Genomic DNA, 117069 nt, shown 5'->3' with positions numbered 1-117069 from the left:
CATTCATGTGGGTCAGACCATGGTCTCCCTGTAAACCTCCAATAAAACAAAGGTTATTCTGTATTTTGCAACTTGCCATCTCCACATAAGTGCAGAAGTGCTAACATCCTTAAAAGTCAGAGCCCCGAGAATAGGCTCTCCTGTGTATTTCAGGCTAAAGGCAACAAAAGGTTTCACAAAAGGTGCCGAGCCAGCAATACTAAGCCTAGAAAGCAGGGCGCAGTGGTTAAAACTAAAGGAACAGATCCAACGTGGAGTCAGATTCGCCTGCCTCTATTACAGGAGTTGCTGTATTTCTGGCATTTGTGGCCTCTCCAATAAGGCCCAGAGTAGGAATTTACTGCCCGCAAACCCCAGCCTTCCCCAGCCAGCATTATGCCCTCTGTACCACCTTGGCCCTCACTTCCCTTGAGTGAGCTTGTGAAGGACTCAGACCTGTAGAAGCTGCTGCCCTGCCCCGCAGTGGACACTGGGAGGGAGCATGATTAACCTCTTGGGTCCCCAGACACTTCAGCATCTTTTGTCTGTTAGACAAGAGGCAACTAATTGACAAACTTCACCAACTTCTCCAGCTCGGCAGGGCCTCGGGAGGCACACTCATCCAGCAACCTTTCTAACAAAGTTTCCCACTGAGACAGCCAGGGCCAGGATGGGAATGAGGTCCTTGCAAGTTCCACAAACAGAATCCTCTAATTAGCTCCCCAGTGAGAGTTCACGACCATGTGGCCTAGGGGCTGAGGGGAGACGGGGGACTTGCTGATTGCCTTCTGCATCTCTGCTAATAAGGCCAGAGGGAAGGGACTCCCAGAAAAGATTTGCTTTCTTTTTGGCCCTTTAGTGAGAAAGAAACCAGACCTCAGAGAAGAGGCTGGAGGAGGCCAATTAGTGATGGATGGATTCAATGGTGTTGTTAACAAGACTCATTAGGAAAGTTGTGGGTAGGGGGAAGGTGTGTTCAAAACGAGACTGTCTGGGCATGAGCCTCAGCCTCCTTGCAAACACTGGCCTCCATTTCTTCACTTTTTGTCTGACTTTTGGCATTGTGTTATTCCTCTCTTCTTCATACCCCAAAGCTCTCCCGTTCTTCCCTCCTCCTCCCATCACAGCCTGGTTTTTCTCAATCCTATATTAAATAAATGTGCCTGCTTCGTTGTTTATAATGGTTATATCATTTTATAACTGCATCAGGAATTCCTTAATCAACCCTATCTTGACCCTTTATATTGTTTCCTGTTTTCCCCTATTAAATGCAAAGCTTTTATATCTCTTTGTATAGTTATTTCCTTGAATGGACCATAAGCATGTACATATTTTCAACACTTTCATGAATCTTGCTAAATTATCAACAAGACGGATTTTACCATTAGACTTTCTGCCAACTCAGTGTGAAAGGGCCACTTTCCTAACCTTAACCAACTCTAGGTATTGTGTTCCCACAACTGTTCCCAATAACTTGAAGAATCCTTTTGTCAAATAGTTAATGTGTTTGTACCCTTGTACACTTATTTCTGCTTCTGAACTTTATATTCTGGTACACTATTCTGTATTTTTGCCACATTTCAATAGCTGTAGCTTTAGAATCTGTATCCACGTCTTATGTGAATGGAAACCACATTCTCACATCACATGCTAATTACTCTCTTTCCTCCCAAATGTACTTGATTAGTTTCACGTGTTTCCTCTTCCAGTTTAACTGTGCAATCACTTTTCTTATTGGAATTGTCCACCACTGGGATTTTAATTAGAATGTGTTGAGTTTATAGATAATTTGGGGATGATTGGCAGCTCTACAATATTAGATCTTTCCAGGTAGGGACATGGTATGGCCTGTCCACTTATTCAACTGTTATTTCTAAAGGAGAATTTTGAAGGTTTTAAAAAATGAGAGTTTCCACATTTCTGTTGATTTTTCTAAATATATAATAGTTTTTATACTATTACGAAGTGGATTTTTTTTATGAAGTGGTTATTTTGATACGAGATATGAGTATTTTAGGACTCAATAAATATTGTTAAACTATTTACCAACAGAAAGGTGACAGCTTAGTCTCCATTTAAAAATGATCCAGTCTATTTGACCATATCATCACAAATATTAATTATTTTTAATCATTTCTAATTTGAGAAGCAAAAAATGAAATAAAAGAGCATTTTATTTTATTAACTAGTATACTCAGTACAAGAAATAAATTTATTGATGGTATCCAAGGGAAAGAGAAATGCAGTTTGTATTCACTGAAAAGCCATTCTGCACTCCACAGTAAGTAAAATGTAAATAAATGCATAAAGACTTATCAATTTGAATATATATCCAAAGTATTAGACTTTCTGGGAGACCAGACTCAGTTTAGCTGTGTTCATACTTGAAATGTCCTCTTAACTCTTCCTCCTCCTAGACTAGACGGAGTTCTCCCCAAGATCAAGAATTTATGTATTATTTCTTAAAACTTCCCCAGAACCCAGCACACGGCAGCCAACAATAAATATTTACAAATGAACACATGCTATATTCCTCCTCACTCGTACCCTAACCCCCCAACTCACCTCCTCCTCGGAAAAGCCAGTTTGAACTCCACCCCTTTGATTGTGTTCTACATCCTATGTGAAGATAATGTAAAAAATTATTGAAAGAAACCTCAATTAGAGTTAGGAAACCAGACAGGGGAGCTCTCATGCACTGAGCTGATAGCAGAGCCCAATAGAAAGAGGAAAGACTCCTCTTTTTTCCTGGCAAGGACTCAGCCAATGAAAAGCACAGACTCTTTGTTTATTACAGCCCTCCCAAGCTCCCTTCTCCCCTCTATGAAAGCCTTCTCCTTCCCTTGTCCTGAGGGGCTTTTAGCACATGGCGTACCATAGTTGCAGATCCCGAATTGCAATTCTCTGTTGATTCCAAATAAACCTGTCTTAGCTGGAGAAATATCTGGGAATCTATTTGTTTGAAGTCAACCATAATTATACAAACAACTAGAGACTGACCCTGGGTTAAACTACAGACATGTTTTCTGACATCTGTGTCTACTTGCATTGCTCTTTTCATCTCCAAACCCCAACTGATCATTTAGGTCCCAGAAAGCAAAGCTCATGCTTCCTTATATGAAAATTTAATGCTAAGCCAGTAAGAATGTGACTTATTGGCCAAAATAGGCTCACTTTACCCTACCCAATGATTTACTTTGGAGAATGCTAAGGTATTAATATGCTTCTTCTTGCTTTCATTACTGCCATGCATGACAGATAAAAATTAATAGAAAACATGGGTCTTTTCTGCCTTCCAATCCCGTGTTATGAGGGAAACTAAGACACAAACTCAACAATTTGACTTCTAGGGAGACAAAGGGGATAAAGAGTTTGGAAAGAGTACATGCAGGGCTGTCAGCACTGTGTTGGACACCATAGTGTTCATTTGGTCAAAGTTTGCTCAGCCTGTATCGCCCATCTCCCCTTCTTAACAGTAGTCTAATTTTCATCATGACTCACCCACCCTGATGCAGGGCATACGCTTTGGCAGAAAATAAGTCCCTACTCACCCACCCCCTTGCCTTTTGATTGGTTCAGGGAACCAAGCCCCAACCAGCACTTGAAACTCTCTCCTGTCACCAATGGCAGCCTATCTAATCAAAAGGGAGGTTTGTGATCCGACTTTGTCCAGGGACCTTTTCTCATCCTAATGCATGACTGAAAATATATCTTAGTGTTCTTCCCCTTGTTGTATTGTTTTGTTTTTCCATTCAACAATATGTAGGCAATCTTGGCATATCAATACATACACAACTTGATTTTTGGCTGCTTGGTGTTGCCCCTGATTTTAGTAACTTGTTGTATAACTGAGCCAGATATGGCCTCTGTGTATTGGCCCCTGGGTGGTTTATGTCTTCACTTTAGGCTGAGACCTGTCAGCTCAAAAGCCTCACACATCAAACTCAAATTTTTACACACTCAAATATTTTTTAAAATAGCCCCAAGAGGAGATTTTCTGCCATTTTGAGCCTGCTAGCTTTGCAAACCAGGCAAAACCTCATCTCACCCAACAGCTGCCAAGCGTACCTAAGATAGCCTTGTGGTTATAGGACCCAAGCCACCGCTGCTCCTCAGAGCTCTCTGACCTAGAAACTCCTTACTGTGCTGCTAAGAAACATTACCTAGACAAAAGTCTCTTCTTGAATTCCTCTCTCCTTTGGGAGTTCTCCCTTCTCCTTCTGGGTAGCAATCCCAGGGCTGGTGCAGTAGCCTCTGACCAGTTTCTGGCTGTAAGAGATGACCCTGCATGCAAACCTGTCAAAGCTTCACACAATCAAGCTCATACCTGCGACTGCCACCTTGTGGTTATATCTTTTTTTTTCTTGATGAATCCCCAAATCCCTCAAATACTGTACATAACCACATTCTGATTCCCCTTGGGTATCTCACGGATTTCCAGTTCTTGGGTCTTGGATGAGGCTGCACCCCAGGCCAACCAGTGTCTTTTTCATCCAAGGTTATAGTTTTAGGGAAGTTCATGTAACCCAGGTTGGTCCAACCAGGGTGAATCCCAGACCTCATGCTGAGCCACATGGAGTGAAAATTCCTTGTCTCCCAAGAGAGTATATGGGATGAGCTGCTCCAGCATCCATCTTGCCACCATGAGGAGAAAGCTTGTCAGTGGTCCAGGGGATCAAAGTCTCCATGACTCAATTTCTCTCTGCCTCTTAGAACTGCCTTTCTCTTTTTTGGCCTCATCCTCAAATGGGCTGAAGAAAAATGGTATACCCATTCTTCACAAGAAGAGTGAAAAGTCCATAAAAGTGAGGCAAGGGAGGATGGAATTGAGGAGACAGGTAGAAGGGAGATTTTGGAAGGATGGAAAGAAGGAAGGAAGCCACGGTGCTGCTGTGGATAGGATGATAAATTCAGTGGAATGAAAAGGCAAGTCATTAGAGGATTCTCCTCAGGAAGGTAATTAATAAGAGCCAGTGTAAGATTTAAAAAAAAAAATCATTCACCAATAGCTAGAGATCAACCAGTTAAGTAGCCTATTCACATCTATTGGCCCACAAGCCTCACCCTGTCACAGAACTTTCAATTATCTTTTTTAGAGCCTCTTCCTTAAATAATGAGGACAGCCAAAATCATGTGAGAAAGGGCAATCACAAGATCAAAAGTGAGAGCAAAAAGGCGGAGCAGCATGCAGAATAAACAAAAAGAAGTAACATAGGGAGCAGAAGAAAAAGGAAATCATAATAAATATCCTTTGAAAATGAAGATTTTGAACTCATGAAATAAAACGAGACCATAAAAAGGAACAGTCAGATTCCAGAAAAGAGCTCCTGAAAATGAAAAATAGGATCACAGAAATTCATTTTGTTAGAGCAGGCAGATAGCTAGATATGAGCAGAGAAAGAGGGACACAGACCAAATGGCAGAAATTGGGCAGAAAGGAGGTGCACAGGCCAAATGCAGGAAACCACACATCATGTGAGCAGCAGGGATCCCTGGGAAGAGAAAGAAAAGCTGGAATCTTTGGGCTGATAAGGGACCACACCTTTTGGCCTGGAAACCAACAAAGAGAGGTCAGAAAAGGCAGGAATTTCCAGTGTCCAAATGTAACCTTTTACTCATTATGCCCTCATTTCAATAAAATTAGCCTTGCAGATCAGAATTACCCATCATGCACCGACTCCATGACTCTTCTGATCCAGACTAAATAAGGACAAAAATCCCTCCTCCCTTCGGGAAGGTGGAGTTGGGATGAAAACCAGGGAATACGATCCCAAACCCTTCCCTCCCCAGTGAATATTCCGCCCATTCATTTTTACACCCTATGTAACTAACTTGCCAAAGAAACTCAGGGCAGCTGCTTACCTAAGCCTGCCCGCTCTCCCCTGAGAGTGTACCATCCATCCTTTAATAAATCCTCACTTTAACTTTTTAACCTCTAAGTCTTGTCTCTGAATTCTTTCTGGGACGGGACAAGAACCTGGAACACCAGTTGCACCTATTGGCGACAATTTAATCAAAAGAAGGACTGGAAAATAAAGTTGAGGAAATTTCCCAGACAGTAGGAAGAAAAGGGAAAAAATGATGGAAAGGAGAAGAGAAAGATACTTTGAAGGAGGACCAGAAGTTTCAACATGTGACTAATAAAAATTTCCTAGAGACTGGGGAGCAGAAAAATTATCATGGTAACAGTTTTTAAATTTTTCCATAACTGAGTAAAATAGCAGATTCAAAGCACAATGGATTAAAGTAGGTCCACCCCAAGGCAATCATTGTGAAATTTCAAGTCCCTGGGGATGGGGGAAGGGACCTGTCAGTTCTCATGCAAAACATAAGGAGTCAAACCGACTTCCACTTCTCACAGTGCCAAGCTAGCCTTCCTCTGAGGACAATTATAAAAGCTGGGCAAAATATTTAAAATATATTCTTAAACATATTACAGAGCTATTGAAAAAAAAGGGGTGGGGGAGAACTGACAAGACAGGACCCAGAGGAAGATGAAGGCACACAGGGATGAGCCCACCGAGGCTTTTTTCCTGGAGCCCTTTGGCAGCAGACAGATTGAAAGGCTGCAAATCCATGATCTCTCCAATTCAACTTTAGGGACTGAGATAATTTGGAGCTGTGCTAGACAGTCCCTGCAAGGACCTCTGTACTGTTAGTTCACCCTTTACTGTTAGAATGTAGACATACAGTCCTGTCATCTGTTGGTTAAACCTGCCTCCCTTAAAATGAGAGGTGTCCTAGAGTAAACCAGTGTTGCTTGTGCATACAGTGTGCATATTCTTATTTAAATCTTAGAGCAGATTCTGAGTTGGCAGGTCTGGGGTGGGGCCTGAGATTCTGCATTTCTAAAAAGCTCCAAGTGATGCCAATACTGCTGGTCTGTGGACCACACTTTGGGTAGTGCAGCTAAGCGTTTTCCCTTTCTTCTGTAACTTGGCATTTCCCTGCCTTGAGAACCTTCCAGCTCTCTTTAACAACCAAAGTTCTGATGCAGGAAAAACGGATGTGGGGCGTGAGAAGGGCCGTGTCCCAGGATTTGGTTGAGCCCCTGGGACGTGCCCCGCCAAGTGTGGGTCCTTGGCTTCGCAAAGGAAAGAATTCAAGAGTGAGCCACAGTTGAGTAAAGGTAGATTTATTCAGAGAGATACATTGAAAGGCAAAAGAAAGGCCATGAGGTGTGGGGTTGGGTGCTCAGATTAAAAGTAGGTACACACTCCATAGACAGAGTGTGCGCAGTCTCGGAAGAGGGAGAGAGAGAGGGGTTGCAAGTTTTTATGGGCTTGGTGGCTTCATATGCTAATAAGTGGAAGGACCAGTCTAACCTGGGGAAGGGGCTGGGATTCCCAGAAAGTTGGCCATTTCGCACTCTTTGACCTTTTGTAGCTAGCCTTGGGACTGTCATCTTGCCTGTGGGCGTGTTATTTACCATGTTAATATATTACAGTGGGCGTATAATGAAGCTCAAGGTCTGCCAGAAGTCAAATCTCCCACCATCTTGAGCCTCAGGGCCTACTGGGGGTTGAATCTTCCACCATTTTGATGTTAATTGCTGTATCTTTCCTTGAATGGCTGTGCCCGGCCCCCTTCTTGTCTCAGTTCTACTCTGAGTTTCTCTCTCCAGACATTCACAAATTTTTTCTGTTCCAATTAATATTTCCAACTACCAATAAAATTAAGGAAATTAGAGGAAGATTACTACACATCCACCAGAATGGCTAAAGTTAAAAACTGACGATACTGAATGTTGACAAAGACACAGCAGCTAGAATCTCTTATGCTGGTGGGAAGAGATGGTGCGAATGCACATTGTTACAACATCTTTGAAGAGCAGTCTGTCAGTATCAGTAAAGATGAAAATAAGCATTATTCATGATAGCCCGTTGAAAATCCAAATGCCCATCATCATTAGAATAGAAGAATATACTGTTGTATATTAATACAATAGAGTGTAATATAGCCATGAACATGAACTTGTTAAAAATTTGTAAACAGAAACTTCATTTAGATAGAGTTGGTTGACCAGAAGGGGGAGCTCCCCTGCTCTGAGATGACAGCAGAACCCAACAGGAAGAAGAGACTCCTCTTCCTCCCTGGCAAGGACTCAGCCAATGAAATCCATAGACTCTTTGTTTGCTACAGCTCTCCAAACTTCCTTTTCCTCCTTATAGAAGCACTCTCCTTCCCTTGCTGTGGGGGGACTTGAACATGGCTCTCTATGGTTGCAGACCTTAAATTCTCCGCTGATCTCAAATAAACCCATCTTTGCTGGAGTTAATTTGTTTTAGGTCAACAAACCAAACCAACACCTGAATATCTGGAAGACTCTTGGAAGCATGGTGTTAAGGATAAGAGAATATATATTACGAAAATTCCATACAAATGTGGACCCCAGGAGAGAGTGTTCAACTGGTTTGTCCTGGATCCTGAGTCCACTCCTTAGCCAGGGGAAAACCTGGCAGTGGGATTCAGATCATTATAGTTGTCTACAAAGGAGAGGAAAATGACACGAAAAGAAACCAGGGTAGAAAATTAAAAGAGAATGAATGCTAAGTAGGAAAAAAAATGTCCATTATACTCTTCTCCTTCTCTTTTAATTCATCATTTCTAATTCTTATTTTTTTCTTGTCATTTTTCTGTAATCCTTTCTGCAGATCTTCTAGATCTTGCTACTCAAAGTGTGGTCTGCAACCCAGCAGCATCTGCCTTATGTGAAAGCTTGTTGGAAATTCAGAGTCACAGTCCCTCCCCAAACCTACTAAATCAAAATCTGCATTTAAACAAGATCCCCCATATGATGTATATGCATGGTGTGAAAGGAAAATACAGTTGGTATTGCTAAGAGAACTCTCTAAAATAGAGGCAGGAGGCCATTGAGGAAGTGTTACTTATGCACATCTCAGGCCAGATGGAATCTGAACTTTGACCATTTATTGTCCTAATGCAGACATCCAGAACATTTACTCAATGTTCCAGAAATTCAGAATACTTATCGGACCCTTATCCTAAATAACTCATAACAAACTATCCCATAAATACAAATATTTCCTTTCTTACATCAGAATCAATCATAATTCTTGCCAGACAACTTCAGCAAACTTGTGGCTTTTGCCTTTATTAGCCCCTGACTTTTTCTCTTCCCTGGAACATTCTTCCATTTTACCCGAATCTGTGTCTCCCGAATTGCAAATCCTAAGACCTTAAACTCTTATTTGTGACCTTCTGTATTTCTTGGTCGACAACGGTAAAGACGGCCAAGTTTCAAATGGTAAAATTCTAGAAGTTGGTTCTAGAGTCTTAATTCAGTTTTCTACAGTGATAAACCTAGTTCTTTTCTTCAAAAATTGAGGAGGGTTTTTTTCCCAAGAACCATTTGTTGTTGAGACCCTATCTTTGCAAACTTCTCTTGATTTAACAAAACAAGGTCTTCCGGATCTCATCGAGAACATGCCTTAGAAATTTTGAGCACTCTCTTGTGTCCTCCATTAAATCGGTTCCTATGAGAACCATGTATTCAGATGATTCAGTTTGGATCTCCCTCCTAGCTGTCTACTAACCTTCATTTGTTGATTCCTGCCTGTAAGAGTCCCCACTTAAAGCACTGGAAGCAAGTTCCCTAAGCTTCTATGTAGGTCTAGCTTCAGGGGGTCATGGGTGGGGTGGGGTGGTAGTGAGATGCAAGCTGATAGGCTGATAACGCCTCCAAAGAGCAGTATGGGGAAGTCCTCTGTGTTTTCAGTATTATCCTCTGGTCAAAATCTCAGCTCCTGGCTTTGGGCTTTGCATGACCCCAGGGCGGGGAGCATGGCCCTTGGGTAGGTCTGAGAATGGTAGGACCTTGCTCTGTAATAGCTTCTCTTTCCATACATTTACACTTACATTACCACTCTTTTGTACCCCCCTTTTGTAAACCCTGTGAGATGGAGTCATTCTTTTAGAGCCTCCTCATTTTCCCTGTCCCAGACTTCTAAAACTTTGAAATTTAGCACTCCCAGGACATCATAAAGGCAGGAACTTCTGGGTCTAGTACAAATCTCTCACGGGCAAATGGTGAGTCTGTATTCCAGGTGGATATCACTGAGCCCTGTCAGCTGGGTTTAAGTTCCCATTAAGAATTTTGTCAAACTGTATGTAAATCTTCTATTGGCTCCACCAGTATCAATCACTCAATAATAGGAACATAGCAACATGTACAGTATTACAGAGTTTCTGTCCTAGTCTCACTGGCTGTCCATAGATTATTTTGATGACTATTTTCTAATTATTTAGGTAAAGAAAGGCGATTGTGGGAAATAGGAACTATTATTTTTAGAGGAAATTGTTCCACCGTAGCTGTAGGTTCAGTATGTTTGTGGGAGGAACGAGTTCTGGATCTTCCTGCTTCACTTTTTTGAACCAGAACCCTAAGGGCTATTATTTTTAAAATAAAAAGAACAAAATAGCTATAATCCTACTATTATTATTCCAGTATACTATCGTCCAGTCTTTTTTCCCCCAATGTTACTGAGATATAATTGACATATACATTCTTTTTTTCTTAAAAAAAAAAAACAACTGATTAACTCAGATGTCAGCCAGACCCTTTTGATTTAGAGATCCAGATAAAATTGCCTTGAACTTTCAAACTTTCAAAGACCACAGCCAGGGCAAGTTTCAAGTCCTCCACAAAACTTCTGAGGCTTCCTGGAAAACTTTACAAAATCCTGACTTCCCCTGAGGTTCTGCTTAAGATTAACACAAACTAATGTGATATCCTCTTTACAAAATAGTAACAATACTAATAATTGTGCTTAGAGTGTAATTTTTCACTTTGGTACTTTGGAAGGAAATATTAAAATTTTTTATTTATTTATTTTTATAACATAGAAATATAAAATAGGTACATACAGGTATATTTGTATTATTGTTATAATAATAGAAATATTATATAAAATCTTAAAAATATTTGTATTACTAATAAATACATTATTAAATTATAAAAATTTAAAATATTATATATATTTCTTTTTGTGTTCATGCAATGGACATGCAACGTTATTTAATCATTCTAATTTTAACATAGTACATATTTAGAAATTACTCCACAAATCAACTCAAATCAATGCAAAACTTGATGATAATCATTTTATGTTTATTCATTTTTCTGAGAATTATAACTATGCTAATATACATACAGAACTTATATTAAATGGTTTACACAAAAGAGAAAGTGCAAACATTAAATGTCCTGTTTTATGGCTTATTGCTTTTCAGGTGCAAAACCCAACATAGGCCTGAGACCCTGATTTAGAGTTGGCTGCTCTGTGCTGGAAACAGGCAGGTAAATCCATGAGCACAGCTACACTGCTTGTGATTGTAGAGAAATGTACTTAACAGTCAAAGGAAATAAAAATAATTTTCTATTTTCCACAGAAGCAAAAAAACAAGAAAAGAAAAATTAATACTAAAAGTCATAATAGCACTTCACAGTGGGGAGAAGGCACATCCAGCCATTGCTGATGGCTGTGTAATTAGTAAAAAGCTTGCTTGATGAATTTCTTCTCCACATTTGCTGTCACAGAAATGTTCACCTCTTCGACCCTGGATGTTTTCTCTGGGGTCTTAGAAGCAGGAAGGGGAGAGATAGCATCCTCTGAGCACACAGGGCCAGTGCAAGTGCCACCACGCAGAGGAGTGTCTACCTCAATTCTAGACTCCCAGACTCCTCCATTCCCTTTCTCCCAGTCTTTCTAGCAGGGTAATGGAGTGGTCCTCACAGGGCCAGTGGGTGCAGAGGTCACTGTAGCTCTCTGTGCAGTTTCCTGGATAATTAATTAGTGGGTGATCCCTCTGCTCCCAGCCCTCATTCCATTCCTCATGCCTTTGGCTATTGAGGTAAACCTTCCTCTCAGGGGCATACCTGCTTTAACTCCCTTGCTAGAAGCATATCAGCCTCTGGTATGTCGTGCAGAGGGCAGAGCCTGTTTATGCTCACAGGTAAGTGGTCAGGCAGGAGACTTGCTGGGAGGGAATGGCATAATCAAGAGTGGGAAAGCAAAGTGAGAAAATCAAGTATCTGAGTGAGAGAAATGAGAAGTAACAGCCAATGTGTCCCTGGTGCTTGAGTACCTGCCTGACATAGGAAAGGTACAGCAGGTAAGATCATTATTTAAGAAAAATGAAAGAGAAGTTAGCAAAGGAAAGCAGAGGAGGGGAGGAAGCCCTCCAAATAAAAGGGCTCATCCTGTGACTTGATGAATAAGTTGTGGTATCTTTATACAATGGAATACTACTCGGCCATAAAAAAAATAATGAAATAATACCATTTACAGCAACATGGATGGAAATGGAGATTGTCATTCTAAGTGAAGTAAGCCAGAAAGAGAAAGGAAAATACCATGTGATATCACTTATATGTGGAATCTTAAAAAAAGACAAACGAACTTATTTACAAGACAGAAACAGACCCACAGACATAGAAAAACAAACTTATGGTTACTGGAGGTGGGAAGAGGGTGGGAAGGGATAAACTGGGAGTTCAAGATTTGCAGATACTAACTACTATACATAAAACAGATAAACAACAAATTCATACTGTATAGCGCAGAGAACTATATTCAATATCTTGTAGTAACTTATGGTGAAAAAGAGTATGAAAATGAATATATGTGTGTTCCTATATGACTGAAGCATTATGCTGTACACCAGAAATTGACAAAACATTGTAAACTGACTATACTTCAATAAAAAAAATTTATATATATATATATATGTGTGTATATATATATATATATATATATATATATATATATATATATATCCACACACACACAAAAAAGAAGAAAGGGCTCATCTTGGGTTAAAACTGCAGTTGCAGAGGAAGTTATTTGGGGCACCATGGAGAGAAGAATCTGGGCTGACCAGCAAGAGATTGGGGTCAAGGAATTGGATAGAAACTCCCAGAACTCAGAGTGCTGGGGGCCACCACCCACTCCCCACTCTGTTACGGCAGGTGGAGACCTAAGGCAACAGACAGGAAGGAGGGAGTTGTTGGTTTTATGTACAGGCTCCTTCGTGGTCTCAAGTGCCTGGGACGTTCCGTGGAGGTCTCTTTGTGCCTCTGGCATTTTTGTGTGTAGGGGTGGGTCTGTGTCTGGGTCTTCATGTGTATGTGGCGTGTATGTATATGGGTGGATCTGTGAGTGAATCTGTGTATGTGTCTATCCTGGGTGTAAATGACCGTAAGCAGGTGTCTACATGTGCCTACATGTGCCTAAATATGCATATTCCCGTCCTAGTGGGTGTGAGTGTATCTCTGGCATGTGTGTGTGTCTGGATTTATCAGGCTGTGTCTATGTCGGTGGGTAGGCTTGTATCCCCGTGTGCCTCTGCGTCTTGGTGCATCTAAGTGTTTCCTACAAAGGTGACCTTCTTCATATAAGATTTAGGGCTGCAAGCTGCCTAAGAAATGGGGTTTCTGATCCTAGATCCTAAGTATCTCTGCCTCATTTGATGACCTTAAGTGAATTTTTCCTATCCATTTCAAAGTAGACACTGCCATGCCCGGACTTCAGGAAAGGGCTCTAGGTTGACAACATCCACTTAGCATCCAGAGAAATAAGCCCTGTGCCAGGTATCTCATGGGGAGCCAACTGAAGCTCGTCAATATATCTCCCATTACCAAAAGTGTTTAGGGGCTGGGTAGGGGAGGAAATTGACATTTATTAAGCACCTACTATTTTCTAAGTGAAGAGATTACATAACTTCTCTGCTGTTTCCTTTGTAATTTCCTTTATACATGTTATTCCCTCTCTCCAGAATTTTCTTCCACTCTTGTCCATCCAGTGAATGCCTTGTCCTTCAATCTGGCCCTGCTCAAATGCCACCTCCTCTTTGGAGCCTTCCTTGACTGCCAGGAGATTTAAAATAAAGCCCTGTGCCAGGCCTAAAGCCAGATGGGAACAGACAACTAAATATTTGCCCTCAGAAGGCTTGTCATCTAGTGGGGAAAATGAACATCACAGCAGCAAAAGTCACTTTAATACCAGCAGATGAGGGCTAAGTTCCAAATGAGGGCTATGAGAGATAGAGAGAGGCATTCATGTGTGCTGGAAAAGTCAAGAAAGGAGGTGGGGCTTCCTGGGGGAGGTGGAGCCAGAGTTGGGTACTCGGATGGGGTAGGAAGACCAGTGTGCAGGAAAGGCATGGGAGAAAGGTTTAAGCAAGGGATAGTGACAAGGCCAACCTGGCTGGGGTCTGGGAAGGAAGCATGTGGAAGCAGCAAGCCGAGGCTGGAGAAGAATGCTGGGAACCAAGCTGGAAAGCTCTGGATGTCATGCTGAGCAGTTCACACTGTATCCAGTGGGCAATGGGGAGACTGGCAAGGCAGCAGGGCTGAGTGGAAACAGCATGATCAGGAATTCCAGGGCCCTTACAGTGCTGGCTTTCTCTCTCTCAAAGGCTGCTGTCCAAGCCCACAGGAAATGCGCTGAAGTTTCGGGGCAGAGAGGGTTCATGCTGCATCTGTCCTAAAGACCGGGGACCTCTGACCAGGAGGGAGACCAGCCCACAGACCCAGCAGACAGTGTTGAGGCCTGGCATGCTGCCCTTCAGGTGAGACGCCTTTTGTTCTATTTTCCTTCCCACCCCACTCTACTCTGTCTTATAGCAGTAAGGAAGAAGCAGCCCCATTTTGGCTCTCCTGCACTGCCTGAAATTCCCTTCTCACTCCCAAGTCTCTGTCTGGTGATCTCCTACCCATTCTTCTAACCCCAGTTCAAACCCCTCTTCTTTGGAATCTTCCCTGAATCAGCCAAGCAGAAAAAAATCACTCCTACTTTGTTCACATTTAGTGAACTGCTTATTACATTGGCACGGCTGGAGGTTAAGGACAATGGCTGACCTACCTTTATAGTCCTAGAGAGAAACACAACGCCTGATCCAAAGCAGACACTCGATAAATAGGTATGAAGTGTACCGTTGAGCTGTTTACTGCCCCCTGGGAACGTCCACGCAGCCCAACCGCAGCTAGAGCACTGTGTCCTCTTCCCATTAAGAAAAACAAAGCACAGGTGACCAGAGTGGGAAAGGACCTGGAAAATGGGTCCTATAAGAAAGAATCTAAAGCACCAGGGGGTGTTTGGGTTGGAGAAAAGAAGACTAGTAGACCTAGAATAGATTTCTTCAAACACTATGTGAAAAACTGCAGAGAAAGCAGATTTGATGTGTAGCCTCCAGAGGTCCAAAACTGGGGCCACTTGTGGAAGTTAGGAAGAAGCAGGTTTCAGCGGAGATTAAGAAAAGCATACTTAAAAAACTATAGCCCTCTGAGCTACCGCATAATACGTGCTGAATAAATGAATGGCAAATGCGGTTAAGGTGTCTAGTGAAAAACCTTCGACTGGTATTCAGATTGCCTGGGTCCCAATTCTGCCCCAACTGCTGGCTGACTAAGCAAATGATGATGATGTTGAAGATGAAGATAGTTAGCTAAATGACAGTTTGAGTGCGGCACTGTGCCAAGAGCTTTAGATTTATTATCTGCTCCATCCTCACAACTGTAGGGGTAGCAACTAGTATGTTCCTCACTTAAAAAAGAAGAAGAAACTGAGGGTCAGAGAGGTCACATCACTTGAGTGATAGAGCCAGGACTCAAAATCAGGTTTGATCTACTCCAAAGCTTGAGGCTCACTACCCTAGAACACCCTTCTGAAATTCAGTTTTTTCATAAAACCGGTTTTTAAGCCATTTTAGCAAGCAGCAGTTTTAAAATATTACACGGAACCTCAACATGCAGAAGTCTACCTAGAGGTGCCAGAATTTAGGCCCACTGCCTCCTCTTTCCCCTCAGCACCCCCACTTGTGCGGGCACCCCATGGCCCTGGCCAACCTGCACCTCTGCCCCAGAGTTCCTCCTCCTGGGCCTGATGGACGGGACAGACATCCACCTGCTGTTGTTCCTGATCTTCCTTGGTGTCTACCTTGGTCAATGCCCTGGGCAACCTGAGCATGGTGGTGGTGGTAAGGTCTGACGGGGCTCTCCGCTCCCCCATGTATTACTTCTTGGGCCACCTGAGCCTCGTGGACCTCTGCTTTACCACCGTCACTGTCCCCAGACTGCTGGCCGGCCTGCTCCACCCGGGCCAGGCCGTGTCCTTCCAGGGATGCTTTGCCCAGATGTACTTCTTCGGGGCTTTGGGCATCACCGAGAGCTACCTGCTGGCCGCCATGTCCTACGACCGCGCAGTGGCCGTCTGACGCCCCCTGCACTACGGCGCGGTCATGACTCCCTGGCGGTCTGCAGCGCTGGTGGGGGCGTCCTGGGCGGTGGCCCACCTGCACTCGCTGCTGCACACGCTACTCATGTCCCAGCTCTCCTACCCGCGATCCGCCCCCGTGCGCCACTTCTTCTGTGACATGACGGTGATGCTGAGCCTGGCGACCTCGGACACGTCTGCCGTGGAGACAGCCGTCTTCTCCGAGGGCCTGGCCGTGGTGCTGACCCCGCTGCTCCTGGTGTCCCTGTCCTACGTGCGCATCCTCGTCGCGGTGCTGGGAGTGCGGTCTGCGGAGGGGCGGCGCCGCGCCTTCTCCACCTGCGGGGCCCACCTGGTGGTGGTGTCGCTTTTCTTCAGCTCGGTCCTCTCGGTCTATTTCCGGCCGTCGTCTGCCTACTCTGCCCACTACGACCGCCTGGCTAGCGTGGTCTATGCAGTAGTCACACCGACCCTGAACCCTTTCATCTACAGCCTTCGCAACAAAGAGGTCAAGGACGCCCTAAAAAGGGGGTTCCGATGGAGAGCTGCACCCCAAGAGGTGTGAGGGCAGGTCTGGATTCACTGGCGTTTCAACAATAATGACTACAAGAGAACTACGCTCTACCCTTGCCCCCGTTTTGTTTTAGCTTTCCAAAGCACTAGCAATTTTTATTCCTACAGTGTCTTAATTTCTTGTTAAATTAAAAATTAGACCTGAAGCAAACGTGACAAGGTGTTTATTCACAGGGATGGATACAGAGCAATAAGTGAAATTCGTTTCTGTATTGTCTGGATGTTTGAAATAGAGTCTAATTTTAAATTTTGGAGTTTATAAAACAACTTTATAAATAGCCAACTCTCCCTCATAAATCAATGTAATAATTCAACATAACTTCAGTTTATTTCCCAACAACGTTTTTATTGGGATATAACAAGATAGATCTGAAGGTGGATCAAAGATAGAGATGTAGAAACTACAAGTTTATAGGAACTAGGGATAAAAATGGGATAACATAATTTCAGGATAGAAGAGCCCTCTCCAAGCATGTCAAAGAAAAAAAGTATATCCGAAATAAAGATCAAGTGATTTGTCTACTTTGAAATTCGCAATCTTCAGCAAGGGGAAAATACACCATATCAAAGTCAAAAGATGAATAACTGAGGGAAATGCAACCTACAAGACAGATAAAGCAATGCTATTCATAGGGAAAAACTCGACTCAAAGCAAAGAATATGCACAAATAACACATCAAAAGCTCATCAGTATAAAGAAGTGTTTGACGTCACTGACATACACAGAAATTCAATTTAAAAATAGAAAAATCTCATAGTTTGGGACATCAGGTTGATAAATATTTTGAAAGCAAAATATCCAGTTTGGGAAACATTGTAAAGAAATAACCTGCTCTCATTTAATTCTGGAGGGCGTCTACCTTAGAAGAACTCTTTGGAGGTGGTTTCTATCCAATTGTAAAAATTCACATCCTTTGATTGAGTACACTCATTTCTAAGAATGTGTCCATAGTAACACAGCATAAGTCCACACACACACACACACACACACAAAACACATATGAACCAGGAAATAAAACTGAAGCATTGCTCAAAATAATAAAAAACTGAAAACAACCCAAATGTCCATCAAGAATAAATTACTTAAATAAATTATGGTAAATGCACCCGTTCAACAAAACACTATAATGCTTCTAAAATAGTTACATGTCTTTATATGAAATTATGAATTCAGAATATATTTCAAGTAACAACAGTGAGAAAATGGCAGCTAGTCCTATTGATTTGTTGTATATAAAGTTAGTCTGTGCATTGACAATATTTAGAAGAGCATTCCCCAACTTTTAACTGCCATCATGGAAGGAAGTGCAGAACAATGGGAGATCCACACATTCCACTCTATTATTTATTTCTTTGCTGTTTGGATATTTCCTGGTGAGAATGCATTATTTTCATAATCAATAAAATTTTCTGAAGAAGAAATGAAATAAAAGCTGCCATTATTAGGAAGACTTCTTTTAAAAGGTGAGATTTTTAAGACATAAATTCATTTCAAGAAACACACCAAAATACATTCAAATCAAATCAATAAATATTTATTCTTTGTCTAACAGATACAAGGCACTGAATGAGGCATTGCAGGGATTAGAAGGCACAAGGCACCTGTCTTCAAGACACTTGCAATATATGTGATAAGAAAAGAAGTAAACAAAAAAAGCATCAAGTAATTTCAGCATAATATTCCAGCAGAAAAACTCTACCCAGGGATCATAAATAGATTCTAGTCCTTCTATCACTATTTGTGTTACCTTCGGCTCTAGATGGGCCACCATTTTACTGTCTATAAATTAAGAAATTCATAACAGAATTCTACGGTCCATTCCATATCATATGATTTTAATTCAAAAGAGGAATTCTCATCCAAAATATAGACATTATCAAAAGAAGTAATTTGCCATTAACCGATAAATGATTGGTACAATTAAAGGGAAAGAGATAATTTTAGAATGTGGTCATTTAAAGGGTGACTCAATCAACAACCGAAAATAAAATGAAGAACTGAATGGGCTAGCAAGGGGAGACATGATGATCCTGGAGAGTAAACTATTACAATAGCAACCACATAATAAATTGGAAGATATTCTTCATGGAACAGATATGTTTGGCAAAAGCAAAGCACTGAAGTGGCTGAGGAATTCGGATTTATCTTCTAGAGAATTAGGAACTATTATACATTCTTTGACTGCAGTAAACACCAAGGTTACAGTCGTATTTATTCAAAATCGAACTAACAGTCATCGAGTGTCCACTACATGTCAGCCCTTGTGCTACATCACACCCAAGACACAGTGGTAAACCCAAGAGGCACAATGGACCCTCATCTAATTACATTTGGGAAAACACCCCTTCGAAGTGCTGTGGGGGCTGCATTAGTAGTGCCAAGCTTGAGTGCTCCTAGACTATTCAGAATGCTACTTATTGTCAGTATTACACCTACTATCTGAAAACATACTTTAATCTTTAAAGTCACTGTCCCAGAGAAAAGTGAATTGTCTGCTTTGAAAAGGCTCTTCCCAGGGCTCCCTTTATGTCTTGATTCCTCAGACTGTAAATAAAGGGGTTCAGCATGGGGGTCACCACAGTGTACATCACAGCCATGAGAGTCTCCTTAACAGTAGAATTGTTAGCTGAAGGGCACAAGTAGAGGCCAATGATTGTCCCATAAAAGAGAGACACCACAGAGAGGTGGGAGCCACAGGTGGAGAAGGCCTTGCGGATACCCCTGGCAGAAGGGACCTTGAGGATGGAGGACACTATTCGAGCATAGGATAAAAAGATCAACAGAAATGGAACAATAATGACAAGCCCACCCAAGATAAAAATCACCATTTCATTTATCTGAATGTCAGAGCAGGCCAACTTTAGCAGAGCTGACATGTCACAGAAAAAGTGGGGGATCACATTATCAGCACAGAAAGACAGTTGAGCCATCAGCAAGGTGTGCAACAAAGAGATGAATATGGTCAGCACCCAGGACAGCACCACCAGGGACAGACAGAGCTTGGGGCTCATGATGGTGGTGTAGTGCAGGGGGAAGCAGATGGCCACATAGCGGTCATAGGCCATGGCCACAAGGAGGAAGCTCTCTAGGTCTGCAAAAAGCAGGAAGAAGTACATTTGGGTCAGGCATCCTGCATACGGGATGGATGGGACTTCACTCTGCATGTTCTGCAGCAATTTGGGCATTGTGACAGAGGAAAAGCAGAGGTCAGAGAAAGACAAATTGCTGAGAAACAAATACATGGGCGTGTGGAGGTGAGAGTCCAGTCGAATGAGGACAATGATGAGGAGGTTCCCAAGGATGGTGGTAAGATACATGGCCAGGAACAGAGCATAGAACAGGTCTCGCTGATCTGGTTCAATGGGCAGGCCCAGGAGGAGGAACTCTGAGATGACAGTTTGGTTTCCAATTTTCATGTTGTTTTTGTTTTACCTTTTTAAAAGTAATAATTTGTATGAAAGTATGAGCCTATATATATACACACACACACACACACACACACACATACACACATACATGTATATAAATATTTCAGAACTTCCAAAAAGATATTTTTAATTAAATACTCATATGTCATAAGAGTTAAGTTTAATACTTTATTTTAAATATTCCAAGTATATAAAGAAATATTTACATAAAGGAAAAGCACAAAAGCATATAAAGTAGTGAGTCAAATTAAATCATATTCCAGAATTCTGTAACATTGTTCAATAACAGAACCATGGGTAGGGTCAGATCAACATGATCTGAAAGTAGACTGGAAGTAATCTAAGTCTGTATGCCTCTCACTTAGGGATACAAATATTATATCAACCAGAAAACCAGTCACCATTCTTACCACTCAGGAATGATGCTGATGGTTATTAAGATGGTGCTGGTGGTGACAATGACAATGATGATGATGACTGATGACAGTAGGTAATAAGACCATGAAAATATTTGCCAGAGCTTGCTCTTGCTGAGATAGAAGCTTAAGATGCATAGACTCATTTACTCTTCACAGCAACCCTATGAGATAGGTACTACTATCTCCATTTTTTAAGATAAAAATTAAGTAACTTGTCTAAAGTCCCACACCTATTAAGCAACAGACCTAGGACTTAAGTCCAACAGTCTAACTTCAGAGCATAACTTTTAACCAAGAGTGCTTCCAGGACTGGTTACACATTGCAAGTGAGCGTGTCTTATTGAAAGAAAGTCTCATGGATGAGAGCACAGATAGAATGAGCTCTGAGAGTAATGCATTCTGGGGGAGGAAATGGGAAATGTTTTTTATTCACACATGTGATCATTTAAAAGAGAGGTCTACAGTCAGCTTCAGAATATCTATAAATATCTATCTATATATCTATATCTATATCTATATCTATATCTATCTATCTATCTATCTATCTATCTATCTATCTATCTATCTATCTATCTATATAAATAACAACCACTTCCTCCGGGTCATGTAATAGAGCAGGAGGGCAAGTGAAAGATCTCCCTTTGGTGCACAAAAACATCAGAAACCATGAAACATGTGGGGCAAATCAACCAACTCAAGGAGCGGGAAATAAAAGGGTCCTTGAACTCTCTCAATTTGTGAATATCTCAAAAATTATAGATAGAATAATTTTTGAGACATTAATCTTTGAAGGTTTTCTTTCCTTGCTTTTCACTTTCACTTTTCCCTTTCAGATGGGTAGTCAGCTCTATGTTCATTGCCTCAGGATAAAGATGCGGCAGGAAAGAAGAAATAGTCCACGGGTTCTCCCTGTTTTTATTTCCAAACCCAGAACCCGGGAATGAGGACAAAATTTGCTGGTAAAGAAAAAATGTCTTGGCCAGAACTGGAAGGTGAAGAGAATCTTTGCCCCAGCAAATGAAAAAGAGATTTCCTCAAGCTTGGGGGCAGAGGAAGGGTGGGAGAGAATGGTCAGTGGGTCCCAAGAAGAGGGTGGACCTGGCAGTGCCACTAGGAAAGCAGGAAGATAAGATACAAGTACTAATTCAGAGGAGAGGAAAACTTTTTTGTAAATACCATATGTAATTTGTCAATAAATCTGATGATTCCATGAAATGGTTAATTTCAGAAAGGGGGAAAAAGCATAAATGACCAATATTTACTGAAGAAACCAGAGACCAGTATTGGGCTTCTCCTGTTGTTTCTCTGGATCCCTCAAGAGCCAGTGGACTGGCATTTGTCTTTTGTTTTTCACCCAGTCAGGCAATTAGAGCTACAGTCTTCTAAATAAGGAGTCATGAGCTCAAATCTCACTGCAGCTGCTTTATATAATATAACCTCTAGAGAGGACCCTCCATGAGGGCAAGGAATGTGTCTGTCTTGATCACTTGAGAGTCAAGTTTATCTGCTTAGCCAAAAGTCTGGTAAGGGTCTCGTCACCAATGCAAACACAGCAGTGAAATCTCCCAATCTGACTCTCCCTGTAACATTTCCTCCTCCACAAGAATCCACCATTGGAGGTTGAAGAAGATGGTAGGCTAGGGAGCAGTGAGGAGCTAGAGAATCAAAGGGCCACCAGGATCCTGAGCACTGGGTAGCTGTCCTGAGCTACCTCTCCACTAGCTTTACTGGGAGTAAGTAGAATTCAAAACCAAGTGGGCGTTCTGCCACCACACATCCACCTTCTCTCTGGTCTGCTCTCAGCACTCCTATTCCGAAGAAAAGCCTATCTATTTGTCCACCCACCCAGCTCATCACACCCCCTCAGCCACCCACCTCGGTGGGTACGAAGAAGGAGATGGACAAGCCAAAACTGATCCAAGCCCATGCGCCACGCCAGCCTAGCGGGGGTGCCATTTAGACCTACAGGGGCTGCTCAAACTGCAGAGTCATAAAGGTGTGACTTGCTGAAGACTAGATGGCAGTAGAAGTTCTTTCACCATCTACAGGCACTAAACCCCACCCCCACCCCAAAGCTTTGGATCCAATTCTTGACACTGGAACTACTGGAAAAGTTCCTCTTTGATTTCTTTGTTACCTAGATTAATACTATCCCAGTCCACATGAAAATCTTTTCTCTTTTCCCTTTTAAGACTTTATTGACCTAGAGGACATTAGTCATGGAAGTAAGAGTTAGAAGGGAATGGGACATTCTAGGAACATCAGGAGGAGCAGCTGAGGTTGGGAGTACCCCCAGTGTGGCATATGCAGTATTTAAATGCTAGGTCCCTGAATCTGGGGTCATCTTACTACACTCCTACGAGCTTCATGGCCTTGGGCAAGGAATTTAACCTCCCCTAGTCAGAATTCTCTCATCAGTTTAATAGCAATACAACATTATTTAATTTATTATGCCAAAGGAAGGTGAGACAAAGTGCAGCATTAGTAAGACTCACTACTGTCATTGTTTAGTTCTGTGATGAGGATGCAGCATTTTCCCAAGTACCCCCACCCCAATTCCCCTCCCTCTCCAATGAGCCCAGTGTCTTGGTGCTAGTAGAGAAGGTATGAAGGAGCACTGTGAGATGGAAGAAGCTACTGGCCCAGAGGGACAGATTGGAACTGAAATAGTGAAGATTTCCTCTCAAACTAGGAGTCCATTCCTTGTTAAAGATATTACTATTAGGACAGCTCAATAGAGGGTGAATAAAACTGGCTTCATGGAATGGGGCCCCCAGGATGAGCTCTTACACTCTGTTTACCTCACCCCCAAGCAAAATATTCAGGAGCCCAGAGGAGTCAGACTCCATTATTTACTGGGCTGTGATCTTGGCAAATTGCTGAACTTCTCCAACCTTACACGCCACCACCAGTGAATCTTACACACCTCACAGATTTGGGTTTGGAATGATGGGTGTTTGCAAAATATAAAGTACTCCACAAATACACCATTTACTAGTTCTTATTAACAGCTCTGGTGATTCCCAATTACTGTTAAAGGGAGGAATCACTGCTGAGAGTGGAAAACAATGAGGATGATGGCTTCTAAATCATCTGCAGGAGTTGCACTATAGAATTATGGAATCCTAATATCTGTTAAAGGGGATTTTACAACAACTACCTCTTCTGCCCTCCCAGCTTACCCAGCTTATCTGAGTGTGGCTCCAGAGCCTGCTTCCTGTGTGCTACTTCCACATAGTGCATGCCAGCTAGAGTCTCCGCCGTTGTCTTCTGACTCATTTCTTCTACAATGCCCTGGCCCCTGGGATCCCTGGGCCCCAAAGAAACTCATTAGTAACAAACCCAGTACTTGCACCCGCCTTACTGAGCCACAGTTCTGAGCCACGTTTCTAAATAAGGCATGTCCAGAGATGGAATCCTGGGTTCACCCCAAGTCTGAGCTTCTCCCTTGACCATCAGAGCCCATGCTAACACTTCCCTTCCCTATCTTCTGCAGTGCCTGGTCGTCTCCAGCAGCTATCAGAATCCAATACCGCAGCATTCGATCACGGCTGTTTTCTGTTGTCCAACGACTGCTTCCTAATACACTGAACTTCTCTCCTCAGCTGGAGTTTAAGCTCCATGATAGCAAGTAATGTGTTGAATGACTCACCCAGGAAATACTTTCTCATTAATTCATTAATGCATTTCTTCAAGAAATATTTACTGGGTAACTGCCATGTATAAGACATTGTACCATGTGCAATGGGACATAGAGTGGCCAAGGAAGACGTGGTCCCTGACTTCTGGGAGCTTATAGTCTAGCTGGCAGACATTACAACAAAACAAGCTACTATCAAGTGTTACAAATGTTATCATAGGGGAAATATAGGATGTGGTGGGAGTACCTATCAAGGACACCTAACCTTATCCAGGGGGGCAGAGAGGACATTTTGTTAATGAAAGTTAAGTGGTATCTGAGGAGTTTTTCAGGAAAAGGGCATGAAAGTATCCAGAGAGAGGAAATGGTAAATGGAAATGCCCAGAGGTGAGAGAGCCTGGAGCTTTTTACAAAGTAAACGAAGTTCATTGTGACTGAGATATAGGTTTGGAGGAAGGCAGAGGATGGGGGTCATTGGGAAGGGGGAAAGATGAGTGATATAGTTTGGTGATTCCTCAAAAAGTTATATAGAGAATTACCATGTTACACAGCAATGCCACTCCTAGATATGTACCTAAAAAAGCTGAGGTATCAAATACTTGTATATGAATGTTCATAGCTGCACTATTCACAGTAGCCCTAAAGTGGAAACAACCATCAACTGAGAGCTGAATAAATGAAATGTGGTTTATCCATACAATGGAATATTATTCAGCAATAAAAATAAATGAAATACTAATACATACTATAATATGGATGAACCTTAAAAACAATTGAAAGAAGCCAGTCACAAAAACCACATATGGTATGATTCTATTTATATGAAATATGAAAATAGGTAAATCCATAGAGACGTAAAGTAGATTGGCGATAGCTAGGGGAAAATGCATAGTGATTGTTAACGGCCATGGGATTTCTTTGGAGGTAATGAAAATGTCCTAAAATTGTGGTGATGGTTTCACAGCTCTTAATATATAATAAAGTTGTACTTTAAGTGGGTGGATTGTATGGTGTATGAATTATATGTTAACAAATTTCTAATAAAGAATGAGACTTTCAGCCTGTGACATTATTGAGTGTGATGAGATAAATATATTCAAATCCTTCCCATCCTAAAAAATAAACACAATACAAAGCCGAAGAATAAGCCTTTAGGGGAGAGCTACCTTCATGACTACGTACGTTATGTCTGTGATACCAAATTCTGAATGAAAGTTGAAAACTTAAAAGAAAAAAAAAAGAACCGGTCTTTATCATTGGGGAAGTTTGTATACAGATTGCATATTATATATGTGTATTAATGTTAAGTTTCTTAGATGTGACAGTGCTACTGCAGTTATGTATGAGACTGTTCTTGTTTCTAGGGGCTCTGGAATGCTGAATATAGTGGTTAAATGTCTTGATATATGAAAGTTATCTCAAATGCTCTCAAAAAGGAGAGGAGAAAGGAAAGAAGGAAAAGAAAGAATTAGAGAGAGAATAATTAAGAAAGTGGGGCAGGGAGGGAGGGAGAGATTTGTATGTGAAATAGATATGAACAAGTGAAATGTGGATAGATTTGATGGAGTATAATAAAGACAGTCTGATTTGAAACTAAGCTTGTAACTTTTACTTTGAATGACAGAAGTTTATTTATTTATTTTTATTTTTTAACTTTTTTTATTGATTTATAATCATTTTACAATGTTGTGTCAAATTCCAGTGTAGAGCACAATTTTTCAATTATACATGAACATATATATATTCATGGTCACATTCCTTTCTCTGTGAGCTACCATAAGATCTTGTATATATTCCCCTGTGCTATACAGTATAATCTTGTTTATCTATTCTACAATTTTGAAATCCCAGTCTATCTCTTCCCACCCCCTACCCCCTTGGCAACTACAAGTCTGTATTCTGTGTCTGTGAGTCTATTAGAATGTCAGAAGTTTATTGACATTGGGTTTCATTTTCTAAAAATCTGAGTTCAATCATATATCTTGCTTCTGCAGTGATAATATTTATAGAATCATAATATTGCAAATTCTGTTTCTCTTCTTAATTTGTAGAAAATGAAGTTATAATTTTTTATCTATATTGATTGTGTTGCATAAGTTTCAAATCCGCTACAAAAATTATTGGTCTTATTAAAGTAGAGAACGGGGGGGAAAAGGAACAACAGTAATAATCTAAGATGTAACAGTGAAAAAAAAACTCTCTTGAAAGAAGAAAGAGGCAGATCTACAAATCAAAAGGGGTTTTCTGTGTTATGAAAAAAAACTGTAACAAAGGTCAGCTAATACAAAAACAAAATCTGATGAAGTTATGAAATTTAAAGTTTGTAGAAATAATCCTATGAGCTTCAGGTGAGGAGAAGACAGCCCATATAAGGGGCAGAGGGAAGAGGGAGTAGTCAGCCTTATTCAGAATTTTCCACATTTATTTTGGAAAATTGGGAAACAGAAGTCCACAAAATTCTAAGTTGTCCTTCAGATATAAGGAAAATCTGAAATATGTGAAAATTCAAGAAATACAGCATTCAGGTACCATTTTTATTTTTAAAATGACTTGAAGATATAATCCAACTAATCAAGGAATTAATGAAAGTAAAGAGCTCAAAAATTTTAAAGCCATAATATTAAAAGAACAGTGGGGAGAATTCTGTTTAACATTACTAAAGTAAGAAAAATACATTGTGATAATAAATGCACACAACATGCATTATCTTTTAATAGAAAAAATGAATTTCAAGTGAATGACATTAAAGAAACCAAAATGCATTGCTATAAATAAAGAGCATAAAAAGATCCCTTTGGGATCAGGGCAGGTTAGATAAGACACGGTAGATATGAGAATACAATAGGGGAAAATGATGTGGCAGAGAGAGAATGATGTGAACGTCTGACAGGGATAGGTAAGTAAGAGATATATATAGATCGATGGGACAGAACTAAATCCATCTATACATGGTCAACTGACTTTATACACAGGTACCCAGGTAATTCAGTGGAGGAAAAGAGTATTTTTCAACAAGTCATAATCTTCAAAAACTGGGTACAATTCAAATGTCTATCAAAAGGTGAATGAGTGAACAAATTGTGCTATATTTATACAATGGAAAACTAATCAGTAATAAAAAAAACAAACTACATATACACAGAATTATATAGCTTAATCTACAAAACATTGAGCAGTGCTAAAGACACCAGATGCAAAAGAGTACATACTAAATGATTCTATTTAATAAAGTTCTAAATCAGGCAAATCTCACCTATAGTGATAAAAATCAGATAGAAATCAGACCAGTGGTAGAGGACGCGAGCTTGATTGCAAGGGGTCACAGCAGATTGTGAGGTGGTGAAATTATTCCAGAATTGGATTTGGGTGAAGATTGTATGGATGCTTATAAGTGTCAAAATTCACTGAACTGTGCATTTTAAATGGGCACATTTTCTTGTATGTAAACTATACTTCAAGAAAATTGAAATGTACATGCGTGCTCCTATTCCCACATCCTTGCTATTATTATAGGAAGTCAATCATTTATACATTTGTCATTTCTGCAGTAATTCAATTATCACTTGTTTTTTTCAGCTTGCTTTTTCCTGGTTAGCACTGAAGTTGAACATCTTTTCACAAGATATAGAATAAAGGACAAGCACAGACATGGCAGAAAGGTAAAGAGTTCAATGTTATGCACATTGAGATCGAACTGCTCATAGAACCTCAAGTGGAGATGTCCACTGAGAAGATGAGAATAACAGCTGAGAGCTCTGGAGAAAGATCTGGACTTCAGATAGAAATGTGGAGGTCACCAGAATATATGAGAGAATTAAAGTGGTGAGTTTGGATGCCACAAATGAATCAATGTTGGAAATCTAGTCCATGCCATAAATGGAGCTAAGAGTTTTCCTTTCTTTCTTTTTTGAACAGCTGCTCCCCTTCTTTCTGAAGTGGAAGAAAAAGAAGACACCACAGAATCACATAGTCCAGGATATTATACAGAATCAACAGCTGATACACTATATGACTTAGCAAGTAACTGAATGTCGTATTTTTCAGCCAGTAAAATAGTGATCAATCTTTTCTACTTTCTTAGAATTGTCATGAAAGTAGAATAAAAACATAGGTATAGAGTTCTTTATAAAGTCCAAAATACCAGACAGAAGAGAGACATCTGAACCTGTTTGCAAGATTCTAGCTTTTTTTCCCTTTCCTAGGGAAAGAAACAAATTCTAGGGCTCCTGGGTATTACTTATTCCCAGCTAAAACCAAAATACACTTTTGTAGAAAAGGGGTTAGAAAAATCCATTTCAGGTCAGGCCACATCAGCAAACATATATAGACATAAAAATGAATCAGAGGGAAAAAAAGTTAAGATACAAAATGATGTGAAACTTGTGCAAGAAGAGAGTAGGAGACATTTAGAGTGAGGTTGGGAGGATGAGAAGATTGGCTCTTGTTTAGCATTGACCTAAGAGTATAGAGAATTATTTTAAAATAATACCACAATCAAAGCAGAGTTCTGGCTTAAAAAAAAATCTCCTGTATTAAATTAGTTTAAGCATGCAAGGCATGAAGATAATTTAAAGTAATAAATTTTAAAATACACTTTTCCAGGGTCCCCTAGGGAAAACAAAGAGGAAGGCCTAGCTAGAAAGTCACCAAGACCCCCTTCCCTAGTTCAACTATGCAACTACATTTTACATATTGAACAATTATGTACTGTGTCATTTTAACAAAAGTTTCCATGGTGAGGAGACAATCTGGACTCATATTCCAATATTAATATATCTACTAGATAAAATTTTGTAGAAATCCCAAGCTTTACCACGGCAGAAGAGAAGTGAATTTTCTTTTTGCAAAAGACTCTTCCCAGGGCTCCCTTCATGTCTCTGTTCCTCAGGCTGTAGATGAAGGGGTTCAGCATGGGGGTCACCACAGTGTACATCATAGACATGACAGTCTCCTTAACAGTAGAATTACTAGCTGATGGGCATAAGTAGAGACCAATGATTGTCCCATAAAACAGGGACACCACAGAGAGGTGGGAGCCACAGGTGGAGAAAACTTTGCAGATGGCCCTGGCAGAAGGAACCTTGAGGATGGAGGAGATAATTTGTGCATAGGACATGATGATGAGTAAGAACGGGATGATGATGATGAGTCCACCAATAACAAATATCACCAACTCATTAACTCGAGTGTCAGAGCAGGACAGCTTCAGAAGAGCAGACATATCACAGAAAAAGTGGGGGATCACGTTGTCCACACAAAAAGATAATCTGGCCATGAGCAGGGTGTGTAACATGGCATGGAACGTGGTCAGCACCCAGGGCAGCACCACCAGGGACAGACAGAGCTTGGGGCTCATGATGGTGGTGTAGTGCAGGGGGAAGCAGATGGCCACATAGCGGTCATAGGCCATGGACACAAGGAGGAAGTCTGCCAGGTCTGCAAAAAACAGGAAGAAGTACATTTGGGTCAAGCAGCCAGCATAGGGGATGGATGGGAATTCGCTCTGCATGTTCTGCAGCAATTTGGGCATTGTGACAGAGGAGAAGCAGAGGTCAGAGAAAGACAAATTGCCGAGAAACAAATACATGGATGTGTGGAGATGGGAGTCCAGGCAAATAAGGAGGATGATGAGAAGGTTCCCCAGGACAGTGGTAACATACATGGTCAGGAACAGGGCATAGAGCAGGTTTTGCTGCTCTGACTCGATGGGCAGGCCCAGGAGGAGGAACTCTGAGACAACAGTTTGATTCTTTCCTGTCATGCTCTAACTCCAGTATCTTTAGGAAGAAATAATAGTGTCCATGAAAACTTGAATTTAAAAATGAACGTATTTCAATGATACATAGTCTGTTAGATGCTTTGCAAAAATACTTGATCTCACTCTCATCACAGTAATGTTAATCGCTATAGTACTCCAAATCTCTATCATCAGAATCTCTATGATGGGAAATGATTTACTTTTAATTCTCTTTTAACATGGAACAATATTCCAACTATTCTAAAACATTCTTGTCCCTTAGCTTCTGAGACACGTATTATATTGGTTTTCCTCATACCTGGACAGACATCACGAATAACTGCAATTAGCTTGTTTTGTCAATATCTTCAAGTTGATGTTCAAGGCTTTTTCCTAAACACTGATCTCCTATAATTCTACATACACCACCAAGAAAAACTCATCTACTCCAATGGCTTTGATTCCCATTTAAATCTCAGTGCAGATGTTTCTCTAACCTATAAAAGAGTATACTCAATTGTTTAATGATTATATTTCTTTCAAAGTATCACATACATTTTCAGCTAAACAGGTCTCAAAAGAAATTCTTGATCTCCCCTGCCCTTCTGTCAATTCCCTCCTCCTCTAGTCTCCCATATGTCAGAAAAAAAGAGCTCCAGGTGCTGCAGTCAAAAACCTGAGAGTTTTCTTTCATTCCCTCCTTTCTCTCATTAACATCCAATCTGTCAACAAGATCTATAATAATTGTCTTTCCCATTCATCCACTCTTCATCTACATTGTCACTGCCTTAGATAAGGCTGACATCGTATCTTGTCTGCACAATTGGGACAACTTAATTCACGTCCCTGCTTCCATGCTTGAATACCTTCTATGTCAATGTTCCTCATCACACTAGGCATTCTGAGATGAAGAACTGATGACCATTCTCCATAAAGTCTTCATGGATTCTCATCGATCTTAACATAGTGGCAAATTCCTTAAAGGCAGATTCCTTTCAAAAGGTGATTCATGACCTGACCTTTGCCTAGCTCTATAGCTTCACCTGGCCCCACAACTACACTCACATTCCACTCTCCAGCAGAGCTGGACTTAAATGCAACAATCCTGCTCTGGCATTTTGTACCTGCACTATCCCTCCCAGCTAGCATTTTCTTCCTCTGCTCCCTTTTCAAGTGGCTTGCCTCTGTTTACCCTTCACATATATTACATGTCGCCTACCTAGCAAACCTTCCCTGTCTCCCCAGACCTGATGAGAACCCACTGCTATGTTTCCAAGCATCCTGTACTTGTCCCCACAGCACTCCATGCCAATGAGATTATTTCTTTATAGCTGTCTTCCCTACCAGATTATAATATCCATGTAGGAGAGGCCATGTCTGCCTTCACAACTGCAGCAGAACCAGCACCTGGCACAGTGCCTGGATGTAGGTGCTGTTTCATAAATATTGGTTGTGCTTCAGGCTGAGACATGCATGCCTCCAACTTTAAAAGCAACAAAACTCTTTTCAAGTTAGAATCACTACTTCTACTAAATACTCCCAGAACAAGAACTCACTAGCCTCAACCACTTACCACTGACGTTGACTTTTTTTTTTTTACAAATTTATGGGTACAATTTTGTCCCCATAGAATATGTTATGGTATCTAAAACACACTACAATTTCACTAATACAGATGACAGAAATAATAGAGATACATGCAAGTATGTAGATAGATAGAGTTCTCGATATAGATACAATCCCCTATTGGATCTGCTTCTCTGGAGAGTCCTTAATACTCCTCAGTGTATCTCAAAGCTGACAAAGCACACGAGAGCATTAAGAGAAGTGGGAATCTCCTGCATTAAAGACATAACTGAATCCAACTGCTGGGATTTTCACCCCTTGGTACAGATTGATCCACACCAACAGGTTTTACACACGGACTTAGGTACTGGTATCACTGGGGAGAAATATCTAGGGAAAACATCATACATCTGATTGCACAGAATTTCATTTCCCTGGTAAAAAAAAAAAAAAAAAAAAAAAAAGGTGACTCTTGTGTCAAGAGTATGAGTGAGATCACAGACCAGAGACAGCACTTAAGGATGCTGCCACTGATGATGCAATGAGGTTCTCACCATCTTCATCTGTTAAGTCAGGAGTTCTCAGTCTGGACTGCACTTAAGAATCACCTAGGGCAGTGCTTCTAAAATGTAATGTCCTATGCAAATCACCTTGAAGTTCTGGTTTAACACTATTTCTGACTCAGCAGGCCCTCCTCTACATTGTAAACTTAGCACCCAGGTAATGCCCATGGTATAGTCCATGGACTACCCAGTGAGTGGCAAGGACACATGATGCTTTTAAAAGTAAAGATTACTGGACCTGTCAGGTACATTTTATCACAATCTTTAAGAGGAAGTCTGTACAAAGGTTTTAAAGCTCCAAGATAATTCTAAAATAAAACAAGTGTTCAGAAAACTGTTGCATTAATGCCTATCTCAAGAGCTGTTATTTTGTTGAAATTATGCACATTGTGAAATATCTTATATAGTAAGTAATATTGATAAGTGCTATCACTAATAAAAGGATTGTAACTGGTGAACATTAATAAAAATATTTCTCAAATGTGGAGAAATTGTGGGAGGCAGAGACATGGAGAAGAGGAAGTTTATCAAACCTGAAAAACTTCTGCAGAACATCGTACAACCTGGGAAACCAAGACCCTCAGGTGGGAAGGATCCTAAAAGACCAGCTCGTTGACCCTCTGGGCAACTTACCCAGTGTGTCTGAGGGAGACTCCAGGACGCTGACCTGAGATCCTGCTCCCCTTTATTCACTAACACATGTGAATAAACAGCCTCTGTAGTCATCACCTGCGTCTGCAAAATCCCTTCTCATATCTACAATTTTGCACATCCCTGGGCCAAAGGGCCCTAAATCACAAAGGAGTCTAGATCCTGGAGGAACTCATTAAAGACAAAGCATTACCCAAGGCCTCTCTGGGACAAATGCTCTCAGGGTCCCAGAGCAGTGACTGATTTTAGTCACTGATCATACCTGACTACTTTGAGGAGAGGTGAGGATGGAGAAAAGCTCATGTATCAAAACTTAATCACTGTCTGTGTAGGCAGTGAACAGTAGACCTGTGTGGTTGGAACCTACGCTTTGGGAGGTAAAGGAGGATGGCTTAAGAAGCCATAAAAAGAAGCAGGGACCAGACTATGAATATACTAAAATATCTGAGGAGTATAGCAGGCTTTATTCTGTGGACAAAAAGAAGCCATCAGTGCTTTGAGCAAAGTGCCAATAAAGACACATAATTTTGGAAAAATTCTCAAGGTGGCAGAATCTCTCAGTACAACCCAACTTCTCATAAACATACCCAAGGAGAGAAATACCGCCTGCAGCTAACAAGGGGTAGATACCTATGACACCGCCACATGCAGATATACTGAAAGTACTGGAATAAGAGAAAAGATAAAGTCTCTCTGATCATGTTCAGTTCTTCCTCAAGTCAAGATAGAAAACGAAACCTAGTATGAATCCCACTGAGGTGTTTCTACCTTCTTACTTCCGTGGGAAAACATTAGTAGCACCTGCCATCACCGTCATCTTTAGTACTTTCCATATGTGTCAGAATACTTCCTGCTTTCCAGCTCTTCCATATGCTATAGTAGACCAAGGCCATAGTTAACTTTTACAACATCTTCTTTCACTATTCGTTTCATGTTCTCCTTGGCCATCATCTCAGCTGTATGGGATTCTTACATGGTCGCATAATGCAAACCTTCCTTCCTAGGTAATCAGCATTCTCTTTGGTCTTGCTTTACCGAGTTGTTATAGTTTTGTTAACACTTGTTTTTAGACATGAAAAACTAAGTGGTACTCAAAGAATTCCTCAGAATTTCAGACATGGTACTCTCTACTCCAGCTATGGAGCAAACCAGTTTTTCCTTGCTAATCTATAGCACCACCCCAGGCTCAATGGTAATGCTACCCTTTGTATAGGGGTTCACATCGGAACCCACAAAATGTCCAGGTGGTAGGCTCCACTTCCAATTCAATGAAACCATTGTGACATCCCCTGGTAGAAGCACTGCCCCCTTGAGAACCATATGAGGAGACACTTCTTGTGCCCCTTTTCAGTTCTCTCAGCCTCATCTTTTACTCTAGTCATAAAGCCATAGCCAGCTCTGCACTGACTTTAACTAGTTTTAGTACATGCAACTTGACGGCACCTCACCTCAGTTCTACTCCACATGGTCTTCAGTCCCTGCCCTAGGACTTTTCTGACTCCACAAAACAGGATGTTATAGGAAACGTTCTCAATATGCATACAAATATTCTGGTGTATGATTCATTAAGAGTGAATTGTTTTTGAGACTGTCAGGTATGCATTGAAGGTTTTCTGTTCACATGGAAATCCAATTTTTCCAGCATCATTGGTTGAAAAGACTACTTTCCACCAAGCTGTCTTTGCACCTTTGTCAATGATCAATGGACATGAATCTATTTTGGACTCTATCTGATAATCTGTACTCTCTGTCTTGATCTATACTTCTCTCATTTCTCTAATACCACAATTTTCTAATTATTTTTAACTATAGTAAACACCTTAAATTTTTTTGCTCCCTGTATGTATTTTACAATCATATTGTCAATTTGTACTACCAAAAAGTCCTTCTGGAATTTAACTGAAATTGTTTTAAATCCCTAGATCAATTTCAGAAGAGTCAACATCTTAACAATATTGACTCTTCCAACCCATGAACATGTTATATCTATCAATTTCTTCAGATTTCTATGAGTTCTTTAGTCACTGTTTCCTAATTTTCAACATAACATATTTTGTGAATTAAATGGTTGGGTCTATTGTAAATGGTACTTTAAAAATGCAATGTGGAAAGTACAGTCTCCTCAATAAAGCCAGACAGCCACATGCAAAAGAATGAAACTCAACCACTATCTTACACAATATACAAAAATTAACTCAGGTGGATTAATGACTCAAACATGAGACTTGAAACCATAAAATTCCTAGAAAAAATATAGGCAGAAAAGCTCCTTGACATACGTCTTGGAATGATTCTTTGATTTAACAAAAAAAAAAAAATAAACAGATGGAACTACATCAAACTAAAAAGCTGCTACATAGCAATGGAATTCATCAACAAAATGAAAAGACAAAGTACTGAATGAAATATTTTCAAATCATATACCTGATAAGAGGTAAATATCAAAAACATATTAAGAACTCATACAACTCAACAGCAAAAAGACACAATGTGACTTAAAAATGGCAGAGGATTTGAATAGATTTTTCCAAAGACAGATAGATGGTCAACAGGTACACTAAAAGATACTCAATATCACTAATAATCACAGAAAAGCATGTCAGAACCAAAAGGAAATACCACTTCATACATGTTAGAATGGCTATTACCATAAAGACAAAAAATAAACAAGTGTTGGTGAGGATGTGGAAAAAAGAGAACACTGTGCACTATTGGTGGGAATGAAAATTGGTGTAGCCACTATGCACAACAATATGAAAGGTCCTCAAAAAATTTTAAATAGAATTAACATATAATCCAGAAATACCACTTGTGGGTATTTATCAAAAAAACCCCAAAAAAACGCTAACTTGAAAAGATAGATACACTCTCATGTTCATTGCAGCATTATTTTACTATAGCCAAGATATGGAAGCAACCTAAGTGCCCATCAAGAGATGCATGGATAAAGAAGATGTGGTATATACACAATGGAATATTACTCATCTACAAAAAGAATGAAAGCTTGCCATTTGTGACAACATGGATGGGCCTAGAGAGTATTATGCTAAGTGAAACAAGTCAGACATAGAAAGACCAATACTGTATGATTTCACTTATATGAAGAATCTGAAAAACAAAACAAATGAACAAAACAGAAACAGAGTCATAGATACAGAGAATATACAAGTGGATGCCAGAGAGCAGCGGGTGGGAGGAAGAAGAGAAATAGGTAAAGGAGATTAAGCGGTACAAACTTCCACTTGCAAAATAAATTTTAAGGATATGAAATGTACAATGTAGGGAATATAGTCAATAATTCTGTAATATCTTTGTATGGTGACAGACGGTAATTAGACTTACTATGGTGATCATTTTGAAATGTATAGAAATATTGAATCATTATGTTGTGTAACAGAAAATAACATAGGTCAATTATACTTCAAAAACAAGCAAACTCATAGAAAAAGAGATCATGTTTGTGGTTACCAGAGGTGGAGGGGAGAGGTGAGGGAACTGGATGCAGGTAGTCAAAAAGTATAAACTTCCAGTTATAAGTAAAGTACTAGGGATGTAATTAATGTATGTAATATACAACATGATAAATGTGATTAACCCTGCTGTATGTTATATATGAAAGTTGTCAAGAGAGTAAATACAAACTCTTCTCATCACAAGTAAAAAAAAATGTGTTTCTATTACTTTAATTTTGTATTTATATGAGATGATGGGGATTCACTAAACTTACTGTGGTAATTATTTCATGATGTAAGTCAAATCATAATGCCGTACAACTTAAACTTGTAGAGTGCTGTATGCCAGTTACATCTCAATAAAACTGGAAGAAAAAAGTCAGTTGATAATTACTTTTATTTCCATCTGCAAAGGCCCTTTACAGCAATAAATGGATGGGAATATTAGGGGGACACTTAAGAAATTCACTACCACACTAACCAACTCTTTCAACTGCTGGCCGCTGCACACTTTAGTGGCAAATTTCTAAAGCAACAGCTTTATTGAGTTTGTGCTGAAGACTGTGTGTATGATTTAGGGTCTCAGTGACAGAATCTCCATGAAATGTCCTGGGACTTTCCCTTTACACTCAACACCTGAGGTGACTGTGAAAACCATATATTGAATATTTCAGTGCTTCTGTCACCTGATGGCATGAAGCATAGTGTCCCCATCGCTCAATGACAACTGAATTTTACATAAGAAAGAAAGAAACATTTGTTGTATCACACCACTGAGATTTCAGGGTTTATTCATTATAGCAAGTCCTCTACCTTCAGTAACTCATGGAGAATATTAAAATAAATCAGGAAATGTAATACTGAATAGAAAAAGAAAACCTGTATCAACAGTAATCCATTTTTGTAAATACATATATACAGACTCACAGAGACACACACATATACACAAACAGTTCCTTGGGTAAATAAGTGGAATATGAATCAAGAAATGTAATACAGTATGATATACTCCTTCTTGTCTATGTTTTGGTTTTGCACAGGTTTTGTTGTCTGTGCTTTTGGTGTCAAATCCAAGAAACCATTGCCAGGATCAAGGCCAAAATGTCTTCCTTCTATGTTTTCTTCAAAGACTTTTACAGTTTGAGATCTTTGAGTCCTTAATTTATTTTGAGTTGAATCCTGTGTATAGTGTAGGTAGGGGTCCAATTTCATTCTTTTCATTGTGGATACACACATTGCATGTTCCTGGCACCCTGTACAAAGATCAGTTGATTTTACACGTGGATTGGTTTCTGGGTTCTCTGTTCTGTTTCACTGATCTATGTGCCTATTTTTATGCTGATACTTACTATTTTTACTACTGTGGCTTTGTAATATATTTATATATGTAATCATCTTCATTGTAATTCATGAATACATTAGAAACTGCATGGATCTCTTTAATAGGCCATCTAGGTTCGCATGGGCATCTGCTTTCCACTCATTGTCAGAAAATCCAGTTTACTTCAGAATGGTAAAAAAAGGCTAAGTAATATCTTAGTGTAATTATAACAAGTTTCTAACTCATAGGAAACCTGGAAGGGTCTCTGAGCCTCCCAGATCAAGAGACTATACTGTCATTAACAGACCTGCCTACACTCAAGTGCCATCTAGAATTCCTTAAAAATTTCAGTGGGCTCCTGGGCAACAGAATATTCTATTATTCTGCTGGGTTTTAAGGTTCAGTTCTAGGGTTAAACACTGTGCCAAAACATTTTCAAGCCTCCAGACTTGTCTTCCAACAACAGTGTATTAATCACTTTACCAACTCTCCCTGCCAAATAAAGGACCCCAAGGCTCCTCTTCTCTCCTCAAATCAAGTTATTTGGAATCCCGAACACAAGCAGTGCAAACGTAGGGAAGTGGTCTTTCCCAAAAAAAGTGCAATATATTTTTAAATCAGGAATAGTGATGCTTCTAGCTTTGTTCTTCTTACTCAAGATTGCTTTTGCGTGGCAGAGTATATGATTCCATAGAAATTTTGGAATTTTTTTTCCTACTTCTGTTTTGAAAAATGCAACTGGAATTTTGATAGAGACTGCAGTGAATCTATAGATCATGCTGGAAATATGACATTTTAACAATATTAATTCTTCTATCCATGAACCTAGGATGTCTTTCCATTTACCTGTTTCCACTCTAAGTTCTTTTATCACTGTTTTATAATTTTCATCTCTTGGTTAATTTTATTCCTAAGATTTTTATTCTTTTTGATGCTATCTCAAACTTAAAAGGGTCTGTGCAGCAAAAGAAACAGTCAACAGAGTGAAAAGGCATCCTGTGGATTGGGAGAAAATATTTGCAAAACATCATTCTAGTGAGTGGTTTTATCCAAAATGTATGACTCTGCTGTAATTCAACAGCAAAAAAAAACCACCCTGACATAAAAATAGGCAAAGGGCCTGAATAGACATTTCTCCAAAGACATACAAATGGCCACTAGGTATATAAAAAAATGTGCTCTACATTACTAATCATCAGAGGATGCAGATGAAAACCACAATGAGACATCACCTTACACCTGTCAGGATGGATAGTATCAAAAACAAAACAAATAAAACATGTACAAAAAATGTAGCAGTTGTCACAGAAAATGTGGAGAAAGGGGAAACTTTATACACTATTGGTATGAATAGATGCAGCCAATATGTAAAACAGTATAGAGGCTCCTCAAAAAATTAAAAATAGAACTACCATATGATCTAGCAACCCCAATTCTGGCTACATATCCAAAGGAAATGAAATGAGGATCATAAAGAGATATCTGCACTCCTGTGTTCATTGCAATATTATTCACAATAGCCAAGTTAGGGATAGATTCCAAACGTCCATCAATGAATGAATAAGAAAATGTGGTATACTCATACAATGGAATACCATTGAGCCTTAAAAAAGGAAAGAAATCTTGACATTTGTAGCAACATGAATGAACCTAGAGAACGTGATGTTAAGTGAAATAATACTCTCACAGAAGGACAAAACTGCATGATTTCTTTCTAGATATTTGGCATCAAAAATAGGCATACTCATAGAAGAAGAGAATAGAATGGTGGTTATCAGGAGTGGGAGGGTGGGGAAATGGTGAATTGATTTTGAATGGGTATAAAATTTCTGTTATGTGAAACAAGTAGGTATTAAAGATCTGCTTACAAGGTAGAATCTGTGGAAAACTAAATGTACATAGATGAATGAATAAAGAAGATGTGGTGTGTGTGTGTGTGTGTGTGTGTGTGTGTGTGTGTGTGTGTGTGTGTGTGTAATGGAATATTACTCAGTCATAAAAAAGAATAAAATAATTTCATTTGCAGCAATATGGATCAACCTAGAGATTATCATATTAAGTAAAGTAAGTCAGACAGAGAAAGAAATATCATGTGATATCACTTATATGTGGAATCTAAAAAAAGACACAAGCCAGAAATGGACTAACCAACATAGAAAACAAACTATGGGTTACCAAAGGAAAAATGGAGCAGGGAGGAATAAATTTTTGGGATTAACAGATACATATTACTATACATAAAATAGATAAACAACAAGGACCTACTGTGTAGCACAAGGAACTATTTTCAATTTCATATAATAAGCTATAATGGAAAAGAATCTAAAATATATATATGTATGTATATGCATAACTGACTTGCTTTGCTGTACACTTGAAATTAACATTGTAAATAAATTACACTTCAATAAAAAAGATGCAATATAAAAAAAATCACAGATGTAAAATTTGTTGATCAATTCCAAAATAGGAGAGAGACAACCTTAAAAAGTGAGGCTGTTAACCAGACTCTGGCTTTCCTCCCCATATCTGAGGGAGTAACTTTTAAGGCCCCAGGTATGAGTTAGCTTCCAGATAAAGACAAACTAAACTATTGTAGCAAAGGAGATAGAAAGTTCACTTGAGGTTCAGGACAGGTCAAATAGATAATGTATATGTGAAAATAAATGAGAGGAGAAAAGGATAAGAGGTAGAATGATGTGAACAAAAAGATCATTGGAAACAAGAAGTCTGGGTTAAAATCTCAATATTAATATCAATATACCTAGTGGGTAAAATATGTTAAAATCTCAACTTTACTGTCATAGAGAGAAGAGAGTTTTCTTTTTGTGAAAGACTCTTCCCAGGGCTCCCTTCATGTCTCTGTTCCTCAGGCTGTAGATGAAGGGGTTCAGCATGGGGGTCACCACAGTGTACATCACAGCCATGGCAGTGTCCTTAACAGTAGAATTACTAGCTGTTGGGCATAAATAGAGACCAATAACTGTCCCATAAAACAGGGACACCACGGAGAGGTGGGAGCCACAGGTGGAGAAAGCCTTGCGGATACTTCTAACAGAAGGGACCTTGAGGAGAGAGGAGACAATCTGTGCATAGGACATGATGATGAGTAGGAATGGAATGACAAGAATGAGCCCTCCCATGATAAATATCACCAACTCATTAACTCGAGTGTCAGAGCAGGACAGCTTCAGAAGAGCAGACATATCACAGAAAAAGTGGGGGATCACGTTGTCCACACAAAAAGATAATCTGGCCATGAGCAGGGTGTGTAACATGGCATGGAACGTGGTCAGAACCCAGGGAAGCACCACCAGGGACAGACAGAGCTTGGGGCTCATGATGGTGGTGTACTGCAGGGGGAAGCAGATGGCCACATAGCGGTCATAGGCCATGGCCATAAGGAGGAAGCTCTCCAGGTCTGCAAAAAACAGAAAGAAGTACATTTGGGTCAGGCATCCTGCATAAGGGATGGATGGGACTTCGCTCTGCATGTTCTGCAGCAATTTGGGCATTGTGACAGAGGAAAAACAGAGATCAGAGAAAGACAAATTGCTGAGAAACAAATACATGGGTGTGTGGAGGTGAGAGTCCAGTTGAATGAGGACAATGATGAGGAGGTTCCCCAGGACAGTAGTAAGATACATGACCAGGAACAGAGCATAGAACAGGTTCTGATGCTCTGGTTCAACTGGCAGGCCCAGGAGGAGGAACTCTGAGATGACACTTTGATTTCTTCCCATCATGCTCTGTGTCCAGTATCTTTAGGAGAAAATAATGGTGTCCATTAAAAACCGGAAGAAAAATGAACATATTTCTGTGATACCTGGTCTGTTAGCTGTTCTTCAGTAACTGATTACAACCTCACTAACACCACTCTTTGTAATCAGAAATATACATCACTAAATCTAAGCCACTTTTCAGACATTTCCTTCATTTCTCATCAATTAGCATGTAACAATAGTGTAACTCTTGCCTCTCTTCTAAAACACTCTCATCTTCTATCTTCTATGGGCTCACCCTGGTTCTCCTGATATTTCCCTGCCATTCATTCCCAGTAACTCTGATTAGTTTCTTCTCCAACAGTATCTTATATATTGGTGTATTCTTGGGCTTTTGCCTAAACACTGTTCTCTTATAATTCTATATATACAGCTTTGAAAGAACTTGTCCATTCCTATGGCATTAATTACCATCTAAATCTCATGGATAAACCTCTATCACTTTCACAGCTCCATTAGTTGCTTAGTGATTATCTCCCCATGGAATATCACAAGCATCTTCAGCCCAAAAGATCCCACATGAGCTCACCCTGCCCACTCTTTCAAGACTCTCACACCTCAGTAAAAGAAATCAAGGCTCAAGTCATATACCTAGGAGTTTTCTTTCATTCCCTCCTTTCACTATCAGCACCCAGTCCATCAAGTCTTGTAGGATCTCCCACTTAATTCTCTCTCTAATTCATCCACCACTATCCCAACCCTCACTACCCTGAACCAGGCTAACATCACAACTTGTCTGTACTATCGAAACAGCCTCTTAATTTATCTCTCTACTTCCATGCTCACTCTCCTTCAGTCTCTTCACACTATGGCATTCTAAGATGAAAATCTGACCATTATTCTGTTAAAGTCTGCATGGTGTCATTGCTCTTAAGATAAAGACAAAATTCCTTTCAAGGGCCAAAAAGTGCTCCATGATCTGACCCTTGCCTGCCTCCACATCTTCATCTACCCTATAATGAAATACACATTCCACTCTTCCACCAATGCTGGAGTTAAAAGTCACAGTTTCTTGCCTCCATCCTTTTGCCTTTCCTTTTCCTCATGCCTAGCATCCTTCTCCCTCTGCTCCTTCACCTGGCTTGTCTTTCTTTATCCTTCAGGTATATTACAAGTCTTTTACTCAGCTAACCTTCCCTATTTCCGCAGACCAGATGAGAACCCACTGCTATGCTCCCTCAGCACCCAGTACCCAAAGCTATTATTCATTTATAGCTGTCTTCCCTACCAGATTGTCAGCTTCACACAGGAAAGGCCATAACTACCTTCATGACTGAAGCAGTGCCAGCACCTGGAACAGTGCCTAGATGTAGGCAATGTTTCATTTTTTGAGGTATTTACTGGCTGTGCTTCAGGTTAAGACATGCCTTCCTCCAACTTTAAAGACAGAAAACTCCTGTTGTTTTAGAGTATCTACTCCTCCTAAGTCCTCTCAGAACAAGAACTCACTAGTTTTTGATACTTTTTTACAAAAGTCTGGGATGTAACCTCAGACATGGAACATATTAGACTACCTCAATCACACTACTCTTTATCCTAAACAGACAACCCACTATCCACATGCACACTGTCACTTATTCCTTGTGTTGATACCCAGAGGATTCAGTTATATACATGTGGAAAAAGGTAAAACTGATGGGTATGTTTAGTAATTTGGGGAGAAAAGGAAGAAATAAAGATAATTTCTACCCTCGAGACCTTGCTCCATTTCTTCTTCAGATATCCATACCTCAGAGTGTGCCTCAGAGCTGAGAAAACTAAGGAAGAGTATTAGGGATATAAGAAGTTCCTTTCCTCAATGAGACATAACTGGGTCCAATTGCTAGGATTTTCACCCTGCTAATGCTGCTTAACTGAGCCACATAGTATTTTTCACATGTGGACTTAATGTTCGGTATTGCAGCAGGGAAAAGCATCAAGTGAAGCTCCATGCACTTAATATCTCAGAAATTTGCTTCCCAGGAAAACATGTAGGATCCTTTCCTGAGGCTGTCACAAGTCTCTCTAGGAATCACAAAACAGAGAGCCAACACTTGAAGATGCTGGCAGGATCAGGGCTATGAGCCTTAGCTGCTCCATTAACAATGTCTCTCATCCTCTGCACCTGGGAAATCAGTAGTTCTCAGTCTGGACTGCACATAAGAATCACAAAGGGCAGTGCTTCTAAAAATTTAATTTACAAATTGCCTACCTTGAGGCCCTGTTAAGTGCTGATTTTGATTAAGTAGGTCTGTTGTGGTGCCTAAAATTCTGTATTTTATAAGCACAAATTTTATATTTAGTGATTCCAATTCTGTTGGTCTGTGGAACACACTGTATTTTAAAATATAGATTACTGCACTCTCATCCAATGAATGTAATCAGAATTTCTGGGGAGAGGGGTGCTATCTAAAGGTCATTAAGTCATTCAAATATATAGTAAAGGGTCAAGAACTTCTGCGTTAAATGCCCGTCTCATAGAGAGGTCTTATGCTGAAACAAAAAAAAAATCTTGTGAGATACATTACACAGTTATATTTATAGATGTTATCATTAATAAAAAAAAAGACTAACGTGACTAATGAACATCAATCAAAATATTTCTAGACTGTGAAGAAATCATGGGAGGCTGAGAGGTGAAGAAGGGAGTTATCACACCTGAAATGTTCTCCTGCAGAACATGATATAACCTGGGAAATCAAGACCCTCAGGTAGGAAAAACCCAAAGGACCAGCTCATTCATCCTCTGCCCAACTTACCCAGTGTGTCTGAGAGAGACTCCAGGACCCAGGACCTGAGATCCTGCCCCTCTTTATTCACTAAAGCATGAGAAGTAACAGCCTCTGTAGTCATCACCTGTGTCTGCAACATCCATTGTCCCATCTCCCATTCTATACATCCCCAGGCCTAAGCGGCCCTGGATCCCAGAGGAGTCTAGATCCTGGAGGAACTCATTAAAGACAAAGCAATTACCCAAGGTCTCTCTAGGACAAATGCTCTCAGGATCCTGGAGCCGTGACTGATTATAACCACTGATCACACCTGACTATAGGGAACGTGGGGATGGAGATAAACTCATGTCTGGATGCTTAATCACTGCTCAGTTTAGGAGTGGACAGCGGTCCGGTGGGGCCAGAGTTTACATTTTCATCGGTAAAAAAAAAAGATGGATGGAGAAGCCATAAAACAAGCAGGGACCAGACTACAACTATGCCAAAGTAGCTGCACAGACTAGAAACTTCAGTATAATGCCTAGTGACACTACAGATAGTGAGCACCTTTGTCTTGTTCCCAAGTTTGGTGGGAATGTCTCTATATTTCCCCATTAAGCTTGATGTTGGCCTCTGAGCTGACTCAAATGTATCTGAGCTGACTCAAATGTATTCCTATCTCATGTTAAATAAGTATCTACCTATCCCTATTATATTGAACATTTTTAATCTGAAATGGTTTTTTAATTTTAGCAAATGTACAATTTTTATAAAAATACTAAAATTATTTTTCAAAAATTCTTTCTACATTTAAAAGGATTTAATAAAGTTATTTAAAAAATAAAATAGAAGGATTTAAGTAATTTAATTCAACAACAGAAATACAGAAAAACAGTAGCCATAAAACCACAGTGATGGTAAATGAAATAATAACAGAAAAATGTTTTTAATTTATACTATTTAAACTTCCTTCATCATCACTTAAATTTCATTCATTACATTAGTATAATACCCTCATCTCAGCATCTACAGTTTTAACAAAGGCTTGAAAAGTTTTTTGTTCAGAAACAGATGCCGGTCTGACAGAAACACATTTGAAAATATTCTTTTTCTGGTCATAGTTTCCAACACACCTATGAACTCGGCCTCTAATCAGTCTTGGAAGTTCACGATCCTGTTTTTTAAAAAATAAATATCGATAAAGTTATTTATGATCCTATTTGAATTTCAATTTTTAAAACTAATAATATCATCAACTAAATATGAATCACCCCAAAGTGCTATAATTCCCTTACCTAATTTAGAGCCCCAGTGTTGACAAGATCATAATAGCTAGGGACAAATGGATACCCTCCACAGAAGAAAGCCCTTCACACTTGGGTAGGGCTTCTTAAAGGTGAGTGAGCTGCTGCTTCTTAAAAAAAACTGGAATAATTCCCAATATAATGGCACATGAATATTCACTTCTATTAGACTGTTACTTTCAACAGATGGCACACTAGGTAGTTCAGACCAACTTTCCTACTAAAGCCAACTAGAATAGCTAGATGGAATATTTATTTTAAAATCTCCTCAGAGAGATACCAAAGGCAGTGAGGAATTACAGAGACCCCCATCTGGGAGAGGAGAGCAGTCCAGAATGGGGCCTGATATCTGGGGAGGCTTTCCCTGCTGAGGTATCTGCCAATTATAGTCAAGGCAGTTTGAGAGTCTAAGGAACTGAGCAGAGCTTCTGCCAGGCTCATATGGCTAGGAGAAAAAATGGAGACCAAAGCCCCTCAAAGAAAAGAGATTCTGATAATCACACCACCTCCACCCCGGGCTTAGTGTTGGGAGACTCAAAAGGGCAATGAACTAATGGGACTAGTAAATCAGGAAAAGTATTCTGGGATTGCTCTCACTAAGCAGTCATAAAAAGCACCAACTATCAGAGAAAATGCTGGTAGTTACTAAAAGGACTATACTATAGTAAAGATTTTCTGTTTCTCAAAAGCCACTCTTAAGACTGAAAAAGCTAACCATGGAGTATGAGAAGATATTTGCAATACACATAATAGACAAAGAACTTGTACCCAGAATAGTTTTCTCAAAAACTCCTATGAGTCAATAAGGAAAACACAAATAATTCAACAAAAAAAAAATTATCAGAGGCCTGAACAGATTTTTCAAGAGAAGATATCTAAATGGACAGTAAACATCAAAAGTGCTGAACCTTCTCAGTCACCAGAGTTGGAGAGAAATGAGATAGCAGTACACTTACCCACTAGAATGGTTAAAATAAAAAAGACTGACAGTACCAAATGTTGATAAGAATGCAGAGAAGGTACAACTCTCCTACACTGATTGTGAGTGTGTCAACTGGTAAAACCCTTTGGAAAATCCTTTGGCAATAATTACCTTATTAAAACATATAGATGCACTATGATCCAGCATTTTTTATATTTACTTCTAGGTATATACCCAACAGAAAGGCATCCATGTGCACAAGAGACATATAGAAGAATGTCCATAGAGCATTATTCATAATAAAAAATCAAGAAACAACCAAGAGGCCCACCAATAGCAGAATAGAAAACTAAATTGTGATATATTCATACAGCAGAATATTGTACATAGAAATACATAAATAAATGAATTATAGCTAGAGATATGAATCTTATAAACACTGTGTTGACTAAAAGAAACCAGACATAAAAGAAGACACTTCATATGATATTATTTATATATAAGTTCAAAAATAGGCAGAATTAATTGATGATATTAAAAGTCATGATAATGGTTAATTTTAGGCAAGAAATAGGAGGTAATGAATTGGAAGAGGCACAGAGATGTACAGGGTGACAGCAATGTTCTATTTTTATCCTTGCTACTGTTCACTTTGTGATACTCCGTAGAATTGTACAGTTTGATTTGTGTACTTTTCTGTATATGTTATACTTCAATAAAAAAGTTTTTTAAAAAACTTAGACTAAAGAAAAAAGTAAAATAATAAAATTTAAAAATTAGCATTCAAGATATTATAGAAATTAATGACATTACTACTTCTTGATCATCTGTTATGTGTCAGACGCTATACGTTCATATCTTTTATCATCTAATCTCCAAAACAAATTTTCAAAGTAGGAATTAGTCTCTCCATTTGACAGATTAAAAAACTGATGCTCAGAAGGTTTAAGCAGCTCACTCAAGATCATAAAGGTAATAAATGGTGGAGTACAAACTGGAATCCAAGTGTGATTTCAGAATTAACGCCAAACTCTTTTACAAAGTACGGAAGTCTTATAAGGTCTCCAGCCTCCTTTGTCACCCCCAGCTTCCTTTGTCACCAAGCCTCTTTGCTATGTTTCAGACCATTCTCTCTGCCTTCTCTCAAGTTCAGAAGCACTACGCTTACCTCCATCACTTACTAACTCTACACTCTGGTAATTATAAACTACTTGCAGTTTCCTGAACAATCCAGGCTCTATCTGAGCTTCATGCCTTTGTATATGCTGCTTCTTCGCCTTAGAATGCATTCCTCCCTCCTCCTCCCTCAGTCCCAACACTTTGGCTTAATTTATTAGACCTTAAATATCTAAGATAAAATAGGTTAATGCATTCTTAAAAAACCTTACAGTGATCTGACCACCCTTCCTATCTACTTCTATAGCACTCTGCACACACCTCTGTCATATCATTTGTCATACCACAGTGTAACATTTATGTATCTTGTCTTTCTCCTGGGATTATAAACTCTTTGGGAGAGTCATTTACCACTTATATTCCACTTTGTATCCCTTGCAACTAGCACAGAGTAGGCTCTCCATATCAGTTGAATAAACAACTTTAATATCAGAATTAAAATCAAACAAAATGTTGAAAGTACTACTCAATTGTTAACAGAATTTTTACTACAGTGGAATTATAGCCTGCATTTGTATGGTTTTGTTGGCATAAGCTTTGCAAAGGATTCTTAAACAAATACTCACTATTTCATAAAATACACAAGGCAGAGTATTTTTCCCATCTCTCATAAGAAAAGTCTTTGAACAATATGGGCCAGGTGTAACAGCTGAATCGAGAACAGCTAAGCAAAATTGAAATAGAGGAGAAAAAAAATTAGTGCTGGTAAAATGCAAAGAAAATTTAACAAAGAGAAATTGGTATTTAAATAACTATTCCCACACCAACCTCTCAATAATAAGAAACCGTTTTAAGAGAGAAAGATATTCCCTTTTTTAAGTTTTTAAAATTTGGGGGGAGGGTAATTAGGTTTATTATTTACTTTTATTTTATTTATTTTTTAATGGCGGCACCAGGGATTGAACCCAGGACCTCATGCATGCTACGCACACGCCCTGGCACTGAGTTATACCTGTCCCTCCAAAAGGGAAAGATATTTCTAAAACTGTTTTATTCTAAGGAAAACAAAATTTCTGGCCCTCTCCAACTTAGGATCAGGTTATTTGCCAAAGTTTATATACAATTGACAATAGTTGGCCATCTGAAGCTTTTTTTCTTACAATGTGTTCTACAAACTGGTTAAAACCTCAGACAAGTGTACTACATTATAACAAATAAAATACTCATGTATAACAAATAAACATCATAGTTTAATGGAAAAAATTGAGACAGAATCAGAAGTCATGCAATGGTGTCTCAATTCTGCAATTTACTAAGCTGAGCAAACTGTTTAACCTCTTTCAAATCTGCTTCATCTGTAAAATTCAAATGATAATTCATGTTTATCTCAAGAAATTATTATCAAATGAGAGTATTATTCATTCCTTTCCATCTATTATGTACTGATAGTGAACATTTGTTACTTTGAGGTCAGCCTCTATTTCCCCTCATGATATCTAGATTTTCCTTTAGGAAATCTCTCCTATGCCATACTTAGCCATATGATCTGGATGGGATCTGTCCCACTCCCAGACCCAGAAGTGACATAAGACTGATGTAAGCCAATCAGCATATCCCCTTCCCCAGCTACAGAGTTAAGGATTGCAGTGATGGGCTTGTCAGACAGTTAGAAATAATGATATGCAAGGGGTCATTTGCTAGTTTCTGGGAAAGAGCAAGCAGAAGAAACTGTTGAAGAATGTGACAGTGTGGTATATGGAAAAATGTGTGGTATAGAGAACCTTGACAATCATCTTAATACCATAAAAGTCAGAAACTACTGGAGAGACCACAATTGGGGTCTCATGATCAAGCCAACACTGTGACAGAACAGAAAGATGGCTAAATCTCAAAAACATAATACTGGATGAAAATGCAAACTCTGTATTTTAAAACACATAAAATAGTAATAAAATAAATATAAATTTATGAAATCAAATGTATATAGTAAAATTATAAAAACATGTAAAGATACCACAGTGATTATCTCCAGAGAAGAAAAACAGATACAGCTTTCAAGGATGTCTATAAAACAGGTATGTGGATATTTATTATATTCTCTAGATTTTTCTGCATGTTTAGAATATTTCATAATTTAAATTACTTTAAATATTTTATTTAAACTGTGGAAAGAAGTATGTTTTGAATCTCCACTTCTTGTTTGTCTCTTCATTTGAAGTAAAATCAAATTCCAGACACATTCTATAAAACTCTCCTCCCTTTTAAATATTAATTTAGAAAACAGATTAATTGTAGGGTGTTTATGCATATCAGTAAAGGATTCTTCACAAATGTTCTTTCAGAATATTTACTATAATTTAATTTATATATAAAATTACTACTGGATTTAGTGTAACAGAGCAGAAAGAACACTCTATTGAGAATAAGGAGACTTGGGTTCTAGATCCATCTGTGCTGCTAACTAGCTTTGTGATTTCAGTCAAGTCTATTTTAATTATTTGCCCCATTTTTTCACCTACGTCAATGGTTGGGTTAGATTATTTGTAAGAATCCTCCCAGTTTTGACATTATGAATCAGAAGAGTACTACCATGAATAACCAAACACGTCTTAAGTCACATAAATCAGTGACAGATCCAGGAACTGAAGAAAATCCTAATAAACCATAATCTCCTTCTGTAAAAATTTTATTTTTCTTTAAGATCCTCTAGGTATTCCTATTAACATACAAAACTATTTTCTAAATGGTATTACTGAAGTATTTTCGAAGTATTACACCCACCTAATATTTCAAAAAGAAGTACGGTTTTCTGTGCATGTTCACGCCAGTACTTCATGCTTTCAATAACTGCAGATATAATTCTTAAAGAATTATCTTTTTCTTTAAACTTTAACTGATACAATGAGGTTTCCTTTTGAAAAAATAAAAACATAGCATTAGAAAAACCTGTCATTTTTTTTCATCATACTCATTCACTTTCTATGTAAAGATTCTAAGTCCTTATACTACACAAATATGTGGGTAAAACAATTTACCTCAGATGGCTTATATGGAAAATACTTTTTTCTTTTTAAGAAAAAACTGCTTACAGATGTATAGGCATAATCAACACAGGGTACTTAAGCACTCAAAGACCAACAACAGTAAGAAATTGTTACCACTCCAAGGCTGAAAGGACAAGCGGAGGAAATAAAATGATCAAGCTTGTGAAAGCTGGACTCATGGAGGGCTATATCATGCAGGGACACAGCTGCCGCCTGTGACACAGCATTTAATTAGGGAGGGAATGGGAAAATCCAACCTCTCTCCCTACCCTTTGATGTCCTGCCAGTGTCTTCCATTCCTACTGGCTAACCCCTAACAGAAGCCAGCTACGGGATCCCAGGACGATGCACTATGTAGGACCATTCAGCCTTCCAGAACATAGAGAAGGGCAGAGGGTAAAGAATCTATTGGGCCAGGACGTGAGGAAGGGAACTGGGTATTTGTGCTAATCAAGTAACGTAGGCCATGGGAATAATTTCAAATGCTCTTATCTCTGTAACTTTCTAAATATTTCACACATTTTTAATGTAAATACAAAATGTAAATAATTAATATTTAAAAGTTTACCTTCAGGGTGTTTTCTGCTGGAAAATCATCCAACTTTTTTTTCTTAAATTGATTTTGTTGAAAATTGGGCTTAAATGCCTGTAATGCACTGTTTTTGTCTAGACTTCTCATTGTGGAGCCAGATATTTTTGATGAATGTGTTTGTGTGAGTACTTTACTTTCTCTTTGGTGAGATAAGTTAGTTGATTCAGATACTCTTAATTGCTTCTGTTGTTGAGCTCCCAAATTCACTGGATAAGAATTTATTCCATTATCTGCCATTTTATTTGTTCTTTTGCACTGAGGCTTAAAATCATTTCTATCCCAAGTTTTAAAACTGGTATTTGTGTTGCCATCTTTGTAGCTGCAATAGTTTTTAAAAAAAAAAAAATTAGTAATAGCGTTGTTTCTATATATTTTTCTTAATTAAAAGAAAATTATTAATGAAAATGTGCATTTATATGGTAATTTGTGGTTTATAAACTACTTTGTAACTACTGACTAGTTAGAAATTCCAAATATACCATCACAACAACCCTACAATACATTATACTCTCTTTTCAAGTGAGGAAACTGAGCCTTAATGAGGAAGTAACTTGCCCAAGGTCATATAACTAGTTACTGACAATTCAAAACCCAGGGAATCCTAGTCTCCCAACTCAAAGTCCAGTGCCAGAGAGTATATTTTTAAACTATACAAGCCTTTGTATGACAGTGGTTGTCTCAGAGTAGTAAAATTTTGAAAACTTTGCTTCCTTCTTCATACATTTTTTTTTCATTTTCTACAATGTAAAATTTTCAAAAGTTAAGCTATGCCTTGATATTATAATGTCAGTGATTTTAAGTCACAAGGAAAATAGAGGCAATGTGGATACCTATTTGTACTTTTACTCTGTAGCTTAAAAGTCCTACTTAGGAGTAGTAGGAAAGCAAGTAACATCTCCTTAAGTTGTAGTAAAATATAAAGAAGTCAGTCAAAAGTTGATATATAGATATTTTAGGACTTTTTAAAAAAATTCATACTGTAATCTTTTAAAATAACTATTGTTATAACATTCTGAAAATAATAAAAGTAACATGTCTAAAAATGGGCAAGACTGCAAATTGTCTGATAAACTCTATTACAGGAGGAGTGAGAATAGAAATGCCTTGGAACTTAGAAGAATGCTCTTCTCTGGAAAAGCCAAAATCATCTAGAAAAAGGAAGACGCTGGCGTGGAAAAGCACACTGATACAAAAGAAAAGACAACATGGTAATTATAAAAGAAAGAAACTAAAATTGTCTTCTTCTTCATCAAATGCCTGTGAGGACATGAAAGCCTCTGGTTTCAGAGCATGTAAGCTAACGTTGTCCAGCAATTACCAAGGAGCTTAAAGATCTTAATAGGGCAGAAGTACAACATTCAACTGTGGCTAAGAAGAGCTGTAACAAGGATAGGAATGTCAAGAGGGTGTTCCAGAGGCCAAGTATGAAAGAGAAGACTCCTCATATCTTTGGCCATCCTGAAGAAGGTAAAGGGGATGTAAAAGATCCAAAATTTAGTTATACGAATATTGGAGGGGGGGGTCATGCCAGGTCCTTCCATGAGTTACTGACTTAAATTATACATTATCTTACATTATTTAACTTTTACAATAGATCCATATAAGAAGAATCGTTAAAAAACATTAGGCGCTGTAAGAGAACAATTATGAGTAAATAAGGGTATTAGGCATTCTAAGTACTAGGGTAAGACTGAGCATTCTATTTGGTTTTCAATTTCTAAATATATTCAATATTTAGATATACTTATTCCTGACTCTTTACCTATTATCAATTACATCATTAATGATCCACAGCAAAATCATAAATTCATGGTGATAAATATTGGCAGAAACTTCATTATAACACAGAGTAGTCTGAAAACATAAACACTGCCAAAATTACCTATTTTTAAAGTTTTATATGGCATGTTCTCTTAACTTCTATACAACATAGTAATATCACTATAGTTATTAATTATAGAAATTTTCTAAATGCAATTCTGTCTAAGAAAAGAGAAGAGATTAGAGGAGGAGAGAAGGGAGTAAACGAGGAGATGGGAAGGAGAAGGAATAGAATAAGAAGAAATCTTAAGTAGACTCACCTCCCACCACTCTTACTTCTTTCAGTATTTGATTGAATAGATTTCAACACAAACTCTTGACTTCTCAGGGGATGAGAAACTGAATATATTTGCCTTTCAAGAAAATATCTTATTAACTATTAATAATTTGTTCCCAGATTCATAAATATAAAATATAAAACATACATAGAAGAATAACATCAGTCAGTAACAGACATACAGATTCATTGGTATAAATTTTTCCACATACCCTGTGTTCATTGTTTTCGTTAAAGGAGGCAACTCTGGATTCATAGCTTCCCAGGCCCAATCTCAAAAGATATAAGTAACACAGGTAAGAGTAAGGTAGGTAGCATTTTTTGGAAATAATTCTTTCATATTTATTTAATTTGCAGGGGGGAGGCAGTTGAAAGCTTGAAGGTGAGAAGAACTTAAATATATGGACATGTTCTTCAACAGTACTTTGTTGTGGAATTTATCACAGCCTGCCTTATTACTTTTTTTGAATGTCTTTCCTGTTGTATTTTAAGCAAGGTAATAGTTTAATCTGTATCTCTTCCACAATCAATCCTGGTATAGCACCTTGTGTTTTTCATCAGTTCTTATTCTTACTATGTCATACATTCTGATATTCTCTATTCTACTCTACTTTAGTCTCTTTTATTTCTTTTTTTAAAAGACTGATTATTTCCCAACCTACTAATGGATCAAGACAAAAACGTGGAAAACAGTGGCCTAGTCCTATTTCTTACCCAATATAAGAATCCTATTATATCTCTGACAGACAGTAATCCTGCTCAGAGCTTGAAGAGTTCAGTACTTCAGGAGGACACACACTTCCCTAAGGAGCAACTCACATTGTTATTTTTCAAGATCATCCATCATTCATGCTACTTATAAAAAGTATTTTAAATAGTGGAGAGTTTTTTAAATGGCAAAAGATGATCAGATAAATGCCTAAATGCATATCCATGTGAATTTTTTATGTTCTCCATAAAAATGAGAATATGAAATTCATACTTCCAATTCCTCAAGTGTGGAAGAAAACAAAATAATTATAGATTTGAAAGTAGGTTAAGGTCTATGGTTACACACTGGATAAAATTAACAATACAAGTATTGACATATAAAGGGATTTTAAAATTCTAGTTCATAAATCCTATTAAAGCTTTTTTAAGTGTGCCCCCAAAGTGCAAATGTATACAACCAGCATGTACCAAGTATATTTCAGAATAGCTGCCTGTCCATGCCTTCTTCCAGAGAGAAGTAAAAAGTAAGCAAACATTAAGACCTCCCAGCACAAACCACCACAGCTAATTGTTTCAGAGATAAGAGGCCTACCCATAAAGCTAAATCAGGATTTCAATGATCTTACTTAAAAATATGAGCTGAAGCAGAGGCTGTCTCTAGAATTTGAATCAAGAGAAACAGAGGGCAGCCAATGATGGGCTCTGAGAACTAGCACTAAAAGGTTATGTTAACAGCCAGCAAGGGCAATTTAGCTCATGTGCTAGTCGAAGCTATAAGGAAGTCAACTGGATGAAGGAGTAAAAAACCAAAAAAATGAAGAAAGGCAAAAATGACATTAGAGAAAAAAGACCACGGCCAAGCAGACAAATTCCTGGCCAAGCAGACCCCTCCTAAGGTCTATTTCCTTCCACCTTTCCCATGTTCCCATTCACACTTAGCCCTATTCCTGAAGTAATTTGAGTTTCTCCATTCTTTACCACCAAATGTTTAAGTCACAATACCTACATGTTTTGAAAAAGAAAAAAATCTTTACAATATAGATTACTGCTTCATTAGAACAAAGACTCCATATTTAAGATACTCCATTTAAATGCTGAGACATCCTTGTAGACAAGGAAACTCAAACTACTACACTAGTCTGCTCAGAAAGAGCAAAGTAATCCTTTTAATTGGATAGTGGAAAGAAGAAAAATAATAAAGTTTCTACTTCCATTATAATAAAATAGAAATGGTAGTTTTCTAGAGTCTTATTTCTTATTTTCTGAAAATTTTAACTTATTTTCTTACCTGTTGGTAGAGGAGGGAAATCATAACTGTCAGAAGCAATACTGATACCTGGATCATTTTTAAGTGGATTGGATGTTAATGGCTGTCTATTCCTCTTTTTCTGATTGAACAATGGTACAGGCAAACAGCCTAAATTATATGTCAATAAATTAGTACATAATAGGCAAATAGTCAGATCTAGCTATAGAATAATTACTAGTATATAATAATACACAACTTGAATTTGTCTACTTCTATACATTAATTTTATATTTACTACAGATATATTTCTATATATTTGGATTTATTTTTACATTCTTAAGATCCCAAATAGGCCTTGCCTCTACAAACTCCTTTCTTGTTTTGCGTTAACACTGCTTTAATTCCTCTTGAGTAATTGCCATCTCCTCCCTCATTCCCCAAACTTTTCCAAATCTACTTTTTGTTTCTGTTACTTTCCTCCTGTGCTTGCTTATCACCGTATCAACTGGAGGGGACCCTTCAAGTACACCAGAGGGAAGGGAGAACCAAAATCTGACCCATGCTTTCCAAAACCCTAACCACTCTCTGGACCATGGGAGCACACCCTTTAAGGCCATGGTTCTCAAACTTTCGTTTGACCAAAATTTATCTGGAATTATGTTTAACATACCAGTTCCTAGACCCCACTCTCATAGATTTTATTTCCATAGATATGCTTTGAAAGCCAAATTGCTGCAGTTTCAACAAGAACTCCAGGTGTCTGTAATGCATATTTTCTGTGAATCATTTTGAGAATGACTTAGAGTAATAATAATGAGTTTAAATGAGAACAGATACTACTCCAAACCCTCCAGATGAAAGACCTGGGATCGCAAGTCTAGTCAAAAGTCAGAATTTATAAACACTAAAGCTAGAAGGGCTCTAAGTGGAAAAAGAGGTCCCACAAGTTTGCACGTTGTACAGTGAAAGAACTTAGATAGGGCCCAAGCTTCCTAAGTCTCAGTTCAGAGCTATCTTGCCACTATACCATACTCTAGTTGGTCCATCCGCACTTTCACTACAGGAGAATATAGACTCTGTGATGGCTGTATGATGAAAGGCTGGGAAAACGATGTGGACTCTGGAGTCAAACTGTCTAGGCTTGAAATATAACTTCAAAGCAGGTCTAAATTACAATTTTAAAGTCCGAACGATGGCTATTTCCTTAAACTTATCGTGCCAATATGACATATACTGAGAGGCAGAATAAGATAGTGATCAAAAGAATGGGAGTCAAATTCAAATCCTGGTTCTTCTACTTCATAAATTATTTATTTACCCTCTTTGTGCCTTTGTTTCTCATCTAGAAAGCAAGGATGACAAAAACTCTGTCAGAGTTAAATAAATGAATACATATCATTAAATGCCCAGAATACAGTATATCCACCATAAATCATAGCTATTATTATCTTCATTCTGCATTATCATCATTCCCCTGGTTCTCTTCATTCTTGCCCTCTGTCCTTGTACTAACTAATAAGCAGGAAAAGCAGAAATGGCACGGGAAGCTGTTAGGAAGACAGAAGTAGCTCTGGAAATATTTTAAACAAGTCACAAATAAAAATTAAAGTATTATTAATTTCTTTATTTTCAGCTTAAAAGCACAGAACAAGTCGTGAAGCACATGGGGATTGTAGAAAGAACACAAGAGTAAATCCAGGAAAATCTGATTTTACTTCCACCTAAGCCACTAAGTGTTTTGTCTTGAGTAATTTATTTCCTTCGACCTAAAAAGTAGAGGCTAGACTATATGTTCACTCTTTTTAAAAGTTCCTTCCAAAATGTTGTATCTATATACTAGATAAGGTTTACATGGTATATACAAACTACAGAAAATTTTAAAATAAAAGTCAGTCAATACCTGCTGTACTTCGAGTTGAATTTTCATTTAGGTTTCTCTTCATTTCCTTCAATATCAAAGTCGATAACTCTTTCTTTAGCACTTCAACCTTACAGCATGAAGTTATTCGACTAAACCTTCAAGGAGAGAAATTTGTAACTCATGTGCTATCAACGAGAAAACCAAATTCTCAGCCTGGAAATTCCTGAAATTATGGTTGAAAACTATGGTTTCAGACTTAATAGTGTAAACACGCTATAGTCTCTTGCTTTCTGAATAAGAATTTACAACATAACCCATTTTCCCAAATCTGTTGGAAATAAGACCAGTGTGGCTATAAGCTTGCCTCCTAAACATACGTGGATTTTCACAGAGTCTACGGAATTTATTTCAGAATCAAGGACCCACAATGAGAACAATTCTGGAAAATGGACTACAAATTGGCAAACAAACAAGGCCAGGGAGGAAACACATACAGTTGAAAGCCAATTAAGAATGTGTTCTGTGTCTCACTGTAAAACACTGTGCAGATCTTCTGCTTTGGCCATTAGTTTGAGATCCCAGGATTATACAATACCAAAGCCTAAGGCCACACTTAATATGCAGAATAATTGTAATGATAAGTTTCCACAGCTTCTGTAACTTTAACAAGTGAAACAAGATTTTTTCTGTTTTTCCTTTCCTTTTACCACAGAATTTCTGCTGTAATTTTCTCCATGTTTAGTCTCTTATAGTCTAACTCCAATTAAATTCAGCACTTACCCGTTGTGTGAAAAGCTAAGATCACTTCTGCTCCCAGGTTCACTGCCCCATGAGACAAACACACATGACCACCACTGAGTAATAATGCAAATCATACTGAGGTAAATATCAATTTCTAAATATTGTTTCTAGAAATAAAACTTGGGAATCATGAGGTCAGGGATTTCCTCTGTTTTGTTTCCACGTCTTGGCCTTGATGGATACAGCAGTCTCTTTAGAAAATATTCTTGATGCCATTCTAGGAACCAAAGCAGAGGTCGGGCCACCTTTTCTTAGCCCAGAAACACCAACGCAACTCACATCCTGAACCTAGAGGCGGCTGAGAAGTGTTAGTACGTTTTTGAGTCTCAGGCAAATAAAAATGCCGCATCCTCCCCTGGACCCCTGACCCTGGTGGGGCGGGGACCCTGAGCTGCCCTCTCCGCTTCGGCTTCTGACTGGATCCTAATCGCATTAACACGGGTGGCGGCGTCAGTGTGCAGAAAGTTTGCTCACTGCAAGTTTCTCGAAATAAATCTGACTCTGCCATTCAGCTGTCTCTGATCCTTCCTTTCTCTCCGATTCTAACACACACACACAGCCCCCCCCCCCCCAAGACCGTTGCCTCAGATGGAGGCCACGGGGCCTACTTCAGCCCCTTGTGGGAAAACCTCCAGTCAGGGCTCCTGTTCTCTTCCAAAGATTTCTCCTGACCCCAGGGCTCGAGGCAGGTTAGTAACTAAGGCCTACACAGATTCTTTCCCTTCTTGGCCCGCCTGCCAACCCGACACGCAACTTGAACCCTCAGGTTTCTCGTCTCCGTCAACCGTCGCTCCGTCAGGCCAACAGCAACTGACGCTACCTTCCCGCCTCCGAAAAAGCGCGGGAATCATACCGTACGCATGCGTGCTCCGCCCACGCCTCCGACTGCGCAGGCGCAGGGGCCGCCGACGGGTGAACAGCGAGATGGCGTCGTACCTTCTGTGGACCGAGGGGAAGATATGCCTGCCCCCTCTCCCTGGCACAGAAACGTGAACGCGCCCATGCGTTCTCACACTGTGAAGTACGGGGCGCAGGGATGGCTCTACCTCTTTGGAGTTTTGCCCAGAGAGGGACAAGCCTGTTCTCGTCACCTGCGGGGCCCTCCCAGACTCCACCCCAGCTTCGTCCGAAAATTGGGCCCAGGGCTAGTCCTCCAACCCCGTTCCCGCGCCCCAAGGTCATTTCTTAGGTTCTAGATATGCATTTGTAAGTGGCTGGTGGCAACCCGGAGTGTGCCTAGAAGAGAATGGCTCAAAGGCCACAGGCCTCAGAGCCAGGTCATGGGGGTCTTGCTTGGTTAGGCTGAGTTTCTGCGTGAGGTCAAGCAGGCGGGGCACTGGAGACGTCCGGAGGCCAGGAGAGCTGAGGCCTGGGTTTAGATGCCGGCCCCGCAAAGCCGAGCGCGGTCGGGAGGGCAGGGCCAGTGATGCTGGAGCTCAGGGGAGGGAAAGCACACGCCGCAGAGACTCAGGACCCCGGGGAGGGGAGCGGAGGGGCAGTGACTCTGGGCTCTGGCCTTCAGCCGCTGGACTGACCCTCCATGACCCTTTTACCTCTGGCAAGTTACTTACCCTCTCTAAACGTGCATTTCCTTCCACAGTAAAATAGTAACAATAAAATTGACTTAATCGCCCCAAAGGTATTAAAAGAGAAAATGAACAGTTCTGACAGATAGTAAATGTTCAGTTAATGTTAGCCCTTATTTAATAATAGTAGTTGTCTGGATTCAAGGATCATATTTTGTTGTTACCCTGTCTTCTGACGGTTTGAAAAGGAATAGGAGGAGGGAAGAGGTGCAGAGGGACCCAGAGATGAAGGGAAGGTTGTTAGTAAAGGCCTCAGACTATTAGACCATGAGACATACTGGTAGTTTTGTTGAAGATTAGGTCAAATAAAGGAGAATGTTAGGAGATAGATCAGAGGTGGATTGAGACCAGATAATAGGAGACCTTGAATGCCAAATTAAGGAGTAAGTTTGAAGGACTAAGGTTTTCATTTAATTTGGAAAACACAAAACTTCACACAATAAAATTCTGATAAGATTTGTTAGTCTTCATGGTTCCAGAGAGATTTTTTTTTAATGAGCAAAGCTCAGGGAAGCAGATTTTGACCTAATGTATATGTACATACATACATACACACGTACACAATACCCATCTACCCTTCAAAGTAGATTTCTCATTGAAAGAGAAAAACTTTAAACCCACGATGAGCAACATCCTGTGCTAGATCTGTTAGGACTGCAGACATAAGCAGCATGGAGTCTTTGCTAGCAGTTTATTAACTTGTCTATTCAATCCCTATCTTGTTCCAGTTACCATTTATGTACTTCCACCTGGAAAGTTGGTCAGGATGAATGACAGCAATAGAGACACAGGAGAAGAAAAAAATGATTAGAGTAGTTTGATTACATGACTGCTGGACAACCCCATTATGTATGAGACACCTTATGCTTAATATTGGAGAGAAGACATTTTTTATCCCCCAATCAAACTGATTTGGAAACGACTGCACCTTAAATTTGTCTCCTACAAAATTTATTGGACAGCCATGACTGTGAAAAATTTATTCTCCTTTTGTTTCAAATTACATTATTTTGCTAATAAATCAGGCACCGTTCTCCCCAGAAAATATTTGAAGTGCTGAAGTTATTAGGCTTAATTTTTAAGTACTTCAAAAGATTAAATATTCAACCTAAGAATGAGATAGTGACAACCAGAGAGGGTCCCACTCTGTATACTATCAGAACTCTCAAAAAAGAACTAGACTAATAAAAACTTGTAGTTTTTGTAGGGCTCAAAAGTTTAGTGTGCTTTGGGAAACAGGGAGTTAAAAATCTTTTGGAAGTTAACGTGGTATAAGTATGAAAAGCCTCTGTTGCTCTAGTTCTAAGGAAATGCTCGCCTTTTTTTTCTAATAAAGCTTTCCGCAGAAGACCAACTCTGTACACAATAAACAAGGTAAGTTAGGACAGAATTACTTACAATTCATTAACTCTCCAAAAAGTTATTCTTTTTGACGTGTAAGGGAAACTTTATTTATGAATGTTAGATGTACTTCAAAGTGCTGATGTGTTAACATTCCATAAAACAAGCCTTGAAATGCAAGTCATTTGTGCCAGCTACGAGGACATCGCTGAAGCAGCATTTCCAGCGAGACTAGGGCAAAGAGCAGAACTAACCACAAACTGGCAGAAAAGGGACAAAACAGTCGAGTGTTAATAATTCACCATAGTTACTGCTTTTAAAACCAAAGTAACTAAACAACTATCATCTGTTTATATTTATGCTTGTTTTTGGCATCTCTAGACTGAAACGTTCAGTGTCTGTGGGTAGGAGAGCAAAGGCTACAGGGGCTTTTTCTGAAGTTAGAACAGTCATTTTAATGTATAAACTTTGATTTTATTATTTTGCTTCCTTTATCTCTGCATTATAATTAAAGGAAGAACATAGGTGTTGGTTTTTTAAGTATTTTGAAGTATCCACATTTTATGTTTCCATCATGTGTTTTGTTTGTAAGCTCGTTTGTTTCCTGAGCACACTGAAGTGACTGTTTTTTGTGAATTTGGAAAGAGCAAAATTAGAACTTTGGGGAAAGCCAAAAGTAACAGGGAGCACCCTACTGTTCTGTGAAAAACACTGGACTTAGATTGAGAAAACCTGGATCCCAGGCCTGGTTTTCTTATGGAAGCTCAGAAACTTTGACCGAGTTACTTAAGCTCTTTTTCCTTTACCGCTGCAATGGGGATGTCAATACTTAACCCATCCTATCTTGTAGAGTGGATATATGAATAAGCTGAGATGACATCTGCAGAAAAACATTATAAATTAAACTTCTCTGCAGTTGTAATGAGTTACTCCTGTTGTACCCATATCAATCTCCCATTACTAGCACATGGTATTTTCAGAACTTGAACATATTTGACTTTCTGGGTGGTTGAGCATGAAATCAAATCAGATTTGGCTCAGAGTCATTTCTCCAAGGGGATGACCATCTTAGTACAGTTTTCTGGATAGTTTTCCCTCATTAGACCCCATCCTGAGTAACACATTCCAGTGGAGAGTCTCTGCTGCCAGTAAATTAGGCTGTGTCCATATAAACTCGTATGATCTGGTGAGTGTATGTAGCATGCCCCAAGACATTTTCAGACATTACAAAGTCTTGAAAATTACTTAACAGTTGTTTTTGGTTTACTATTGACGCAAAAAGTGAGGAAGATCCCTAAGGAAGTCAGCACAGCGTTACCAGTAACTTCACGAGGAAGAAATTCAAGTATATTTCAAAGTAGCTTTTTAAGTCCCAGTGGTCATTGATTTGGTTCTTGTGTCTCTGACCATGAAAAAGCATTCTGAAAGAAAGGATGCTGATCCCAGAGGAGGTCTCTGAGAATCTGCCTTTGGCTGTTTATGGAGATGAAATTCAAATGCCCTCTGATGATAAAAAGGGCCTGGACTCATTTCAGAGGAGAAATGGTTTAAATGCAAGTGGAAATATATATATTGAATAGTAACATGCATACTATGGGCCATTTCTTTATTTTCATATTTTTGAGCATAAGAAAAGTAAAATCTAGTTTTATTACTATGTAGGGTCTTGAAAGCACCATTAGATGACATTTTAGCTAAAGAGAATACAGAAGTTTTGCATTAGTATGAGATGCTAATTTATGATTGCATTTAGATCTACCCACCATTTGAGGGAGTTAGACGTTAAAGTAAACAGCTGTATCTCTAGTTGATCTCTGCATATTTTAATCCAAATATGGTAAAGGGCAGGGCTACAGAAGGGAGTGTCCCTATAATAAACAGGGCTCAGAACTTGTAACAGAAAATCAAAATACACTCCACTCAAGAGAACCCTGTACTTTGCACTTTGGTTAAAGGTCTCATTTAGATTTAAATTCCTAAACTGCTTAAGAAATTAAGTTTTCTTTGATCTCCTCCTTTCTGAATTGCAGAAATCAGATAAAACTACTCGATAAAATGACTTCTTGTCACGTTGCTGACGATCCTATAAAAAAGGTTGCTATCTTTGGAGGAACTCATGGGAATGAGCTAACAGGAGTATTTCTAGTTAAGCACTGGCTGGAGAACGGCACTGAGATTCAGAGAACGGGGCTGGAGGTAAAACCATTTATTACCAACCCAAGAGCTGTGAAGAAGTGCACCAGATATGTTGACTGTGACCTGAATCGAGTTTTTGATCCTGAAAATCTTGGGTAAGACTTTATTTTGTGTTGTGTGTGTGTGTACACGCACACGTGTGTGTATGTGTGTGTCTGAAAAGCAGTATGTGTGAGAGCACATATGTATATATTTGTGTATGCAGATGATACTCATGTTTGTACGTATAGTAGCTGATGTGAATGGTCACTTTCACTTTTAACCATACTCCATTACGAATTACTCAGTTATCTAAACTGGGCATTCATGTGCTCTTTTATAAACTTTTTTAAACATCGCAATGTTCTTAACTGATTTTTTTTTAAATGTATTCTATAGACTGAGACAACAAATAACACAGGTTTTTATTTTTAAACCTTGTCTTTTAAGAAACAGATTTAATAGTCTTTTACATTAAATTAATGTTTGGCCACTCTGCTTGGGTACATATTTGTTAGCTTTCTAGGTGATTCATTACTATATTTTTGCAACTATGTTTATGATAATGCAGAAAGTTCTAGTTAAGAAAAGTATAATATTTCAATTAATATTTGTTTAAGGAAAGAGTGAATAAATGACCCTCATCAGAAAATAGTAGACTACTCTGTGATCTGAAGAGTTAGTGTACTATCTTCAGTGTGGATCACTGAGACTTGAATTTTCTGAATTTAAGTTACAGCTGATTTATGACATATTGCATACAAGGTATGCAATCATAACACTCTAGGGAAGTCCTTATGAATTATTTCTGCCTTTGTTTACATCATTATAGCTGCTATATAGATTTACAGGCCTCTAAGTATTTGCTCTTCACCACTTCTTTCTTTCATGTACCTAAAAATATTAACACCTTCTCTTTACAGGGCTCTCTCTGTGCCAGGTACTATAGGAGTACAAAGCTGTGTACAAAATGGTTTCACCCTCAGGAGCTAGCAGACTACAAGCTAAGATACGTCATGCACACAGACAACTAAGACCGCACTGCTTTATAGACTCATTTTCTATTAAACCTTAATTTGAGTTTAAAGAGTTACTTAAATTTAATCTTATCACAGAGGTACTTAAATTTAATCTTATCACAGTTCAAAAGATGGTTGCTACATTTATACAAATGTGCCTCACTTTATGGAATAGATGTTTTCCAGAGCAGTTATACAGTAGTCATACCTTGCCTATCAGACCATATTTTTACTAACATAAGTTTTAATTTCAAAAGTGCTTTATCTTGACTGAGATTATGTCGAGAAAATTAAGTTTTATCTATGCACCTAAAACAGATATTAACTAACACTTATATTACAAGTAAGGATTTTCTGAAGAATAACTTTTAGTTGGCATATTAACTTCCCAAATAACTCTAATATAGATTAGAATGAGTTTTCTTATTATGACCACTCAGTAGCATGCACTTCAGTGAGAACAGTCTCTTAAATTAAATTCACTTCCTACTTCTTACATTCAACACTTATCAGAGGCTAAACAGTTATCTCTCAGGGTGGTTATGGAAACTTATGAGATCAATTAATTAATTACCTCCTCCCATCCTCCCTCTCCCAAATTTTGCTGCTTTTCCTTAATTCTCCTAAATTCTCAGTGATGTCACCATTACTCACCAAATCACCTATAGAGATCATCTTATAACTTTCCCAGTTCTTTATCCCCTACATCTAGTGGGTTACTCATCTTCCCAATTATTCAAGTATTGAATAATTGCAAGTATTTTGCAAATCCAGTCTTCCTCTCCATTTTCATTGCCTTAGTTTATTTCTTCTGTGGATGGTTAAAGTAGCCTCCTAAGGAATCTTTGTGCATCCAGCCTTACTCCAATCCTGCCTACATCTGTTGTCTGTATAGTAGTAGCCATAGGGGTCATCCTAATCTTGTCATGTCTTTCCCATGCTAAAAATTCTTCAAAAGGCTCCTATGCAGAATATATTTGTCACTTAGTAGGGCTGCCATCCCGTTTAGGATCTTCTCCCTGCCTATTCGTTCCACCCCATCCCTTGGGATTCTTGCTACGGGACCTGGATTCCAGGCATGAGAACTCAGTGTCTATTATCTTTTAAGACTTCAAGCCTTGACTGTGAGCAACTGTGTGGCTGGTGGTGCCATTTACTCACATGGGGGAGAGTGAGGAGCAAATCAGTTGGGGTGAAGGGGGGTACTCATGGAGTTGTTGCATGAATTAACTTTTAAAGTACATATATATTCATTAGGATATGTTTGGTTGCACATAATATAAATCTGAAAACAGTGGCTTAAACAAATAACGGTTTCTTTTTCACGAGTAATAAGTCCGAGGTAGGCAGTCCAGGGCTGGTACAGTGCACAGTGATGTCATCCTATCTTCCCACTGCACTAGCCTTAATATGCAGCTTTTGTCCTCATTGCTTTTGCTTCATAGTTGAAAAATGGCTGTTCCATTTTCTTGATTCCTTTCCAGGCAAGAATTACTCAGGTGCAAATATAGGTCCTTTGAAGATATTAGCAAAAATTGCCAGAGACTAGAAAGAAATCAAATTATAGAGAAATGTGATTGAATGCTTTAATGAGGAAAAATAAATTTAAATGATCATGTACATTAAAAAATATTATATCATAACTACTGTGGGAGGTGGCTAGTCAGGTAGAGACTTACTTGAGAATTCAGTAAAAGCTATCAACTCTATCCCAGAAAAGTGCATAAATGCATATACCTGTAAAATTTTCTATTTTCACAGGGTTTACAGACTCTTCTCTATAAAGCTTGACCCTGGATCTTTAGTGGTTCCTGGCATCACTTAAGAATTCCTAATTAGATGATGTGAGCTCCTAAGTTTGACTGTTTTTGTGCACTGGAACTAGCTAGAGCCCCTCCCCCAGAATAGTGCATTTGGTGGTCTAGTTCCATAATAGCTCAGTGCACTGAACTACTAAGACACTGGTGATTAAATGAATGGATGAACTTTGTTCAGTATTGAAGTCAGATGGTGAATTCTGTTTGAAATGTCTTTCTTGTGGCCAGCCACAGAAATAAACTATTATTTGTAAGCATGTCAGTGCAACATTACATGGAATCAAATGGAGGGGGGAAACTGTAATTTTTCGTTTGTGAAGTTTTCAAGCTAATTTCCACTTCTTCACAGATTTTTCATATTAAAGATTTTGCAAATGGTTCCTTCTATACTGTGTTCTTTTTGTATGTTTATGTTACCTTAGCCACAGATGTTGTTAATCTTTTTCTTTCTGCTAATAACAGCAAAAAAATGTCAGAGGATTTGCCATATGAAGTGAGAAGGGCTCAAGAAATAAATCATTTATTTGGTCCAAAAGATAGTGAAGATTCCTATGACATTATTTTTGACCTTCACAACACTACTTCTAACATGGGGTGCACTCTTATTCTTGAAGATTCCAGGAATGACTTTTTAATTCAGATGTTTCATTATATTAAGGTAATGTCAATGTTATTAACTTACAAGTTAGCCTAGGACGTGTACTTTTCAGTCAATTATAGATGTGAAACAACTAGAAAAGGGTCAGGAGGGAGGGTTCAAAAGAAATGGGGGATTGGGAGAAGCACTAGAACGGAGGTAGTAGTGACAGGCAGGAGAAAAGGGGAAGAAATGAGTGAAATAATAAATACAATGAATAAAATAATGAAACATATGGATCCTTGTGTCTATAAAATTGTAAATCTTTTATTGAGATAGCCACCAAACCATAGGCCCTTTAGTAAAATTAATACCAAAATTTTAAATGGTATGATTAAAGTGGCTCAATTATAGTTTTAGGAAGCTCAAAAATAGTCACTTAATGTTGATTAAAGACCAATAATACAAACATTGGCTCTCCTTAGCCCTGCCCATGTCTCCATTTGATTCAGATACCCTCACTCACATCTGATCTTTCAGTATTTCCTCTAGCTAATTGCTCTAAAGCTCAGAAATCTACAATATGAAAAATTCAGCAATCCAATGCCTATAACTAGAGAAAAATTGCTAGAAAATAGCAACCAAGCAAATACACAAATAATAAACTGTATGATTATTTCTGTATAGTGGATAGCCTTCCTTCCAGAGAGCTGGTATGAACCAGTATGATTTAGTAGAAAGAGTGTGACCCATATAGCCAGGAGTGCCTGGGTTCTAATCCTTGCTCTCTCATTCACTATCCTGGAACAAGATACTCAACTTCCAAAACCTGACTTTCCTCGTTTTATAAAATTGGCACAATAATAACACTTACCCTATATGGCTGTTCTAAGCCTTAAATGAGATAAAATAGAGTATTTAGCTGAATACCTAGCAGATAGTAAAAATTAACAATTATTTTTGTATCCCTTGAATTTTTGACATTAACTAGATAGTTGTTCTGGTAGGAGTTCATAATGCAGCAAGTCTTTGCTGCTTCTTGAAAGGAAAGTTGCATGCTTTGATTGCCGGGCATAGAAGCAGCATGGCTGCCATTGTTATCAAAGCTGAGAGGCCTGTCCTGAATTCTCGTTCAGATAATTCTCATTCGGGTAGGAGGAGTTGCCCAACATCTGTAGAGACCTGCCCACAGAATTCTTTGACAGACACAGAATTCTTTGAGAGACCAATACTAAGCTAAATAGTAAATGGAACCAATGATGTAAACAAAATAACCAAATCCATTCAGAAGGAGAATTTATTCATATTCTCTGTTCATAGTTCTGGAGAAGTTTTTAATATACATTTTATCCCGAAAGCTATTTAGAATCCAGCTTTATATGTAATTCCTTTATTATGTGTTTTCAAAGCTATAATAACAACATTGGATTTCAGAGTGTTTCATAAAGCTGTCTTACTAATCTTAGTCGATGAAGGGAAACATATTGAAGGCATCATTGACTCTAACAGCAAAGACAACAAGACATACGGTCTTTACATAATAAGAAAGATGTTTTAAATTCTTTTCAGATGTCTTTGGCTCCATTACCTTGCTACGTTTATCTTACTGAGCATCCTTCCCTCAAATACGCAACCACTCGTTCTATAGCCAAGTATGCTGTTGGTAAGTCATATCTCCCACTGTCACAACTAAACAAAATGTGTCCTAGATGAAACTCTGAGAAAATTAATTTAAAGCCTATATATAGCTACTTTGCTTATCATTATGGCTTATAATTTTCAAGTAATAAACAAACTATCACCAACAGTGTCTAACTATATCAAATTTCCTCGATTTCATTGGGCAGCTTTCTGCATTCTAGGAAGAAACACTGAGCTAAGGGAACTGGTATCTTTTATAATGTGCAGTAAGCAGCCTGGCTTTTGCTGTAAGAGAGACAACATTCCTACCTTCCAAGAGTACTCACTGTACAAACATTCTTGAAAAAATAATCTGCAGCCAAGACAGTCATGTCTTACTGAAAAGACATGCAGAAACACAAAAGGCCCATGGAAAATTCTCTCCCAGTATCCCTCTTAGCACCTGCTTTACAATAGAATCTCTGGTGACCTGTGTTTGTTTTCCACGCACTTGTTTACCCTGTCGGTTACTGGGCTATGAGTTCATCTTTACCTCCTGATAACTTCCAACATGCAGGCTTGCACTCTCAGACAGTCTCTTTTTTCTATATTCCATTCTCTTTCCTGAGTGACCTAGTAGCATAGTTGTTTACAGACCACGCTATAATCATTAAAATTGCTGTCAAAACCTAAAATCTTTTTTGTTAGATCTCAGATGGTTTAACCAAGAGCAATTTAACTTAAAAGTGAGTCGTCAAACAATATAAGCAAAATTTAAAGTTATCGTAGTTATTCAATTACTGATAATTTGGTGTATAATCAACAGATCATTCGGGGCATGCTAAATACACAGGTGTGGGTAATTATTTGAAACAAACTGAATGCTTAACAGTAAGGGACAGAGATCCTGTTTCTCTGTGACATCAAATAAAGCCTAAGATTTCCGAGCCTTGCGAGAGCGAACTTGATCTGTGATATTTATGGGGCAGTGTTGCTCTTAACCAGAACGAATATCTACTGCTGTGTTTAGTTCTTAAAAATAGAGCCAAATCTTTCAAACATTTTCATGTGGGACAGTATTAAGATCATCGTAAATAATTAGAAATACTATATGTTCTCCTTCCAACTTTGCTATTTTCTTTAGAATATTTTTATGTCATTCAGTCATGGAGGGAGGAACACTTAAGATCAGAAAAACACTCTCTTCAACTCAACATTTTATAATACACCTCTGACTTTAGGTGGCACAAGATGTCCACTGTAGTTTCAATCATCATACGCCAACACGACAATATCTAGGGGAAGAAAAGACATTCTCAGGAATCCACTTGCAGACCTTCCATTATGGCCAGTTGTTCAGAACTGGGTCACATATCCATTCTTAAGTTAACTCCTAGAGTTAATGGGGTTACTCTGATTGACTAAAACTATTCCACATTTACTCCTGAGTTGGATACCCAACCAAAATCAGGTATCTGTCAGCAAAAAGTAAGATAGAATGGATTTGGGGTAGGCAATCAACAATGTCTTCTACATTACACATACAGACATATCCATGAACACGTTTTCACACATTTGTACAAATCACTTATACACTGAGGCATACCTTAGCCACACTTATACCCTATACTTAAATATATGCCCAAACATATATCCAGGAAAGCTAAGCACAAAAATTAAGGTAAAAGACAATACAGTAAGATTTTGTGAATTGAGAATTAACAGAAGTGGGTGATGATAGATAAATGGAAAAGAATAAAAATGGATAATGTTATACTTGGTAAATGGTTTTATAAATGGGGAAGGTGGTAATTGGAGTAATAACTGCGTGGGAGACTTGAACAGGAGAGAAGGGACTAGATGAGTGGTTTAGAAAAAGTATTTTGTGGATGGATGTGTGACAGCCACAGGAAGCAGACCTTCTTAGGGTGAGAAGAAATATGATTTTTTCCTACAGATAATTGAATCCATTGCACTATCATGTCGGGATGGGTTGTTATATTAAGAGCAAGAAAGTTACTCTAGGGTCACATAGATTGTCATTAGACTTAAATCCATGGCTCAACTTAGTGTAGATTTCTTTGACTAAATAGATGTTTTTTCTGCTACAAGCTGAGTGTTAGGTCTATGACAGTTTCTCTCTGTGGCCACATATTATTTTCTTGGTGTAAATTTGTCTACTTTTAATTATTATGATTTTTAAATATTTCGACAATATTGAAGAAAATCTAAAGGAAAAAAGACCTCAAGACCTTACTACTATAACACAACTCTTTGGACTTTTTTCCATGTTCTCTCCCAGTCTTTATTTACTATGCATCTAACTTGTACATGTAAATGCTCTGCTTTCTTTTTTTGCCTGGCATTATGTCATATATATTTTTCATGATGCTACATGGCCTACTTTTTTAATCATTTTGAATGATGGGATTCTAGATCTTGATATATTAAAATGCTCAATCTTATATTCTAAAACTTGTATAAATGCAACTATCTCCCCTTCTGTACTTAGGTATAGAAGTTGGTCCCCAGCCTCAAGGGGTCCTTAGAGCTGATATCCTGGATCAAATGAGAAAAATGATTAAACATGCACTTGATTTTATACATAATTTCAATGAAGGTAAGTAGTAGGCAGAAAGTGTTTCTTTAATTTATAGCTTGTGTGTGTAAATAAATCAGAAATAGATGAGATGGAGCACACATAACAACTTAATTGCTACACATTGAAGTAGCAATTGGAATCTAAGTCATATTTGCCATGTTAATGATATTAGGTGCTTTTATAAAATTTGTATTCACTTCGGTCTTCCTTCATTACCAATGTAGATACATTCAAGAAAAACAGCTGCCGACCTTGCACTGGTGGTAGAGTGGTTAGCATAGCTGCCTTCCAAGGAAAACAGCTGCCAAATAAAGCTCCCCAAACAAAATCCTCATTTTCCTATTAATCTCCTTTTTAAAAAGCAAGGAATTACCAAGAAATACAAATGTCCAATAAAGAGATGAAAAGATGTCCAGTATCAGTAGTAATCAGAAAAATGCAAATTAAAATGCAAAACCATTTTCTCCCATTAGATTGGGAAAATATTAAAATCTGATAATATTGTGTTGGTAAGGGTGTGAGAAAAGGGGATAGTCTCCTTCCCTGCTGATGTAAATTGGTAAAGACACTTTAGAGGATAATTTGACAGTATCCACTTTCTAAAATGTGCAAATTCTGTGACATAGCAATTCCACATCTCAAAGAAACACAAGCACATGCACACCAACATGCCACATACAAGGGTGGTTATTGAAGCATTGTCTGTAACAGCATAACAATGGAAATGACGTGAATATCCATCACTTAGTTAAGTAAACCAACATGGAAAGATCTTCAAACTACATTGTTAATTGAAAGAAAGCAAGTTGTAGACCAAAATATATGTTACACCAATTTGGTTCAAATAATAATAATAATAATAATAATAATAATAATAATAATAATAAATAATAATAAAACACTTGCTAGAATACATATAAATATACGTTACTACACAGGAAAAGTTCTAGGAGAAAACACCAAAGTGATAACAGTGATTACTGGGGAAAGGAGGGGAAAATCAAGTTAATTTTGTTTTAGTTGTGTTCAAGAAGAATGACGTATTCATGTATTATTTGTGTGATTACAAATAGTTAAATGGGGGCTCATGGTGAGATGGGTATAAGGAGCTCTATGTACTGTCTGCTCATTGATTTGATGAACCTAAAACTGCAACAAAACAAAACAAAACAAGAAACGTATTAATTATTTTAAAAAATAAGTTTACTTTAAATCTTTTAAGAATTATAATTAAGACAAAATCAAGGTGACATATAAATAATTATTCAGACAGGCTGAAGTGAAATTATTGTTGAGGAATGGGTCTATATAGCGGCAAAGCTGGTGAATATTTCAGTGCCTATGGAGAGGGTAATTCCTTAACCTCCTGCTGTGATCACAGGAATTTCTTCTGTGCTTGGAAGTCCTTTGACCCGAAAGTCACAAAGACTGAAAATCAGGATTTTACCCCCTTTGTCTGAGGACAGGTTCTATACTGTCTGATGGGCCTGGTGTTGGGAAGGTCACCACTTATTCACAAGAAACCCTTGGAATAGTAAGTGTGTTGAATGTAAGGAAACAATGCACCCAGGTAGAAGGCCACAAACCTGACTGAAAAAAAACCAAAACATGTTTTTTTTTGTTTGTGTCTTTCTGTTTGTACAGAAATATTTTTATTTACTCTTTTGCTTTTTGTCTTCTTTATATAATTGACATTGTTTTTATTGAGGAATAACTTACATACATTCAAAAACATGGTTTTCAAATCACAATCCATAGATTCTTGCCACAGGGCGGGGATTTAGTAGCTGCCCTGGTAGCTCCAGGACAACGACCCCCACTCCTCCTTCAGCCAGAGCAGTTGTGTCTGTTTTATCCTTGTAACATTTCATTTAAGGAAAGGATTCTGCAATTCAAAACTTTTGAACCATTATTAATTTAGACTATCCAGTTTGATGGATTTTTAACTAACATGGAAAGAGCACCGTTATCCAAAGGATGCTGGCAACCATCTGAAGAAGTCTCTAGAAATGTGTAGAAGAGCTCTGTCTTTAGCTGTGTGCTACTCAAAATTACTATTAGTGACTTGGATAAGGACATACGTGACATGCTTATGTAAGTGATAAGTGACAGGAAGCTAGCAGGAAAATATCTGAGATCAGAAGTTGGATCCAAAAAGTCCTGACAGGCTTTAACATTAATCTAAACCAAATGTTTAAAATTAAAGTACATCAGAAACAAAATTTTACTTTCATATTAAAAAAAATCACAGAATGAGGGAAGTGACGGTCTCTTTTCTGCCTTGGATAAACAATGCTTGGAGACCTGTGAAGAAATTCCTAGTCTATATTTCAGGAGGAATGTCTATAAAGTAGAGGTTAGCTGAGGAAGCAGTTGAGAATGTTGAAATTTGAGAAATATAATAAGAATAATCCCAAAGATACCTTCACATGTGTCCTCATGTGTGTGACAATAGAAGAGCAGTCATTGATAGAATTTAGAGATGCTTAGAAAAAAAATCTTAAGGCTGATTTTATCTTAGAGTTTTCAAAGTGTTATATTGGAAAAGAATTAGGCATCCTTTCTGTGACTCAGAGGGCAGATTAGAATTGGTGGAATAATGTTACCTAGAGACAGAAATGTCTAATTAACAAAGCTGACCAACAGTGGAACGGACCACACTTTGTAAAGTTGTTCAAGCAGGAGCAAGATGACCACTTGGCCAGAAAGATGTGGAGAATATTCAAGCATCTCTGGAAGCTGGGCATCTGAGACTCCTTCCAGCTCTGAGATTCTAAGTAGCAAAAAACACTCCTTTGTGTTCTACCACTCTTTCCTTTCCTCCCAACGGACCTTCTGGTTTAAAGAGATGATATCTGATCAGTTCCCATCTTCATCTTGGAAAGTGTGGCAAATTGTAAAAATAGCCACAAATTCTTTCCTTCCCTGCATCTGTGTCCCCTCAACAGGTGGAGTCTATTTCCCTACCACCTGAATCTGCCTTGGCCATGTGGCATGTTTTGTGCCATAGAAGTTTGAAAAGAACTTGCAATCGAGGCTCTGTCTCTTGCCATCCTTGGGAACCCTGCACTGCCAGTATGTGAATCAGTCCACCCTAGCCCACTGGATAATGAGATGTTATGAGGCTGAGAACTGAGACACCTCGGCCAGTGATCCTGCAGCTCCAGCTGACAGCCAGTCAAATACCAACTATGAGAGTGAGGCCATCTTAGAGCACCCAGCCTCCTGCTGACCTGCCAGCTCACTGCTAATGCATGAGCAAGCCAATTAGATACCAGCCAGTCCAGCCTAGACCAGAGGAACTGCCCAACCAACCCACAGAGCATGAGCTAATTAGAGGATTGTTGTCTTAAGCCACTAAGTTCTGGTGTAGTGTGTTTTGCAGCAAAAGCTAACAGACACAGAAGTGATCACGTTATATCGACATTCCAACCCCAGCTGCACTTTCTGCTCTAAGGGCAAAGGAAGAATTTATTTGGATTGCAAGCACAGCACACTGTGGGCTCTCTGTTGGATGAAAGTTCATCCTGTTTGTTCAGAAGTTGCCTGGTATAATGTAAACTACTCCTTTTCCAAGTTTTTGGGCATTGGGTTGTTTAATGTTGCTGTGCCTTTGTAAGTTGCACTCCACTGCCTGCATCCTAGTGTCTCACTGCTCAGGAGCTATCCAGATGTTTAACCTACTCAGTTAAGAGAAGGAGCACAATGCTGAAGTCACCTAACCTGCTGGACATCCTCTTGAAGTTATGCAATCATAGAATGTCAGAGCTGAAAGGGCCCTTCAAGATAAACTAATGCGCAACCTTAGTTTGACTGGTAAAGAACGTAAGCTTCGAGAAGTTAAGCATTTTGCTCAAGTACACAGCCAGGAGATAAGAGCCCAGGTATCCTGACTCCCAGTCCTAGCCACTTTCTCTTCCACACTGGCTTTGTAAGTTCTGTTTTCTACCAAGAAAGCTAAAGGCCTCTGGGACCTGTGATCATCAGTCATAGAGCATTTTAGTTAACTCTGGCAATAATGAAATTAAGATAACACTGGAGCAATGACTGTTGTGGCCAATGACTTGCATCTATGGCGGTGTTTTCAGCTTTAGCTTGGGACATTCGAGCATCAGGAAGATGATCCGGTAAAGTGTCTCAGTGGTGGTGGCAGAGCAGCTCTCTGCCTGAAGCCCTGCAAGCCCATGGCATTCTTCTTAATAGGCCCAAGCTGGAAACATGCAAGATGTCCATAAACCCTAGAAAGAGTGAATAAATTATGGCATTTTCTTGCAGTGGAATACTATACTGCAAAGAAAATGGACGAACAGTGGCTATATACCACAATATAGATGAATCTTCCCAAAAAGTTGATCTTCAGAAGACCAAGTGCATATAGTGATTGATTGTATTTGTAAAATATTCAACAGTAGCCAACCTTAACTATACTGTGTAAGATTCAGAAATAGGTGGTGTAACTATAAAGTAAAGCAAGAGAGTCATTACCAAAATTAGTGATTACTGCTAAGGTGGGAAGGCAATGGGATTATGATGGGAAGGAGGCACGCAGGGGATGCTGGAATACTGGCAGTGTGCTGTTTCTTGTCCTGGGTGATAGTTACATGGGTAGTCATTTTATAATTCATTAAACTATGTTTTATGTACTTTCTGTGCATTAAATTTCACAATAAAATGATTTAAAAGCAAAAAAAGGAAGTGTGTTCTCCTTGAAAATTCAGTTTTTGGTTATTACTGTTCCTTCTTTAAAATATCAAGTTCCCTTTTTTCAGGAGTTTTCTTCTTCTTTTTTTGTTATTTATACATTTTGTTTTTGCCATAGGAAAAGAATTTCCTCCCTGTGCTATTGAAGTCTATAAAATAATGGAGAAAGTTGATTATCCCAGGAACAAAAGTGGAGAAATTGCTGCTATTATCCACCCTAAACTGCAGGTAACATTTACTACTTCTCTTAAATATTCAAAATAATGATGCCCTACCTTTGAGTAGAACTTTACAGTCCATAAAGCATTTTACATACATTAGCTCATTTGACGTTCTCAAAAACAGTGTAGGTAAGGTGTTCAGACGGTCACTCAGTAAATATTTATTGAGTATATCCTGTGCTGGCCCTGGGGATACATCAGTGGACATGGTTTATATTCTTGTGGAATCTACAGTCTAGGTGTATTGAGGTCTAAGCTGTGGTCTTGAAGAAAACCAGATGTTACTGCAGAATAATGAGGGGGGTGCGGGTCAGAGAAGGTGAAATTCCTGCCCAGGTGCAATGGCTAGGAGTTATTACATCTATTTTAACATAAGAAAACAGAGGCTCAGAAATTAGATCCTTCCCATAGCCATATAGCTATTGACGGCAGATCCAGAACTAATGTTCTCTGCAGCCAGCCACATTGCCACCCTCTTCCTGTGAGCACTACCATATAAGTTAGAGCAGAACAATCAGAACCTCTTTTTTTGGAACATTTTCTGCTGTCATTTCCTAACTCCTCAGAACCCCAGTATCTGTTCCTTGTCCGGTTTGATCAATAATGGCATAGTGAAGGGGAAGAAAAGTAGGAGAGAGGGGGAGTATAGGAGGTTTAAATCTGGAAAAGAAAAAGGTAAAAGCAGGGGGAAGCAGAGGTTCCCAAAAGCTAAGACATCCATCCCCATTGGGAGCACCCTACACACCCTCAGGACTCAGCAATGGAAAAATCCTGATGGATCGTCTAGTCTGGAGCTTTCAACCCTGGCTGCGCATTGCCTAGAGAGCCTTTTAAAGGGTAATGATGCCAGGCCCCCAATCTGGGATCATCTGATCTTACTGGTCTGGGTAATTAGAGTGGAAAAGCACTGATCCAGTTCAAACTCCTATTTAATGACCCTAATGATAGTCGTTCAGACTTACAACTTAATAAAATAGCCTGTCCCAAAACGCAGTCTAGTGGAGCAAATCCTGCCTTGTGCCTTAGTGGTACCCAGGTGGAAACCTGAAGAAGGAGCCTTAGGCAGTGTTTGAAAGGACAGAAAGACAAAGGTCTGGGGAGAGAAGGGAGGAAAGCCCTACAAGTAACAAAAATTACAAGAACAAAAACCAGAGGTCAAGGTGATGATGTCATAACTGGCTACAACACAGGATTGTTTAAGTTTCATATTCCTCAAAGACATACGTGAGAAACACAAAAATCATCCTGCGGAGGCAGAGGTGAGATGAATGAAGTCGGTAACAAACAGAGCTAGTGGTAGGTCTTCAAAGCCAGAAAGGATAGTTTTGGTAGACAATAAGGAATGGCTCAGTATTCTGCAGGAGGGATTGATTGATTCTTTCAATAAATATGTTTGAATAACTACTAAGCTTGTCCTGGGCCCTGAGAGTCAAGATAGGCAGGGTCTCTGATAGAACTTGCATACTAGTAAGGGGAGGACAGACCATGAATAAGTGAGTAAATAATACAAAAATCACATGATTTCAAATTTTCATAAGTGCTATGAAAGAAATAAACAGAATAATACAGTAGCAGATAACAGAGGGTTCCTCATTAGATGGCGTGGTCAGAAAATGCCGTTTCTTAAGATGAGGGCATTGAAGGTGGAACCTGGAAGATGAGAAGTCAGCCACGTGGAAAACAAGTGCAAAGGCTCTGAGGCGGGAACGAACTTGCAGTGTTTTGAGGAACTGCAGGAAGACCAGTGTCTGGAGAGTAGGGAGTGAACGGAGAAGCCATTAGACCCTGAGTGAGTGACTCAGGCGGGGACCTGGTTACGAGTCCAGATGAACAAGATCGCTAGATGAACTGCAGACACATCCAAGTCTGAGAAGAGCTGCTCTAGGGTTCCTGTGGTGTGGCAGCACTGGTGTGGGTGGGCTCACAGGTCCAAATCCTTGGTGGGGACCCTCAGGTAACTCCGTTATTACAATGTGGGGACACGTATGGAAAACGCCCACCTTGTCTTAGACTTTCCTCAGCCTGCTCCCACCTTCTCCCACCAGTCCCCACAACAGAGGAACCTCCTAGCGTGCAGGCACAATGTCACTCATTTTTTTTATCCCCAACAGTAGAATGTCTTATACACAGAAGGCTCTTAATGGGTATTTCTTCAATTTTACTGAGCAGAATTTAACTTCAACTAGCAAGAGTTAGAGTATGCCCTTAAGGAGATGCACATTTTGTTTTGCCTTTTAATATTATAAATCTCTTTGGCAACATTCAAGGCAAACAGTATTGAAGCAAACTCTAATTACATGTTGTCGGTTATAAAAATAAAAAGGAAACTCTTAATACCACTGCCAAAATCAATTGCTCAGTCTCAGTTTAGTCACATCACTCGTATGCCTCTCAAGTATCTCTTTTTAAAGAAGATGATGCTATGATTTTAGTTGTATAGAACCTGACATTAAATTTTTAAAGTAGGAGAAAACCTAATGCACTTTTATGTATTTTAATTGTCTCCTGGGAGGATCAAGACTGGAAGCCATTGCACCCTGGGGATCCTGTGTTTTTAACTCTTGATGGAAAGACTATTCCATTGGGCGGAGACTGTACTGTGTACCCGGTGTTTGTAAATGAGGCTGCATATTATGAAAAGAAAGAAGCTTTTGCAAAGACGACTAAACTAACACTCAATGCAAAAAGTATTTGCTCCTCTTTACAGTTAGAAATCACTTATAGCTCATTTGTTATAGAGTACCTAGAAAAGTTCTAGTTTGTAAGCTCTTGGAGACCAGATTGTGCCTTATTCAACACCGAATCCATAGAATCTAGCCCAGTGCCTTGCAGATGGTGGGCATTCAGGTAAATTTCTTGAATGCATGAATAAATCAATGAATATCTTTTAAAGATATTGTACTTTATGTATGCAACTTACTCAAAGAAGTGCTTTTCTTATTTCTGTATAGCTTTTTGTACCTTATACTTTGACAGTTAACATTCCCAGTAAACAGCCTTTAAGTTCAAATTTTAACATTGAAATATATACTGTATAAAAAGAGTTATTAACTTGAGCATAGAACTGAATGTTGTATGTTTTCAAGTAGTGTAAAAATGCTACCAGAAACTAATTGTGCCAACTTGCTATTTTAAATTTTTTCAGATTTGAATTAATGATAAATTATTAAGGATCAAGTCTATAAACTTTAGCAGTAGTTATGATACCTGTAGATTTGCAGATGCTCTTTTGAAGATGAAATGTGAACAGGAAATGAGGGCTGATTGTAAAGGTGACATTTTGAACAAATCCAGAAACTCTGAATGGTCCTTTGTCCACCAATAGGCAGTAACCCACGCAGAGCATCGCTGTGGTGGCACACCCACTTGTGCTGCTCTGACCTTAGAGAGCAGAGAGCCTCCTACAGAGTCTCACAGGGCCCCATCAGTGCTAACATTCCTTCCCAACTTGGGAGGCACATTCCTCCCAGCCCTCCCTTCTTGCTTTGAGAGAAGGAGCTTGCCTTTCTTCCAAACCAGCATGTGAGGAAGTCTTTGGGCTCCAGCAGCATAGGTGGTAAAGACAGAAATAGCAGAGGGCAGTGGACACTAGTGGAAGTGTGACCTGAACCTATGTCTCTGGTTCACAAACACATTATTTTAAAGAATTCCCCTGTGTCCTAAAGGCCCAAATACCTCACTCCCATGATTCTTCTCCTCAGAGGTCCTCGGGCTAAAACTCTTTCTCTCTCCCTCTCCAGCCCCTGCAGGAGCCTCCCTCCCTCCTTCTCTTAGGCCACAGCAGCCAAGTAAAGAACATTTTTACCCCATGATTTGGACCCCAAGGAACCCATGTTTACGGTTTCAAATATATTTACCAAAATCATACTAACATTATCTGTACCATATACGTAGACAGTTTCATTCTATCAAAGCAAATCCCACTGAGCCAATTTCATTCCATATTCTGTTCTATAGCATGCAAAGTGTTTCTAAATTTTCGACATTTATATTTGCACTTTCCCAAAATTATTTTCACTAGAATAAACTCTCTTCCTTCTGAATTCTGTAGTAAAACTCCAATTTATCAATCAGTTCTTGTATATAACCAGTTTTACCAGGCTTCCTTCTCCCAACTGTGCGTATTCCTTCCTTTGTGTTCTATGTCCAAGTTCAGTTTTCCTTGGTCGATTTTTTTCAGACGTATTTTTTGGCAAAAATACTTTATTCTTCCATCAAAATTTAGCTAACAAAATTTACAATGTGCAATTTAGGCCACTGTGGTTTCAGATTTTATATTGATTATTTCTATGAAGTCTAATTCTCTCTGACTCTATATAGTCTTCAGAATTTCTAAATAGATGTGATTTTTTTAAAAAAAAATCTGTAACACATTGCTGTGTGACTTTAGCCACTTTGTTTTATTTTATTTTGATTATTTCAGTCTAGAGACTCAGTTTTCTCATTTATAAAATGGGGATAATCATGATAATAGTGCCCCTCTCTTGAGATGATTGGGAGGATTAAGTGAGCTAATACATATAAGTGCGTAGCACAGTGGCTAGCACAGAATAATAAATTATTCAAGTTCAAATTCCTCACACAAAAGGCCGTTTACAAACTGTGTTTGCCTTCCCCACAAGCTCTCTAGACTCATCTGCCTTCAAGTCCTCTCTGTGGAGTCGGCGTCACGTTGTTTTATTTCTACATGTCTTCACACAGACTGTCCCTTCCACCTAGAATTTTCTTCCTTCTCTTCCCTTCCTCCCCTACCTCACCCCTACTCAGACCTTACCCTAGCTAATTCCTGTTTTTTCTGCAAATTGCAACGCAACCCTCATTTCATCTGTAAAGCCTTTCTTGGCCTGCCCCTTGGCCCCTCTCTGCGTCCATCCCATCTTGAGGGTATTGCCAGTGTCTTTTTCAGTATCTGCAATCTAAGTAGTTCCTGATAAAGTTCAGCTGAATAAATGAGTGTGCTCAGCCATTCCTCCTCTACGGAAATGGCTTCATATTCTACCAATGTCCCTGCCTTCTCTTTGCCTTTTTTCCTTCTTTCCCAGCCACTTCCTGAGCATCCCCATCACTCCCAGGTGGAATTCATTCCATTTCACACTCTTCAGACTGTTACTATGTCCCAAATGATGGTGGGCAGAAAAATACACCGTTTTAAGCCAGGAGCCCTATAGAAAAAGCAACAACAACAAAAAAGGAAATGTTCACATTCAGTAATCTCCCTGTGTGAAACCTTTTAGTCATTTCCCCTAACCCTTGGTATGAAATCTCAAAGCCTCCCTACAGCTGGACAAGTCCTGTGTGCCTGGCCTCTGCCCACCTCTCCAGCCCCTGTTCCCAGCGATCTGGCCACACAGACCTCTCCATCCTCAAATGCACCGAGCTCCCTGCTACCTCGGGGTCTTTGCCAATGTGTTTCCCTCTTATTTAAACCCTGTCCTACCTCACACTACCCTTTACCTGGATGACGTGTAATCTTAAATGTGACCCAGGCTACGCTAAACCCCCCTGTTATACAAGCTCATTGATGCGAGTGGCCTAGCACTTAGCAGAACACTTCAGAGAACCTGGATCCTTGGCCCAGGAAAGAGCACTGTGACCTTTACCTGGCATTCCGTCTCTCTCCAAGTCTCAGTTTCCCCACCTATTAAGTGGAGATACAATAATCATCAAACCACCTATAAAATCATATATTAAGATAACCAGTATGAATGAAAGAGCTTTATAAATTGGGAACTATACAATCTCAAAGGCTGGAAAAATTGCAAAATACCTTTTGGAAGGTAATTTTTCACAATATCAAAAGCCATAAAGCTGCATCCTCATTGACCTGGGCATCCCACTCCCAGAGTATATCCTGTGACAGGAGTTTCTACCCTTTTCCTATCAGTCCATCCAGAATGTTTCCATGGATGGAACATCCCTAGCTTATAGGCTGAAGCCTGTGTAAGCTAGGATGCAGACTGTGTACCATTTCCATTTCTTTGCCACTCAAGGAGACACATCCCAGGGAAGGATGTTATTCTGGGAATCATTTGGATTAGGTAAATAATTGACCAAATATAGCATATCACTTAGTAATAAGTTGTTTGCCAGTTCTGCAACCCCTCAAGACACCTCAGCATCTTGGCATTCAAGATGAGAACTGCCATCCTTTTGAAATAACTCAAAGAATGAAAAAGTGTATATACCTATATGTGGGGCAGCAATGGCAGTAATAAATCAGCTCTTTCATATCCATTCTCTTATTGCCCTTCTTTAAGGTCCTGTGAGGTAGACAGGAGGGATTTATACTTCCTGTCTCCAGGTGGAGCCATGGTTTCACATCCATGCAAAGTAATTTAAGAACCAACAAGCGTGATGGAAGGACTCCCTGCTTGGGGTCACGTGACTTGAACCTGTAACATTTTCAGGCTGTGATTCCTTGGGAATGTGACTTATAAACTCTGGGTGTCCTTTGACTCAAATTGCTTCCAGAGTTATTCAGTGGTTCAAATAGGGTACTGGGAATGATGCACTTTAAGATGTAAACAGTGCACAAAGGTGGCATGCCTTAGTGTGCTGACTCTGTCCCTGAGCTGGGACTGATAATAATGCTTTAGGTCAAAAGAGTGGCCTTCCCTTTATCCACACATGTTAAGCAACACCCTAGAATTTCTGGTCAGTCTTCACAGTGGCACATCTAATGCAAGGACACAACACGACCATAACAAGGCAAAATAAATATTTATCAGAAGTCATGAAAGCATGTTTTTAATGGCACTATAGTGCTCCTGTTCCATTTATGACTTCTTTTTTGAACATAGAATTTCACACACACTTAAATTAAGAACAAGTATTTAAATTAGAATATGCACAGATCAGGCACATTTGATGAGAACAAGGGGACAAGTCTGTGTTTGGGACTAAGATGACAGTAAATACATGTAAGTCAATGCAGAAATCAAGTGTGGCTTACAGGCCCAGATGACTGCCCACCAACCTGGGCCCCGCCCAGAGCAAAAGGCCTTCACCAGGCCTTGAGGAAGGAAAGGAAGATCAGTAACACTGGGCTCTCAGGCAGGAGCCCCTCTAACAGCTTAATGACTTCACAGTACAGCCTCAAACTCCTTCTCCCATAGCCCAGGGAAGAAGGTAAGCACCATTTTTATTCCAAACAGATATACCAACATAATGTCTAGAATAACAGAGTCTTGCTGAGGCAAAGTTTAGCTAAAGGGAAGGTCCCAGCCAAAACTGTTATCTGAGTAGGGGAGATTCCATCCCTGGAACATGCCTTCCCCTTAAATTACTGCTGCATGAATCATTTAAGATGTCCTGATACACCCGTGAATTCAGTGTAGCGTGGTGTGTGTGTGCACACACTTGAATTTTAAACCCATCGTAACGATCATAGGGACAATGTAGACTGTCAGCACGAGTTACCTGAGCAGAAAGCCCTAGCCCCCTGACATACGCCAACCACAAAGGGAGACTCAAACTTACTGAATAACTGTCCTAAAAAAAAAAAAAAAAAAAAAAAAAAACCACGCAGGGGGACATCTGTGGTCCAGAATCAGAACCTCTGGCTTCAACAGCTCTGAGACAACCTCCTGCGTAACTCAGACAAGTCTACTTTCCTTTCAGGGCTTTAGTCTCCAGGTGTAAATAAGAGAACTGGTCCTTTGAAGCCAATGCCCTTTGACTCCTTGCTTCCCTTGGCAAACCTATCCAGGCTGAGACCATCCAGGCTGAAAGCCTTAGGGGGATGCCACTACTAGGAAGAATATCCCAGTACGGAAAAGGGTCCTGCCAACAAATTCCATCCAGATCCTCAGACAGCAGTTCTTCATGTGTAAGAAGACAAAGACCCCGTTACTGATCTCTGTCTGTCTAACCTACCAGCTTTTGTTCAGGTGGGAAATGGAGAGCCATACGGCTTTATCCATTCATATCTGAATCAGAACAGTTCTGAATTCCCAGCTCCATGGTGCCCTGGCTCCAAACAGCTGCCCTTCAAACCAGGGACACCTTTTCAGGATAACTTCAAGTAGGTAACTCCAGATGCAGGATGCTGATTTCCAGGCCGAGAGGACCTTCAAGTTCATCCAGTTGTGATCTTTAACAACATCCCAGTAAGTGCTCAACCAGCTTCTGCAGCTTTTTCGTACGCCTTTTCCTCTGCTTCAAAATTCACAGTTAACAAAAATAGCTAATACCAGAGAAGTTCAGGTATTTTGTTAAATTCTTCCAATGAGAAATACTGATGTATAGGAGTAACCTCTGAGATTCAAGACCACGTAAACAGAGCAGCTGCCGTTTCTGTTTCGGACAAAGCCACAATCCCAGCGTGGAAGCACGCACTGTAGCAGGGCTGGGACAAGGCAAAGAGCCAAGATCTTTCACTCAGATCGCAGGCCCTGCCTGCTGTGTCTCATGTGGACTTCTATGTGCATAAAGAAACGCTTTTTGTCCTTGTTCTGGCCACCCCAAGGCCAAGTATATAACACTTACATCCAGCCCCAAATCCTAAAATCTATTTCTCAGCTTTTAATAATCACGTACTTCATCTGAAGTAATTTTCATGCAAAACTGAAATGATCTTTCTCTATTGAAAAGAAAAACCCCATGTTAATTATTCTACTAAAAACATCTCTCAGTGTGAGACAGTTTGAGCCTTGAGTACCAAGGCTACTCATTTCAAGGTTGTATTCCTGCTCCCTGAAGGTTCCAGAAACTCATTCCCCTCTGGCCCCTGGGGTGGGATTGAGAGTCCCTTAAATCCAGGAGACCCAGTCATAGTAGGGGAGATGGTGGAATGTGTGCCCTGGGGCGGGAGCTGTCATGATGTTGGCAGGAAGACTCCTCTCCCTGCTCCTCCGGTCCCGACCCGTTCCCTGCCAACCTTCTCTCCGAGCCACATTGACCTGAAGTTGGGGAACACAGGGACTTCACTCAGAATTCGGGATTCCCAGGACTCCAGGGTCAGGACTGTCGGCCGTGCGTGTATACAAGCTTTTTGCTGAGTGACAAAATCCAGGGTGTTTCCCACTCAGGCAAACTGACAGCTGCCCCCGGGTTCAGCCACCTGCTCAGCATGAGGGTGCCTTCCTTGTCTCTGTTAGCAGAGCCAGGCTCCATCACCCTGCAAAGCCCTCAGCACCAAGTCCAGGACCCAGCCTGCAGCATCAGACAGCCCACTCGCACACAAGCTCCGGCTTCTGCTTCTACACTGACGTTTCCGGAAATTCATCGATTTCACCAAATGCATTGAGGGTAGTTTTGCTGTTGCTCCTGGAAGAATCTTGGAGTTTGTTGAAATCTGCTTGAAAAGAAAACCCCCACCATTTTACAAATACAGCACTGTGCAAGGTGTGCTTCCAGATCTCAGTCCACCACCTGATTTTTAGAAATTATTCCAGATAGGTTATAAATTGATAGTGCTGGAAAGGATTAATTCAGCCCTCCCACTTTACAGATGGGGGAAATCAGGGCCCTCCAACTTGGTTTGCCCAGGATCAGATGGTCAGACAGGAGTGGGCATCACTGACAGCACCGGTACCTGTCCGTCTCCCAGGCCCCGGATCTTCGTTGAGGAAGGAGACGTGAGTTTTCCATTCAGTCCACTTCACCTCGTTGATCCTGTGGGTGTGACAATCATTCTCACCACTCCCTAACTGCATCGCATTAAATGCAAACAAATAGCACAGAGTTTGCGGTGTCCTCGACAGCTCCCCTTCTGTCCATTCCAGGGATCGGGAGCACTCCTGCCTGCACCTCCCCCTCAACCATGGTCACATCAGCATTGTTAGGGCTTGAAACCTGCCCATGTCCCCACTTTCCCAGTCCTCCAGGGTCAGTCCTCTCCTAGGGTGTAGGACCCAGAAGCTCAGAGTATGAAGGGGACATCTTCAGCCAGCATTGGCTGTGCCTGACAGATGGGGGAGACAGTCCATGGGGAAGGAGGGGAGGGTGGAAGGGAAGGAGGAAGGGAGGGTGGGAGTAAGAAAGGAAGAAAGGAAGAAAGGAAGGTAGGGAGGGTGGGAGGAAGGAAGGGAAGATGGGTGGTAGGGAGGGAGATGCTGGCCCAGGTGGAGAAGATGTGAGGGCGTGAAGTCCAGCTATGGTGAAGGCTGCACTAAGAGAAGGCGGTTACAGTTCAAACCCCAAAAGAGTGGGCGGTGTCTAAGGTGTTGGACTGTAACTGGAGATGATGGTTTGGCTGCAGTTCACACTCAGAGAACATGTCTAGAGCGAGGGTGTGTAAATTAGAGAGACTTGTTAGGGTAACAATTATAGTGAAAATGATGGTTCCCGGGGCGGGGACTGGGGGTGGAATTTCAGTCAGAGAAGTAGGTTAAGGCACAGTTATACTCCAAGAAGACAGGCCACAGGGTCATGCAGTCAGATGGGGGTAGGAAGAGGTGGAGCCATCAGAAAAGCTGGCCATGGCACGTGCAAATACTTTTTAAAAATCAAAAAGCTTGACATCTGCCAAAAGCAACTGTCTCGCTTTCCACTTGCCAGTGACAAAGTGCGCCCGTGGTCCCCTGGGTCGCAAAGAGTGTCAGGCTGGCAGATCTCTTCTAAGCCAGACACTGGGCAGGGAGAGGCTGTGGAGGAACCTCCAAAAAGTCAAGAGTCTCCTCCCTTTTCCTTCAGAAACTCAGGAAGCCTGTCCAGGTCCAGGGACCCCGGAAGAGCAGGTTCTGTCTTCTGAGGAGGCAGAACAGCCCTGTGGTTTGGCAAGCAATTGGCAGCCCCATTTGTCTAACATCCACCAACTCATCTTTCTTCACCCACCCAAGGAGCACCAAGCAAAGGGCCCTTCTCCCTCCGTTACCGCAAACACAGTCGGAAATCTTCCTCGGCCACTTTACACAGCTCTCCCATCCGGAATCTGCTCCTCAGCCATTCTGGTAACATTTTCTCAAACTCCAAGATGGTCCTGGCTCTCTGGGGACATAAGCGAGCCTAAGCGCATCACTGAGGAACCAGCCCAGGAGCACGGGGACCCGTGAGTGTGGATGGGCCCACGTGCACACAGACACGTACACGCACACACACCACCACACAGCCCGCTCCACCCGCACTGAGGGCTGAACGCCTAGGCCCTGAGGATCTAACCTACAGAATTCAAAAATGAAAAGCCAGTGAGTTTGGGGAAGGTGTTCAAATTGTTTTGAACATCACATAAACAATGTTTCTGGAAGTCTGGAGCTTCCTAACTAAAAATATTAGGACCCTGGGATCCCGTGGTGAAGGGAGGTTCAGACATCACGCAGTCCTATCCCCATCTAAGGCTTGGAATCCCCTCGGCAATTTTCCTGGCAAAAATTTGTCCAAACTCTCCTAAATGTTACCAACAATCCAATTAAGAAGGCCCTAATAATTAGTAACTTCCTTGTGTCAAATCCAAGCGTTTCTCCCTGTCATTGCCTCGTATACCTCATTTCTGCCTCCTGAGGCCACAGAAAGAGCTGCTCCCTCTTTCACACATAGCTCTGCAGATACCTGAAGGAACTCTCACCTTCTTCAACCCAGTTCCCACACCATTTCTTGTGAGGCATGGTTGCAAGTCCTCTCCCAAGCCAGGTCAGTACCTCTGGACCACCCTTTGGGTTAGTGTTCTTAGCGTGTAAGGCCCACAGCACATGAGGAGTGCTGCAGTCAGGATGGAGGAGAGCAGAACTGTCACCTCCACTGTCCTGTACCTTATACTCCTCTTAATGCAACCTAAGGTCACACTTCAGCATCCACATATCACACCGCTGACTCTGAGCAGAGCACACCCATAAGCCTGAGTTCCTCTCATGCGTACTGTTGTCCAGCGATACTCCCTAAACTCTATACTCTGGGAACTTAGTTTCCTCAAACCCAGCCAAGCACAGGGAGCTTATGCAGATTCCCAGGCCCCACCCCCTATCCACCGGTGCAGATGGTTGTCAATACCATAAGCTGAACTGAGTCCCCCTGCAGGCCCCAGTAGAGGGGTCTCTGCCAAGCTCACCTGTAGGCGCCAGATGCGCTCACTCTCCTTGGAGACGTCCTCCACAGTCTCTCCCATCAGGGCAATGAGCATGTTGAGGAGGAGGACAAAGGTGAGGATGACGTAGGTGATGAGCAGGAACAGGAAGAGGATGGGGTACTTGGAGTTCTGCTGGATGTTCAGGTCGCCCAGGCCTATGGTGAGCTTGAAGAGTTCCAGCACTGCATCGCTGAAGCTGCCATATGAGCTGCAGTCCTCATGGTCCTTGGGACACTTCTCGATCAGCGATGCCAGGGCTGGGAGGACATAACAGAGTGTTCTCTGCAGCCTCTCCGTTTGGTTACTTACCTGAGAAGCTCATGCATACCTCCACCTGCACACATGCTCACACACACATGCTGCGGGCCTGCTGCCTCCTTCTCTCTGACTGCTTAAATTCCTTCTCCAGCCTCAGCTCCTCCAGAAGCTTCATCAGGCTGGTGCCCGGCCTTGACCTCCTGCAGAAAGTCCTTCCTGCCTAACCGAGCCCAGACTCTCCTCTCCCTCCTCCACCCTTTCATTCAGCCCTTGATCCCTCGCAGGCTTGCAGAGTTGCTACTTGTAATCTATGCGTGTCCCTGGCTCCCCTCCCCCCCAGGCTTTGTGCTCCTGACTTCCTGTAGCCTGGGTTGTCTCCCCCAAGACTGGGAGGTCCTGAGTCTCTTCCGAACATTTTGCAGCGAGACCCCCGGTCAAGGCCTGGGGCTCACTCTTCTCTTCTTTGCAACACACTACAGCTCCTTGCTGAATGAATGGACAGATGAATAAATGAATGAATGAATGAATGAATGATTGGTCAAATTAATGAGTGAGGAAATAGATGGATGACTAAACAAGGAAGTGAAGGAGAAAATAAATAAGCAAACTGTGACGCAGAAGAGGTACCCGACAGACAGGAACAGCTGCCTAATTTCAAATGCCAGCGATGACGGGGAAAAAAAACTGGCATGGGAAAATAAAACCGTATCTCCTTATGCAGAGGTTAGAAATAAAATCAGGTGGTGCTGTTCCCTCTGTTGCAAGTGGAGAGGTTTTTGAGAGGGGTTACCCATCCCTGGTTCTCAGCAGACCAGAGGCTCTCACAGATATATTGGCAGCAAATGGTGACAGTAACGTGATGTGGAGGACCAAAGGAGGTTACCTCCATGCACTACTCCATTCCTACTTTTCAAAGGCCATTGATCCAATTTCTGCGAACTTTAGTTTCCCCATCTGTAAAATGGGAACAAAAACACCTGCCAAACCTAACTGAGGCTGTGAGGGCCACAGAAGATAAGGGATGTGAAGGTGGGAGGCAAACCACACAGTGTGGATGGATAAAAGCAACTGGTGCAGTTCCTGGAGTCTCTAAGCCTCAGTTCCCTTACGAGCAGGGATGGTAATGATTCCGTTTGGTCAAGATGTCAAGAGAAGTAAAGAGAACACAGTAAGTGTTCCACTGGTGCCGCCATCATTGTTGCTGTGGCTCCTGTGTGCTCTGTCATTCTGACATTCGTCTAAAGCGCTTTACAAATGCAGGAACTACTATTATTTATAAATCAATTACCTACTCCAAATCCAAGTAAGAACACGATATATACAAACAAGAACTTCAGGACATCGTGCAAAATGACCTACAAAGAAAGAAACAATTGAGGGGTCAGGTTTGGGCACAGATTCACTACACACTGCGCTCTGACTGCTTCCCGCCCTCCCCCCAGGTTCCCCCACAACCAGGCCCTCGAGCAGGCTGCTCTCCCATCCCCCTTGCCAGACCCTCCTCATGCTCCACAGCTCAGCTCTGAGCCCACCTCCTCCGGAAAGACCTCTTCTGTTCCTGCCCCCCACCTTCCTCCCTCCTAGAACACAGCCCGTCTGGATCCCTGCTGATGCAGGCTACGTGAGCACCTTTCCTCAGAGAATCTCACATCTGGAATCCTCACACCTCCTGGGGGCCATGCTGTGGCGGGGCGGCTCATACCCGCTCACAAGAGCTGACTCTCACATTCTCATGAATGTTCTGAGCCGGTTGTTAACCAAAGCCATTACTAAGAATTAAATTCTGTAAACAGAATTCAGTAAATTCTTCTAGAAACCAAGATAATAAATATTCAAAACTCATCACCTCCTGGTGACTTTACTTCATTTTAAAATTCTCTAGGCTTTTAAGGATATTTACATCTATCGTTGCCACGTGGTGGAAACACTATATAATGCTGTGCGACTGGGCGTCCCTTCCCAGTTCTGTATTCAGTGACGTCATGTTGGCAGCTGGAAATCAGCCATCAGGTGGAAATATTTACACCATGGAAATCGCAAATGCTACAAATCAGATATTGTTGATTGTGTAGATCTACACTTCAGACAGCGATGGACAAAGCATTAAGGCAAATGCAACTGTATTGTCCTGTCTGCGGCTGTCACATTGTGAAGAGCACATAAACATTAATGAAATATTATTCTCCAAAACTAGTATCCAATTTAGCAAATAAGTGGCACAACATCATGGAGAAACAAGTGCACTTCCAACATAAGCCTTCGTTGTTTCACCTTCATCTTATTCCTTAAAGCAAAGGCAAATATCAAGCAACATTTAGGTTGGCCCAACACTCACTTGTCAATTGCAACTGTAGGTTGGGAACAGATACAAGATTGCAACCAAAATCAACAAATTATTCGGTGAGACTCAACTAGCCATGTGGAATTTACAAGAAAAAGCACTGTATATTTTATTATTATTTGTAATTTGCGTGCTACACATTCTTTATATGGTAGAATTTATAATAAACGTATCTACATATATAATATAGAGAATACATATATATTTTCCTCCCTAAGAGAGCCTAATCAAAGGCAAAGGGAGGCCATGGCATTTGGGAGAAAAATCAGTGGCCTGTCCCTTGGACGGGCTTCTTTGCTTTGCCAGACCTCAGTTTCCCCATCTGAAAAATGGGCCTTCTCTGAGGGCCCTCCCTGCCCATCTCTGACGCCCGGCAGCCCCAACACACCTTCTGGATCATGACGCTGTACATGCCCATGGACTGGAACCCCCGCGTGTAGTAGAGCATGTTCGCCCAGCCCAGGGCCATGGCCAGCACGAGGCAGGCGAGGTACTCTTTGTAGGCAAACAAGTACAAGAAGACAGACAGTATCACAAGCACAGCTTGGATAAAACTGTTCAGGAGACACAGGAGACAAGGGCCTTACTTACTTCTCCTCAGCAGCAGGGCAGAGATATCCAAATCCCCCAACATCTCTGAAACCCTGAACGGTTACCCTGGTGACTGGTGCTAAAGAGACGGATAAGGCTGCCCCAGATCTGCCTGACCACATCTAAAATCCGGCCTTGCAGACTGCACCACTGGGGCCAGAGGTGGGCTGCTTGCTGTTGACAAGGACTTTTTAAAGATACAGATCTCCAGGGCCCGGGAGATTCTGGTTCAGGGGGCCCGGGGCCAGGAGTCTGTATGTATTTTAAATCACCTGCATGATTTCTGACTCCTACCTAGATTGGAGGAACCTCTAGGGTAGACTGAGGATGCGGTGAAACACTGCATTTTTAACTTAAGTGACAAATGCTGACAATGTCTATACTCAAAAGCCAATCATAACAAAAGTCCCCCCAATCTGCTCTTAAAAATCTTTTTAAAAACTACAATATATGCCCTATAATAGGTACACTAAAAGGAGCTTGGCTGTACAACAATGTCAATGTACTTAACAGTAATGAACTATACAGTTAAACATGGTTAAGATGGTTTAACATCTGTGTTACAGGTATTATACCAGAATTTAAAATTTTTAAAGTACAATATATACCAAACATACAAGATCAAAATCTATTCCTAAACAGTGTATACACCATCAGTTACGCAGACAGCTGGATGGAAACCCTCTCTCGCGGATACCATAAGGCAGTCTCCACGATTATAAAATATCTAACTAGGTTCGGTTAGGACACAGGCAACCCTGATTTTCTTGCGCAGTGAAAAGCACAAGTTTGGCGATGGAGCACTGGGGGCTGAAGTGAGGAGGGAATGTTTACACCTTCCCCTGCACTAACAAAACGACTAAGGCACAGAAGAGCAGGACAAGGCATTGGTGCCTTTTGTCTGCGTTAAAGCCAGTGGCTGACAAACAGATTTTCCTCTGGAATTGTCATACTTTCTCAAAGGTGACAGACTCCCACGCGGCTTGCATCGTGGGCAGTGCTGAACCGGGCCTATCCATTCACGGCTGTCTCATGGTGCCCCACCTGCCCACCGGGATGGAGAACTTGGCTCATGCTCCTGGAAGGCAGGTACATTCTTAACAAAACACCTATTAATAGGTATTTGGAAACACCAGGCCAAGATTCAAGGTCCTGTGAATCCAGCCTCCCAAATGCTCAGAAGAGGGACTTTGCAGGGGAGGGGTGGGGTCCTCCAGAGCCACAGAGCCCAACATTCTTCATCGAAAACTGCGGATTCTGTTCCATTCACATCCTGCAATACTGAATCAGCCGCCTTTCATTTAGAGACAGGGGTCACATGAGCCTCTGATGTCGCTGCACGTGACCTCATTCGGAAAGGTGGCTGAGCTGGGCTTTGTGGCTCGGGCCCACGGGAGTCCACCCTGCAGCAGCCTGGGGTGAAGATGACGGAAGCTCCACGTGACTGTGAGTGACTCACTTCCCTGCTCTGAGCCTCGGTTTTCATGGCTACAGAGGAGACTCGCTGATTTCTCAAGTACCTTCCAGCCCTGATCGGCCAGGGTCCGAGACAGCAACCAGGAGAAACTGGCCTAGAAGGTCCCTTCATAAAAATGTACACAGGACGGCTAAACACCTCCCCACCTTCTCTGTGCTGCCTGCCGCCCGGCAGGGTACAGTCAGCCATCCCTGCAGCCGATGGTGGGCACTGCCCTACCGTTTTCTGGTCCTTTCCGTGGGCATCTATGTGCCTCCCTTACCAGAAGGGAGGGAGGAGGTCCCTGGCCATGTGGCTATGGCAGAATGACAAGGACAGGGTGACATGGTAGGGTGGCTTTGCAGAGGAACACAGCAGCCATCATAACTAGACTTTAGCCCTGCCTGTGAGGCAGTGACCAAGGGGACAAACCTACTTACAAGACAAAGTGAAACCAGGCATCTGAGAGGATGGACTGAAGATCTGAGGGTCTCAGCAGGAAGATGGCGATGCCCTGAGGCCAGAAAGAAAAGAAAAGCTGAATCAGCTTCCTTTCATTCAGAGACAGGGGAAGAAAAAAGCTGCCCCCTCTTCATGCCCCTTGCTGGAGGATCTGGGGAAGGGGGCTTTCCCCCGGGACAGGGACTCAGGGAGCAGGGAGCATGTGAAGGCCCAGCCACAGCCCAGGTGAGGGATACGGAAGGGGACTTGTGCCGAGGGGAAAAGTGGGTGCTCCCCCCAATCTTCTTACATCTCTCACTCTCACCCCAGAACCCGCAAAGCAGCACAACCACACGGTAAGCAGCCGTTCCCTACACACGGCCTTTGTTCATGCTGTTCCCCACACCTGCCCTGTAATACCTTCTCCCCAGTGTCCCCATGCCAACGCGCCCCCACACCAGAGTAAGTGTCTTCTCTACCTTCAAGCCTTCCCTACTTCTCCCTGCCCCCAGGTAAAAGTCATCTCTGTTCTGAGCCCTGGTCTGAGCCCAACGTTGGGCCCTTTTCGAGTTCTATCTTAAAGTCTAGATATTTCTGTCCATCTGAAATCCCCTACCAGACCATGAGCTCAAAGAAGGCAAACTCCCTCCATCCCTGTCCCCACATATAGAAGGTCTTCAGAATATACCGGCTCATTCATTGGCTGGGTAGATGAATGGATCAATTGACAAACAGATGGAAAGATGGTTGGATGAAGGATGGAAGTACAGTGGGTAAGGATGAGTCGGGGTTTGAATGGATGAATGAGCAGCTGGATCAGTGAGAGAGGGCAGGTGACTGGATAGATGGATGGATAGATGATGGATGGATGGAGGGACGGGTAGATGGGTCACTGAGTGGCTGGGAGCGTAGATAAATGGCACATGATTGCACAGACGGATGGAGGGATGGATAGACAAAGTAGGTAGGATAAGCCTGCTTATTTATTTATTTCCATTTTGTAACTAAATGTAAATCTAAAGGTTAAAAAGGAAATGCCTCCCCGAAGTCCCCCAGTGGTAGTGGCAGAGCAGGGCACAACCGAAGCCAGGTTCGTGCCAGTCCGGGGGGAGCCTGGTGACCCACTCACCTCTTTCACAGAAATGCACATGGCCCAGATGAGCACGAACATCCTTCCTAGCAGCTGCAGCCACCCCATTTTGTGCGTGAGGGCCAAGGGGTGTGGCAGGGCCTGGGGAGGAAGGCAGAGGAATGGATGGGTGCGGGGTGGGGAGTAAGGAAGGCAGGGGTAGCGCCAGCTCTGGGGGCACCACGCACAGACACATGCCAGACCCTTGATCTGGGCCAGGGGCCAGCACGAAGCCCAGTCTCTGTAAGGGTGAGCGAAGGAACGGCTGCCCCGGCCTGCCTTCCCCACCAACAGTGGGAACCCAGAATTCTGCAGTGAGATGCATGATCCGATCGGTGCTAACAATCCCTCACACTTCGTGGCATTTGTCTGTTCCACCTGTATCCGGACACCCACGGGGCCTCGTGACAGTTAAAGCCAGGACTCTGTGTCTCTTGTAATGGATGGGAAGCCAAGGCCCAGAGGGGTGGGACTGCTTCTCCAAGTGCCCTCCTCCTCTTCCCATTGCCTGTGGTCCTTGCAGCAGAAACACCCAATCTGCTGCAGATTAAACAGGAAGCCTGGGCCAGGCCTGGGGCTCCTAATCCTCCCGCCCACCTCCAGCATGGGTCAGCCTCGGGCCGAGCATCTGGGGCTTAGCTCAACTAAGTGCTGGAGATAAATTCCGTGTCCAAGATACCGTGGAGCAGGACAACTGGGGGACCCCATGCAAATCTCTTGGCCTCTCCAGGCCTCAGTTTCCCCATCTGCACATGGGATGGCTCCAAGCTTCTGCAGCTCTGACCACTCCATCCCCCACCTCAAGGGTGTCCCCACGTACCTCCTCCTCCCGGGGGCGGTAGTAGGAGACGAGGGTCAGGGTGATGTTGTAGAAGAAATAAAAGCAGAAGGACAGGAAGAACATATACTTGGCAAACTTCTTCCACTTCATATGCAGCAGCGTGTGCAGGGGCTCCAGGGTCAGCATCTCGTGCCGGTTCTGGGGGTAGAACAGCACCGATCACCAAGGAGACGAGAAGGAAGGAGGGGCCATTTTCAAAGGGCCTTCATTTCCAAGGGAGCTCTGAGTCAGCACTGCCCCTGGCAGAAGGGGCCAGTCATTGTGTCCAGTGGACTGCTTTGGCTGGAAATGTTGGGAGGCTAATTTCCAGCTCCCAAGGCTCCTTCCCAATGCACCCAGACAGCAGCCAAATGCCACAGGAGCCTGGGGCTTTCGGCAAGAGGATCTGATGCACAGCGGGGAGGGAGGGCCAGAAGGGGGCCAGGGCCATAACTGCGGTTCTGGCCCCTACTGGGCCCCCCTTGACTGTGTGACCCTAGGAAAACCCCTGACCCTCTCCAGGCCTTGTCTCCTCATCTATAAAACAGATCTCAATCACTTCCCTACCAGCTAGGCTGCCACGAGGGGCCAAGGAGGCTCTGGGAAGCAAGACTCTTGGTAAAATGTGAAGGATGAAGATCCAGCTTGTTGCCTCGCTCCCCCTAAGAGCCAAAAACCTCCCACTGCCAATCCTTTCTCTTCTCTTTCAGCTTCACTGACCTCCCCGCCTTGCCTCCTCCAGAAAGGCGTCCCTGACTACACCAGTTGTGCACTCCCTGACCCTTATCTGGGACCAGATTCGGGGAAAGAGGGAATTCTAAGCCCCGATCATACAGAAGCAGTAAGAGGAGTTAAGGAGGAACATGATGGAGAAGATCAACACCCCCACCTCCACCCTGCCCAGAAGACCCCCACCAGCAGGTCACCTGGGGTCAAGTGGCCCCAGCACCTGCCCCAGGCCCTGCCCACTGAGTCACAGGAATGGGGGCTGCAGGCATGTGCAGCTCATAGCATGGGGTCCCACCCCCGCCACCTTCCCCAGCCCACCCGGGAGACCCACATCGATGTTGGTGTTGTAGACGATGATTTCCAGCACCGAGTTGTCCGTCGTGGTGTCCACGTTGGTGAGGTCGTACAGCGAGGATGACACGGGCCCGTAGGCCCAGTCGGTGAACTTCCTGGACAGGCTCCGGAGCCGCTTCTCCTTGATCTCACGGCTGAGGATGTACTTCAGGATCTGGGGTAAGAAGAGGAACGACTGTCAGCTGCAGAACAGGGCTTGGGGCCAACACAGCTGGGCCCGCCCAAGGCAGACGGGGCCGGGAAAGAGGCCCCACCAGGGGTGGACTGAGTCGGGCCTCTGCTCCTGTCACCGTGGCCCTGGGCCCGGCTTTATCTGAAGAATGGGCGCCAATCACTGATCTGCCATCAGTCCGGGGATTGTGAACACCGGGGACAAGAGGTGTGAAGGCCCTGCACAGTCAGCTCACAAATCCTTGCACCAGCTGGGGAGTCCGTTCCATGACGATTCCAGAAAGTGACAATTTCAAGTAATAATTTCTGTCTGGCCTGGACTTGAGAAGAAGCGAGAAGTTTTTCCGGCTTCCCCATCCTACCCTCAGTCAAGACCCTGCCAGTTGAGGCTCACTGCTCTGGCCAGACAGGGGGTGATGTAAGCCGCCAGCCTTCCTGAGGGGCCTGTGGGACCCACTCCCTAGGTCAGCAGTCCTCACTCTGCTGCAAATGAGGGTCTCTAGGGAACACTGAAAAATCCCACACCACCGACAGATTCATACAAATCTCTGCAGGGGGACCCAGGCATCTGCATCTAGTAGAGCTTCCTGAGCGGTTCCATAGTGCAGGGAGGATGAAGAGCTCACTAGTTCCCGACAGCTGAGCCCGGGTGCCCTAGGACAGGGGCAGAACTTCCCGGGGCACCAACTCAAGGTCCAGGAAGAGGGTCCTGTCAGGAAGGACAGCGTCAGAGCCCTGAGCTCATGTGACCCAGTGGAGTTCCCATCTCATCTCACCTGGAGCCTTGTCTCTGCAGCCCAGGCAGGGAGCTCCTGTGAAAAGGGTAGGTCTCCCCTTCCTGCACCCCCAGCCTAGAAGGCCCAGGGACAGGGTCTGTGTCTCAAGTATGGCTGGATCCTCCACTCCCAGCACAGTGGCCAACTTGGGCAGCATCCAGAAAGGTTTCCAAAGAACACTGAATGCAGGAGAGAAGGGGCCAGGAAGGGTGCAGGCACCTCCCCAAGCCTGGCCACGGGGAGGGGGTGGGGGACACGTTATTCTCTAGAGAACCAGGGAGGCGTGGGGCCATGCTCCATGCGGGAGGCTTCGCCCCGGGGCCCTCCCCAGGGAAAGCACATGCCTCAGAGTCCTTGGAGAAAGCCCACTTGCAACCACAAATCTGACTTCTCCTCAAACCCTCAGGAAGCCGTGTCCTTGGGGTGGGCAGGGGACGGGGGAGGCAGGCACACAATTCCTCCTGTCAAAGCTGTGTTCCATCCCCTCCTCCTCCCACAAGAGAATGAAAAGGTCCCTTGTGGGCCCAGCCCTGAGCTCTGGGCCGGGACCCAAGGCCCTCAGGGCAGCGCCTCCGGCCCCCCACCCCCATCAGCTGCCCTGAGGCTGGCACAGCTGCCATTGCTCAACAGTCCCCCACCGTCACCTCTCAGCGCCCTTCCAGCAGCCTCCCAGGAGCCACAGTCCTCTCCCAGAGTTCGCGATATGGAGGCCAAGGACGGGCTTTGTTAAGCCGTGACTCCCGCCCCAACCTGAGTCTTGACCTTGAAATCGGACCAAGCTGTGGTCCCGGCCGCTTAGAGAGATGTGAGCCCACCCAGCTGAGGCTTCACCAAGGCTCCGGGTTAACTTGAGTTCCTCGGCCACGATGCAAGGGCACAAAGGGCCATGAGCAGCCGCACACTCTGCTAGGGACCTGGCTCAAGGTTTCCACCTGACAGACAGGCTGGGGTCTCCCCAGAGTCAGGGAGCAGCAGCCCATTGGCTCTGGATCCAGAGCAGGCCTTCTGGGGCTCCTGTCCTCATGAGAGGCTGAAGGCCCTGAGGCTCAGACACTCAGCCTCCACTTGGATGCCTTGCCACACAGGAATCCTCAGCCTTAAGGCTCCTCCACTGGGGCTCCGGCAAGGAGGTCCCAGGACAGGAGAGAAACAATGTTAGGAACTGAAGTTGAGAAGGTGGGTCCACGTGCTGCTTCTCATGGCTCTGCGCAGTCAGCCACTCAGCAGGGCCCCTAGGGGAGCGTGCCTACAGCCCCCATCCCAGTCTCGCCCACCTCGGCCTTGCCCATCTTGGCGGCCAGCTGCAGCGGTGTCAGGCCATCATTGTTCCGCATGGTCTCCAGCTCCCAGTTGCCACTCCTCCGCAGGATCATGTCGTACATGCGCTTGACGAAGTCATTCTGCGTCTTGAAGTCCTCGGCCACCGTCACCAGCGCATGGAGGATGTTATTTCCCCGTGAGTCCTGGGAGGTGATGTCCGTCTGCTCGTTCTCCATCAGCAGCTGCACGATCTCGGGCTGGTTGGTGCAGGCTGCCAGGGCCAGGGGTGTCTCACCTAGGGGAGGCGGAGCGCGGGTACTCGGTTCTCTCGCGGACCAGAGCGGTGATCCCCAAGTCCTAGGACTGAGGCTTCTCCAGACCATTTCCGCAGGGGTGGGAGACTGGGGCTGGATCGTTGCAATAACCTCCTAGCTGGTCTCCGGGCTACCACCCTGGCCCTCCAACATGATTCTTAGCACAACAGCCAGACTGATCCTGCTAACAAATAAGGCTCACCTTACCCAGAATAAAAGCTCAGATTCCAACAACAGCACACAAGGCCCAACATCTGACATCATCTACTCCTCTCCCCATCATTCACTCCCTCCAGCCACAATGGCCTTCTTCCTTTTCCTCGAGCACACACAAGCATTTTCGTACTGCAGGGCCTTTGCACAATCTGTTCCCACTGCCAGTAGTGCTGTTTCTTAGATACCAGCATCATTTACTCTCTCACCACCTTCAAGTCTTTGCTCAAATGTCACCTTTTCAATGAATCACCCTAAGTGTTCTATTTAAAATTGAAACCCACCTCCTTCCTGCCCCAGAACTCCTGATTTTCCTTTCCTACTTGACTTTCTGTTTTCTGAATAGCACTTATTGTTTTCTTGCATATTACAGAACATTATTTATTATGTTTATTATTGATGGTCTATCTCCCATCTAGAATTTAAGTTCCACAAGAGCAAAGATCTCGGCTTTGTTCAGAGATGTATTTCTACTACCTAGAATAAGACGTGGTGTATATAGTAAACAATAAAAGTTTGTTAAGAAAAGAGAAGACAGGTGACTCCCACAGGGTCACACACGGTAAGCCGTGGACGGACCCAGGCCTGGGCAGCAGGTCTGCTGCTGCTGCTCCCCAGTCTCCCCCGGTATCCTCTCTTCATCCCACCTGACAAATGTTCCCAACACAGGTACAACAGGTCTGACGCCAGGCAATGGACTGGACAAGACCCTGTCCTCCAGGCCACTCAGACCCATCTAGTCCTGCTGACTAAAAACCACCTAGAAAACAGGTCAGTGGTCATCCGTCAGGGGCTGGGCTGGGGAGAGGAGCTGACTACAAAGTTGTACCAGGAAATTTTGGGGTGTGATAAAGCTGTTCCCTGTCCTGATCACAGTGGTGGTTACATGACTGTATGCATTTGTGGAAATGAACAAAACTGTCCATTAAAGTGGGTGAACTTCACTATATAGAAATCACACATTAAAAAAATTTTTTTTCACCCAAAACGGCCTAACTCCAATTGCTTTTGGACTCCCTAAGGTGTCAGTCAGGGAATTCTCGTGTTCTCATTTTTGACTGTTCGCAGTTCTGAGAGGCACTGGACACGGAAGAGAGGCCCAAGCTGGCCACCCGGATGCCTACATCAGCTCCTTGCTACACTGGGGCAAGTCACATCCCTTCTCAGTACCTGTTGGCTGCTTTGTAAACTAGGGCTCTCCTTTCGTCTCCCTCCCATGTCTCTGTTCCCTGAGGGCTGCTCAGCTGAAAGTCTGGGTGCCCACTAAGACCACCAGGTGACACTCCCAGAATGCCGGCTCCCCCATCATCCCAGGTCCCCAGGTACTTCCTCTCTGGTCCAGCCTGGCGGTCAGTCCGGTCCGTTCAGATAGATCCACCCCTGCCGCCTCCCTAGTCCTGGCTCTGTCCTCCAGGGCCTCGGATGCCTCTGAGGCGGCAGAGATGGGCAGGAGGGTCTCCAGCCCTCTGCCCGCCAGCACCTCTTGGGGCAGAGGTCATGGGGCGGGGCGACCTCTCCCTGCACCGCCTTCCCGACACCCCCTCCCCAACCTCCCCGCCCCGGGCCAGGGCGGCACCCACCGAAGTAGAAGCCTTCGTGCTGGTACTTGGGGTTGAAGAAGACGCCCTTGGCGTGGGCGTTGACGTCGGCGCCAGCCGCGATGAGCGCCGCGGTGATGTCTCCCTGCCGCCGCTCGATGGCGATGTTCAGCGCCGTCTGCCCTGCGGACAGGCCGGGGGTGGGAGGGGGCGCTCAGCGGCTGGGAGCCGGGGTGACACAACCTCTCTGGCCTTTTCCCCTCTCTGGCCTCCATACTCCCCACGGACCCACGGAGAAATACTAGCCGCCTGTCGGGTCTGTGTGGCCCAGCTACCAAGAGTCCCAGCTTCATTCTTTGCTTCAATCTTGCTGGGAAGCAAGGATTATTTAGGGAGCATCTGCTCTGTGCTAGGGTCCAGGCGCTGGGGATGCAGTGGGACACGGGATGCAGTTTTGATTCTTGTCCTCCAGAAGCTCACCATCTCACTGAGAATGAAGCGCTATGATACCGGAGGTGCAGGGGCTGTGGTGCCCAGAGCAGGGGCTCTTAACATGGACGGGTTGGGGGGCTTCCCAGAAGGGGCCTCTAACCTGGGACCACATAAGTTTACGGAGGGTGGATGGGGCCAACTCAAGGCCTCATAAGCCAGGTGAACAGATGAGAACATTATCCTAAGGACCATGGGAAGGCACAGAAGGCACTGAAGGAGGGAAGTGACATGACCACAGTCTTGGGTTTTGTGTGTGTGTATTTTTGGATCACTCTGGCTGCAAAATTGGAGGATACACTAGGAGCCCAGAGTTGTGAGGAACTGTCCAGCCCGAGGACCCAAAGATCCTTAGGAGAGTCTTTAGGATGGCCTGTGGGGGTTGGGGGAGAAGGGGAGTCTCAGGTAAGATCCAGGTGTCTGGCCTGGGTGCTGGGTGGCTGGTGCCTTTGTGACTAAGAAACAAAATAGGCGAGAAGCATTAGGGAGAGGGAGGAGGGACATTAACCCTGTTGGTGGAGCCTACAGAACCTCCAGATAGAGGGGACTGGAAGGCTGGGGTGCGGGGTCTCAGAATGTCCCACCAGAAACAGCATTTTCCAAAGAGCTGCCATCATGCCACAGACCAAGAAATGAAGTCCTAGTGGGTTAAAAACTAAGCATTTTTAAAGTCTGGAAAATTGTTTATAACTGACCTTCTGGCAGGGAAAACTTTCTGAAGCAAAATCCAAAATGCAGAAACCATAAAGAAAAAAAATGGACAGATTGACAGTTTGCTTACATAAAAATTATAAGTTTCTCTATTTCAAAAGATATCTTAAAGGACAAGCGATAGGCTGGAGGAAATATCTGAGATGTATGAAAGAGGCAATGTGTGTTTCAAAGTCCACGATAGGTGAGGAGCTCCCACAAATCAATAAAAAGACAAACAACCTAAAAGAGAACTGAGAGAAGATTAGCAAGAAGCACCTCACCGAGAAGAAGACACACCCAGCCAATACAGAAAGTGCAAGGTGTTTGGAATCACTGGTGATCAGCAAGATGAAGATTTGAACCTGAGGAGTTAACACTTTTCACCTATTGGATTGACGGTATATATCTTGGCAATACAATATTGGCAAGGATGCATGCTTTTGCACTCTTGTGTGTGGGGGAGAGTAAATTAGTACTTTTTGCAGGCAAACTTGGGGCGATAGCCATTGTAATTTTAAATATGCATGTCCTGAACCCAGAGAATCTAGTTCAAAGTGCTTTCCTAAAACATGTATGCGCGGTGCAAGGGTTACAGACAAGACTATGCACTGCAACGCTGTCATCGCAAAACCCTGGGAAGCACCTGGATGTCTCCCATCGACAGGGGAATGTGAAATCACCCCCCTTGCAGCCGTCTTCAGACTAAGCAGGTGAAAAGGAGGCAGACTTTGATATTCTGATATGAGAAGGCATTTAAAACATATATTTAATCGCCCCAAATCAAACTGTAGAACAATACAAACAGTACAATACTGTTTTATGTTAAATAGGTAGATAAGTGAATAAATAAACTATTTCTATGTGCACATACACACTTATGTCGAAAGTCTAATATAGTCCTCAAATGATACACACCGTAGTCATCATCTCTGGAGGGGAGAGTGGGGAACAGGTGAAGTTTTTCTGTTTTGTTTTTACTTAATTAAGGGGGGAGGGTATAGCTCAGTGATAGAGCACATGCTTAGCATGCACGAGGTCCTGGGTTCAATTCCCAGTACCTCCATTAAAAATAAAAATAAAAATAAAAGAATAATAATAATAAATAAAGTAAATGTTTTCACTTAAACTATCTGAATGTTTTACAATGAAACTCTAATCGTGTGTTATTTATGTAATTAAAAATAAATTGGTGAGTTGAATCTGGATGATGGATATATAAAAGTTCATCATGCTAATATGTCAATTGTAGGTTTAAAATTTTGTATGATAAAAAATTTTAATTGAACAAATTGTTAAAAGAAAAAAGTCAGTCTCTGAAGGCCTCTGATAAAATGCTTAAAAATGCATATTAGTAAAGTTGTCATTGAGTTCTCCTAGCAACAGAGGAAATATTAGCATTAGAAAGGAAATATTTGCCTCTGCCAAATGGGGAAACTGAGGCTCAGAAAGGCAAGCCAACTTGCCCAAGGTGAGGAACAATGTTACTCCGCTAGTCCTGGAACCCCTAAGTGTGGTGAACACAGAAGGGAGGGTGCTGGGCTGATACCATTGGGGGAGGAATGGGGAGCTGGTTTCTGGGAAGGAATAAATGGCTCCTCCCACTATGCAGAGAGAGTGGGTACCTGCTCACCAGTGAGAGGCTGATTCATGAAAGAGGGAAGGGACAAGGGAAGAGGAGGCCGAGAAAGCAGAGAGATACGGATTTGCAGCCAGGGCAGCAAGGCCTTAATAGAGATGTTAATCTTCGTTTATTCACTCGTTCAAAAAATATTGATTAAGGATCTCTTATGTGAGACCCCAGGGCACCAGGGAATCCACTCTGGGCAAGATAGACTCCATCTCTGCCCTCAAGGAAAACGTCTGCTAGAAGAGGGGAGACTGTAAATCTCTGCAATACTGACAAGAAGAAGAAAGGGAATGGAGGGGGACTAAAAAGGGAAAAGAATCTGGACGAGCAAGCTTGAGACACTGGCCTAAGGCCCCCTGGCTACAGGACTAGTGTGAGCTCCCTCATGACAGGCTGAGAACATTATATAGTTCATCCAGTTTCTCTCTTTGCTTTGGCTACCAGGGAGCTCTGTATGTGCAACTCAGCACTCAGTTGCAGCAATCTCTTCTGGGTTTCCTGTCCTCCCATCAATAGTCTTTAGTTTTTTTGTAATTCTTGGCTTTTCCTTGTATATAATAAAAACACTTTTGAAAGTCTGCAAGGAGCAAATAAATAAATATAAATAAACTGACTTTCGCCCATGAGCAAAGTTAAGAGCCCAAGCCAGACTCCCATCTGCAAAAAGCTGAGATGCTTAACACCCCCAGCATATCAGCAAGATGGCATCCACTTATTCCTGAGCCAATCATTTTGGCCACAAGCACCTCATAAGATCCTAAGAGGATGTCTACTGACTCCAAAAACAAAGACACACCTTACTGATTATTCATAACAAATTTCCTGAGCAAAGAAACATTATCCCAAATTGGGTCTCCCTGTATCCTCTCCTGCCCACCTAAGACAGAAGCCACAAAACTAAGACCCAAATTGGGTGGTTAATAACAGTGATGATGATGATGATGAAGGTGATGTTACTAACTGTTGCCATGTACTGGCCCCGCCCAGCTCTCTAACCTCATCTCCTGCCTTCTTTCTATCACTCAGTTGTGCCAAGCTTAGTCGCAGCTTGTGCTTTCGCTTTTTTCTTGTTCTGGATCCTTCTTATCATACAAACTTCAGGTCAAGGTCACCTCTCTGACCGTCCACTCTAAAGTTGCTTGCCGCCAGTCACTTTTTGGTAACAATTACCTTTTTTTTTTCATAGCATCTTCCATCTAAAATTACCTTTAGAGCAGTGGCCTTCATCTGTCTTATTTACCCATGTGTCCCAGGGCCAAAATTACTGCGAAGCAGCTGGTCAGCGCTCAAGATTGTTTACAGAATAAATGAAGGTGCCGGGCACCATGCTAAGTACTGTGGGCTTCGGGGACAGCAGTGCCTGTGTGTGGCATGGCCCACCCCCCTTTGAAATCCCTGCCTGCACAACCCCTCTCATAGGTGGGTACCTTCATAGGCCTCCTCCGTGTACTCAGCGTTGATGAATCTGTCCAGGATGTCATTCTCATCAGCAAAGGCCAGTAGGATCCGCAAGATCTCCTTGGTGTTGGGGTTGATGTTTAACAGGGCCTTCATCAGGCAGGTCTTCCCTGTGTCCATGGCCGTCAGCTTGTGCATGAGGAAGTCTGCAGACAGGGAGGGTCACAGGATGGAGCTGCAGCATCTGGCAGTTGGGGGTGGGGGGTTGCTGGGTGCCTGCCCCTGGCCCTCCCAGCCCAAGGAGAGGAGGCTGCAGCATCAGACCTCAAGACCCTCCCCCTAGGGCCTCCGCTGGCCTCCCTGCCCCACGCTCCCCGCTCCCTTCCTCTCTGTCCATCTCCTCCTCCTCAGGCCCCCTTGCTGGCTCCTCCTTCTTCTTGGTGCCTAGAGCCTTATCAGAGACCTTTTGCCCTTTGCCTTTGGCGCCTCCCCCTGGTGGGGGGCAATCCCACCCACTGCCTGGCTTCCCGCTGTCCACCTAATGCTACACCCTGAAAGCTCCAGCCCAGCAGCCCCACCCTGGGTGCCAGCAAATAGAGCTCACAGCCTCTCCCTTAACTGGCTACTCCCCAGCCTCCAAGACAGCTGGGGCCCAACTAGCCACCAAGTCTCCCAGTCCAAACAGCACCACCCTGGACTCACTCCTCCCATCCTGAGTCTTGCCAATGCCACTCCCTGAAGAGCTAGTCCCCCTCCCCCAGCCCTGCTGCTAGGGTCCCAACTCTGCCTGAACAGCAGCCTTCACTTTTACCCTCATCCTCCACAAAGTAGCCAGACCATGACCATCACCTGTCTAAGCCCTTCCATGGCTCCCTATTGCCCTCAGAATCAGGTTCGACATCATCAGTCCAGCATTTAAGGCTGGAAGTGGGGCAAGGGACAGGTAGGTGGACAGCAGGAGCCAAGAAAAGGACCCCAGCCCTGCACCCTCTGCCAGGGCCAGGCACTGACCAGGCACATCACTTTCACGGCGCCACCTGCAAAGCTCCTTCAGCTCCACCAGCAGCTCCAGCAGCTCCTCCACGCAGCCCTCGGACACGGCCGCAAAGATGCGCTTTTTCAGCCGCTTCTTTTTGCGCCTCCTCTCTTCTTTGGCCAGGTTTGCACTGAGGCCAGAAAATGTTTCTGACTCACCACACGTGCATCCACCCCACCGCTCTCTCCCCTTCCCCCGCCAGAGCCCCAGAGCCTAATGTGCTTACAGGGCGCTGCCCCGGCCCCCCACCGCCTGCACATGCCTGTCACAATGCCTGAAATCCCCTCCGTTAGTGCTTGGGGCCCCGGGATCTGTGCTGCCCTGTGCTGCTTCCCTTCTAATCCAAACACAATCACATGTTATCAAACTGTATCTTTGGATCCCTATAGTAATGACCAGGAAAGATACATGCCTAACTATTCATAGTGATTGCCTCAAAAGTATGGGATTAGGAGGAAGGGAAATTTCACTTTCATATTTTGTGTTTGAATTTTTTAATCTCTCTGTCTCCACCCACACGTCCCAGATAGGCAACAATCATGCACTGATGTGGATCCTTTTGTGTGTATGTGTTCTTACAAAATGCACCTTGATATATGATGGTTATGTGCGTGTATTTTTAGTTTATGGCATTGCGTTAAGTTCTCATTCTGCTGCATGCTGTTGTTTGGATGTTTTATAACATCTAAGGTGGAGTGGGTACTACTTTGATAAAATGTAATACTCCCTTTCCCCCCGCAAATGTCCTGCACACCACAGCCTCAGGCCCAGACATTTCTCCCAGCCCTCCATGAATGGCAGCTTCTTTCTCTTTCCTGCAGGGTCCCTGTGCCTGCCCCTCTGGCACCTGCCCCGCTGGCACCTGCCTGGTGGAGGAGGGGGAGGGACAGCTCACCTGGGACTGTTGGGATTGGACGGGGTCTCTGTCGCGTCATCCTGAGGAGACTGTGGGGAGTCCATGTCGTCACAGTTGCCAGAGATGCTGTAGCGCAGTGTGGCGGGAAGAGAGAGACAAGTTTTGCAGTGGACAATGATAGCACACCACAGCCAGGCCTGGCTGTGTGGCCCAGGGCGAGCCACTGCCAGCCCACTGGAGCCCAGGACTGGGCTGGAGCAAGGGGCTAGGGGCGAGGGGCAGTACTCACCACTGCCGGATGTTGGAGTCCATAGGCTTGGAGAAGATGGGGGGAGAGGTCTTGGTGACAGTGGGGTTGGGCTTCAAAGCCTTCTATCTCCAGGAAGAAGTGTGCGCTGGGGGGAACACCCAAGCGAGGCCATTAGAGCTAGAGCAGGGCCTCTTCACCCACAGCTGAGGGCTCACCCCCGGCCAACTCCATGTTGGACTCTGGGCCCAAGAGGCCTCGCTTAACCTGGGGTAGGAACTGTCATCGTCATTCCACATTTCACACATGGGCAGGTGAAGGCTCTGAGATCAAGCAACTTGCCCAAGGTCACCCAGCAGGTGGTCAGCAGAGCCAGGATTCAAAGGTCTGGGTGACTCAATGTTAATATTGGATATTATTACTAATTAATTACTAATACTGGATAGATGAACCCAGGGGTCTCTCCTGGGGTGGCCTAACATCAGAGGGGGTTTTCCTGTCTGCAGCTGTCTCCAGGTACAAAGGACTCACCAGAGATGCGCAACATGGCAGTGGGAGCTAGATTCTCCCTTCACTCCAACTGCCCCTCAGGTCTCAGTTCTGAGCAAGGGCCCTGCAGGAGAGGCCCCAGCCTCAGAATCTACAAGGGCCTTTCCTGGCTCTTGAGGGAGAGGGAAAGGGAAGGGTCATAGCCGCCGCTCAGGGGCAGTCCCCACCCCACACTCAACCTCCTTCCATCATCGCCCATTTTATTTCAGCAGCACAGAAGACAGGCTGAGAAAGGCTGATCCAGGGCAGGGAGGGGCTGTGGGGTCAGGGGACAGGGCTGAGATCCTGGTCAAGAAGGAAGACCCATGGAGTTTACTGTACAGGAATCACACCATAATAAAGGTGTTTAAAAAAAGGGGGGGGGGAGAGAATACCCAGGAAACCACCTCTCAGGCAGTGGAGGTGAGAAGCTGTGGAGAGAGGCCCGTGAAGGGTCCACTCTCCCCGGGTGCTGGGAGAAGGGAGCTGTAGGCCCAGGGCTAAGCCCCAGGGAAGGGGAGACACTCACTGCCCCGTGAGAGGCAAGACACACACTGGAGATGTAGCCCCAGGTTCAGACACACCCACAAATGCAGACATGTGCTCAGAGACCAGCCTTCTCGTGACAATGAGGATGGTGAGGATCAGGCTGAGGATGACCTCACTTGCAGTAAAACCCCTACCCTACGGCCAGTGCAGCACCACCGCTGGCTCTGTGACTCAGCTCTGTGACTCAGCTCTGTGACCCAACTCAGACTATGGCCTACTCACCAGCAGGCGTCTCTCCCAAGCACCTTTGCACCTGCCTCCTTGGCCAGGCCCAGAAGAAGCAACATAGCCCCTCCCTTCTTCACAAGACCGCGGAAGAGCTCCCAAAGTACAGTGCCAGAGGAGGACTGTCAAGTTCAGAAGAGAGGGTGGCAGGGGAGGGATTGTGGCCCCATTCCACAGATGAGGGAACTGAGGCCCAGGAAGAAGCAGCAGCTTATTCCATGATCACCACCCCCAGGGCAGAGACCACATTGGTCAGAGAAGCTGACTCCTGATGTCCAGACTCCCAGCTCACACCACTACTCACACTGCTCTGTTCTCCCCTCAGCCTTCTGGACCTATTCCCAGTCCAGCCAGCTCCAGAGGGAGGCTGCCCAACACAGCCACTTCCCAGAGTGGGCCAGGCCGGATGGAGACTGGGCCTTGCTGGGGAATCCCTCTCCTCTCCTCACCTCTCCTCCAGGCACAGACAAGCCTGGAAGGCTCAGAGCTAGTCCAGAAATGGGGCATACGTGGGGTGAGAGCAGGGCTGGCTGATACATTGGCCCCCCACCTTCCTGTCTCCTGCCTATCAAGAGGAAACTTCTGACTTGACCTGAAATCAAATCCTTCTTCCAAAAGAGAAGACAAAGGGAGGAGCCAACCCTTAGCTGGGAGCTTGACGCCTGGGTTCTAGTCTGGCTCTGCCTCTGCCTCTCCTCCTGTGTGACCCTAGGTGGTCACTTGCCTTCTGTGGGCCAAGTATCTCCTCACCTGGATGGCGAATGGTTGGGCTAGATGATCCCTAAGGCGTGCACTCTGGAGTCAGTGCAGCTCCAGGATCATCTGCTTATGGACTGCCCAGGTGAAGCAGACATCAGAGATCATCCAGTCGGATCACCTTTCCCTGCACCCCTGCAGTACCCCAGAACCGTCACCCCAAAGTTGTCCCCACACCACTATGGCAGCTCTGACCTAAAATATCATGGCTGAGACTTGCTGAAGATCTCCAGGCAGAGCTCAACTCCCACACCTGCAACTGTTTCCCCAGGACAATTGGCCCAGCCCCTGCCCTGCCCTCCATCCCACCCTACGTATCTGGGCTCCTTGATAGTGTATTTACTCAACAAATATTTATTGAGCATCTACAGTGTGCCAGGCACTATTCTAGGAGCTGGGGATACAGTGGTAAACAAGGAGACAAAAATTCCTCCCCTTGCAAAGCTACTGTTCCGCTGGGTTGGTTAGAGTTGCCCCAAGTGTCATACCAGGTTCTAACACAGTGAGACCATTGCTTTTCTTGCTCCAGATGACTACACACTGTCCTTTAGCTGTAAGTTCTTCAATGGCAGGAACTACAGTTGCATTGTCCTAATTCTCTAGTACCCATCATTGGCCGTAACACTCAGAAGACCTAACAGTGGATGAATGCAAGGAAGGATAGGTGAAAGATAAATGAGTGGGGAAAAGAATGACTGCTTTGACAGATGAGTGGATGGATAGAGAGATGGGTAGATGATGGATGGATGGATGGATGGATGGTTGGAAGCGTGCATGGATACATGGAAGGATGGATGGATAGATGGATGATTAGCTGAGGAATGAGTAGTTGGGTAGGTAGACAGGTGGATAGATGGAGAGACCAGTGAACTGGTCCAATAAGAAGACAGGCCAACACAACCTTGAACTGTAAATGTTGGGAGGCTGCATCCCTCAGGTGACTCTTTCTTGGCACTCAGTTACCCAAAGCCCTCACCTCTCCTTCCCATTCTTGTACAAGAAGACGAAGAGAGGACCTCTGCCTCTCATCCACCTCCCCTCTTTCTCAGGCCTCCTTCCAGAGTCCACAGGGGCCTCAAGGATGGCCCAAGAAACCAGAGAATGAGTGCATCTGTCCACTCCAGGCCCGGAGACTGAGAGCCCGAGGGAGAGGAGGAAGCGTTTTCTCATCTCACAATGAAGTCTCCTTTCTCAGGCTGGGGGATCGTGCTGAGCACCGTGTGCTTACACGTCAACTCATCCCCTCCTCCTCTCGTTGTCTTGCCTGCCCCTTCACTGACTCAAAACTACTAGTGTTCTCTGCGTAGGAAACTTGGGGTGCAGGGAGGGAAGAGATGACATCTCCAAAGACCCTGTCCTCAGAGATCTCAACCAAGACATCGCCCCAATAACCATGCCAACCTCTTCAGAGAGGAGCTGGGCTTTGGGAGCTCAGGGGAAAGAGAAGGGTCTTGTGGTCAAGGACAGGGATGAGGAAGGCTCTGCACTCTGTCGGGGTGGGTTTAGTCTGGGTCTCGAGATGGACCGGGGGTTTAGGAAAAGCCCTAGAAGCAGAAAAGCAGCATGAAGAAATCCTCCTTGGTAGGAAAATGAAGGCTGAGATTGAGGAAGGAGGTCTTCGGTGGCTGGGAAGGAGGGTGGTGAGAGCGGGGCTGGACAGGACCCAGTTGTGGGCAAGGACCTAACTCCTGGGGTGGGGAGCTGCCCCACGCCTGCCCTGCTTGCCACTGCACGTGCCACATCTCACCTGCCAGCACAAGCAGACGGCCAAGTCTTGGCCGGGTGATATCCTGGCTCCTGACCTGCAGCAGGTGCTGTTTGTTTATTCCTACCTTTGACCCAGCCCGAAAGGCACCACGACATGCATGTTGTTAACGCAGGTGCACAGACAGCTCTGCACAATTTCTGCTGCATTTCTATCCCTTTGAAGGCAAAGAATTATCCCTGGGCAGCCCCAGGGCTGGAGAGGAGCCGATCTCACCTGCTTTGTCCCACGAAAAGCCCAAGGGCTCTGGGCTTCACAAGCCAGCGCCTCCAGGACCTTCATGACCTGTGTCTGTGTCAACACCTTGCCCAGGGCCCAGTAAGGAGGTAACCGTAGCTACTACCCTCAGGATGGGCAGGATGCTTCAGAAGAAGCTCCAGGTCCAAAAACCTCCCCCCAGCCTAGATTTCCTGGTGCCTTCAATTCCACCATTGGTACATGTTTCCTTAGTGATCAGAGTTACCTTCTTTATTTACATATCATTTTTTCTTTTTATTTCTAGACCTGAGTCCTATACTCAGTTCTGAGGGAGATGCCCAAACCTTCGGGGTCTGGGGAGAAGTAGGCATGTGAGGGCCCTCAAAGAGCCTTGGGAAGGGAAAGGGCCACGACTTCATGAGACCAAGGTCACACCTCGCACCGGGCCCTTGGCTGGGCCAGGGCCATAGGCAGAGCTGACCCTGGAACTAAGTTCATGAAATGGGATGGGCTCAGGAAGGGCAGCCTGACTGCTGGGCAAACCTGGGATTTTCCTGAAACTCTGTCCTCAGTCCTTCTCTGAGGTCCACACCTCCCCTGGGAAAGGAAGAGGGCAGGGAAGGAGGAAGAGAGGCAGGAGGGCAGTGTTTGGTGACTTAAAGGTATCTCTGCTCCAGGAGACTGTATAGCTCAGTGGTAAAGCGCTTGCTTAGCATGCATGAGGTCCTGGGTTCAATCCTCAGTACCTCCATTAAAAATAAATAAATAAATCGAATTACCTCCCCCTCCCCCCAAAATAAAAAATAAATACCTCTGCTCCTATCCAGACAAACCCCACCAGACCCAGGCTGCCCCAGCAGGCCCCTCAAGACCTATCTGATCTCCCCACCAGATTTTATCTCCTGTGCCCTAGGATGGAAATTCCACCTGAGTGTCCCTCTGGATATCTCTCTGGCATGTTCCTCCTGACTGTGCTCCTTCTCCTGTGAAGTGCCCATGTCAGAGATGGCCCCGTCATCCCTCCAGGTTCCCCCACTGGTCCTCCTTCTCCCTCCCCTCCTCCACGATCCTAATACCTTTCTGATCTGTGCCCGCTTCTCCATGCCTCACCAGCAGGATCACCGCCAGTCACCTAACAGACCCCTCCAACCCAGCATCCACACAGATCACCCAGAGTATTCTTTCCAAAATGCAAACCTGGCCATGCCCTCCCTCTCACACAAAATTCCTCTATGGCTCCCTACTACCCCCAAGTTATTCCAAGATCCAGTCCCCATGGGACTCTTCTCTGCAAAGGCTCCCCGCATCCAGCATGTTAGCCACGTGGGGATTCCCCAAGCATCTGCTTGGGATGCCCTATCTCCTCCTGTCCACCTGCCAGCATCCACTGTAACACCACCTCCTCCAGGAAGTGCCCCCGGGGTCAGAATGACCTGCCCCTCCTTGGGCCCTGCCCCACGTAGTTTACCCTCTCTCCAGGTCACTCCCCACATTCTCCCTGGCAACCCTCTCACCAGCCAGACACCGAGCAGAGGCAGGAGTTCTTTCTGTCTGTGTCCCAGTCTCCCCAGCCTGTGCGCACAAAAGTCCTCAGTGATTATTACTCAAACCAATGGAAAGCAAATCACCAGGCTCACCTCTGGCTCAAGAGGGACAGAAGCAGAGGAGCAGGGCAAATGGGCCAGCCAAGACCAGAGGGCCCACGGAGGGCCCAGGGAAGCACAGCTGAGGTGGAGGAGGGGCATTCAGGCTTCAGGGGCACCAAATCAGCTGAAGGGGCCGGGGGACTTCAATGGGGGCAGCTCAGGGGCCAAGTGTGACCCTGAAGAAGCAATTTCTCTGCTCCCAACTCCTCCATGTCCCCAACGGAAGTAGTTATAACCATAAATATCCCATCCCTGCCCAGTTCTCAGGGGTCCTGGGGAGTGACAGTGACAATGATGAGAACGAAGACAAAGTTCAAGGTGACAAACACTATCAGTGCCAACCTGTGCTGGACACCGTGCTGAGCATGTTGTTGACACAATTGCAATTAACCATCCCCCTGTGAGCTAGTGTCCCCATTACACAGGTTGGGTTAGAGAGCTTGATTACCTGGCTGGGCACACAGTGGATACGAAAGCCCTCAGTGGGTGAGAAAATGTACCCAGCACGTGGGCCCGCCCACCTTTCACCTTCTTGCCTCGGGATGGTTCCAGCAAGCCCTTGCCTCTCCCAGGAGCCTTCCTGAATGCGTCTGCCTCAGTGCCCTGGGCCCCTCTGGGGAGGCCTCCCTGATGATTCCAGTTGTCCTGATGTCCTCACCTCGGCCCCGGAGTATGCAGTGCTGTTCCCCCTACCCCGATCCCCCAGTTATACCGGGCTGAGCACCAGGCTACCCAAGATGAGACTGAGTCTCAGGTCCGCCCCAGGCAAGGGCTCCCTGCAGGTGGGCGCCAGGCTCCTCCTGTGCCCCTCATAGCGCAGCACCCAGGCCCCAACCCGCCCTACCTCTTCTTGGTGGGGGTGATGTCTGCCGGCCTCTTCTCCTGCATAATGGCAGGGCTCCCACTGGCGATGGTGGCTCTTCTGCCCATGAAGGGCACCATCTCCTTGGGGTGGGCGTTCATGGCTGGAACACAATCACAAAGCAGGTGCTCGGGTTGAGGGGACATGGAGGAACTTCAGAAGGGGCTTCAGACCCCTGTGTTCACACCCCCTGGGACAAGGAGCTCACTCTGCCTTCCTAGGGACAGGGAGATTGTCCCCACAGCTTCCCCTGCTCCTGTGGGTCCTAGGAGAGCCCAGCAGAGCTTCAGGGTAGAAATCACCGTGACCTTGACCTCTCTCCAGCCATCACCCCCAGCCCCACCAATCTCCAGGTGGACTCCTGAGTATTAGCTCTGCTGTTTCAATGTCTCTCTCAGGTTTTGTGTTCAGAATTCTCCTGGACAGAGCAGGACTGTCACCTCCTTTACTCTAGACACTATGCACCTAGTGACACAGCCTCAGGCTTCTCTGGCTTTTGAATTTCTTGGTCCCCTGGTGCTCTCTGCAGCTAACACACTGATCATCTTTCTCACCCAAAGTTGACTATAACCAGCCTCATGGCTGGCTGTCCATTGGACTCCCCTCCCACCTGGAGGGAGCAGCTGAGCCTCGCCCCTCTCCATCCAGACCTGCTTTGCTGATGGGCTGGGCCCTGTGTGGGGCTTGGAGGGAAGCACTGGGAAGTGGAACAGGTATCAGGTATGTCTCCCAAGGACCCTATGTCTCTCACCCAGGACCGCTGGCTGCTCCAGCCTCTCTGCCCTGGCCGGTGAGTGCAGGACAGCCCTGGGCAGCTGGGACAGGAGAGGGGCAGGAGAGCCCGGGGTAGGAGAGGGGCAGGGGAGCCTGGCCGGGACTGCAGCAGCTGTCATTAGCTCCCTGAGTCACCCTATAAACCTGCGTTCTCACCTGATGGACTCTCTCGCGGGCCTGGCCCTGGGACTGGGCTTCCTCACCTGGGAAGGGCCTCCCAAGTCCTGGTACTGACTGGAACGGCCTCTCCTGGGAGACAGACCAGGCCCTGGGGGCCACAGGCCACCTCCCCTGACCCCATAGCTCGCTGGCTCAGCCCCTGTGAGATGCCTGGGCCCCATCGCTCTGGGGCCACCTCACCCCATCCTGAGCTCCCATCACGTTGCTGCCCCAGAGAGCCACGTCCCTGGGGCCTGCTCGGGAGACAGGGGCCTCCTCATGACTGTCCTCCCTCCCCGAGATCCCCAAACCTCAGGGACAGTTTCCCAGTCCCTTGGAACCTGTGCTCTCACACAGTCCCTGTGGCCAAGAGCTCACATCCAGCTTTGTTTCTCCTGTTAGAGACCCAAGTTCCCTCCCAGCCCGCCCCGAGGCCTGTCAGCAAAGGGCAGGCATGGCCCAAAGGGTCCTCGTTCAGGGCTCCCTGGGGCCTTAGAGGGCACTGGTGGCCTGTGCAGCGAGGACTCACCTGGTGAGGCCTGGGTGGTGGTGGCTGCCCCTGCTCTGAGATCACCACATGTCCCGGGCCCAAGGACCCCCAGTGGGACTATGGCTGAGGCTGCAGGAGGCTCTCATCATAGGCAGAAGGGTGGCTGGAATGAGGTGTCAGAAGTAGAACTGGCTGGGCCACCTGCCCTTGGCGCCAGGCAGGCCACGCCCACCAGCCACAGCTGCAGTGCCCGCCTGCCACCCACGTGCCCTGCCTGAGTCACCCCCACACCCACAGGGCAGCCTCACCTCAACCCAGGAGAAGGCAGAGGGGGTGGCAGCTGCCAAGGCTGAAGTTCTGGTCCCAATTCTTTCCTCTCTTGTTTTTGATGCTTCCCATCATGGGCCTCAGAAGACCTACTTCCCAAGGATGCTGTGAGAAGTCAGAGATCCTGCTGGTGGCAGGGCCTGATGAACTGTCACGTGCTCAGCCTTGACCCCTGGGAGGCAAGGCCACAGCCAAGCCAAGGGCTGGCCCAGTTGACCCCATGGTGGCCAGCTCCAAGAGTTGGTATCCATCCTTCAAAATCTGGGATCAAGTCCCCTCAGAGACAGAGGAAGTCCCCATTCAATGCTTCCTACCAGAAATTATACACCAGCAGACCTGGGTGTCAGACAGCCTCACCCACATCTGGCCGTATGACCTTGGGCAAGTCATTTCTCCCAAGCCTCAGTTTCCCCATTATTAAATGTGCATAATAAACCCATCTTGCAAGGGTTAACCACGGGTTTAAATGAGAGAACACACAGAAAGGGCTAGAACGAGGCCCAGGGCTCAGAAAGAATTCAATAAAGGGTGACTTCTATTAACTATTCTTGTTTTTGTCATGCGGTTCTTTCTCCCAGCAGCAACCAGGCCACCTGCCTCCAAGGCCAGAGCATCAGAGGAGACTCTGAGCCCTCCCTCACGGCCCAGACCATCAGCTGTGAAGGGGGTGGAGCAAGGCTGGGGCGGCCCTTCTCGGAGTCACTCAGGAATTACACATCTATTCCCGCAGGCAAGGCAGGACTGGGATGGAGCAGGAAAGCTCTGCTGACAGGAAGGGCGCCGGTGACTGATATGATGGGGCTTCTCGTCACCATGACCTGTCAGGCCTGGGCAGAGGCAGGCGGCAGGTCAGGCTTCTGACCATGGGACAGCAGGATCCGTGGCCAATAAGGGGCAGAAAACCTGGCTTCGTGGCTTCAGGTCTGAATGAAGCAGAAGGCCGAGCAGGGGGCTGCTCTTGCAGCATAAGTCAAGGGGGCCCCAAAGTTCCCAAGGACACAGTCTGAATCTCATCACTACCTGACACTCCTCCATCAAAGCCTGATCTTGCATCAAGCATCGTCCTCCCTCAATGACTGCACTAATTGCCCCTCCTGACTCAGCCCCTCACCCCTCCCAGCTTGCTTCTGGCTTACTGCCTCTGAAGCCTGAGGGTGAGGCTGTTGCCAAATTTCAAGCGTTTACATTTGCCTTGCGTTAGCAAATTTTTCTCAAAGGTCAGGAGAGCCCACAGTGGGACAGCGGGCAGGGAAGTCAGGGTCTGGAGTGGGGATCAGGACTGGGGAAGGCGTCTCCGCCCCCAGGGAACTGTTGGCCATGTGGGAGCCGGGCTCAGGCAGGAACCCTAACCCCACCAGACAGGCTACAAGGGCAAAGAGGACTCAAGCCACCAAGGAGGAGCAAGTCCCTCTAATGGGGAGGTGGGAAGGGGTTCAAGGAAGAGGGAGCATTTGAGGGAGGACAGTCTACATGGGGAGAGCCACAGAGCAGGGACTTGGAGGCAAGAGACCCTGGCAGGGTCAAGGAGTGGTGACAAGCTTGGGCACCATCTAAACTCAGGGGGGCATCAGCGATGCTCTGCCAAGTCTGGCTACAGCCCACGGAGTGACCCCAGGCCACAAGTCAGCCCTGGCCCCCTAGTCACAAAGAAGGGGATCCTGCCTGGCTTGTGGAGCCCACAAAGCACAGTATAGTTGAGTGGAGCCAGGCATCCTGCCTCCTCCTACCAAGCCTGGATCCCTGCAGAACCCAGCATTGCGTTGGCCTCCAGGTGGGTGACCTTGAACCCATAGGGCTCAGTCAGGGTGCCCCACAGCCTGGAAGTCTGGGAGGATTAACAGGCTGCCTCCACCTCCAGCTCAACGTTCCTTGTAGCGGCAAGAGCCAGGCTGCGCCCACCCTCATCAGTGACCTCAGCTGGTCCTCTGACGGTGGCTGGAACAAGCAGAGCCTGAAGCGGCAACAGTCCCAGGAGGGACCTTTGAAACTGGTTGCGTGCGGGGAGCAGAACAGCAAGGGGAGATGGGGCCAGGGGCGCGGGGTGGGATGCAAGGCAGTAAAAAGGGTATTCCCACCCCAAACCCACTCCCCAGAGGCCTGCATTTCAGGCAGCCTTGAGACACCTGCCAACATCCCCCATGTGTGCCCTAATCACACCAGACTGAGGTCAGAGCAGGAGCCTTAGGCAGCAGAGTGTGTCATGTCTGTCTGTGTGGCCTGGAAAACGCCCCCTGGAGGACACATCAGGCAGGTGTCGAGAAGAATCCCCTCCTCTCCGCACCTCTCAAGCCCTGGAGACAACAGGCCCAGGCTGCAGACCTGCAAGTTCCACCTCTCCAGGAGGGAGGAGGGAGAGAAAGGGTATCAGTGGGTGGGTTCAGCCAGGGAGGGGCTGACCTCTCGACCTGCTCTAGGAAACGCCCCACTTGGTGCGGCGGTGGGGGGAGGGGAGACCAGGAGCAGGCGGAGCTCCAGCCGCAGCCTCAGGCCTGAGCCCACCCACCCTATGGTCAGCAGAGGGTCCGTCTGCATCCTGGCGGCCACCGCCAGCCCTGGGCTAGCAGAGCTGAGCACCTGCCAGTCAGGGATCCTGGGTGGTGACTCCTGCTGCCTCCAGGTGATGGAGCTGGGGACATGGGAATTGAGAGAGATGAAGAG

The 117069-nt window shown here is 43.1% G+C and overlaps 7 protein-coding genes across 12 annotated transcripts; 2 read left to right on the top strand and 5 right to left on the bottom strand.

The window, feature by feature from the left end:
- Window positions 1-15966: 15966 nt before the first annotated feature.
- LOC102505733 (olfactory receptor 1K1-like) lies at window positions 15967-16215 on the top strand. The gene has a single exon (XM_032498038.1). It carries the CDS (start codon window positions 15967-15969, stop codon window positions 16213-16215), a length of 249 nt encoding a protein of 82 aa, XP_032353929.1.
- Window positions 16216-19253: 3038 nt separating this feature from the next.
- On the bottom strand, window positions 19254-20204 carry LOC102506496 (olfactory receptor-like protein DTMT). Its single transcript, XM_006172439.2, has one exon. It carries the CDS (start codon window positions 20202-20204, stop codon window positions 19254-19256), a length of 951 nt encoding a protein of 316 aa, XP_006172501.2.
- A 7953-nt stretch (window positions 20205-28157) lies between these two features.
- Window positions 28158-30043, bottom strand: LOC102506245 (olfactory receptor-like protein DTMT). The gene is made up of 2 exons (XM_006172438.2): window positions 29089-30043; window positions 28158-28205 (listed from the first exon to the last, which is right to left on the bottom strand). The coding sequence occupies exons 1-2, from the start codon at window positions 30034-30036 to the stop codon at window positions 28158-28160; spliced, it is 996 nt and encodes a 331-aa protein (XP_006172500.2). The 5' UTR covers window positions 30037-30043.
- A 10323-nt stretch (window positions 30044-40366) lies between these two features.
- On the bottom strand, window positions 40367-41311 carry LOC116669148 (olfactory receptor 1E1). The gene has a single exon (XM_032498012.1). It carries the CDS (start codon window positions 41309-41311, stop codon window positions 40367-40369), a length of 945 nt encoding a protein of 314 aa, XP_032353903.1.
- Window positions 41312-44896: 3585 nt separating this feature from the next.
- Window positions 44897-58578, bottom strand: SPATA22 (spermatogenesis associated 22). The gene is made up of 9 exons (XM_032497996.1): window positions 58490-58578; window positions 56974-57089; window positions 55113-55241; window positions 53326-53386; window positions 53097-53189; window positions 50992-51334; window positions 50161-50290; window positions 48006-48103; window positions 44897-45211 (listed from the first exon to the last, which is right to left on the bottom strand). Exons 2-9 carry the CDS (start codon window positions 57014-57016, stop codon window positions 45038-45040), a joined length of 1071 nt encoding a protein of 356 aa, XP_032353887.1. The 5' UTR covers window positions 57017-57089; window positions 58490-58578; the 3' UTR covers window positions 44897-45037.
- Window positions 58579-62550: 3972 nt separating this feature from the next.
- On the top strand, window positions 62551-95165 carry ASPA (aspartoacylase). Of its 6 annotated transcripts, XR_004326501.1 has the most exons (7): window positions 62551-62953; window positions 66136-66331; window positions 67820-67913; window positions 70383-70490; window positions 75292-75401; window positions 84846-84972; window positions 89096-89495. XR_004326501.1 is itself a non-coding variant. In XM_032498007.1 (6 exons), the coding sequence occupies exons 1-6, from the start codon at window positions 62718-62720 to the stop codon at window positions 84915-84917; spliced, it is 816 nt and encodes a 271-aa protein (XP_032353898.1). In that variant the 5' UTR covers window positions 62551-62717; the 3' UTR covers window positions 84918-85076. The 6 variants fall into 6 exon arrangements, 5 of the variants coding, with proteins under 5 accessions (XP_032353898.1, XP_032353901.1, XP_032353900.1 ...); XM_032498007.1 differs by lacking the exon at window positions 89096-89495 and having other exon boundaries at window positions 84846-85076; XM_032498010.1 differs by lacking the exons at window positions 84846-84972; window positions 89096-89495 and adding an exon at window positions 95142-95165 and having other exon boundaries at window positions 62552-62953.
- On the bottom strand, window positions 83425-114277 carry TRPV3 (transient receptor potential cation channel subfamily V member 3). Its single transcript, XM_032497979.1, is given in 19 exon segments — window positions 83425-84689; window positions 84930-85009; window positions 86211-86323; window positions 87378-87652; window positions 88942-89008; window positions 90383-90548; window positions 92482-92555; window positions 93612-93713; window positions 94432-94590; window positions 95492-95668; window positions 97736-98016; window positions 99829-99969; window positions 104023-104199; window positions 105005-105159; window positions 105925-106011; window positions 106175-106245; window positions 106247-106280; window positions 112644-112764; window positions 114124-114277. Coding segments are annotated over 18 exon segments (2373 nt in total). The 5' UTR covers window positions 112763-112764; window positions 114124-114277; the 3' UTR covers window positions 83425-84594.
- Between the last annotated feature and the right edge of the window lie 2792 nt (window positions 114278-117069).

The sequence above is a fragment of the Camelus ferus genome, chromosome 16, assembly GCF_009834535.1.
Source record: "Camelus ferus isolate YT-003-E chromosome 16, BCGSAC_Cfer_1.0, whole genome shotgun sequence".
NCBI lineage: Eukaryota > Metazoa > Chordata > Mammalia > Artiodactyla > Camelidae > Camelus > Camelus ferus.
The sequence above is the reverse complement of the archived record's forward strand: the minus strand, read 5'-3'. Positions and strand labels throughout refer to the sequence as shown.

Excerpts from the sequence above, each read along its gene's own strand:
- LOC102506496 (XM_006172439.2), bottom strand. The coding sequence starts at position 20,204 with ATGAAAATTGGAAACCAAACTGTCATCTCAGAGTTCCTCCTCCTGGGC.
- ASPA (XM_032498006.1), top strand. The coding sequence starts at position 62,718 with ATGACTTCTTGTCACGTTGCTGACGATCCTATAAAAAAGGTTGCTATC. Across the intron at positions 62,954-66,135 it reads TTTGATCCTGAAAATCTTGG|CAAAAAAATGTCAGAGGATT; the intron begins GTAAGACTTTAT and ends TGCTAATAACAG. Across the intron at positions 75,402-77,906 it reads TTATCCACCCTAAACTGCAG|GATCAAGACTGGAAGCCATT; the intron begins GTAACATTTACT and ends GTCTCCTGGGAG.
- SPATA22 (XM_032497996.1), bottom strand. The coding sequence starts at position 57,016 with ATGAAGAGAAACCTAAATGAAAATTCAACTCGAAGTACAGCAG. Across the intron at positions 53,387-55,112 it reads TTTCCCTCCTCTACCAACAG|ATTGGGCCTGGGAAGCTATG; the intron begins GTAAGAAAATAA and ends ATATCTTTTGAG. Across the intron at positions 50,291-50,991 it reads CAGCAGAAAACACCCTGAAG|GAAACCTCATTGTATCAGTT; the intron begins GTAAACTTTTAA and ends TTTTTTCAAAAG.
- LOC102505733 (XM_032498038.1), top strand. The coding sequence starts at position 15,967 with ATGGTGGTGGTGGTAAGGTCTGACGGGGCTCTCCGCTCCCCCATGTAT.
- LOC102506245 (XM_006172438.2), bottom strand. The coding sequence starts at position 30,036 with ATGACAGGAAAGAATCAAACTGTTGTCTCAGAGTTCCTCCTCCTGGGC. Across the intron at positions 28,206-29,088 it reads TTCACTTCTCTTCTGCCGTG|AAAGAAGGGGAGCAGCTGTT; the intron begins GTAAAGCTTGGG and ends CTTCCACTTCAG.
- LOC116669148 (XM_032498012.1), bottom strand. The coding sequence starts at position 41,311 with ATGATGGGAAGAAATCAAAGTGTCATCTCAGAGTTCCTCCTCCTGGGC.